At 41.1% G+C, this 144,179-nt stretch overlaps 1 protein-coding gene across 2 annotated transcripts; it reads left to right on the top strand.

The window, feature by feature from the left end:
- Positions 1 to 30,505: 30,505 nt before the first annotated feature.
- Positions 30,506 to 110,050, top strand: LOC106649317 (homeotic protein antennapedia-like). Of its 2 annotated transcripts, none has more exons than XM_014366670.2 (3): positions 30,506 to 30,619; positions 92,180 to 94,195; positions 105,666 to 110,050. In XM_014366670.2, the coding sequence occupies exons 2-3, from the start codon at positions 93,316 to 93,318 to the stop codon at positions 105,917 to 105,919; spliced, it is 1,134 nt and encodes a 377-aa protein (XP_014222156.1). In that variant the 5' UTR covers positions 30,506 to 30,619; positions 92,180 to 93,315; the 3' UTR covers positions 105,920 to 110,050. The 2 variants fall into 2 exon arrangements, with proteins under 2 accessions (XP_014222156.1, XP_023318994.1); XM_023463226.1 differs by lacking the exon at positions 30,506 to 30,619 and adding an exon at positions 63,388 to 64,098.
- The last annotated feature ends 34,129 nt before the right edge of the window (positions 110,051 to 144,179 follow it).

Genomic DNA, 144,179 nt, shown 5'->3' with positions numbered 1-144,179 from the left:
CACGTAAAGTACTTCTAGCATATGCTATAATATTTCGAGCTATCGGTGGCCACTTTGTATTTATATCAATAGTTGTATCCTTATCATGATACATTGATGAGTAATCTAAATTTATCTGTAAAAAAGTATTAAATGTAATTATAATATTTATGACATAATGAAAATTAAATACATAATTAAATATAATACCAATTCAGCAGCAAGTGATGATTTTGAAACCTCATATTCTTTGATTACGTCCAACCCTTTTTTCACCCTCATGACTTGTTCACAGCGATAAGAAAATGATTGTTCCCATATCTCAATGACTTTTTCTTTATCACCCCAAGAACTTGGGTCATTTAAAATTGAAAGGTCTATTACATTTACTTTTTGTTTTAACTTTTTCTTAGACGCTGTTTGCTGTGCTCTTGTCTTTGCTACATTAATTCCAGCTTCTTCTGTCCAATCACGAAGATTTGAGTAAGCATTTTGTAAAAGTCCACATTTGTTCACTCTAGATGTAGTAGAATCAATATGATGAATGGAATACGATGAGTTGAAGTAGAGTTTGGCGTTTTCCTTCTTGAAAAGTTGCAATATCTCAAATGTTAGCTCGTGAAATCTATCAGTACTTATCCTAGACAAATAGATATTCAAAAAATATTAAATTTAATCTGAGCACATTCTAGTATAATGAGAAAACTATACAGCTAAATTTTGACTACAGTAAATAATAATGAAAATTAGATGAGGTCTTACGCATGTGGGGTTTTCGATTCTGTCATAGATAAAAATTCATTTGAGATTAAAGTTTTACTCAAGATTCTTTGCAAAGGTGCTACGCTTTTAGTATTTGCATAATTTTGAAGTACTAAGTTCCTTTCATACGTTTTCAACAGTAATTGGTAAAGGTTTTGATTGTTTTGAACTGAAAGGAAGGGAATATTGATATGATGAAATGAGTGAATGAGTGATATTGATTAATTGATTGTGAAATTGGTTAATTGATTGTGAAATGTTACTTTGGGTGTAGGTTGCATCATGATTGAAAATTGATTTCGTTGAAGAGGGTTCACTTATTACTTGCTCAGCAAAAGACACGTCTACAGGCGTATTTTCATGCTGCACGTATGAAATATCACTCAAATCTTCTAACATAATTTTTCCAGCAGAGGTATCAATACAACTCTGCTCAGTTTCGGAATTACATAAATACTTTAGATAAGTTTTGTATAAAGTTTGAAATTCAGCTTTCAAATCACAATTTTCGGGAATTATTTTTTCAATGTCAGTAGTTGACATTGTATCAAACTGTTCTTTAGTATAGATTTTATCAACTGTAAGATTCGAAAAAAAACATAACCTTAATGAGTGCAAAAAGAAAAAGATTATAGATATCTTACCTCGAAAGAATAATTGAAGTTCTGCCAAACCCCATTCATTCAGTATTGTTTTTACTTCATTTTTCATTTTAGAGCACAAGAGAACAGAACTTAGTCAAATTTATTGCGTATTACAATCAAAAAAGGTTCAAAAAAGGTTGGACCCGAAAATGAAGCCGGCGTTATCTCGCACGAACAGAGAAATGCGAGACACGGAGTTTTGGCGCGTTTCTGGAGCAGTACAACTGAATGCTCAACCGTTGCCCAGTGCCAGTCTGTGCGTGCACGGCAAAATATCGTGCTTCGCACACATACAGTTTGTGCTCACGACGCACGATGTTTGCGCAGTGCAGAGCACGCCGAAAGTTTGGTCACGAACGTTATTTTGATATGACAAAATTTGACGCACGGTGCCACACTCTTCGCGAGTTTTTCTGTGTATTGCCAGCCTGGTGAGTCCTCGCCTCGGGCTCCTACTTGTGGTTATCCTATCGCTTCCAGCTCGCACAGTGATCGGGGTTTTTTTACTGCTTCGGAGGCTGATGACATAGCCCGGGTCTTCTTTTTTGAGTGGTACCCGCTCCACCTCGGGCTCGGGCTCGACCTCACCGAGCGAAAAATCACGAATGAAATTTCCCTCAGTGGGGATAAAACTCGCTCCCTCAGCACAGCGTTGGTTTAGCAGATAGATGGCCCAACGCCCTTACCCACTAGACCAACGAAGGCTGTGAGTGTGTGTGTGTGTTTTTTTTTTTTTTTTTTTTTTTTTTTTTTTTTTTTTTGACGTGGGCAGAGTGAACTCTGCAGCCAGTGGCCCTTCGAAACGAGTACCCCACTGGAAACCGTCGTGAGACATTACTTCAGTGGGGACCCTATTGAGCTTCTCTGCTACATCTGTGTCTTTTCCGTACATCCCCCGTCCACCTTACGGTGATTAGGGGTTCGGGAACCAGAAGCGTCGTTTACGTCTTTTTCTTGTTGCATCGTCCGGATTGTTATTGAACCTCTTGCGCCTCTTGTCTCAGTCTGGTGACGAATGATTGCGCAAAAGACGCTACCGCCATCCAATTGTTTGAGGTCTCGAGCATGAGCCTGACGATGTTCTCAGGCTCGATTACTTCTTGGAGAACTTGTTGAAGTCTCTCCCGCTCTTCGTAGGATCGTGGGCAGTGAAAAAACACATGCTCCGCGTCTTCCATTGTGGGGGGGCAGGCCGGGCAGAGTGCACTGAGGGTGTTGTCGTAGCGCTGGCTATGGCTTTTGAAGTAGCCATGCCCGGACAGGAGTTGTGTNTTCTTGTTTGGTCTGTACTTACATACAGTTGACTTGGTTGTATATTTTATTAAAAGAGGTATAAGTAAAAACCCCAAGACATTTGCATGTTCTGAAAGTATATGAGTTAAATTGAATCATCAAAATGTTTTAAAAGTACTTTATAGAATAACTTACCAATATCTAGTGTTGTGGAATTTTTTTGTAGAACATCAATAACATTTCCATAATCAGTCTCTAATTCAGTATTGGCAACAGTTTTGACAATATTGTCACGTAAAGTACTTCTAGCATATGCTATAATATTTTGAGCTATCGGTGGCCACTTTGTATTTATATCAATAGTTGTATCCTTATCATGATACATTGATGAGTAATCTAAATTTATCTGTAAAAAAGTATTAAATGTAATTATAATATTTATGACATAATGAACATTAAATACATAATTAAATATAATACCAATTCAGCAGCAAGTGATGATTTTGAGACCTCATATTCTTTGATTACGTCCAACCCTTTTTTCACCCTCATGACTTGTTCACAGCGATAAGAAAATGATTGTTGCCATATCTCAATGACTTTTTCTTTATCACCCCAAGAATTTGGATCATTTAAAATTGAAAGGTCTATTACATTTACTTTTTGTTTTAACTTTTTCTTTGACGCTTTTTGCTGTGCTCTTGCCTTTGCTACATTGATTCCAGCTTCTTCTGTCCAATCACGAAGATTTGAGTAAGCATTTTGTAAAAGTCCACATTTGTTCACTCTAGATGTAGTAGAATCAATATGGTGAATGGAATACGATGAGTTGAAGTAGAGTTTGGCGTTTTCCTTCTTGAAAAGTTGCAATATCTCAAATGTTAGCTCGTGAAATCTATCAGTACTTATCCTAGACAAATAGATATTCAAAAAATATTAAATTAAATCTGAGCACATTCTAGTATGATGAGAAAACTATACAGCTAAATTTTGACTACAGTAAATAATAATGAAAATTAGATGAGGTCTTACGCATGTGGGGTTTTGGATTCTGTCATAGATAAAAATTCATTTGAGATTAAAATTTTACTCAAGATTCTTTGCAAAGGTGCTACGCTATTAGTATTTGCATAATTTTGAAGTACTAAGTTCCCTTCATACGTTTTCAACAGTAATTGGTAAAGGTTTTGATTTTTTTGAACTGAAAGGAAGGGAATATTGATATGATGAAATGAGTGAATGAGTGATATTGATTAATTGATTGTGAAATTGGTTAATTGATTGTGAAATGTTACTTTGGGTGTAGGCTGCATCAAAATTGAAAATTGATTTCGTTGAAGAGGGTTCACTTATTACTTGCTCAGCAAAAGACACGTCTAGAGGCGTATTTTCATGCTGCACGTATAAAATATCACTCAAATCTTCTAAGATAATTTTTCCAGCAGAGGTGTCAATACAACTCTGCTCAGTTTCGGAATTACATAAATACTTTAGATAAGTTTTGTATAAAGTTTGAAATTCAGCTTTCAAATCACAATTTTCGGGAATTATTTTTTCAATGTCAGTAGTTGACATTGTATCAAACTGTTCTTTAGTATAGATTTTATGAACTGTAAGATTCGAAAAAAAACATAACCTTAATGAGTGCAAAAAGAAAAAGATTATAGATATCTTACCTCGAAAGAATAATTGAAGTTCTGCCAAACCCCATTCATTCAGTATTGTTTTTACTTCATTTTCCATTTTAGAGCACAAGAGAACAGAACTTAGTCAAATTTATTGCGTATTACAATCAAAAAAGGTTCAAAAAAGGTTGGACCCGAAAATGAAGCCGGCGTTATCTCGCACGAACAGAGAAATGCGAGACACGGAGTTTTGGCGCGTTTCTGGAGCAGTACAACTGAATGCTCAACCGTTGCGCAGTGCCAGTCTGTGCGTGCACGGCAAAATATCGTGCTTCGCACACATACAGTTTGTGCTCACGGCGCACGATGTTTGCGCAGTGCCGAGCACGCCGAAAGTTTGGTCACGAACGTTATTTTGATATGACAAAATTTGACGCACGGTGCCACACTCTTCGCGAGTTTTTCTGTGTACTGTTGTGCTTCCATTGTAAGCAAAGATACACACCGATAAGTATAACAGTAGCAAAAACTTGTACATATACTTGAGTTGAAAAAATAAACGTATTTGAGAATAGCTCGTGCCGAGGAGGAGAATGACAAGCAATACTGCGAATAAATTTCGAGCATATCATCCAAAATGCCAGTAGTATAAAAGTAGTATATAGAAGATGAAAAGAGGCGGGATATCTGTGCTCTTTCTCCCCATTCTGCATGTGCGCACGTATAATAACATGGCTCTTTCGAGACTTTCGCTGGGCGATGATGTAGTGCCTTCTAGCGTATTTTTGGCAATGCCAGTGAAAATCCTCTTCTCCTCCGCTTGTCATCTTTGGCCCGAGTGCGTATTATGTGCACTATGGAAAAGAGGGCCAAACAAGAGGCAGAGAGAGAGAGAGAGATAGAATTAGAGAGTATAAGAGGGTCGATAGAAGAAGAGATTTACTCTCCATATACATTTCTTAAGCACAAAGTTTACAAGATGTTTTAGTAAACTTGCTCGAAAAAGACCGTAGTGTTATCGATAAGAAAAGTGATGGCTTTAAAGCTTTACTTGCATAATGGTACAAAAATTGCATTGAAATAATTCCCTACTAAAAATCTCCCATCAACCATCGAAAAATATCTATAGATAATTTCGGATTTCAACTGTTCAATTTCACTTCTAATATTTTTTATAAGACTCGTGTTAAAAATTTTACAGTATGTTATATGATATGATTGTCTCTCACGCCGCGAGATAATTTACAAAAGACACTACACACCCCAAAGCGAGGAGATGAAAAGCTGGTGGCAAAAGTTGGTCGAGGCACTTCTCGAGCGTGTACATTCAGTAGTTCATATTGTGCGAAGTAATATACGACAAAGTCGCGGTGCGTAAAACTAATTAGTTAATTAAACGCTACGAGTGTACGATGAGCCGAGTTCATATCCAATTAAACATCATCGTGCATCTTTTGCCCGTGCATGCACCCGTCTCGCAGCTAGCTCAGTCTATAAATTTGTTACCACACGCGCTACACGCAGCAGCGCACGAGAGAAGGGACTCGAGTCTCTCGCCAGACGACCACTGCCAACTAATCTCGTGTGTGTGTTTCTAGTCAATCCGAGAAGCTACTATCCTCTTCCATAGAGCGTCGTCAAGCTAGACAAGACAAAACCCGCTCTCGAACGTAATCGCGAGTGCTCGACTCGACTTCTCCGCAGATACAAGTCGTTTTTGCTCTCGCATCCGATGAATCCCAGCTTCGAAGGTGAATTACTAAGATCAATAAGAAATCATTTCTACGTTTAATGAACCTACCGGTTTTTCCGTCGATAATTCAGCGACGTTTAACGGATTTCTAGCGATTAGAATTTTTTGCTCCAATTGCTAAACGCGATTATTTTTACTTGCTGCTTGCTGGGCTTAATGGTGTCTGTCCGACAGGGAAGGTGCCAACAAATCGATTAATGGACGCGCATGCGGTGTTTCAAGCATTTTTTTGCCAACTCTTCTTACGGTTTCGATCCTGTCGATGCTTGGAGTTGTCCAGCTCTGATGACTTTTTTCAACCGACCACTAGTTTTCACATTGGCAACTCATCAGCGACTCCATGGATTATACATTTGATTCATTTACTATGCTGCCTCGCAAAAAAGCACAAACATTTCAATTTCCATTGGTGACACTGCGAACGATTTCATCAATCTTTTTATTTGAAACTACGTTGGTGTAGCAGCGACGCACATATCGATATAACATCGCCGAGAGAAACGTGCGCGAATGAGATAAAAAAAAAGTACAGGCTCTCGCGTGGGCCTTTTGCATATTGAGCAAGCGCGAGCGTCGGAGAGCGATTTGTCGCGTCTGTTAATTAGTCGAAAAAGAAAAAAAAATTGCCTGTAGCGTACGTAGTGTGAATCTCGAGAGCGATGGTATATATTAGCGCTACTGGCCATACGTGCGTGCCCGAGTGTATGTGCGTGTGCTAGAAGCGTCCGCGCGCGGGTGGGTAATAGATGGCATTACAGCTGCTGCTACCGCGTTAAATTAAACCGAACCCTCTCTTCTTTCTTTCGCGGCCGAATGACCGTATATACCAATGTATACATCTATTTTGTATAAACATATATCAATATGTGCGTGCGTGTATATATCATTGAGAGTAAACACGACACATAAATTATAGAACGTATTACCTCATCTTTCGGACGAAATTTCGTCGTCGAAACAACGTAATCTTGAATCGCCTCGATACTTCAACGCGTATAGCTCAGGGCTTTCCTGATTGATTTTCTCGGATTAATTTTCCCCGACAAAAGCTTATTCGCTCGGCTCGGCCTGAGAAAATTTATTAACCGAAGTTATGTAGAAAAAATGACGATTTTCGTGTACAATATAAGTGTATGTATTGTCGCAAGCTCGAGTCTCGGACAAGTTCTTGCACCCTCTTGGTTCGGCCGGGCTCAATAAATATTCTTCTTCTGCGAGCGCATATCAGCACTCGAGAGTCGGCCATAATGAATCACACTGCAAATAGCGTCGCAACGAACGAACGCGTGTGTGCGGGCAGCAGCAGTCGCTTAACTCTCGGACACCTAATCGCTTCCTCGCAGCTCGTCCACACACTATAGCGGCCGCCGCTCGCCAATGTACGTGTGTAAGCGTGCGCGATTCGTCAAAATAATAGCTTTTCTGTCATTTCGCAGCAAATAACCCTCAATAAATCGCGCGAAAAATGAGCTCGAACGTAGTGGTGGTGGTAGGTAGCACTTTGGTAAGCAAGCCTATACCCCTGCGATTCGCTCCTGCAGCTATCTGCTACCGGACGAAATGTTTCTTTGTTTTCCGGATCAAAGCTTCTCCTTCTCGAGCTCTCGTGTATATGTAGTAGATATTCGTGGAGCCGGCATAGGTACTCTTAGTGCCACAGCCGCAATAGATCACCGCGTTATCTGGAGAGGACAATTAGGCCGCATTCTCTCTCTCTCTCTTTCTCACATGCACGCACGGACGTTTGAGCGCGTATCCGGAGTCGCTGTCTCGCCCCCGAGTACGTATGTGTTTAGAGGAATAACGGACAAATACTCCTTTATCTATTCGGCCAGCAGCAGCAGCAGCAGCAGCAGTATGTGACCACCCCGCGCGCCACAGAGCCACAGAGAGAATTTTCTCCCTCTCATTTCTTCGTCGCTTTCTCTATCTCTCGCAAGCTCTCTCGACGCACAGTCGCGCGCACGCCCTATACATATATACATGAGGGAGGGAGGGAGGAGAAAGAAACGAGGAAAGCTCGCAGCGCACATACTTTGGGACTATACACACTGGCATCATCAAGGGAAAAGAAGAAGAAGAAGAAGAGCGAGAGAGAAAGAAGCAGTGGCGGCGCAAGGCAGCAGCAGCAGCAACAGTAGCGCTAGTGGAAGAAGAAGAAGAAGAGCGCGCGTGAGGCGGCAAGGAGAGATAGATTACTCCGCCATTCTTGCAATTTCCCTGTCGTATCGAGCCTCGTAAATTCTCGGTGAAATATGCGAGGGGCCGCCTGGTGCGGGCAGCGGCGGCGGTGGCGGCGGCGGTGGTGGCGCACGTTAGCTTCGGCTTTGGCTATGTACACCCTCTCGACCCACCTAGACTATATAGCTACTGCTGCTGCCGCTGCCACTGCTTCTGCTAACGCCGGCGTATAAGTTCGAGTCAGCTTGCAGCTTGCCTTGTAGCTTATATAGCTTCCAGAGACTCGAAAGCTTCTCCTCCCCTTTTAGCTCTTACTCAGCGTTATAGATATACATATAGTTTCCTGACCGAACGAGACGTGCTGCAGCGCATCGAATCACCTAAGCCGCGCGCTGCAGCACATCCGTGTGTGCGGTGTATGTGTGCGTATATATGGGTACGCAAAGTACATACGTGCTGCTTACGACCAATAAGGGAGAGGGCAAGTGTGTTAGATTCCTCGATGTAGCTCGCATGTAAGCGAGATCCTGCGTAGCTGGAAAGGGCTCGAGAGCTACTTTTAGTCTCTGATTTTCGCTTAGAGGCGTGTTTTATCGATTTACTCGGTAGCTCGTATTGATTTTCGTCGCCTTGTTTGGCCGCCTACATACGTCATTGTAGCTGACATCTACATACGTTGGCATTGAAACTCATTTTCGTTGCAGCGTCTATGACGTTCGAATGAAGTTTTTAGCAACAAAGGCTAAAGGCATGCGTTGTAACTTACCACAGATCGATGTACATTATATCCAGGTGAGCTTTTATTGCCACTCGATCCGCTGCAACTATACGTAAATTCTGAGCCATCGATCAAAAGTTCGGTAACCGCGCAAGCTCTCGTGCCCTGAGAAATCTTGATAAACACGAAATCGTGGCGTGCGCGCTCATACACGGCCATAAAGCTCTCCGCAAAAGTCGTGTAATGAAACTTTCACTCGGTGTACACACATATCCATAATACAATCGCGCGAGCGCGCGCCGCATTTCTATATCGCTCGATGTGCAAAAGCAGAAAATTTAAAATAAAGGCTTCCGGCCGTACGCCTCTAATTATATCGCATTAAACGAGGTCTCGCCCCGCCATGCCCGCACGTACGCGCCGAGCAAATAACGAAACGAAGAGGAGATGAATAAAGAGCTGAACGCAGCGGAGAACCAGAGAGAGAGAAAAAAAAAACGCGCTCGAAGCTTCGTCGTAAAGCAGCAGTGCGCGAGAGTTGATTTTCGCTCGTATTAATAGCGAGGAGGCCTCGTCGTCGCCATAGCTCATCGTTCCGTTTCGTGATACGCACACACACATACACGTATATACGTGTGTGCGCCGCGTAAACACCTCGGTGGCCGTCGATATTTTCGGATTTGTTGCCGCGACTCGTAGCTATATACGAAGCTGTATACGAATTGCACGACGCGCCGCAGAGCCACATGCGAAATATCAGCGCGCATGTGACCGCCCTTTAATTCACGCGCGCGAACCTATTATATACCCGTATAGCAGCTCTCTGAAATCGCAATCAAAACTTGCGCGACGAGGGGAGCTCTCGCGTACTACTACTCCGTGTTGTTCCGTATGCTTTTTATATCGTTCTCATCTCTCGCGAGACTCGTTATAAATTGTGTGTCTGCCGAGCTTGTGTACTCTTTTGTGCCGAGTAGCAGCAGCAGCACATGAAAATGAAGTCATGCCAAATGCAAATACTTGACATATTCGAGTACGTATACATGGAGTCGATTTAAAAATGCCTCTGTCTCGCCTTGTGCATCCAATGTTGTACGCTCGAATCGAGCTAGAAGCTGTAAGCGCTGCACTACGTTCTGCATACACAGCGGAAGATTGATTAAGCGCGAGGAATGGTATCCTTTCTTCGGCACGCCTATATCGTGCTCTTCTATGGATCTCTCTGTTCTCCTTTTTTTATACGCGTGATATGGTGATTTATTAGAGCGACACGAGCGAGAGAGACTATTTGAATTTTAAAAGTGGGAAGCTGAGAATTGTTATGTGCGCAGAGCGCCTTGCGTTCATCTTAACGACGACGGATGGATTTCACCTTTAAAAAAGACAACTCGAGTACTCGGAATTATTCTAAACTCGAGCAATTCTACATTTTTAACTTTATAAAATATCATTGCAGCGTTTACATTTTGCCTATCGTGTCCGAATTAAGTTTCAAACTTCAGGTTGTAATTCAGTATGAAGACGAATCAACCAGTGAAATTTGCGTGATTTCGAGCGATTCAACGTTACATTACCGATAAATGTTTTTGAATTGCACAGTGTATCAAACTTCGTTCACTTTTTGGTAGCAAGAAATTAATTGTTGTAATTTACAATTATTAGTGAACTTAGATTGTATTTCTAAACTTAAACGAAGCTAATGTTACTTTACCAGTAAAATTTCGAAGCCTTAATTGCTTCAAGTACACCAAAACGGATCAAAAATGAAACGCTAAATGTATTCGAAACTTTAATAAGTTATCTTATCAAATCTAGACAAAGGTCACGTAAAATCGTACATCTTGAATATTAAAAAACTAAGAATATTAATCAAACATATACTCGTAAACTACATATATGAATACCAGCCGAGTCAACCTGTTTACATTATCTATTGCAAGAGTTTCTTGCCTTTAATTTGCTGCTTTCTTATTTTAATCGAGTTGTATAAAGACTGCGAGAAGTCTCTCCTGTTTCTCGTCGACTCTCGTATTTGATCGGTAATGCTTGGGCATCAATTGTTGTTTCTTTACGCTCAAATTTAATGGTTTACTTTTAATTATAAAAGATTTACTTTTTTGTTTTTAAAACCAATAATTTTGCAAATTCACTGGATATCTAATGTCAAAAATGTAATTCCACGTCATTTTTCTTTTCGTGATCGTGAAGTATTTTGTTTCCGTAAGAAACGATGAAATTTGAAGCACTAACACGAACCGTTTATATTAAAATAGCAAAAACTACTACAAAGGTTTCTGAATTGAAAACTTGAAAATTTAATTCAATTCCGCAAGGGCTCCATCATTATCAAAACTTGATAAATTATTTATAAAAATTTTACTTATTCTTAAATCTCATGGAGAATTTTTAATGAATGCCGTTATTTTATATAATAGCAGCTATTATATGAAATGTATTGTAATGTTCTTGTCAAGCACGTGGGCCAAAAAAGTTTAAGTTAATTTTATGAGGAGTAAATAAACAAGGGCGCAAACATGCGCAAAGGGAGAGAAAGAGAAGAGTCGAGCGCCAATCTTTGTCTCTGTCTCTCTTTCTCATGCGCACTCATAATAAAAGCTCATGTTAATTTTCCGACTCGGCAGGTCTGGCATGTGGTCCAATCTGGTGAAGACTCGAGCCAAACTTGCAGCTCGTGCGATAGATACTCAAGTTCGATAAGCCTTTTTTGTTAGTCAAATTGCAAGGAAAATCTCGTTTGTACACGTGTGAAAAGCAAAGGTATAATATTTACAGTTCAAAAAAAAATATTATCACGCGGAGGATAAGAAGTACAAAAAGAGTAAAGAGAGAGTAGAGAGAAAAGAGAGAATTGCTGTTTGTAGAGAGGGCAAAGTCTGCAATGGCTGCGATAAGAGTCGCGCAAGATTGGGGTGGGACTTGTGGGAGTTTACACACACAAACATTTACTTGCGAACACACGTATAGGTCTGCATACACACACACACACACACACACATACAGAGAGCGAAAAGAGGAATGAGAAAGATCGACTCTGCAGCGCAGTCTGCAATTCGATCCTATATTTAATTTCCTAAGAGAAAAAGAGAAAAAAAGACATATTGGCCGTTTAATCTAGAGACGGCTACGCGAGATCGATTCTATCCTCGGAAGAATTTATCATTCAATAAATTGCTACTGGTCTTGCATGCACGGAAAGATAGAGACAAATTTTCTGTGTGCCCGAAAAAGCGAGAGAGAGAGAGAGAGAGAAAGAGAGAAAGAGAGGAGGTAACCAGATGGAGTAGCAAAATCATGGGGGGCTGCGTCGTCAAACCACGAGGGACAATCGACTTTTCCAACGTCTGTTGGAAAAAGCGTGTGTTAGGTGATTTGTACGACTTTCTGGCTAATTGCTCGAATCGACCACGAGTATTCGTTTCTGCCTGCGTATTATTCGCACTTCGATAGTAAAGTCAAAAAATACTCTAAAAATTCACTTGTTAAGTAAAGGGCTATTTTTTAATTCTGTTTAATTTTTTTTTGTTTCAGGTGAGTCGAGAAATTATGTAACTCATGTGACAAAACGATACGTAAGTTTTGTATTATTTATTGATTCAATAAAAATTTCAGTTAAAAGGAGGGGGTTTGACTGAATACGAACTGTACACGTATAAGTCTGTATCGTGTCAGTAAACAGTTAATAATATGACGTATTGAATCTTCTTATCACAAATCTATTCGAAAGATTCATTGCATTGCATGAATAACAGAACATTGCAAATCAATACTTGATTTTCGTTATGTTGGATTCTAATTTCTAGTATACATCATGTATAAACATATTCTTATCTGCTAGGTAAAAAAATAAAAACAGGGTTCTCTGACTAAAATACGTTAAATTATTTTTTTGCCATTTTTCAATCAGTAATCAGATACGGAAGTTTTATATTTGAGTATTAAAAAGAAAATAGAGGATACAGCTCATTACAAGATAAAATCTCGTAAATATGCATGTCTTTAAAAAGTAATGAAGAATCCAGTACTTGACTTTTGGTACTTGAATTTAAGAGCTTGATGAAAGATTAAATCAAAAAATGTAAAACCAATGATTTAAAACTCATACAAAAAAAGCATTCAAGTGAATACCTGTATTAATTACAAACGCCTCATTAAAACGTGCTATTTTTACAAAAAATTCAAAGTTATTCTATTCCAGTTCACTTAAGGCTACTTTTATAACAAAACTGTAAGTAGCGCAAGCTCCGAACCGAAGCTTTTACAACTCAAATGTGGCTGTTATGTGTACTACAATGGTCATACATTGTGCGCACCATACGATAATTGCTGCTTTATGAATCGTATCCTTTACCAGCCCTAAAAACGAGAAACTCTAGCTTTAATACAGCATAATGCAGGACTATACATGACCGTACTATAAGCGCGAAACTTAATGCTTGTTCCACTAAAAAAATCCTTGGCGCCCTCAGGAGTGGCAACGTTGCAGCTTTGAAGCGAGCAATTTTTTTTGCACTCGTAAGATTTCTGATTAAATTCATTGAAGAGGCAAGAATGTAGTTAGTCAAGTATTTTCCTTTACTTTTTTATTCTAGTATACATGTAACACTATTCTCGTGCCATATTATATCGAATGTTGCTTGTAGAGTAACTTGTTGTGAGTCAGGATTAATTTTATTTTAAATAAGTCTTGCACTTAGGGGACGACCTATGCAGCCTTTATTTATTAGCGGTATTTAATTTTAGAATTGACGTTAGCATGTACATTTATATTTATTCAACTGATAAACTAAATATAACAATTTTTTCACCATTTTATGAAATATTTATGAAAAATAATCCTTATAAGACAAGTCCACAAGCGGACTTAGACACTCCAACCTCGAAAGTTTGCGATCGATTAGTCGCTTCCTTTACGTTTTTTAAACAGCGCGTGACTACATTTTGAAGACGCGCACTGCACAGTGAAGAAAGTCCGAGTATCTAAGTCCGCTGGTGTACATGTACCCACGTAGAAATGCTTAAGAAAAAATGGTAAAAAAATAACCATTCAAAAAGCATTAAATTACCACATCATGGTTTGTTATTGGCGATTTTTCTGTTCGAATTGTGTTACAAATATTAAAAGTTTTTTAAATGGCCAAAAAATGCCAACTTGATTGGTCTCAACCACTTTAAGAACGAAAAGACTAAACTTAAGCGTTCGCCACTTGATGGCGAGTAACTTTATCTGCAAATCTGCAAGTGATCAAGTGAAAATAAATAAATAAGTCTTGGCCGTAAACATCATATTAATAACTATAGGGTCTGTAGAATACCAAATATTCCCACTTCTCACTCACTTCTTCAAAACGAAATTCACTCCTAATTTTTTACCCCCGATTCCGAGTTCTTGAAGTAATATATATTGTGACAAAGGGCTAGAATGAAAAAATTAGTGTTCTCGCACGAGTCGAAGTGGTGTATATGCTGCGAAAGTGTGTGGTGTATAATGCAGCGTTTTAGTGCATAAATTTCGTGCGCGCGGCATTCGTCATGCCGACTGTACACTCACACACACATACGCACGCAAACGCGAGCGAGCGTGTTCACGTAAGGCCATTGATGTATTATATAAACACTATTAATTTTCTCAAAAGGAATTCACCCACCCGTGAAAAGCTGATCTTGTCCCCCTTTTCTCTCGTCGCGTTTCTCCTTTCGCCTTATTTTCTGTCACGCGTGCGTGTATAAGCGTCTGGCAGTGACGAACACGGAGATGCGGAGGAGCAAGATAAAAATACACGCGCAACAAAAGTATTTAAGCTCGAGAGAATCTTATTAGCATGCACCCCGTGTCGATGTATGGACGCGCGCACGCACGCACGGAGCTTTTGTGCCATTGGCATTCTTGCTTATAACCCTAAATTTCGGCTCGATACAGCGGCAAGCGTATGCAGCAGCCCACCGCTCGTCGGGCTAGGAAGGGAGGAGAAATACTTTTTCGAGGTATTCAATAATACTCGAGACTCCACCCCGATCCCGCAGGCCGCAGCTGAAGAGGCTCCGCTGTGGCGCACTTTTCTGACGTCTGTGTCCTAATCGTTTATTTATTGCGCGAATATTGCTCGAGAAGCGAAGCTTCATGATATACAAATTAAAAATTATGAAAGGCTTTTAAAATGTACGGAAGGGCGTGAGATAAAGAAAAGGGCAATGTCGACTCGCCTCTTGCATTGTACTGCGTGCTTTTAATTCCAGACAGGATCGATTATTTTTTTCGGTAGATACAGCTATTATTATAATTTCGTGAGTGATGGATATATAATGTTGTTGCTCGCAAGTGATGCATGGTCTGCGCAAAAGATCTCGGTTGAATTACGAACGAACTGCACCCGTATCTATCTTGTAATTTAACCGCGGCTATAGCTATAGAAATATATTTCTATGTTTGAATTTTGTATGATGCGTACATTTTTAAATTCTGTCTTTTCAGCCATAGAATTTAATTTAGGATAGGAGGCGCCTGTATCCGCGAATGAAATCATCCCGCTCGCGCAAGCTTCCGTCGTGTTTTTTCCGTGCAGTTTCCGATTCAACGAACAAAGTATCAAAGTAGCTATAAATAAGGCCTCGACGCTGTTCTTGTACACCCACGCCGGAATAATAATAGACATCGATTGAAAATGTATAGCCATAAATCGACTTTGATTCCCGCGACGGACTCCATCTGCCTACACGCACGACGACGACGGCGTACGTCGCGAACACGAGATCGCGCGCGCTTGCGACCCACAAATATGTACACGTATACGTGCAATTCTCGCGCCATGTGACGTTACTCGAAGTTTGGCTGCATGCATCGCGTTTGTGTACCCCCGAAAAGTTATCCTTTTCGTAGCTAGACCGAGAGCAGCTGACGATTCGGTTCGTACATGGGTGCCTCCGCGCGCCGCGCGTGCATAAATACGCCCCACCCTTCGGTTGCGCGCGTCACACACATCGCAGCGCGTTACAGTCGCAGGCATAAAGAGTCGAGCGACAAGGTCTCCGAGGATGCTTGGATACAGACACACACTCGCTCGCATAGTTTATATACGTGTGCGCCCCTTCCCGGCTTGTAAAGACTCCGGAAACCCCATCTCAAAATCGGAGCTCATATGCGGTGTTGTGCGAACGGAAAAAAAGGGAGGGGACTCTGCTTCGGGCATACGAGACTAGACGTTTCGGGCACGCCATGGTAAATCAAAAAAAATTCGAGCGCGCAGGCGGTCCTTGTGATCGGCTGCTGCTGCGAGATGCGAGCGCACAAGAGAGAGACAGAGAGAAGGAGAGAAAGCTACCGAAGCTGCTCCGTGTATGGCAATATAAAATAGACTTTAGCCTCGTCTATACGTATATGTAAGCGTACGCGGGACGTATTATCATTATTATGAACTAAGGCCGCGCGCGATTCCAGCGTGTGTGTGTGTGTATGGAGCGTCGAGTCCAGACTCCGCGAACGAGGAGCAGTAGAGCAGAGCCGCATGATCTATCTAGTCGCGACGAGGAGCGCTCGTATGGGCTCATAAACGCCTCGTAACTTTAAGCGCCGAGGCACGCGCCTCTCTTCTCTTTATCTCTCGCGTATAATCACTGCAGCGGCGGTGGCGGCGGCAGAGGCAGAGGCAGTAGCAGCGCCAGCAGTCGACAACGTTTAAACTGCCAACTCTCTCTCGCTCTCCCTCTCTCTCTCTCTCTTTATTACTCTCTCTTTCTCTCAGCTGTGAACCAGCTACCAAATACGTGCGTCTGATAATTGGCAGATTTCGTACCACTGCATAGAGCTCGCATGTGCAATATAATTTCCAGTGCCGAGATTAGCTCCGTGAGTGCGAACGAAAAGAGTTACAAGAGTTTCGTGCTCCGGAGGCATGACAAGAATGTATGTGCTTTTATCAAGAGTTTATGAGTGAGTGTGCATAGTTGAAGCTTGGTTCATGCATTGTGTCACAAAAAGTGTGGTTATTGTGATGATGTCTTGGTTCAGTGCAGTGATGCAACGTCAAATGCGCCATTATTATGATCTGTGACTCGACGCATCGGATGAAAATAATCGAGGTAGGCTAAAAGTAATTTTTTCAAGCTAAGCTCCTCTGTGCGACACCTTGGTAATATCGTCTATTAACACACTGCAAGTATTGATGAATAAATGATACATTAATTTCAAAATTAATGAATTAACGAGCACTTTCATCTACTCTGTATCCTTAATAAAACGACGGGTCGCCAAGCACCATAATAATTTTACTAATGCTTCGAGAATTCTGTTCCGCGCCCATTGGCACATATAACAATATTTAATTCGTCCATTACAGCTGCATATAAAGCCTCAAACAGTGTATTTAATGCGCCGCTGCTCGCTCCAGCTCCCTCATTAACGCCTAATATTCCTCGGACCACAAATATAGTCTCTGGGCCGCGAGGGCTCGCGCGCAAGCGTACACCGGTACGCTATATATAAATATGCACGCGTACGGCTGCGCGCGTATATGCAATTATCAAATTATTATGTGAAAGTCCTGAACCCGGCCGCGCACGGACCTTCGTGCAATCTGCAGCAGCTCTAAATTTAGAATTACGCCGAGCGTCATTGCATCCCGAGCAGTGTCGCGTTTAATCAAAATTCACCGCAAAGTACGAAAATCGAGTTTGCGCGTAATATAATATATTCAGAGGCGCGCGGCAGCGGCGGCGGCGGCAGAATCGCAAGGGAAAATGCGAGTGTGGAATGCATCGATGTGTGTACAGGGAACAAATGAATCGGCCGCTGCGCGCAGGTTCGTTCGTTCGGCAGGACTGCAGAAAGAGAGAAAGAGAGAGAGAGAGAAAGGGAGTGAGAGGGACGCGCCCTTGATTAATGTCCAAGCACTAATATGCCTCGCGCGAACTGCAAAACGGCGATCGATCTCGAGGACTGCGCTAATTGCACCACATCATAACTCTTTAGCCGCTGCGCAGCGACGGCCTACAGGTATATTCGCGACAGCTATGCCATGCGCGTATACTTTTGGTCTCGTTTGCTCGCGAACTCGCACGTGACGCATTATAGGCGGCGCGGTACACTCGCCCAACCTAGAGCCTCCCTTTCGCACTTTTTTCACTTCTAAATTCGTGCTAAATAAAATAAACGCTATCTCTGCAGGAAGTAAAATTAAATTTCAAGAAATTCGTCAAGAATTATTACTGCAAGCTTAAAGATGCAGTTGTCGTTGCGTACTTCGAGGTTTCCTCTGAGTGAAGAAATAAATTTCGTGGATAATTTTTGATGATATTGTAAAAGATTGGTCAAACTATAAAAAATGTCTCGTTTGTTTACATCTAAATTTTCTATGTATACTTGGGTGAGTTCGAAATCTCAAGCCCAAGCATAATCTAACAATCATGTAAAGATTTTTATGTTTCATTTTTCAACGTTACGATTTGTACGAAGTTCAAAAATTATTAGTGATTCTCATATACCAGAGAAATGGTTCACACCTACATAGACCACGTGTACAGCAGAAAAATTTGAGCAAAAATTAGGAAGTCACAAAGAAGCAAGGATAATGGAAATTTACGAGTTTAGAGTAAACTCATTAAAAATGCTCCGGGCAAATATATAAGGTTGTCTTATAATAGAGCACTCTTACAGCGTTTATACGTGTATAAGCTTCGAGAGAAGAGTCGAGCATTCTTTCTTGAGAAAAAAACTTTTTTTTACACGTAGAATTGGTCGCGAGAATCTCTCGCTCGGACGGTCTATTACACACTGGGACGAGGCAGCGTTCGCTCGCCGACGGCAAAATATTACGCGATTATGCAATTTTATAGATTTTTTCAGCGCAACGACATTGTTTGCGCTGCAACGGCTGCCTGATGAATCATACAAAGTTTATTTTTCCATGATGAAAAAGGCCGGCGCACCATTAGACGCAGTTTTTTCGTTGCAGCTCTTGCTAAACCACACGCATTAAGACGTCATTATCATCATCGTTATCCTCATCATCTTCGGCGAGCTCTATCCACTCGATCTCGAGATAAGCCGAGCAAAAAGTTTATTGCCATTTTTAAAGTGTACATTACGATCGTTGTAAAATCACCTTCATCGCTCATCACTTTAGATACGAAAGAATTGTTTTCGCACTTTTTATCGCGCTAGGAGAGAATATTAATGGCGCGCGAGCGAGCAAGCGACCGACCGACCGACCCGAGCGGAGAAAAAATTGTGTATGCGTTACTTTGTCCTTCTTGCGCTTTCTCTCTCTCTCTCTCGTCGAGTTGAGGGAAGAAGTTGCGCGCCTATTATGCACAAGATATAGCATTTTTTTCTCCACTACCTATATACACACGAGATAGGAATAAGAAGAGCGAGGGAAAAAAATTACAAAGAGCGCACGCGGCACGCTGAATAATAAAAATCAGGCGCAATAACTCTTGCGAGAGAAAGTGGCAGTAGTAGCACTTCTTATCTGGTCATACACTTGAGAAGGTGGTAAGGCAGCGGCGGCAGCCCGCGGGCATGAGCCATGCTATATAGGCTGCCGTGTGCGCAGGGGGTCGCTCACCCACTCGCGCCTCCTCATATAATGTTTCTGCTGCGCGCCGAGAAAAGAGGGCTACTTGCGGTGTATATTTCACGCTCACCCTGCTGCTTGCGGACCGGCTGTCATATACATCGCTCGAGCTGCACTTCGCATCGATCGGCACATTGTGTATCTGCTCCTCGCACCGAACTATCTTTCCACTTAATTATACGAACTTTCTTATTTTTTTTGTATTTGACGTAGATTCATCTTGCGGACGTCATCCAAACGATCAAACTAACATTGTATCGGCGCAGTTACGCTAATTTTCATCGATAAAACTGTCGCGCAATTATTCAATTATTTCGTCTTATGCAACGCAGATGTGATCGGCGAGAAATAACTCAATTATCTTTTTGCAAACAAAAATTTAAGCAAGATCTGCTCGTGCGTATGTCGGCGAGTAAAATTCAACGAAAGTTTCATTACAATATACACATAAGTTCGCAGAATCTTTTGTGCAACATATACACAGTGAGTGAGAGAAAGAGAGTATACATTTGTTTCGTTCGAAGCGAAATACGTAAGAAGCTCTGGCTCGAACTCATAAATCAGTCGAAGAGGGTTGCCTATCTCGCAATTATATCGATAACGGCGAGCCTATCCGGTATCGACTTTGCTTTTGCATTGGTATAAGTTTGTAACGTACTTGTGTGTGTGTGTGTGTGTGTATGTATGCGAAATATATACCTCGAGCTGTGCCCAAGATATCTTCATCCTGGGCTCTTCGAGTCTTCTGCGTGAATATATATCATACGTCTTGGTAGTATTTACATGCTACAAAAGCAATGAGACAGAGAGGGACTTTAACACATATTTATAAGGGTCTTCCGTATTATACACGCCAACGTTGTAACAATAAATGAAGATTTTGGGGTTCTATTATGAAGGTCAAATTGCTTTTAACGTCATCGATGCAATTTACTTTAATTTACAGTTTCGTCTTTTGTTTTTTTCGTTTTCGTTCCTATGCATAGCTGCACGTTAAAATTTTAAATTACTACTATTGGTCGCATTTTTATATAATTTTCAACATTTTCATACGAGAGCATTTTGAAATGAACACAATAAAGATTTATTATGCGAAAGGCGCTCATTTGACTAAACGACCCACGGCAAAGAGTATCGATATATTATGGTTTGAATTTTAGGGCACAACTATCTTCAACAAAAATTGCATGATCAATTGGGTTATGAAGAAAGAAGTGTTAAAAATAAAAAACTATAAACTTTAACAATTAGAAGCTAATATATTTGGATTACTGAGATGCATAAAGAAATGCACAAATGAACATATGTGTTTGCGGTCCGACGGATCGAATTCTTATAGCACATTGTTCGCTCTCTTTCTCATTCCTCTGAAATCTTCGATTTATAACGAGTCAACTCTGATTGTCTTCATATAACCTTGCCTCTAGAAGGTATCCTGTTTTTTTGAAAAGATTTATGGTGCTCAAACGATTATTATAATATTATTAAGCCAAGTGACAGATTCGATCGACCTTCGATCGGTTCTATCCCACCTTGTTGTGCATATAAAATAAGCTTATCACTTCAGCTTGCTCGACCTTGTGCCGTGTCCACTTTGTTTTTTTTCTTCTCTATATCTCTCGCGTTTCTGGACTCGGCATACACACACACGCGCGCACAGCGCAGTCTCAACATAATAATGGTTTTCTCGTCGACTCAACGAATGGAGCGCGTGAGACTTTGATTTTTTGTCAACCCAACTCCTGTTCTGTATGTATACCGAGAGAATCACTGTAGTCGACCAGCTGCTTGGTATGGTAAAAGTGTATGAAGAAAAACGACACAACAGTGGCGCGATGGACTCGGCACGCGTACGTTCGTTTATGTGCGTTTGCTTGTGCATCGTTTGCGGTCATGTAACATCGTAAGTTATTATCGACATACCGAATGTTCACAATTTTGTAGCGCGACAAAACGATTTTGTCGCTTATCTTCTAAATTTATTTGGGATACGTGAATAGGGTATTTGGTAATTTAAAACCGAGGATGAGGCAATTAAGTTTATTCGTTTTTATGGGACCATCAGTGTCACGCACATGTATCCGTAATTGAGATCGTCACACAGTTACATTTAATTGAAATTACTCTTGGAATCACGTGCTAAGACCATTTACACATGTTTCTTTTTGGACCATTGACTGTTCCTATTGACTTTCTCGCGCTCGTCGAGCTCTTCCAAATCAAATTCTTCTATTCCATCGTGCCAATAACCCTCTTCTTCATTCAAAGCATTAAAAATGCAAAGTTTATAAAGAAAATTCATATAATATGCTGTAACTGACTATTTTATAAGGATAATATTGCTCACAAAAAAAGTATTACTCGAACCAAATGCGAATATTATTATGTATACACATGTTCTTTGTAAAAGTAGGAAAAAAGAGTTTCACGAGTGCGTAAATCATATGCTTCACGGTGCATAATATAGTGGCATTTTATAACTAACGAATGAAAATAAAAAAAGTGAAGAATGAAGTCTACTTCGTAGACGTTTCTTACCGACTGAGAGAGTGAAGTTTTTGATGCTATTTTACCGCGCATTATAATTAGATTCTTCGACTAATTAATTAATTGTTTACATGCACTCACGTCAGTATAAATATTTACATGAACTTCTAGAACACGCATTCGGAGAACTCAATTTATTTTAATTCAAGACTTTCGGGTAAACAAATTTCCGACACGAGCAAAATAGATCTTTATTCTCACCCGAAATTACATTTTCCTCGTGTATAGCTCAAGGTGAGGGAGCAAAATTTTTTTTTACTTCTGCACGTGTGTATAATCACGAGAATGAAATATATATTTTTTTGCTCTCTACCTTTTTTCTCGACTATACGTATACAAGGATCGATTTCGTTGCGCACTGGACTGATTTATAAAGTAAGTTGAATGAGAAAAGTTTTTGTTATCTTTCAAAAGCCAAATACGTATAGCGTGGCCGACGACGATGGAGCTATGGGCTCGCAAAGAGCAGAAGTATTTCGAACTTTCTTATTCGCCCACTCGCGCACAAAGTTGAATTTCGAATTTTAACGGATTGTACTTTATTTTGCTGCTGCTGCTGCTGCTGCTGCTACTGCTGCCGTGGCGAGTCAAACTTTACGGTTTTTTTGCTCCTCGTGCGCTCATTTCAATTGAAACCCAAGTAATTTAACTATTACTTAGCTCCACTTGGCAACTCGAGCTCAATTGACCTTTCGCAACAAAAAATTACTATGAAAATGCATTTGAACGACGAATTGAAAAACAAAATAAATCATCGCAACGATTTTACGAGATCCGACGGATACCTAAACTTCCATGTTAAGTAGGCGGTGGTAGTCAATTGGCTTTTTGGAACGAAAAGGGGGGGGGGGGAAACTGCGCCATCCGTCGGCAAGAGAGCAGCAGAACACAATTTCTCCTTTAATCGTTCGACGCGCAGCATTGATTACTCTCGCAGTACACGACACATACATATAATGAAAGAAGGTGTGTTCAAAGCAACGTATATACGGGCTCACGTGACATTGGATACGCGAATTTCCGGTTTATGTAGGTAGCCCCCGTGACATTGGCAAATGCATGTATACACGCCGCGGAGTTACGGTATATCTCTATGTATTGTATACGTATGAAATAACTGCGCTTGAGTGAATTGCTTCTGGGCTAAGGAAATTGAGCGTCGCCTTTGCAATGTAATACGTACTGGAGGAGAGAATGTGGGTCGCCCTGAAAGACAGCCAAATTAAAATGTTTTAAATTTTTCGCTTAAATCGAGTATCGTGTACAGCCTTTTGGAATGAAATATGTTGATCCAGTCGCGCGATGAATTAAAAAATGTTCACGATTCGATGAAAATTTCATGGTTAAAAGTTTGCTAGCGTTGGCTTATCATTTGATTTAGAATTATAATCAATGCGAAACAACAAAGCCAAGAGAGCGAGACAGAGAGCCCCGAGTAAGCTGCAGAGAAACTGTATAATTGATAAAGCATAGTAATTTTCGCGCCGTAAATTTTTAAAATATAAGTTATAAGCGAGCGGTAGGTTCATATATATCCCGCACGGTCAACGATATAATTTTCCCTCGCTCGAGACTCGACTCCGGCTCGTACTACACGTATACTCGGGGAAAATTTAATTTAGGCAGCCGCGCGCTGCACGTCGGTTGACTATGCATATACACGCGCGTGGTAATCAACTCCCCGGCTCTCGAGTGCATTCCCAAAAATTTTCCATTATAATTCGTGTTACAATTTAAAAGCTCTGGCGCGCTCGACTGCGCTCATGTGGTATGGTCGCAAGAGCACACATATATAGAGGGTATACAAGCCGCAAAAGAGAGAAAAAGAGAGGGAGAGGAGAGAGAGGAAGAGAAGAAGAAAAAAGAGCTGTATACGTTACACTCATCAAGTTCAACATCGCACCCGGGCTCGCGAGTGCGCAAAAACGAAAGCCACGTGGATAATCAAGCGGCGAAGCGCGAGAGAAAAGCTGCCTTCGCGTGTGTGTATGTATGTACGTTGCGAAAAAGACAAACCAAGTGTGTGTATATAGGAGGAGAGTCGAGCATCGGCTGGCGTGCGCGCGAAGATTAAAGAGTTATTTAAGTCGTCCAAGTTCTGTGGCCATAATTCTCAAAGCCCCCGAAGTTATTCCCGGCACACATGTACGCTATGATACGAGCGTATAGAGTCAGCGCGTGGCCAGTCCCAGCGCAACAAGCAATGCGGCGAGGCCTTCGCGCATATAGACACACACACACACGATATAGTTGGCCGGGATTAGTGTGGGTGAATTTTACATCCTACATGTATTCACGTATACAAGCTCGGAGATTCACGCGCGGATGAAGAGGAGTATAGCGCGCGACAGCTGTTGCCCGCGCGCTCGATGAAGTGCCGCCGCCGCCACTTGGGCATGTTAGGAGGTGGCACGTATGCGCTAGTATTAGTACAGCAGCGGGCCAAGTAGTAGGGATGCCTCGAGTGCAGAGCGAGATAGACGCGCCCCTTCTATAATGGCTCCCTTTCCTTTCCTTACTCCGAGTTCTCGCCGCGTTCATGCGCCTCCTCTATCGCTTTCTCTTTCTCGCTTTCGGCTGCGCCCTATGCTAAAACTTATACATCTTCGCGCTTATACACACATACACTAGCAAACTTTTGAGGGGAACGCTACAATACTCTCGGTCAGATATATTACGTCGTGTATTGTACTACGTGTATACTGGCCGCTCTCGAGGATCGCTCGCGTCTTTGCGCGTGTATATGTGCACGTTGCAGAAGTATATATATAATATATAGGTACTGCGCGCACGGGGACTCGCGTGCATTTGTGTGCCGTATGCGTGTGACGTCATTAATGTTCGCGAATCGCCGAGTGACGTATTATACTTTGTAATAACGCGCGCGCGCCGGCTTTTGTCGCGCGCGTATACTGCACTGCACTGCACTCACACGTACTACGACGTATGTACAAGCCGGTCGAGAGTTGCGTGCTTGTACGTTGTAAAACACCAGATTGTGCACGCGTGCGTTCGATTTTTTACGATAAAAAAGGAGCGAGCGCCAACTGTAATTTGTAAAGGCGACAAATTGAAAAGCCAAAGCCAGCGGCTCATTTAATTCGCCTCGTTAAAATCATTCCAGTAAAAGTGTCAGAACTCGTGTACGTAATAAAAACTAGAAAAATCGCATCTAATTGTTTATAGAAAATTTAAATGACGTTATTCTTACTCACTTTTTGAATTGGAAGCTGCCAATTTGAGATAATAAATTTACAGCTACTTATTGCTGGCGTCTTTGATAAACATCTAAATTGAGACAATCGCGCCTTGGAACTCGAGTCGATGTATAATTCGCGAGCGCAAATACGGCAAATAATGTATCGCGCGGACTAAATTTAAGTAAGCCCTAAAATAACTCAGCGAACGAAAGTCTGCACTGCGCGTATATATACATATTCTGCGCAGGAGCTAACTCATTCATCGTGCACGCACAAAGAGGGGTCGAAATATATACGAGCATCTCATCTCTGCACGCTCGATGCACAGAGAGCCGCATTCGCATATGATATTATGTACGCTCGTACGGCAAGTTTTCTTTTCATTTGTAACGAATATCAAATAAGATCGTAAAAATCTCGCCTTGACTGAAATCCCACTGAAAATAGAGCAAGTGCGATGGATATATTATGTACGCGAAGGCGTAATAAGAAATGAAATAACATATCGCAGAACAAAATGGAAATTTGCCTTTTGCACGAGTGCACGTAAAATTGCGGTCTGATCGTGTGCCACTGTCTGTCTCGCTCTGGCTCTCTTTCAGACGCTATACGTTATAGCCTCTAACCCAGAAGCACGCATACGCCGAGAGTAAACAAATCGTAAAGCTTCCACTACCATAGTAGTTGGCACTGGATTCTGGAAGCTCATACATATACCCACATAGTGCATACATGTACGCCGCGCCGACACACACACACGAGCACGAAGCGACGGCGCCCGGTTTCACTGACCTCGCTCGCCAAAGCGCCTGCGCGAGCCAACGCAAAAAGATATATAGACATGCACACACAGCCAGGCAACAGCAGCAGCAGCAGCAGCCAGTTCGTTTCATTATCGGATTTACGTGCGTTGCATAAGCCGCCGATGCCAGTGCAGTGTAGCTTTTCTCGCTCGATGACTTTATCGCCGCGTTTCGGCATTTATATTGCCAATTTCTTACACTTTTCTCTTTCTTTGTGCCATAGGAGGCGATTGATTGTTTATATGCGCGCGCTTGATCTTGACTTTGCTCATATTTTGTCCTTTTATAGAATTACCGATCGATGCGCGAGCATTTTGTTAGGCGATTCGGAATGAAAATATCGACTCATTTGCTCGAGTGCCTACTTTTGGAGAGGGGGTCGCCTGAATAAACGTTTTTTATTCGGCGCCGATTACGGAAAAAACATTGGAAGCGGCCACGCCGGTGTACAATGTACATTATATATAAAAGATAAAATGAAAGGGTTTAAATGGTAGGCGCGAGGATCAAGTACATAAGCAAGCGCACGCGCAGGCTCATAAATCCAAGCGTCGTATTTTTTCAAAGCAGTCATTAATATGAGAGTTCCTTTAGATTACTCTTCTCTCGGCTTGCACTGGTCTGGCGCGGCGCGGCGTGGCCTGACCCTCTCTCTCTCTACTCGTCGCTGCTGCGCTTGGTTCGCGCGAGACTTAATCCCCAGAGACACGCGTTATTATTCTAACGGAAGAAATTTTAACTCGCGCCCGTGAATAGTAAAGGCAGCAGAGGCGCGCGCACGGCAAAATAGAGGAAAACAAGGCAACTCCGAGAGTCTTGTACGCGCACGGACAGTCGCGCTGCTATATATGTATATAATATGCAACGACGGTGTCTGCGGGGCTATGTGCTGGAACGGAGCTACGCGACGACGCGGACCGAATCTCGCGGGGGCTGATTTATACGAGTTAATTCCAATTCCATTGGATCTGCAGTACAGCCGCACACGAGCTTAAACCCTTGCAGCGAGAAAGATAGAGAGAAAAGAGCGAAATGTATAAATATATAAGAAAAGCTCAGGTACAAAAGAAAGGGCGCATAGAAAAGAAAAAGAACTAGGCGGCTGTTATATCGGCCTTTCTCTCTCTCTTTTTCTCTGTTCTTAGAGTGTAGGCGTATGTGTGTATGTATGTTCGTGTACATGAAGCAAAGAACGAAGAAAAAAGGGGGGTTGGATATTCTTATGCAATTTGCCAGAAAGGTTCAAGAACCTGAGCGAGATCCCAGCAATTTATCTTGCCTTATATTACGCTGGAGGAACAAGCAAGAGCAAGAGAGAAAGAGCGAAAGCAACGGAAGATAGATAGCGTCACTGGCTTCTCTCTCTCTCTCTCTCTCTCTCTCTTTCTAGCAACATAGTGCGAGTAGCAGCAGCAGCAGCAGCCAGGCAGACAACCACCCCTTGAGCGCGCGCGCCTGCGACCACCCCTAACCCCCCTGCCGAGCCAATGAGAAACGACCGGTGTGACCGGCCATCTTGGATGGAGAGTTATTGAACGACGAAAAAGATGAGTAAGAAACTTGTTACCCTAGTCCAACACTTCCTTCGACTTTTTACGACCAACTTGTACTACACAGTTCAAAATTGTTACAAAACATTTACTTGTCCAGACCTCATAATCAATGTAATAACTTCTATCTCGAGTCAATAACAAATTCAATCACTGACCATGATTAAACTATTTATTTTTTTAAGTCTGAAAAAACTCTCGAATTTTCCCCTTTACTCAATAAGCACAATAAAGTTTCAATTTCAATTCCTCAAAACTTCGTATAAAGGTTTGAATAAAAAGTTATACTTATTTTTAAATGCTCTGAGACCCTTTGCACAGTTGCGAGGGGTTCTGGACAGGGGTGTCTAGCTTAAGTATGCGCTCACGTGTATATAAAAAAATCGATACATTTATTTTTCATCTCAAAATTGATTTCTTTTTAAATATTATATTCTCATAATTCTAATATTAGAATTCATGAAAAAACTAAATTCTGTTGATGGATTCTTGGTATAATTTTTTATTCGTTCCAATAAAATTTTTTGTTACTTTTTTTTGGTTATTGATAGAGACTTACGATTTTTATTTTTATATTGAATTGAATTAAAATATTAAGTTTCAAAGATTTATTTCATATGAATAACATTATGTTGTGTCAGATACGAATCTAAGAAAACACTCGTCATAACTATAAACTTACCTATATAACGCTAAATTTGAGATAAAAAATGATTCATGTAAAATCTATAAAAAATTATGTATCGAATTTCATTTAGAAAATACGTCATGAGATATGCATTTTGACAAAAGTGTATTGTACCAGAAGTCAATATAGAAGATTTACACGTATCGACTGAGCGAAAGCGAACGTCGAATAAAAAAATATCGAAATACTTTCGAAATAAATACATTCTTCGTGATCGAAACTTATTATTATTTTTCAGGAAAAATTGTTGATAAAAATCTAAGATATCATAGTAAACTCATTATGCACAAGAATTAAATGAACGTAAGCGAGTGTGCAGCGTAGCGCAGAATTTGTTATGTGCCGTGTATGTGCATGCGTGCTTCATGCCAAATTGATCATCAGCCAAATTGATATGCAAACTCACCTCAGGAATATCAATCGCGTCGCGTTGCCTTACGAGCTGCAGTGTGTGTGACACCATTGAAAGTGAAATTTCCGCGAGGCACCTGTCGCTCGTGAGCTGCCTGCAAAGTCCCTTTACGATCGTCAATTATACTCTCCTGCCTTTCCCGATAAATTCGAAGCTATGTTAAAGTAATTAAAGACCTCACAGAGCGTTTATTGCACTCATCCTTCCGCGATCGCGTGTGTGTGTGTGTGTGTATGTGCATGCGCCCGTTATATTTATGGACAGTTCCGATATCGTTCATCTTGCGAAGTACGCTTGGGTTGGATGCACTCTTGCAGTCGCTTGAAAAAATAGAGGACGGCGTTGAATAAAATAAAGCAGAAATTATAAGCTCGTTCGACGTTCATCGATCGATGCAACTATACCAAGTCGTATGAATTATATCGACATTTACTCGAATGCGATTACGTCATTTAATGCGAATTTTGCTCTTGAATCAATTAAGTTTCCACACGTGGATGCTCGACAGTACACATATGATGCAATTGATGTATGTATAATGACTTGCAAATGTTCGCATGACGCTACGATATAAAGCGAAAATAAAGATTTAGTTTTAGATATATAATGCATTTGAAGAGCGATACAAAAATAACATTCAGGCACGCTATTTTAGAGTAAAAAATTTACGTGTTTATTGCAGTTTTGAAAGAATCATTTATTAATATGAAAAATTTAGACTGGTGTTTCATAAATTTTGCCGCGATCTTTCTTACCATCAATGCCCTTGGACCTTATGCCTCGAGTGTTTGGGCGAAATGTCAGTAGATAGCGCTGAGCTTCGATCCTGCAGCAATAGCTCCCTCTAGCTGAATCGCCGTGAACTGCAAGGACCGGTGTAGTACCCCGGCGACCACGTGCTCCGTTGTATCGTTCGAAGCAGGGGAAAAGAAGAAAGAGACACAGCTGGCCGTTCTCGTCTCTCTCTCTCTTTCTCTCTCCCCGCTTAGGCAAGTAGGGGAACGCTTTATAGCCGTTTCTATCGGGCGCTGGAGAAGGGATGGATTCCTCATCGATCATTGCTTGGGCTCTCCCACCATTCATGTCGTATTATACGAGCTCTCGAGAGCCGCACATGGTCTATCCTTTTTTTCATTTATTTACACGGCTCGGCGAGCCGTGGATCCAAGAGAGATAGAGACTGTGTGTAACCCCACCCCCGCAGTCTCGCGCTCACACACACACACGCGCATACACACTGCACACATGCTCGATTTTCTCTTCGCCTCCCACTATCGCACGGCAAATATGTATAGTCGTGCAAAGTGAGCTGAGCCTCTACGAGTGGTGGCGGTAGCGAAGACTATCACGAGGTCTTGAGGCCTACCTCTTTTATATTTATGCGCCGGCTCGCGCTCCGAAAGGTTTAATTTTGCTCGTTTGTTATTTCGAATATAAATGCAAATATATATGTTTGTTTGCGCGCGCGCTCATTTATGTCATGTGTTTTTTTTGCCGTCGGTGTGAACACGCGCAGCAGCAGCTTCGAATGCTTCGTTTGCCAGTTTTGCGTTTGCCAGAAATTTCGCAGTCGCAAACGACGACTCGAAGAGTGAAAATTTGATCGATCACGATGCCAAGTGTTGTGTGCAAATTTATTAGCGTTTCTTTGTGATAAAGCGTTCGTATTCGGAATTTGAATGCAGCACCTGTTGAAGTGCGACGATGTAATACCCATAAACATATGAGTGAGCCAGAGAATCATCTTGCGAGTTCAAGAACTATAGTAAAAAAGTTAAAAGTGCCGGAGAGTTTGTTGTCGGTAGTGCAGAAGAACGACGATGTTATCCTTTTGCCTCGAAACAAGTGGAAATGTCCCGATGACGTCCGACTGACAGCTGATGCGCCGCGCGCGCCATCAACGCCAAGTAGACAAGATCTCGCGTTGATCAGCCGGTTCGTACCTGATATTTTATTTACTCTGTCGTGTACGACTCTCATCTTTGACAATCTTTGACGACTTTGACAATCTTTATACCTTCACTTCTTACCGTACCTGTTACACTTCAATTTTGAAATGTGCAAATCACAATTATTTTATATTTATGTGCTAAATCAAGTACAGTTAAAATTCAATAAATTGCAGTGCTATGCATAAATCATACTTTTAACATCCGAAAAAACGTTGATTCAACTTGAAAAATTTCAATAAGAAAGTACCAACCTTACTGTCGAAAAGTATATGTATTACACACTGCTACGGCTTTCATTCGATTGAGGTGTCGAGCAGTATAAGCACATGCACACATTAAGGCTCGGAGTTTATCAGCTCGTAAAAGCGCGTTAATGCATAAAAATAGCAAAATGTTTCTACTGTGTATGTGAGAGCCCCCGTCACGGCTAGCACTCGTAGCGCAAAAATGCGCTCTAATATGGTCTTATAATATGCCGTGCTCACGCCATGCAATATGCGCTATAAAGGCTCGCATAGATATTGCGGTCACGAGAGCATAAATCAAAACGCCTACGTCACTCTTTTTGTGTGTATGCGTTCGTATGTTTGGACATGTATGTACATACGTGAGAACAAATGTAACTATTAGTATGTCTGAATATATCATTACTTGAAGTACATATTTGCACTAAATGTACTCCCTAAAAATTCTATCTGAAAGTTTCTACTTTTTCATACAAATATTTTTCTGTTTTGATCACCCTAGAGTCTTCTGAAACGTTACTTTGACTCCTATTTTACTTTAGGAATTAGCTGCCTGTAAAGCTGTAAAGACTTTATTTTAATAAAATAAATTTTCTGATTTTCTGGACAAGTATGAATTTTATTTCCAAGAGCGAAATAAAATTTTTAGTTGAATAATTACGATTGATTCATAGAGTGGTTCAATAATATATTAATTACAAAAATCATTTTGATCATTTCATGCATTAAAATATTAGCACTATAATAAAATCTAATTAGATGTAATTTTTTTTTGTTTCAGGTAAGTTTTATTTTGCGAATTACAAGGATTTTCGATGTATATCCCTGGTGTATACGTGAGTCTGCTAGTACACAAAAATCAGCAAGTCAGCACAATCTTTCTTACAAAATTTCAGATTGCAGCGAGATTTTATAATGTTATATGCACATGACATGTGTACTTATGACAATCTTTTATTGTTGTAAGAGTGTTTTTGCGATGGTTAATTATTATGAAAAAAGTTATATTTAGGCTTCCTTCTTACTCAAGACGTTAATAGTGGAATTTGATATTTTAAACTTGCAGCTTTTATGTATTGTAAAGTAATTTTTCATGCATGTAAATAGTTAATGAGCAAAAACTTTATTGCTCAGGGAAAACTGTCGATTTAATCCTTATCATTACATGACGCTAACAGATACATCTTTTTTTTATTTAAAATAACAAACTGCTTTCATATTTAAAATAACAAACCATCCGAATGAAAAATTCAATATGATAAAACTTCATTTTTTTCTTGTCATATACAACGTTAGAAAGTTTAAGTAGTCTGAAAAAACTAATTCCATGGATTCCAGTGAATTAATTTTTTTTGTAATGACAATGACATTTTTGCTCTTTTTTTACTGGCATATTTGATTGTTCCTTCCAATAATTTTTAAGCGCGTGGAAAAATAAATTACATGCGAAATGCATCGAAGCTGTAAATTTAAAAGGTCAAATTAAACTGAGAAAGGCCTGTGTGAGCCGAGTCAAAAAATATGCATTCTTTTTTAATTACCCATATACACAGCGACAATAGTAAAACGTGAGGCAATCGTGCGATTATATCTTAGCATTTTGTTGGATACGTCTTGAATATATCCGGTCGCGCTCTTGAGAATCAAACGCGATGCAAGAGTGAATGTCGAGATTGCGGCACGCACAAGTTCGCTCTTGTCGCTTTTTTCGAATCGCTCTGATCGCGGTGTCAGTTTTATGCTCCAAAGTCAAATGTATCCTTGACATGGCTTCGTATCATATCAAGCTGACTGATCTCCTCAATAAAAACTAGAACCGTATAGTAACTTAATAAATAGGGATTGCAGTAACTTCGAGTAGATATTTAATAAAATGTTTCCTGTCATTATAAAAAGGGGTACAAATTTCGAATAAAATGAACATAATAAATCATTTTTTTATTTTCCGAGTTTTGACGCTTTTATCGCGTTCTATTTCTTGCAATTAGATAAGTTTACAATAATTGTAACATTTTTTTGATTCGTACAAATAAATTATTGTTAAAGTATATAGTTTATTATTTATTATTTTATTTATCAGCCCTGATAATTTCAGAATTTCAGAATTTTATGATTAATTTACAGTTAGATAAAATATGACAGAATTTGGATATCTGTGAGTGTTTACTTGAAATAGGTACTTTTTAGATTGTATTCATTGACACGTGCGTGAATATTATTGCATACCAGGGTAGTAAAAAGCGCAAACCTTTTGCACGCCGACGCAAGCATCTTGTATTGCCTGTATCGCATTGTTTGCACCGTTTAAATTAAAGATGTACGCGTGTGAACGTGACTTTTTGTTAATGACTCAAGCAGCTCGTATATAAAGGCAATGTGCTTAGAGAATTTAAACGTTTAAGGATAGAGAGAAAAAGTCTTGAGTGACGCGCGTGTGATGAGGATCTGTCGCGAAAAAGAAAATTGGCTGCAAGATAGTCAGTAATTAGTAACTTCTGCTTCCTCATTATACGATCAAATGTGCTTTAACTTTTTTTATTTTGAAATTTTCAAATAACGATGGATGTAATTGTACGCCTTTACCAATTATGGCGTCTTGATTTATTTTATTTTTTATATATATTATTTTAAAGCACGTATCACGCTGCACAAGCGTTTAAATTCATTATCGACGACATTTTCCGTTTTACGGTTCATGTACGGTTTAGCATGAGAAGTTCAACGTTTGCGGTTATTTTTCGTTGAAAAAACACGCTTATGCACCTAAACGCAGAAATATCGCAGAAGTATCGATTTTGCAAGGCCGACGCGCACGAAAAACATCGCGGTACGTCGCAAGGAGCTGCGGTGTCGTCACGACGTGGCCTATTGACTGCCGCATGTACATAAAGCCACGCTGAACCGACTTTTCTGCTCCTTTTCTCCTTGGCGCGCAAAGAGCCAGGCTAAAAAGGCATCTCCGCGACGACTGCAACACACACGAAGTCGAGAGAAGAAGCAGCAACAGCAGCAGCAACGAACAGGCATTCGCATACCACAAAAGTCTCTCTCTTCTCTTCTCTCTCTCTCTCTCTCTCTCTTTCTCTCTTTTCTGCTCTTGTATACATCTGCGTGTCTGTATGTTCTTTTCTCTCTCCCTTTCTCTCTTGTAAAACTTAGAGATGTTCCCATAAGACTGAGAGAAAGAGGTCCTTTTTTTATTCGTATATATCTGTGCTTGTGTGAGCATACTTATACACACATACAAACTTTATTCGATATATCGGGGCGAGCCAGCGATGCTTTTGTGGCCCCGCTAGCGATAGAACTGCCAGCTTATTGCCATACAAACGTCCAAGACGTTTACATACACCAAATTATATGCATATAAGCTGTCAACTTTTTTCTTTTTCAAACTAAATACGTACGAGGGTAGTGAATATTTTTGTATGCTTTGGCGTTTGTTTTGGTTGAGCTTTTGCCAGAATTTTTATCCGCACGGCAATTTGATCAGTTAAAAATTATTCGTATTTTTGAAAGATTCGAACACTACCTCGCAAGTTTTGAGTCCAATCAGCATTTGACTAATCAGATTTCATCTGTAAATAATCTGAGAAACAAATATACGCATACGCGAGATTTTTTATACTAAAATATTACCAGAAGGTTAAAAAATTTGCTACCTTGGAAAAAAGTTCATTGAAAAGTTTAAGACTATTGTTTTTCCAGTATCTTATGGTTAAAACTTATGATGAAACACATGTTTAGGGATAATATTACTTGAACTAGAAAAAAAATTGATTGGTCGTAAAAACCCCAAGTACATGGACACTAGACAGGCTTGAAATACTTTGGAAGTAATACCTCAAAGTCGGTAAAGCAGAACTGATGCTTTACCATGTAATGACACAACTTACCATCCTAATTTTCTGTATCAAGTGTTGTCATCTGTGACGTACGATACATTAATGGGCATCCACAACATTTTAGCTTAAAACGTTTTCAAATCAATTTTCTTTAACGTTGAAATGTTTGTCAAGAATCATAATTTTTTTCGCGGAAGTAATGAACCACCTTAATATTTAATCATGGAATTGTCTATTGGATTTATGAATGTAAATATAAACGAGCATCATTAATGCAATTTAAAAAAAAAAATAAAGTTCACGATAAATCACTGCGGAAAAGATCGGGCGAGTCCGGAGCTACGTAATGCGTGATCTCTGTCACGCGCTACATATAGCTTTTTCTCGGCTGCGAAAATCTCGGGCGCATCGTACGTAGAGCCATGCCTCGCGCGAACCACGTATATAAGACGAGCACAGCTTACATAAAAAGGATGGCGCGCAAATGCATACCGCAGCTCGTCTGACGTACTAACAGCTCGACTCAACAAAGTGCACTAGGCAGAGAGAGAGAGAGAGGGAGGCTGCGCGAAATATTCGCACTGCGCTTCTCTCTCGCTGACCACGGCACCATATAGAGAGGGAAATGGCGATCGCGGCGCGATTATGCTGCACAAGTAACGGCCCTTGCACCGTCCGCGATCGCAGTTCTCTCTCTCTCTTTCTCTGTATGTGTGTGTGTGTGTGTATGCTTGTAAGAGGAGCGAGCTGCAGCTCGAGCAATGCATCTTCTGTGGACCCGTGACATTGTCGGCTAATCGCGCGACAATCTACCGTGCTCGCACCGAGAGTCTCTTTGCTCTTGGCTCCCGCACCTATATAAACACACACACACACACACATTTTGCTCAGAGAGATATGTATACAGGAAGAATCGCGCGCAACGTGTGTGTGTGTGTGTTTACTCTCCTGTGCTAGCAAAGAGCAAGAAAAAAAAGAAAAAGAAGACTGGCTCGTTCGATAACTCGCGAACGCACGCGTGGAAAAAAAAGACGAGCAGCTTAAAATACAACACCACAATCGTATAATTAGGTGTCTACGTACAGATCTCGACATGCTATAGCACTTGTATTTATGTATATATATGCAGCGCGCGAGCTGCGCCGAGGATCACACGCGTTACATACCCGCGCGCAAGGCCCGAGAGTCCATTGCCGTCGCGCGCATTGTACGCGCTCGCGAGCGTGTTGAAAAGACGCATTGCGACGCAAAGAGAACGTCTCAGGCCTTTTTTTCCTTCGCTTTGACTCGGCTATATCTAAACCTCATCTCGCCCTGGGTCGTTTACCCAATGCGCCTTCTCCTGGCGTTGAGACGCACTTCCGGATACGCGATCGTACTTGATATCGCTCGCTTTCCGAGATTCTGCGCGATTATGACGATTCGACGCGCTGCTCGCCGATGATCGGTACATAGGAATCGTTTCAAAACGAAGCGAGTGAAAAGAGGCGAGGAATAATTAATGTCCTTTTCCGATGCTGCTCTCTTCTTATAAGCTGCGCGAGGACGTGTGTGTCCGTGTGCGAGTAACCCTTTTGAATTTACGGGCTGGTACTGTATGGCAAGCAAACGAGTGAATGATCACGCTGTTCACTCGTATGCATGTATATGCGTACTTCTTCATTACCTTTTCTCCTTCTCTCTATCTTTTTCCACATACGCACGAAGAAAGATTAATTCGTGCAGAACAAATTTGTCCGTTACTAAATGAGATTGTACAAGTGTAATGCAGTCGATTATCGCTGCAGATAATAAATTTTCGATTAATCGTTAACGCCGATTACTTATCTCAATTATTTTCGATGTAAACATCTAAATCTATCAATTTCTATACAAAATGTCAACAATTGATTTGATGGATTGTTAACAAAATAACTATATTGCAAAGATCACAATTGCAGTGTTTTATAACTAAAATATTTTCTTATCGGTCAATCGCGTTAATTACACTTAAATTTCTTATAATTTAAATACTTTCAAACACTCGTGAATCATCCAACCATTATGTTGCAATTAAAAAAAATCGATATCTTGCTTTCTTAGTAATGCAACAATTGAAAATTACAATTTTATTTTAAGATAGTGCTTTGATTACTGGTTGATCACTTCGATGATTTTTATTCATAAAAAAAAATAAAAAGGGGTGATACTTTTTGCGTAGTACGGCTCATTATCAATAATAAATGAAAAATAATTCGTACTTACCGACCGAAATTCCTAAAATTTTGTTCCCATGCAAATAGTCTCACCGAAAAACCTATATAAGCGCGTTATTTCAGCTACGTACGCGATTTTGCGAGAGGTCCTGTGTGTGCACGATTCATTAGAGTAAACATGCTGCTGACAGTAAGAATATAGCCAACGCACATAAACTTTATACACAAGGTGTATATTGCCGCAGGAAGAACCAAACAGTGCAGGCAAAATAAATCGAATTCCTATTACGATGGCGACAAAATCCAGGCACATTCTTACATACACACGCGCGGCTGGCTTCGCAATGTTTGTCGCACGCAATAACGTTCACCAATTCTCGCTAAATCTTTCAAGAGATTCGGTTTGACATTCAGGTTTTACGCAGGTGATTTTACACTAATTTCGGATGTGGGATAAACCCTGCTACCAGTGTCCCTATGAAATCAGAAATACGTACCTAGACATTGCATCGGTGGATGCCTCTGTAGAAGGGCTTTGGTTTCATTCTCGTATGCTTAAACCTGACCACCATCACCTTATCCACCAAATAATTATCAGTGGTACAGAGACCGTTTTTCAACCTTAATTGGGAAATAATCAGCTCTTGCCTGTGGTTCTCACAACTATAGACCTGATAAAAGGCGAATACCAACCTTTGAGCCTAACTTCCTCAGTATGGGCTGGAGAGTGTTTGGTCAATAGTCTTCCATTCTTGCATTAACCTGATGTCACAGTTCCAAGACGAAACCATTTATTCATTATTTGTAAAATTTTCTCGGTTTGTCCCGCTTACAGAGCAACCTCTGTATAGCCGAGGATTGAGCTCATTGAAGGGTCATTACCATCGCCAATTAAATTTAATCAATTACCTTTTTGCCTTCAAGCTCAAAGAGATACCTTTTTGCATTGGAGCGATGTTAAAAGTTATTAGCAATTGTTGCATATGCAATCCGTATAGCTCAGGTGTGTGGTAGTCGAACTGGATGCGATAACTGGGCTTGCTCGTGATTTTGTGGGTCGACGACATCCCTTGCAGCAATTCAAGCCTTATCGAGCTTCTTCTTGAATTCACCATGAACCCTTTCTTGCATTTTGATCGCTTCCTTTTCATTCGTACGTAAATGTAGTATAACTAAAATTCAATATCTATATCGTACAAAACGCATCTAAGCAAAGTTTGGTTTGTTACCGACATTGTTACATGCATATTTCGCATACGTGAATACACACGCGATTTTATCAAAATCGTCTTTTTTGCGCTATATATGCTTGTATCCAGAGCACGTGGTTATACTTATATATAAAGCTTCACATGATATAGCTGCAATAATTTGGAACTCGATGCAAAACTCGCGTGGCTCGCCGTTTCGCCGAAAAGCGGCGCAAATAAGACGGTCTACTGCGGATCGCTGGTTGGAACTTTATTCCAGTGCCAGCGTAGGCCCTGCGCGCACCTGCGGATACGTGCGCCACACGTATACAGACGTACAAGGCTCACCTATACACACTCGCGTTTATAGAACGTCGGTGCAGCGCTGGTGGTGGTGGCGGCGGCATCGTGACGCTCCTGTACGAACACGAGTTACAGCCACAAATCACGCGATCTGTAATTGGCATAGGCCAGACTGTGTGTGCAGCTTATATGTGTATAAGGGAGGTGCGTGTACGTGTGTACACGTGTATATAGTTGAGGCAGACTCGGCGGAGGAAGAAGGCTAAAAATGGAAGAGCACGGTGGCAAATAACGGAGTTTCTATATGTGTGCTCGCGAGGGGTTGAAGTTAGGACTAGGCTCCTGCCACGCATGCACCTTGTACCTACGTATAGAAGCCAGCGGCGGCTCATCGGGAGGGCGATATATAGGCCGAACTCTGCGTGTTTCATCGATGGCTTATCTTTAATTACACGCGGCCCTGTGCGCGAGCGCCTACGTATATACCTACCCTACGTACGTGCAAGCTGCCTTAGAAAAATGAGGAAGGAATAAGAGCGTGTCACGACTATTGTATTATAGTATATATTATTACGTTTTCTGACTAAGTAGATTCAGCTAAAAAATTGGAGCTCGAACATTAATATTCGTAGATGCTCGTATTTTACAATATGTATGTTCGGGCACTATGAACCCTAAGAAGTATTGGATATTGATAAAAATCGACTAGGATTGATACGCTCACTTTCTATTTCCAACGCCCTTTTTGCTACATTACAGGTGACGTTGAAAATATTGAAATATTGAAAAAATTCTCCATTTATTGGCCAGATTCAATGCGTTCTGTATCAAAGATAGTAAACCTACCTTGCCGAGAAAACATCGAAAAAATTGAACTCGATAAACGGCTAGTCGATAAAATCAATTATTGCACAACAATGCAACGTCTGTATCGTAACAACGAGCTATACGTAGCATCGGCCAAGCTGCCACATGGTGAGCTTAGCATCGAGAGGGCGTAAATTGCAGCTCGCAATAACTGACAGACCCATCATACTGGTACGCAGTCAAAAGAAAGAGGCATTCCGTATTATGTATGAGCCTGGCTTATCTCGAGAAATCAGTACTGCAGTTTAAATGCCGCGCACAGGTGAGCGCGCCGTATACCAACTGCTCCTTTTTGACTGCCGACTTGTCTCATTTTTTCTGGCGATTGCGTGTTATTTGCGGTAAATATAATCTATGTTCGAAGTATTAGCCACTTCACTTATTTAAAAAAGTAAAACTTTTTGACAATGTAAATTAATTGTAGAATAATCCGTACGAGGGAAAAATTTACAATAAAATATTTATAATGTTAAGCGTAGAACCCTGAGAGAGTAGCAAATAACTGTAAATGTATTGCTAGAGGACTTTGTCATGGTAAATGTGCTTGACGCAATAGCGAGGGTACGCAAACCTTGGCTTGCACAACGCTGCATGAGACATCTCTCAGCGATCTTGTGCAAAAATATTTAAATTATTCCACGCTTCTTCGATCGAGAGCAAAAAGAGCCTACGCCACACTGTTAGAGATGAAAAAAAGCGACTAGCCAGTTTTCGCGCCAACGTTTTTGCGTCTTCTGTTTTTTTTTTTTTTTTTTTTACCGAACGTCTCGACAGAGTCGCGCGTGGCGGCAATTTTCCACGCTGCATATACGCTTGGGTTTATAATGCGCGGCGTTGATACACTGTCAATGCTATATTCATGCGAACCGAGCGCATAAAAGTTTTGCAATAGCTATATACTCTCGCGCGGCTCTAATGTAATTGACGATCGGTGACCTTCCCATCGCGCGCAGCTACTATACGCGCGTGCAAGAGAGCCGAGAGAGCCGATCGTGAAAGGTAAATCTCCGCGCACGCGGCGCATTGAGTGCGCGCACACGGAGGCCGCCGTGCAGCAGTTGCAGCGCGTACGGATCGCAGGCTCTATATGCTATTATCGTGCTATCGTTCCCGAGTCGCGCCTGAGTTGGATTATGTTGTGTAGCATATAGTAGGCATTAGCGAAAAGAGAATTAGCTTATTTCGGTATTATCGACTAAAAATCGTTTTGAAACATTTTTGATAAACTCGCGGTGTCCATTAACGATGAATATCGTTGTTTAATACGTGATCGCATTTTATGGTATCAATTTATCGAGTGATTATAGATTTCACAATTATATATTTTTCAATTGCGAATATTTATGTTTATTCAATTGAAGTCTTTTTACACGACATCGGAGAATCCTAACATCTTTCCGATCGCCTCATAAACTGATTATGCCAGCTCGGAGAGATCAGAGCTTTGATAGTATTTAAGTTTGCAACTGGTTGCATCGTTCGATGCTATATTACTAAAATTGGTATATATAAGTGACGGTACAAAAAGCGAGCCGCTTGCCGATCGAGCGCGTGTATTATACACATACATTTTGTGCGCGAGTTCGCATATATAATAGACGCCAGGTAGGCAGCTGCTACGTGTATACGTGAACGCGCGAGGACGAAAGAGCGTGTGCGAGTATATGGCTTACAAATGTGAGAGCAAGAGGCATTGCCTATATTTGCGGAGTGGCGATTATTCCCCGCCGAATCGAATAGAGGATTAAATTCCCGTGACCCGTGCACGCGCGCGCTCGAGAGCTTGGAGCAGCAGCAGCTCTGAGGCCTTACAGCAGCCAGTCGCATGCATATGTATTGCTGCGTTTGTCAGCGCCCCGTTGTATTTGTATGTGTTTACGCCGCCGTTTATGTGTGTCTGTCTCAGGTTTCAATGCTGCGAAACAATTTCTTCGATATCAATTCACTCCTATGCGTTTGTATGCATTTGAAAATCGAAGTGGCACAGCCAATACGCTTCAATAAATGAATTATCATTTGCCTGCTGCATTATTATATTTACTCGAACGCGTTTCTACCTGCGCACCGGCTCGACTATTCTTCTCGATACTCCTCATTCCTGCAAAATAATTTCCTTTTTTGCCACGGGCTATCGCGAGTCCCTGCTATATACGTATCCTAGCTCGAGGCTAATTTATTTCCTTCAGCCTCATACTCGCGGAGTATTTAGTCGTTGGAACGACGGAAAAATATACTGCTCAGGCGGCCGCGGCGGTCCGAGCAATTTGCCTGTGAGCCGACGAGCCCGCGCTGCATATTACTCGTGGGTGGTTCGAAAGACTCCTTTATGTATACACGTATACGTACACTCGGGGTGTAGGATTGGCTCAGCGCGCTGACACTTGACGGATGACGAGGCGGCCTGGCGTGGCCTTTCGGCTTACATATACCAACGCACGCTCGTATTCCCCTCTTTGGGCTTGTATATATGTACGCGGCTTGTATGCGCGCACGATGTGCCGGCCCAAAGCATCTCACGAGCTGCCGAGAGACGCATCCATTATTATTTCGTTCTTTAAGGTTTCTAAATGGCGAAAATACGAGCTCGCGAATAGACAGAGAAAGAGGCCCGTGTGTTGTAACGGGATTATTAACTAAAGTGGCTACATAATTCATAAACGTCTCTTGATATCCCTATTCTAGCTGTTCTCTCTCTCTCTCTCTCTTTTGAGCGCGCTTATACTATTTCTCTTTCTCATTCTTTCTTGAGCATTTATTATATGCGCCGAATCCTTTTTCTTCTCACGATGGGTTATCCGTTGGTATGGATGCTATTTTTGCAGATGGTGAATAATGGTGTTTTAGAGCTCTTGAAAATATTTTTTTAATTATTCGACTATAATTATAGCCATTTATTAAAGAAATTTTTCTCCCTCAAAAATGCTGAATGCTTTCAATCGAGATCCAGTTTAATAACACGCTTTGAATAAGAAATTATGAAAATACAGGTGCACACTGCACGTATGGATCGATTAAAAAATACTATAATTTTTGTTTGTTATATTATTTAAATTTTTGTATCTTAGCCTGACGCACATGGCTTGTATTTCTGATTCGTGGAATTCGTTCATCTTCATATTATTATTGTAACAATTCTTTCATTCTGGATTTAAATTATTGAAGAAATATAGCGATAAATCGTTTTTACCCAGATAATTTTCAGTTGCATCTAAAACTAATCGTCGCGGCGAAAAACGTTGGTAAGGAGCTCACATATGCGCATTGGCGGTGTACACACATACCGAGGTTTATCGAGATTCTTAATCTTGACCGAGCTGTACAAACGTCAGATGGAAATCTGTTGCAATGCGCACGTGTGCACGTGCATACACACACATATACATACGTATATAAAACTGCACCGAGATAGAGGGAAGGTGCTATATGTATATAGTTAGTCGGGAGCGTTTGCTCGGCGGTGGTTGTTGCGCACGGCTCGCTAGAAAAGATCTGCAGAAATCTCGCCACCATCTTGAGCTACACTTGTCTCCTTTCCTTGGCCGTTATCGCCTCGATCTTGCAAATTAACGCGACTTTCTTTGTGAAAGAGGGAGAGGGACAAGATTAAACACATACGTATATATACAGCCGAGTGATCTCGCTCGAGCACGCGTCTAACGTGTAAATTATTTTGCTCGTTTGCCATCGTGAAGGATGTATATTTAATTACTTTGTATTCATACGAGATTTTAGTCAAGTATTTCTCGCTTGCGAAATTATGAAAGTCTGGTGTGAAAAGTCCAGAGATATTGTCGGCCTTTAGTGCTCGTTATTCAACGTTTTCTTTTCATAAATCAACGAATGTTTAAGAAAAGCGTTTTATTTTACAAAAGTTGTATGATTATTTTCAAAGAAAATCAACCATCAACCCGGTTGACAAATATGTTATAGAAGCAGGCTTAATTGCTTTGCAGTTCCATCTATTCGTTACCCATAGGATACATCGTGTTTCCATTCCCCTCTGATTTGTTCTTTTTAAAAAATCGTTCACCTCAGGACTATAATAAATGTCCAAGCTGGCTTCAGTGAACTCGAGCGAAACAGCCACGACTTCGTTCTATTAGGTGAAGTAATTTTCGCGCCTATAACATGCATAGACATGGAAAATGCCCCCACGTGGCTACTCGGCTCGAAGCTGTCGCAGCAGCAGAACCTCGCGGTGTTGCAGCAGTATACGTATAGAGTATAATGCGGTCCATAGCAACGCACGCGATAAAATCTCCAACTCGCGCTCCGTGGTAGCATCAGCACTTCTCGCATTCGTAGCGTAGCTCGCGCGCGCGCGTATCACTGTTTTATGCGCGAGAAACGTACGAGCTAATTGGTCTCATACTTATACCCCTGGCTCTTTTCATTCCGCGCGTCGTTGTTTTTATTTGTTGCTGCTCCTTTCGCTCATATAAACATACACGTACATACTTACATACACAGAGGTATGAAAAGTCGGATGGATTCTCCTTGCTCTCTGTCTCTCTCTGTCTCTCTCTCTCTCTTTCTCTGCCTCTCGCTCTCTTTCTCTCGGGCCCTTTTTTCGCTGCAGTGCGGGCTGCTTTCTGTGAAAGACTATAAGGTATGAATTACAGCTCCTCGCTCGAGCTCGGTGTATGCTGAATATTACTACCTGTCGGAGATGAAGCTGCAGCCAGCAGCAGCAGCAGCAGCTCTGCCGACGGAGGCATTATTTATTCCTGCCCCCTTGATCCTCAACTCGGGTAATCGCCGAGACGTCAACTCGTTCAGTCGATCGCTGCTACCTTCTGACTGCCTTTCTTGCTCTCCGCGTTTGTATTCGTCGTTTCTTCTTCTGAGCTTCCCTGCGAGACTCGCCGGGCACCGATTTTGGGCTCAACTTTTTTTCATCTATTTTATAATAATAACAAACCCGTTCAGATAAGGGAGAGAGTGTAAAAGAGTGAATCAAACTAATCGATTTCTCGATAATTTGCTCGAACTATCACTAATTAATGTAATTTCGAGAGTATATATTTTGACGAGTTTGAGAAAACGCAACTAACTCTGTGTAACAAGTTAGTTATGATTTATAGCTTTAAGTACATAATAGGAAGGTGCAATCATGCATATAATCGAGAGTAGCAGCTGCAAACATTTCTGGCCATTGATTGGTGGTCTTCGATATGATAAAAAAAAAAAATGAAACGCAACAAAATAAATGTTTTGCCTTGATTGAAAAACAATCGAGAATAACCGATCAATCGAATTTCGAGTCACATTGACAAAGCATTGAAAAAATCATTTACTTCGAGAGAGCAGTAGAGAAACATCCCTGTTATATTCGTTGGAACAATAAATAAATCCCACGCCGTTTCCGAAATGGCTGCTGCTGCTGCCGCGAAGCGAGGCAGCGCGAGCCGTCGACAAAGTTATAAAAGGATAATTTATTTGGCATTGTTCGGAGTCGGTCTTCCTCTCGATCTCTCTTTATCCTCTTTTTCCTAGCGGCACGTCGAAAAACAAATTCAGTCCTCTTTGCTGAACAATCAGCGGCTTCGCTTGAGCGAGAAAATATACAAAGGCGAAAGCCGGCCACCAAATCGACTTTTAACCGACCGATCGAGTATATCTTTCTTTTCTACTCGCAACGTCGTCGTCGTCGTCGTCGCGCGCGCGAGCCGCTCAATCGCTTCGAGAATGCAACAAGCGCGCGAGCGCAATAAAAAAATAAGAGAAGTAAGTAAAAAAGCTTATGGGAGCGAGCGAGTAGCGACCGTTGCAGTTGCTCTGCAAGAGCGCAGGCTCGTGCATGCATCCGAGCTCGCACACACATGCATTCTCAGCGAGCGATGCGCCTGATTCAGCCTTCGCATTTAATATGTATAATAATGCATGGCATTCAAAAAATGATCAACTGTTAAGAGCTCGAAAGGAGAAATAGTACTCTGCCTCTTCAATGTTTTTTTTCCCCGTCAGTCCCATTATTTGGCAAGGCTGCACTATTTCTCGATATAGAAACTTCTTTGAGTAATTGATTTTACCTTATAGTTATTATCAATACAATTGGAACATGGAAGAAATAGCTTCCAAAAGTCTAAAAAAATCAGCTTTAATTAAAACATGTAAAGTTTTTATAACTGCAGTCTGTATAGTACGATTATAGTAAGAATTTTTGCATCATAACTTAAAGGATCATTTTCGTTGAATAATTAATTTAAATGAATAACGATTCAATAGTACACAAAAACATCGAAAAAAATTGGTTGTTTGAATCGAACATGTTTAACAAAACTATATTATTGAAAAACTGGTATTAAATAAAAAAAGATTTTAGGTTGACTAAAAATAAGGAAAAAACCCTTAGAACAGTTCGTTTGAGAACTTTGAAATGATCATCAATGTAATATCATAAAAATGATTTACTGAGCAGGGTGCGCACAACTTTTTAAACCTCACTAGTAAGCTGTAACTCATAATTCAACATGGCTATTTTTTGCGGCGACTCACGGTAAATATGATGCATTACTTTCCATCGTTAAAATTTGTCACATGGTATGATACGAAGTTTATCTCTACTCCGTGGGTAATGGTCGAATTTTCGGCGCTCTCAAATGTTCCAATCGAGCACTCCATTTCTTGTATATCTGGTGAAACGGAGGAACTGGGATGCTGCGCCATTTCCCAGCTAGATGGCACCTATAGTGTCTGCTCTCGGCTCTCGCGTATTCGGCCAAAAAAGTATCAAATTATCCGTCCGTCCCCTCTTCTCTCTCTCTCTCTCTCCGCTTTGAGGGGTCGCAACGACGCCTCGTGCGTGCGCACGTCAAACGGGGCGGGCGGTAGGGATAGCGCTGCGCTCCTGAGCCGCCGGAAGCTGCGCGTCGCTCTCCGTCTAATCTCCTCTCCGTTCGCATCTCGTGCAGACTGATCTCTCGTTGCAATTTGCAACTTTTTCATCCTATGCAGTGTGCGTGTGAATGAATGCCTTCTCAATCGATGAGTGAAAAGTGCGATTGTGGATGATCCGGATTCGAGATGGGGTTGCTTATTTTTCTTCAACTGTAGATTCATTCCGACGCGCAGAATATTACTCGATACATATTTGTTTGTGTTAGAATTAGAAGAAAGTGTCCATCATATAGTTTGTGTTTATTTTAATCATTTTTGATAGTGCAGGATTCACATAAAATATAGAAATAAATCAAATCAACTCTTAATGTATAATGCTGTTTTATAAATTCGAATTGTTTGCCTTATGAAAATCTTCCATTCGTTATAATAACTTTTGAAAATGTCATCGTGTCGTGAACTACCTGTTGTTCTTGATGTGGAATACGATTACCTAAAGAGAGAAAGAGAGAAAATGAACGCTAAGATTTATCTCGATGCGCGTATCGCAGTCAGTTGAGAGGAGCGACGATGTGCGAAAAGTCATAGATATACACACTACATACATAAACGCGATGTATGCACACAATTCGCTGATCGAGAGCTGTATACGTGGTTATATTCAGAGGGTATACATTTGAATAACAAACGATATGCTAATTTCTCATTCGCACTAGTCAGAGATGAAACAAGCTGAGCAGGCTTTTGCACGCATATAGCTGTGGAATATTTTGTTCGATCGAGTAGTTTCTGATCCTGCAAATTTGAGCACACAGGATGGTCGCGCAGTGACACTGATAAATTATGAATTGTAATGGGCGAGAGCAGTTGCAAAAGTACTGGAAACAAAACATGGCACTTTAGAATTTAATAAAATAGAGAACTGACGTACTTAATGCAGCTGACGTATGAACTCATTATACGTTTAAATTTTAAGCAAAATTCAAAACTTTTAAATGAAAGATTCAAACAAATGCTTTTCAAATAAAGAAAATTTCTACTTTCTCTGCGTGGATTTTAAAATAAAAAGTTTTAATTAAATCCACCTATCTGAACTTCCATTAATTAAATTCAAGATACCATCACGATTTTATTCAGATTTTGACACACTGATTGCAGCTTCTGTTAGATAAATTCTAAATATTGATTGTGATAATATTTTTATGAATGTGAATCCTTTAAAACTTTCAAAAATACCTTCACTTTTTCAAATATTTTAACAAAAATTGTCAAGCAACCGGAATTTTCAAAATGATGAGATGATTCGAATTAAAAATAACTGATAAGATTCGTTTCCCGTACATAAGCTCCGAATTTCATTCTCAGTTACATCTTTATCGTTAAAAACTTCCCAAAAATTCACGTTGATTATTTCAAATTTGTCCGTATAATCCATAGTTTCTCAATCAAGCTTTGAGAATTAAAAAAAAGCCGAGTAGATGCTGAGCGATAAATCAAACCGCAGACCTCCTAAATCATTCTCCTGTACTCTCGCGTGACATCAAACCAAACCTTATATAAGTATTTTTTGTGCTGCTCTGCGCGAGACGCGCCGCGCGATCGCGCTGACAATGAGATCCCTCTGAAGTATAAAAAAAAAAGAAGAAAAAAAAGGAAGAAAAGAAGAAAAGAAGAGAAGAAGCCAACGTCGCTCGCGGATCTTCTTCCTTTTCTTCGTCTGCCTCTCTTTTCCCTCTCGAACTTTTCCCTCTTCTGAAAAGTATAATACTCGCGGGCTGTGTGCTAGCTACTGCAAAGTGCGGGTGTTGCTCCCTCTACCTCGCCTGCTCTCTCTCTCTCTCTCTCTCTCTCTCTCTTTTCGCTCGCCCTTCTCATAAATCAACTATTTAATGCCCACATGTTACGTATATATATTTATACACACACACAGTGTCATCTTCTTTGCTCTTCTCTCTCGTTTTTTTAATGTATTTTTCGTGAAAAGCCACGACACGACAAACGGAAGATCCGAATGCGTATTGCTGTATACAACGCATATTAGAAATCAATGTTCAAAAAGTTTTTGAATAGTATAAGGCAAGATTTTTCCGCTCCCACACTTTGAAGCGAGCTCGCGTGTGTTTATGTGCGTGTACATAAAAGGTGTAGACTCGAATCATGGAAAAATTCGAATCGATTTGCAGCCGCGATCTGGAGAAAGTTGGCAGAAAAACATTAGGGGATGATGTCTAAATCTCTCCCCCAGCGGTAACAATCCGCCGCAGCTCGAGCACGGTGTCTAGTAGTATTTGGTTTACTCTGCGCTTTCAAATATATACTGCCCGCCCTTTGCCTTCTGGCCTTTTCTCTTTCTACGTGTAACGAGTCCCCCTTCTCTTCGTCGACTTCTCCTTCCTGTATGGCCTAACAGCACGCGTTGTTCGACTGTATAAGGGAGGTGCACTTCGTAGATTTGATTCCGCTTCCAAAAGTACACTCCTGCCGAAAAGTTAATGATAAACTGATGCGATCTCGAAATATTATCGTATCCGATGAAAAAACTTGGGAGTTTAATCGTAAAGTAGCCAAGTCGTCAAGTCGTAAAATTGAAAAATTACAAATGATCATAACTGAACGCGTTACAGGTGGAAATTTTGATTAATGAAGGTAATAAGTTTAAGAATGAAACTACAAATGAGTAATCGTTACATAATGTATGGTATTTCATGATTTAACAAGTGTTTGATAAATATCCCATGTCTTTTTGTAACCATAAAGACCCATTCAGACGCGGCGACGGCATGAATAAGCGCATCCCGCCAAGACGCATGCAATATTGATTACGTGCCGACAGATGACCGACAATAAAGTGTCGGAACAGTCGTTTATCCTGAAATTCAAAGCTCACACTTATGCACGACCGATCTAAATAACACACGAAATGACTCAAGTGAGTATACGTTTCCTCCTTATACGATACGGGTCTACTTGGTGAATTTGAGGCTCGCGACTCTGCACCACTTGAAATTTTAATGTTGCTCAGCTTGTTATAAGCTATTTTTTCGTTGTCAAATTCTTTCGGATATCTGTAACATTACGCCTTGTAGAGATACGGATAACTTTGGCAGATGCTTTTGACCTGCTGCTACAAATTTTTTAGAAGAAAAAAGACTACTTTCCGGAAAGCGTGTAGTGCTATAAATCAAGAGATTACGTAATAGCGACACCCGCTACATCTAATTTTCTATTATGTGAAATAATGTAAGATCAAGAAGAGTGTGGGATGTATTTGTCGATAAGTGTCATGTATATGTGGCTTGTAAACTTCTATAAAACTGTCAACGTGTTCTATATTAGTAGATATTAATTGAGCAGTAGGCCAAAGTTGAACTTTTTTATAAAAAATGATTCAGGCGCTTATGACAAAAGTAAGTAACCAACTAATAATTTGTTTGTTTTTTTTGGTTCATTTACGTTGATTATTTCAATTTATTGATGAAGCTATAGAGGAGAGTAAATTTGTAATTTAAAAAATCGATTAGCTTTTAATAATATTCAGCATTGAACATCGAAATTTAAAAGTTCGAAAAATATAGCGAATTTGCAGACATAAATACGCATATATATTTATTTTGGTATATAACGTTTCGTTGCCGCCCACGTGTGTGTAAGTATACGTGTATATGCGTGTGTGTGTACACGTTGGTTCGGCTCGCGAATGAATTATCGGTCTCCCTCGCTGTCTCTTTCATTTCCAGTCTAACTCTGTCTCTCACTGCGTCCGGTTGCATGCACACATACACACGCGAAAGAGAGAGAACCACTGCTGCTGCCGTTGCTGTTGCTGCCCCGTCAGCAGCGTTATATCCCCTCTGACCGTACACACATATATACATACATACATGTACGTGTATTTCGCCCCTTTCATATATATACACTTTTCTCTCTCTCTCTCTCTTTCTTCTTTCCCTTTTATTCCTGCGTGTGTGAGTTTTGCGCTTTCTCTTTTCCGCTATGTCTGGTGTTCGCGTCGGCTTTTATTATTGTTTTTTTTTGCTACATGTACGCGTTGGATTGCGGATTTTTTGCTGCTCAGTGAGACATTGTTTTAGTCTTTATATTTTTTTAGAGGCTGATATCGCTATGCAGCGTGATTCCCTTAAAATTAATATTATTATCGGAATAATTGAAAGCCAGCGATGTAAAACATACATCGTTAAAATATCGTGCTTCGCCGAACGCAATATTTTTTTCCGGACATTTATTTTTCACGCATTTTCAATTTCTTGAAACCAGTGACTATAGATGATAATGGACTCTACTAGCCCGCTGTAGAGTCCAAAAAAAAACAAGAGAAAAAAACGAATCTGTTGGATCCGCCCTACATAGACTTTGTGCAAATATAATATTCCGTTGGATTCGTGTTCTTCGGTTCGAGAGAAGGTGTGCCTGATATTTTCTAGAAGGTATAATGCATGCGAGCAGCTGTCTAGAGCGCGTTTCTGACTCGTCGATGATAAAAACGTTGACTTCTGCCAGCCGAGAGAATCGAAATAGTTTTTTTTTTCTTTCATTCAAGTCAAAGCTGTACGATAAGATCGCTTGCCGAGCGCAAGGCAGTTATTATTGGCCGGCTAATGTACCTTAGTCAGACTATAAATTTCATGACTATATACGCGAGCCCCGAGTGCGTGCGTACCTATAACGGTATACATTACAACATGTATCGAGCCTCGATTGTACACGTAAACTGGTTTTGTGGCAACGGAGTGCTAAGTAATATGAAGTACCAACATAATTTCTTGATCGATGAAGTTGACTCACTACTAATTAACGTGTGTTTAATTACATAATAAGTCAATAATATATTTCAAAGAAAAGAATTATTTTTGTCACGAAAACAATTACTCGTGTTGTTAACGATAAAACAGGCAAAGTGCATTCAATTACCAAGCGTACAAGTTTCATATTCATATATAGCTGCGCGATGAAGCTAATTATTATCGGCGTCAAATTAAATCGAGCAGACATGTTTGAATTAAACCAAAGGGTCCAGACTCGATGTGTAGCCAATTTCGTTTTGCACCGATGCATACACGTTTTCTCTCGCTCTCCAGCCGAATTATAATAATTAACTACAAGGGCTCATTTCCCTTTGGCTTGCTCGAAAATCGAAATGGCCCAATACTGCCACCGACCTTCATTCGAGCCATGTTTGATTGGCGTGCGCCAGAGGTGCGCGTATGTGCAGCATTTACAAAGTTTCTCCAGTTTGGCTTAGATCCAATTGAGGAAATGCCGCTGTTGCTGCGAATCGGGATAACTCGCGAAAAGTAAATGTGTTCCATCGACTCGCTAAATTCAACTTATTTTTACATTATAGAAATGTGCACATGTTAATAATTTTTTGTGCTTCCGAATAATATAAATTATTTCAAGTAATAAACATGATGACTTTCTTTAGTTTAACTTATATTATTACTTTTACAAATGTAACAACAATTTCACATTTCATTCTTTTTTTTTTGTCGCTTTTCTGAATATTTTTGCAAAAATCAAAGTAGATAGTGGATGCAAAAGAAAAGTTTGATACTCCTCTTCTGATTCCCCCTCGGTTTGGCAATTTCCTCTTTCTAAAGTTTTCCGGAAGCTAACTGCTGGAGCGCACTGTCACGCGTTTTACACCCCAAGTTTTCCCTCCAAGGGGTGAGCTAGATGTCACTTTCTTGAGCAGCCCCTCTCACTCAGTTCTCTCTCTCTCTCTCTCTCTTTCTGTCTTGCACGCAACTCAGTTCTTTTTTTTTGTCTTTTTCCTCGCGCGATCAGACACATCTTTTCTCGCCTCGTTCGATGCTTCGACGTTTATTTGTTTTTTTACCCACGCTCTGCGTTGAGAGAAGCAATGTTTACAAAGATTAACCGATAGACAGAATAAGACTAATGGCCCGGCAGAATTGAGAATAAGTTAATTATAAAAATATATTATACATCGTGTCTATATCGCTCACGATTTACTGGCTCTTGCGAGAAAATAATAAAAAAAAACCTCTTTTCATGCAGTAATTCTACACCGATTCGCAAATAATTATTTGGATCTCTGGCTCGCACCCTCTTCATCTTTTTTAAATATTTCACTCTGAGAAAACATCGTAAATTAATTTATTCTCTTCGAGAACTAGAACAATAATAATAATTCGAATAACAATATAACACGGCGGTTATACATGCTAAATCTCAACGCTCTCGCACAAACGCGTACATGTAAAGAGCTTGGAGTGATAAATAGAAAATTTTTCTTTTCGTCTAAAAACAATAAATCCACGTAGCTGTTAACGCGGGCTCAGAAACGAGCTCGCGCGCAAAAGACCAAACCACCGGAGCGCTAACTCGCATAGGCTTTTTATCTCCCTTGCATGATGCGCGCGCCCGAGCTCTATGTACGCCGGTGTATACCGGCTTTCTTCCTCCCTTTCACTCACACTTTTTGATACATGGCTTCGCACTCGCGCTTTGAGGGTGACTCCCGACGGACGAAAGAACTTCGCATTTCTGCTCTCTGCCCTCTACTATATACACGCCGCACTGTACAGCAGCAGACGCTCGTATACACGTACACACACTCGCCACAGAACTATAATAACGCAAAAGGGCGCGTCGCTCGTCTATTTTCGTGTATGTGTGCGAGCACGACGACTACGTGCGCACGAATCCCATTACGATAATTACGCGATTCACTCTGCGCTGAGTAAGAGAAAGATTGAAATTGCGCCCGAGTACTACACGCTATAGGCTGACATTGACACTCGCGAGGTTTATTGCGCGCCCAATTTATATTCGAAAAATTTACAAAATTTATCAGATTTCATTGACAACAATGGTAAGAGGCGTATACTTAATTGTTTTATTCAAAAATATTCGATGATCTTGAATGTTGGGAGAATGCGCATGGGAGTCTATTATACCGACGGAATCGTTGTTGGGGTTAGCTTATAATCTCATCCGTTAAAATCAATCATAATTCCTCAGGGTAAGCCGAATTTACTCATAAATCTTAGTCGTGGTGGGCATTATAAAAAACATCGTAAATTTCAAGCTCGGGGAAGAAAAAAATGCACGTGTGTTTCTATGATGCATGTTGTATTATTATACAAGTTTGAAAACACTTAAAATTTTAACTTCAGTCTTTTCCACTGCAGTACGCTGAAATTCCCAAGCCGCCATTCCTCGGCCATCTTCAATTACTCAGTCGTCTAAAATTAGACATTCGTAACGCGAACTACCTCCCGCTTTTTTGCCTTCTCACTTATTTTCTCGTTTCGATTTAGTTGAAATTGAAATTGAGCTGCAGATATCGCTTCTTCGAGACTGCAGAAAAAAGTAGCTTCGCAGCCCCGGAGTAATCAAGTGGATGCTTTCGTTTGACTCGTCGTCGTGTTGTGCTCTGCTCTTTCTCTCTTTTTCTCTCTCTCTCTCTTTCTCTCTGCGAAAAGATCGCCCGAAGGAGTCAGCAGCAGTATATATAGTTTATGCGTGGGAGACAGACGGAGAAATGTGCCTCTCGATCGAGTGCAAAATGGAAATATTTACGGGATTCGTTGGGAAGGGTAAATTGGAATTCCACTTTGCGACGAGAGCTATTTTTCTCTTCGATGCCGAGAGAGAGAGAGAGCCAGAGAGATCTAGACAGAGAACTTTACTTGGAAAACTTTGAATAGACGAAGCGTGAATGAAAACTATCGTATGACGTAGAGGTAAATAAAGAATTAATATATCTCGTTACGTATCTAAAAAAAATTTTGATCATCAAAGTTCAAGTAAAAATATGTACAAAATACTTGAAAAGTCAGTCGCAGACAAAAAATATGAAAGTGCATAAGTCGAAACGAAGACGCCCCGGACGTAAAGGCGAGCGTGATGGAAGCGAGCAAGGCAACGAGAGCGAGAGTGAGCAAAATTCGCTTCTCGTGCGCTCTCCGACTCGAGCAGGCACGAGAAGCCAAAACCAGAAAAAAAAATAAGTCGAGGCAAAGATCGTGTACGTATAGCTCGAATGCAGCAGCAGCGGCATCAGAAGCAGCATGTGGAGCAATCGGGCTAAGGGGAAGGGATCAGAGACATTCCATGTTTAGAGCGGGCGAGGAGAAAGAAGCTCGAAAACGGATCCTCTATACGTATCGCAGCTTTGAGTCTGAGCCCGTGGCGCACGCACATAGACGCACAGACGAGCGAAGTTTCCGCGTGGTAGGAAGTCCCGGAGAATATTTACTGCCATCGTCCGCGGGCAAGAGAGAGAGAGAGAGAGAGAGAGAAAGATACACTGGCGCGAGTTGTAAACACCTCTTAAACTGCCTCGAGGAGATAGCATCTCGGCCCGCTCGTTCATTCATTCATTCAACGCGCTGCCACCACCGCCGCTTACTTTCCCTCTTGAAAAAGCTGCTACGTAGCTGCTGCTGCTACACACACCCACGCCGAGCTGCCGTGTGTGCGCGCGTAAATATAAATGTGCAGCCGCACTACTGCCGCCATTATCGTCATTGGCGTCAATTTGCATTTTTTACGACTCTCGATATCCATCTGGCGCGTGCGAGCGCTAATGTTACTAATGTTTATTATATGCGAGCGGTGACTGTGCGAATCGCTACGTTAAACTAAGCGCCATCCGCAGCCCGGCACGTTTTACGACTCTCGCAGTTCGATATACAACCATGAGTATATATGCGCGGCAAATAGTCCGTGTGAGTATATATGTAGCTGTTGCGGTGCTCCGTGTGTGTATGTGCTCGCGCGCTTTTACTTATATAATCTGGCCCGAGCTGCGATTGTAATAAAATGTTATGGGACACCTGTTTCAGAGTCTCTCTGTATATACACACACAAGCACATACGTACTATATACTTATACCGAAGCGCGCGCCAGCTTTTCTTAGCTGTACGTGTTAAGCGAACTCGTTCGACCTATCTTGTTTATGGTCCAAGCCATGAATGGAAGCTCATCGTGCTTACGAAGCTATCTTATAAATTCTTCTTCAATGGCTTTATTTATGGATCACACAAGCACTCGATTCAAATGCCATACTCTTTTGTATGAAATCAATTTTGATAGTCATTCGTAATTTATGACCCCCGCGGCTCGACGCGTTTTCAGCTTTTCTACCCGACCCATTTTGACGTTTCATCGTCCCGATTAAAATCAAATTTCCGGAGTAGAGCACTACAGGAATTGATGAAGCTTTCGAAATAATTTCCATAAGCGATAATAAAAGTTGAGCTTGCGGCAGACGAGAGAGAAGCCGCCTTGCGCATCGTCTTCGTTGTCCTCGTCACGGTGGTTTTTGTTGTTGTTGTTGCTGCTGTAGCGCTGCTGTTGAGACAAGGCGCAAGTCCTATAAATTCAGCAAAGATGGATGAAAGCTACGATGGCGTCGGACGTGGGTCCTAAAAAGCTCCAGGCAGAGTTTCTGCACACCCCTGCACTGGAGATGAAATTCACTTCGCGCAAGGGTATGTGGTATGTGTACCCGAGTACACGCGTTCGTGTGATACATGCCAGCTTGATAATATACAAACGCGAAAAAGACAGCGCAAATCGTGCGTGAGCTCGTGTGTGCATTACACGTATAATATACATGGTATAAAATACATAAATGCATATACGTATAAATACGAGCATGCACGTGCGCGCGTGTATCCGTGTGCGCGAGCCAGAGGAGATTGCAGAGAGAAAGAAAGAGACAGAAAAGGACAGACAAATAGAAGGAGAAGGTGAAACCCACTAAATCAATACTCTGCCATCGCTCGGGCTCTCGTACACTGGCTGCCTCGTGCTGTTGCTGCTTGTTGCCGCCTGTATATATAGCGCGTAGGGCGCGCACAAACACACACACACACACACACACACACACACACACACACACACACACATCCAAATGCATATACAATCGTGCGCACACGAGGGCACACGTACGTATAGAGAGAGAGACACAGCAGACAGCCAACGCTTTTGGCTCTACGCTATTTTCCTTCGTTCCGTTTGCTGCTCCTTCTTCGCTCTCGTACACACAACACACATATACATACGCACACACAGTCTCTATCTTCCCCTTGTACATTTCGGTTCGTATGTTTGTCTCGACTCGATCAAATAGCAAGCGTATGAGCGAGTTTTGCAAAGTTGTTATGTACGTTTCGGCACACGTGTCCAACGCATCGGATCTTTTTTTTTTCGTTCGAATTGCAAGCAACACGAAAAAAATACGAATGATTTTTACATTCGAACATTCAATTATTTTTTTTATGCATAATCGTGAAATGACAAGCTATAAGCTCGGATGAAACGGAAAAAGAAAAATAACGAGTTGGAGATGTATTCCGCGTAGAATAGAGCCTGGGGTTAGCGCGCGCGCCTGTGTATATAGGTAGCGAGCAAAGCTTCGTCCTCCTTACTCTTCGGTATAAAGGATATAAATCCATCTAGGCTCCGTCTCAGCGTTGATATAAGCGTGGCACCCTTCTCCGATGCCGCCGCGTGTGTAGGCGTGTGCTCGCATACATACATACATAGAAAGCAGCCTTAGAGCCAGCATATAGCGCCTCCTCGGCGAAGCCAGCCAAGCCAGGCATCCACCCCCTCTGCAGCACGTCACGGCTCTTCTCTTTCGCTCGGGTGAAACTTGCCAGCTCCAGCCCCTGACAACTTAGGCTGAGCAAGCTTCTCCGCTGCTGCTGCTGCTGCTATACTCCTCCTGTGCACGCTTCCGCTGAGAGTTTCGCTTTGAAGATCTCTATATAGCTTATATATCGAGCCGCTGGCGCGCACTTGCTTCTGCAGAGGATAAAAATGAACATTTTTTTTTCTCTACGACATACGTATTTCATCGCGGCCAAACAGTATATAATGCTACCAAGGCCGCGCGAGTGTCTCCATGGAAACGATTTTTGTTTGTAAGTATAAAAATTCGTGTAATGACATGCGGTGATATACAAGTAAACCCTCGGAGCGGCAACCGTATAGCTGATGAATATTAATGAGCACTTGGATTTCGATTTGCGCAGATTGCAAAGAGTCGAGAGAGCGAGAGAGAAAAAGCGCGAAACTCTCGATTCAAAGTCGTCTCGTGGCTGCAGTTTTAAACAATATAAAAATCTCTCCTCTCTCCCGTGGGACTTCGTTATTCGCGTTGGATCGCGTAACACCCGTGCATCGCAAGCGACGGCATCGGTGCAGGCCCAGCGTAAAAAATCCTTGAGAGCTCTTTGAAGAAAGTATAAGTGACTATTGGTCTATACAGCAGCGTCGCATAGATACCCCACTCGAGTTTATACACTGATCAGAAAACGATCGATCCGATTGCGCGGCTATACGATATGTTAGCGGTTGCCTCGTCGCCTCGTCGCTCGACGTACTACACTGTTATATATGTGTGCCGACTCGTACGTACGTATACGCAAACGCTGTTACAAAGCGAATTGGGTCACGTCAAGTCGCGGGCGAGCGGCTGCGACGTCCTGCGCGACTCTATACATGCACTTTTACATGCACAATCTCCGAGACGTGTATACCTACACACGTGGCACGTATACCTGCATGAAAATAGCGGCACGAATATTTGTACATCGTCGCATGTATATTATGCTCTCGTGTGTGTACGTCACGCCGCACACACCGAAGATCGCCGTGTGTGCGCGAGGAAAAAAGCCGCATGCGACAGCGAGAGACTCTTCGATCGCATGATATATGCATGCGATGTATGCGCGATCGCACAGCATTATTCGACCGTTCGATCGTTCTGTCGCCTTTTTAACCGTTGTAAATTGTGAGCTCCGGAGATCGACGATAGAATGGATCCTATCTGCGCAATGCTCCGGGCTTTCATACACGTTCGAGCGAGACATCGGAGAAAAAGAGACTGTGCACTGTGTGTGTTTATATGCGTGCACGTGTAGAGTGATAAAGGCGACGACTCTTAATTCGAGCAATTGAAAATAATTTACTCGTCTCGGTGGCGGCTTCTCTAATCTGTACACATTATTGTAACGTGTTATTTTGAATCGCATGACCGATCGCATTTTTAAAAACATTCCATACTTTTTTTTCTGCGACAAAGTTTAAACTATAAGTTTCCTTGATAAAATTTGAGGGATAATTTTTTAAAATAACCCATCGAACGCCATTGGACAAAAATATTCATCGAAGCAATGGCGATCGATTCATTATGAGGTGTACCCATATTTGAAAAAAAAATCTCGTACGTCTATGTTATGCTCATGGGAGTGGTATTGTACGTACATGCTAAGCCCGAAGCCTTAGCAATCAATCAAACGTCAAGTCTTGGAGCGATGTAGGCCAATCCAACGGCAGTAGCTCGAGGCGCATGCGTTCGCTCTCGCTCGCCGTCTGAACCTTATTGTGAGTAGGGAGCAAAGGTTGCGCTGGAAACGGTTGGGGGAAGCTCGCGACGAATCACGTGGTCTTTACGCTCAATGAATCATGCAAACTTCTCAAACATAATGCAGCTAAAATATTTTAACGACAAAAATCATAATAATAATTTTAGTTTACAATTTTTAATTATGTAAAAAAATGATGATAATCACGGCATCATATATAATTTTTTTGATACTTTGTACAATTTTCAATATTGTGTTTTGATAATTTCGTATTTAAAAAATTAAAATTCTTATGAAAAATGCATCACGAGCGATTATATGTATAGCGCCGAAAGCCATGCCGATATGAAATTCACTAGCTCCGTAATAAATATCGAATAAATCATGAATAAATAAACGGACGCTGAGTGTCCGAGTCTTTGGTGTATCAGTATATATTATAGACTTGATTAGTATAAATAAGAAGGACGTGGCTCATTGTCTCGCCGGGAACCGATTGACTAACGCACACACACTCACACACACTCTTTCGTTCCATTCTGAAATAATAATATATACCACATGCATATAGTAGACCTCGGTCGTTTGTGTACGTGCGGGTATGCGTATATACACGTATATATGCAGCTCGAATAATCCCCTTGACATGGGACTCGAGACAGGCGCGCATCAGAAGAAGTCGCAGTAGAGCGCGACGCTACTGTTGCTGCTGCTGCTGCTGCTTTGCACGGAGAATAAAGAAGGGTATGGCGAACTTGCGCGACGCTTCCAGAGGAGAGCCGGCGCACACGCGGAGACGAGACAAGTCCAATTACACGGCTGGCGGCTTCTCTGCTTTGTTTCACGGCCGCTGGCCACTTCGTGCATGCTTCGTCTCTCTTTCTGACTCTCCTGCGCTCTCTCTCTCTGGCTTTCTCTCCTTCTCTAGTTCTATGCATGTACGTGCCCCCACATAGAAACTGTAGACTTACATTGCCATGTGTGTATGGTTTCTCTTATGGAGGTCCTTCATAGACTTACATAGCACCAAAGAGGCTAGTGTGGTAGGATATAAAGGTACTGCTATACGTTTCCCGTAACGTTACGACGCGCTAATTTCTTGTCCGCGTGCACTGGTTGGCCGTACACGCATGCGAGCGATTAACGTGCCTCTGTGCGCAGCTCGAGCTACTACACATCGTCGAATAACTTGGCCGTTCGATGTTGCAGGCGGCGCGCGTGATTCTGCCTGCGCGTAAAAAAAATTATGAGACAAAAAACTAGGTGTGTGCTCTAATTTAAAGCTAATTTTACGCGTGGCTGCATCGCGTGCCTAGCCAACTTTTCTTTGTGTACGCCCGCGCGAGCTCTCTGCGCGCTTTTGTGCCTCGAGTTTTATTTGTTTAGAGAAATTATTCCCTACGATGACCGACGTGTATCGGCCGCGCGCATACTTATTTAATTCATCCTTGCGCTCGCCGCGGTGTTTGCGCAAATAGTTGCGACTCGCGTAAACGCCGATGCGTGAATATTTATTGCTTCACGGCTTATAAATTTTGACTAATGGTTGTTTTTCTCCTTTTTTTGTTCACAGGTAAGACCACACACATGCTTAAATGCGCTCAATTTCAAACAAAGATGCTCTTCGTGTCTGTGAGTACATTTAGGTGGATATCATACTATTTACTGTGCAACTGTATTCATTCCCGAAATCTGCTTCGAGGATCCGCAATTTATTTTTCAATAAATAAACAATGCGTACATCTTCATCGTAAATGCAAACTTTATATTTACGATGTTTTATTTCTTTTAAAATCATGCTTTGACTTATACAATTTTTTTATTTTTCCACTTGCGGATTTACTGATAAAGGTATTAGCCATCTAGTGGCGAAGGTTCAAAGTGATGGTATCGTATTTGAAGTGGTTGAAAACTGTTTGTAAGAGTTAAGTTAAGATATAATTTCACATCATTTAAAGCGCGCTTAATATTTGTAACATGATTGTTAAAAAAAATCGCCATAAACAAATCAATTAATGATTATGTATTCTAAAATAACATTTTTTGGTTATTTTTAATGTTGAGCCTTTTTATCAGGCACCATACTTTTTGTAAATTATTTACTTTCACACTCGTGCAATTACATTGAAAAGCAGATTTTCGATTGTACAAGGAACGGTACCTCGAGCGGGTTAAATACGCGTTGAAAAGTCTTGCAGCTATATAAGCCATAGGCCAACAGCGGCATTAGCGCGCAGTGTATGCTCGAGAGCCGTTAAAAGATTGACGGGCGAATCTATCGGGTGCGCGGTACAGTCGGCGGCTCGGCTCGTCGTGTGCGTAAACGTACACTATATACGCTACTACTACACGATATACGAGCTGAGATCTGGCGTGCGGATTTTTCGCACGTACTCCATACTATAGAGCCGATTTCGTTTCAAGCTCTCTCTCTCTCTCGTGCGCGCATGTGTCGAGAGAATTTTTCGTCAAACTGTATATACGTATATACTTGCAGACACACACACACACACACAATCGCGCGCAAATACGTATTTCAACGCCGACTACCGATTGATCGACTACCTTCGTTTCTCCGGATGCCTGCCTGCCTGCCTGTCTACATCGCTACCTTATATTGCTTTTTCATTTGACGTGCGCCAATGGCGCTCTCTGCCCAAAGGGATTGCTCTTACTCTGTATGAATATATATTGCTCTTTATTGCTCTTTCTGCCGCCATTTATTTAATTTTAAATTATACCAATGAAAGGTATTGATCGATTTTTTCACAATAAAACGAATACACGCGGAATATATATCTTTATCAATTATTGTATTGAAAAATTAAGATTAAAAAACTTTTAAAATTACACGTGCAGTTTTAATCGATACACATACTGATGATACGCATGATTTCGCATAACAACTTTGTCACGCGCAACGCTAGATCGACTCCGTTTTGTGTATCAAAAGTGTATATATTTAATTTAACGCAGCTGTTGAGACGATTAGCATATCAATTATGACGAACGAATAAAATATAATTATGTCGGAATACGAATATAATAATGTGAAATTCATGAAGTCGGCGTTGGCTCACGTGAGGAGCGTAGAGCGAGAGACAAAGCCACCGCAGGCGTGAATATGAATAGAAGCGATTTCTCATAAAAAAGTCCCAAAACAAAAACGGACATTCGGGAAAAGCCACAAGGCTACGGGTGTCACTTCGATGAAAATGAGGCTGCGCCAAGAAGTCAACAAAAATTGTCCCGCACAAACAATGACTTGCGGAGGTCGAGAGAAAGACACGAACGCGCCGAAACGCGGAAAAAAAATACACAATAGTCAACCTGCGGCGACGGAACAGGGCGCATCTGTTTGCCGCGCGCTCCGTGCAGCAGAGCCAGTCTTCGGAAAGAAAGCAGCGAGGGACGCGCGCCGCAGGAGCAGCGAATGTACGTGCCTTACAGCCCGAAAGCATGACAACTTATCAGCCAACAGACTCCGTCGTCTTCTCTCCCGAAACTCTTCAGCGCAAAGACAAAAGGCAAAAGCCGCGCGCATACGACGGCGTGCGCGCGCTCGGTATGAATATATGGGAAAGAAAAGGGGCGAGTGAGTATAGCGCGGCAGAGTGAAAACGGGGCGCGAGCTATGTTTATACGTATATAGAGAGAGAGAAAGAGAGAGAAGAGAGAATGATATATATGTATAGAAGTAGTGTATAGATATAGCTGCTCGAGCGATGCCGAGAGGAGAGCAAGTATGGCGGGGGCTGGCTCGGCCGCGCTTAACGCATGTGCACGAGAGAGATTCTCTTTGGGAGGCTGATGCTGCTACTGTGCTGCTGCTACTGCGAGCGAGATTTCGCGGATCACCCACCAGTAGTCGTCGTTTGTCGCCCATCTAACTCACTCGCGAGTCCACACGCAACGCACGAGTCCTCCTCCTCCTCCTCCTCTCTCTAAGCTACATTCTAAGCTATCTGTCCCGCGCGTTCAAGTGCACCTATCTCGAATGCAGTGTCTCGCTATATACCCACGAGCATCGATCAAGTCCGAAGTTGTATAATCGAGTGCGAAAAATAGACCCGAGCTTTACGTACAGTCAAGCTCTCGACTCGAGTAAGCCAGAGAGAGAGAGAGAGAGAAGCGACGATGGATATAACCAGCCGCTGATGCGATCGTCGCGTGCCGATGACTTATGTGATCATCGACTGCTAGAGATTCGTTGCATCGTATCGCACGCACGCATATAGCTCAAAGTGACTTTGCCGGGCTTCGTCGCGCGCTCGCGTGTGTGCCGAGAGTGCTGCTGCAGTTGCAGTGTCAGTGCGCCGTTCAAAGACCTATGTAATCGTCCGAGAGAAGTGATTGGCAATGGTGACGGTGTACGCGCATGAAAAATCCCAGTCAACGAGCGAGTGAATTCTCGCCAGAGTGCGTGACTGAATTAACGGAGAATATTATTCAATTTCTCGAGATTGCCCAACTCGTTCGTCGTCGTCGTCGTCGTCGTCGTCGTCGTCGTGTGTGTATATGTGCGCGCGCGCTTGAAAGCTCGATTGCGATCGACGTGTACGTGTGTACGTGTTTGTGCATGTGTGCGTGAGCCGCCGACAGTGTAACGTCGAAGGTCAGGCCAATCAGCGAGATGTACGAACGCTGATCGCTGCCCGCTAGAAACAATAGTCTTCGTTCTGGAACATTGGAAAAGTTTTACAGTGTGTGACGTTCGTGTCAATGATAAATAATCGGAAAGTGAAAAAAGAGCTTGCATTACAAAATGCCACGTAACGTGGATTGGCCAAGCTCACGGAGCGGCGGATCGTAATCGATCGGAGCATCGAAGTAGCGTCGTGAGATTCCATCGAGGCTGCGACATCACCCCGAGCACAATTGTTGGTGATGTTGAATGGAGTCAGCGGTGCTGACGGCAAGGTGACAAAAGTAGCGGTAGTAGTAGCAGCGGTCGTTGTTGAGCAACAGCCGGGCAGCGACTCGGGCGACGACGACTCAGATGCCGCATGGGCCTCGGAGCGCACTCGCAAGCTCCCGCGCTCGCTGCTGCAAGCCTCGGTGACAAGAGCTGATCAGCTCGTCTCGTCGAGCACGCGACGCTGGAGGTGCTGCAGGGGGCGACGGACGACGACGACGACGCCGACGACCTCGCCACCAGACGATCGCGTCCCCCGAGCGTCATCCTCCCCAAGGGCAGCGGAGCAGCAGGACACGGCGACACAAAGCTCGGCAGCGGCGGCGGCCTACGCTCGGTCAGGACGACGGGGCCCGGCACGGGCCCGCTGCAGACAGGGCCCCAGCCCCTGGCGTTGCTGTTACTGCTATTGCTACGCGCGCAGTCGTTATACGACTCCGAGTCGAGGAGCTGTCCTGGTAGCGGTCTCACCACCGGCTCGCCGCCGACGATCGCGACTCGACGCTTCTTAACCGTTATCATCGCCATCTCCGGGGCCAAGATTATTGCCGCTATCAGCGAGCTGGGAAATCGAGCAGCAGCAGCAGCAGCAGCACTAGCCACGATAGGCCGGGGCCCGAGACACCGTCAGCGCCGAACTATCGTCAGGCAGATTAGCAGGCGACGAAAAAAGAAGAGGCGAAGGATACGTAGGTGAGCTCGTGTCTTCAACAATAATTGATTCGCTGCATGTTTTGGCTCTTCGTACAATAATTACGGCAGAGCTTTTGCGTTTGTACACGAACGAAGCGTGTACGAGAACTCCTGCGTCGAAATTCTCCGATCGTTGTGACATTTTTTATCGTTGAAATTGCTTCACGTCATTTTCTTATCGCCAAAAATTTCGCCTACCTGACGTTTTTATATTACACATATTTTCTCTCACAGACAGTCGCTAAAAATGTATCACAAACCCACGCAATATAAATTCGCTGTGATAAAAAACAGGTTTTCCTGTTTCGTCGCGACGATAATAACTTCTTGATAAATATTAATTACAAGGAGCGCGAGGCAAGCGATAGCGAATTAATCAAATGCATCTCGTTAATTATGGACTTTGCATAATTATAATAATTAAGCTTTTTGATACATTATGTGCAATGGCCCTCCCGTATGTGGAATATGCGCGATGCATGTGTCATTGAATTATGCCCGACGGCACTTGAATTTCGCCGACTCCCAAGAGGCTTTGATCGCCGTGTCTCATTCCTCCCTCCCTCGCCCTCCCTCCCTCTCTCTCTCACTCGCTCTCTATATCGCTCAACCACAGATAACGCATGAACTTGTCGAAAGCATTGTCCTCATATACATATGCACGTGTGCTGTACGCACAATACGAATTCTGCAGCACATTTTACAAAAATTTAGCTCGCAACGACTCCTTAAACATTCGATCTATGCGACAACAATTACCGCGAGCGAAATTTCATCTCAATTAAAGCGGAGTAATTAAAATAATTTCACCGTGAGCGGCGGGATGTTATCCGGCCACGATCGGGTGTATCCCTGGCTCGAGGTAAAAAAAGAGAGGAAAGTTTAACATTTTTGGTGCTGAGTCGGCGCTTACATTTTTTCCACGGCCACCGAGCCTGCAGAAGCTACATAATGGTCGAGTATCTTTCTTCTCGGGATCTCTCGCGGGTATGTCTCACTTGCTCGCTGCCGCGCGTCCTTTGGCGCGCAATATTTGAAATAATCCCGCGAATACCTGGCGAGCTCGAGATGTTCGTAAACAAACGCTCGATCACTGTCTTTTAATTGTAATTGTTCATAACAGACGGCGGGGCATGGTCTTTGAAAATTACACGAGCTTTGTTGAAGCCGCTATGGGTACTTGATTATTGCACTGTATACTTTGTTATACGCGGGATAATTCAAAACACAAGAATTGTTTTCTTCTTTTTAGTATCGCTCGAATCAGCAGTTTATTTGTTATTTGTTAGAAATAAGCATTAAATATTTATCAAGATTGCGATACATGTTATCCAAACAAACGTTTTCATACGTGTATCGTCGACGAGAGCTGCTTGCCACTCGGTTGCGAGGTGCTGCGCGCATATCCCCCCAAAGCTCGTAAGCGAAAATGACACGCGAGCATCAGCGCTGTCGAGGGCGGAAAATCAAAAAGATTAATCACGAACGCGTATAGCGAGAGAGAGAGCGCGCGAGGCTGATGCGCAAACAGTAATGCATCATGCGAGGCCCCGTATGTACGTGTGTGCGAATGTTGCATGTGTGGACAACAACAGCGGGGCGCGCGAGGGTTCGGCGGGATAGAAGCTCAGCGCGATATTCGCGCTCGCGCTCCCATACACGCGGCAGCCGCGACTTTAACTCCAAAGTACGGAATTGATGCGCGCGAGCTCGTCGGTAACACTTGTTTATACGCGTTATGTGCATACGATAGGCCGTATACTGGCTCGTATCTGACGCCTCGTTGTTTTTGTTTGATCAATCAATTAATTCTTTAACAATTGTTTATAAATCCGCATGCGACGCACTATTGCATTCGTAATTTTTTTGTCGGCAATGTATTTTTTTCTCGCTGTCGTTGCTTCCAGGCAAAATTACCCGGCTCGCTCGCAACTCCCGTGCATAGAGCAAAGAAAAGTAACCGCCATTTCCTCAATAGCAACGCAACCGTGTGCTCGACGCAGGCGTGGGTGTTGGCTATTGCTCGCTAATCGACCATATCCTTCTCTGCGCGCGGCCGATCGTCAGCCGTGCTTACGACTGCCATTATCGCACGAGAGATGCGCGCAATAACCGTCCGTAGTGCGGACTAAGTAATTTTTCTCCTACTTTCGATCGATCCACGATGCGTAATATACACGCGAGGGGAGGAGTCTAATTGTCTCTTATACATATGTTGCCAAAGTCATGCGCGATCGGGTGACCCCTCGATATCTAACTTATGTGCCGCTACGCGCGTGTAATGCAATTCAGCGATTTCCTTTGCCAAGTATAAACGTATATACGTATAATACGTAGAGGTGCGCTTGCGCGTCGTATATGTATCGCCGTGCCAATTACTCTCGTCCGCAAACTGACGTCGAAAAAGAGCACACAGGAAGCGGGGGCGATTGGAAAATTTGACGGAGGGTTTGTGCATACGTACACACACACACAGCGCATCGTGCAAGGCAAAGAAGGGAACAGTGTTGCAGCTGCTGTAGGATGTGTTACGAACCTTATCTTCGATCGAGTATAGGCGCACACAAAAGTACGCTTGGTACAGAATTTGCACGATCAGCCTTCAAACTTTAATTCGGGAAATAACTTTGGAGAATTCCCTGAAGTTTAATAATATCTTTCAAAGTTTGCCCTCGAGCCATCGGTGTCGATTGACATTGTCTAAAATCTAGCCAGAAGACACGTTTTCCTCTCTTCTGCTTCAATTTTTCCCCGGTTCTCTCTTTTTTTTTCTCATCCAACTCGAGATTTTGATGAAAAAAAAAATTCGATGCAATAATGGAAAAAAGGCCACATCCAGCGATAATAGCAGAAACGGCGCGCAGTAGTGGTATAGCTGCGAGTCGGAGCGACCGATATTCCCCTTGAAAAAAATGATTTACGATGACAGCATCCGTGGCAAGGGAAGGCGCTCGAAGCAGTGCGCCGCGCGCGAGAAGCCGAGGAAAGAAAGAGAACGCATGAGAGTATTATTTTCAAATTTCTCGCCTGCGCATACGCCGAGTAGGTTCACTTCCTCGAGCTCGACTCGGCCCGGTCTCGGCTGCACACATACGTAAACGCGCTGCGCTATACGTTCTCTCTATTCAGCGGTAAACACACACACGCACACACACACACACATGCGCACGAACAAATATACATATTGCACGAATGTATGAATGCTTGAATATAAGTTTAATATGGGTATAAAAGGTGGCAACGTTCTTGTGTATAAGGTAAAATAATGAACGAGTTGGCTCGCACGCGGCCGTCGCTCTTATCTGCAGCGTGTCATCGTTTGTGCCACTGTAAGCACAGCAGCAGCAGAGGCTATATCCACGTGCGCGCGAGAGCGCCTGAAAGCGCGGAAACGTTTCACAGGACCCTACTCCGATGTAAATCTATACTCGCCTACATATACAAACGCACACAAACGCACATTTATGCTGTGCAAGAATTAAGTATCATCCACGCGGTTCTATTAAAATCGATAATATGTATGCATACAGAAATGAGACTTTAATGGAAACCACATTTAATTGAAGTTTCGATGTACAAATGCAGCGTACGTAGTCAGTTATATACAAGCTTAGTTTTACGAGGATTTTCATTGCAGTTTTGTATGCCTCATTATGTGCTTCTTTAGATCTCTTATTTTTATTGCGATCGTTTTATTTTTGAAATAAATTGGACGAATATACATAAAGCCCTCGGTATACTTTATGGAACCAACATTAATGCGGTGAAATAAAGTGATACAAATTTATCCATTGCTTTATTGTAAATTAATTTTGTATTAATCTATAGTCACCAGTTTAATGGAAAATCGAGTTGTACACTTTAACGAACGCGTCAGTGAGAAACTTGCATTGCGAAACGGAGCTTCGGAAAGCGAGAGAAAACGAATAGACGTATTCTAGCTGGATGCTACATGCATTCACCTGGTTACTAGTCCACGTCTTGGGTTGAAATGTCGTACGACAGCGCAGCACACGTACACACAGCGACACATGTATGCAATCGCACACAATCGCAGCTTATAGCTGCGTAGCGAAAGGAATAAGTCTCGCGCGCAAAAAGCTTGACAAACAGTTCACAACAAACACGTGTATATAATTCAGGCATACCTATACACTGGCTTGCACACGCAGCTCTCGTCGCGTATGCGTATATTTACACCAGAAGTTGCGGAGCTAAATTATATGTATACAGCAGCGTACGGTGAGCGGCAGCGCCGCGTAGTAAATAATTTTTCACACACGATTAATGCGACGATGAATGCGCGACGCGATGTCGTATGCGCGCTGCATACGTTTCAGCCAGCAGCTCCCGTGTGCGTATAAAGGCGCGCACTTGAAAATTGAATTTACTTTCTCATGTGCGTATAGCTTCAAAAATGCCATCGCGCGTCAGTCCACTCGTGCATTGTACGAGGAAGGCGTGTAAAAATTGATAGCGAAAAGATTTACCGGCAATACATCTTCGCTTCGTTGGGCTTTTAAATATCGTATGACTGGTCTCGTGTGACTCGCTCGATTCATCGTCGAGCAACGAAATCGATCCATAAATTATGATTTACGGTCTGTCGAATACTTCGATTCAGATGCAGTTAATAAGAAACTAATTTTCCATTACCTTCGTGTGAGCATCTAACGATATTGAAGAATGTATAGGCAACAACAACAAATTTCGAAGGGTGGTAAAAGTCGAGTAAATTCAATTGCCGTTATGTATGCATGCCCACGTCGGGCCTCTTCAAGACCGGTTCAAAAAAAAAAAATACACTCTTGAGCTCTAAGAGCACTTCGGAAACTCTCTCGTTCGCGCGTACTCGTTTATACAAAGAATAAAAAGTTACGAGCATGCGAAAATTAAATTGTCATTAGACGCTAATACCAGTAGTGGGTAAATACTTTATAATAAGCGCGTAAATCACACATTTCTCATACTCATAAATATTATTGCTTAATTGTGAAAAGGAAGGAAGGTCGAGGCTGGTAAGCGACCGGCTGCATGTGCTCGCACCGCCCCTTTAACCATGTACCGTCTCTCGACTGGCCAAAGATCTTTAGCCGCTAAAGGGCAGCTTCGTGTACATTATTTGCTTGCGATACGTGTGAGTTTTTTTCATAAACCGAATTGCCAAGGAAATTTGTGCTCTCTTGTGCATACGTCCATGTGCAAGCGATGCGTAATACAAAAAAAAAGAAGAAGAGCGTCCGAACGAGAGAAAGAAGTATTGTGTTGCAAGGCTGTGTCACTGCTGGTAGGAACGACTATACGTCGACGACGGCGCAACGTGGACGCGACGAGAAAAGGAGCTGCTGCTGTTGCTCTTTTCGTCGCTCGTCCCGTATATAATATCGAAATTTATGGCCTTTCTAGCCGCTGACATTCTGTGTATATACACGCTTACTTTCTAGAGGGGCTCTTACTTTTGGTCTTTGCTCAAACTATTGTCCTCTTCACTTCTTTTCTGCTTCGTCGTCGTCGTCCTCGTCTACTTCTTGGTTACGTCAGCCGACTTTCTTTTATCCAAATCTCGTAAATTCATAGGAGCTTTTGCAGCAAAGTTTCATTGTAATATTTCAGCTGTGGATGTGACGCTCGCAAACCAAGAAGACTCCAAAAGTTACCCATAATCATCATTGTGATTGAAGCGAAGAATAGTGTACTTTTTTAAAGGGTTGCACTCGGCTCATTTGTTGCTCCAATTTGTGCGCACTTGTGTTCTTCAATTAGTTCTGCAAATTGTCATTATATGCATATTTTCATTCAATAAATTTTATCAACGTTGAAAACAAGATGAGTATGAAAAAAAATTGTCGTTTACGATTGTACACCGAAACTGCGTCAAAATATTTACTCGTACCGACATAGCAGACAAACATAAATCGAGCTGTATATATGTCTAAACGCCAAATTTAACGAAACACCATCTGCTCGGAGAGCCTCGACACATCGTCTTTGCAAATTAGCTCTACACGTAACGAGGCAGCTAAAACGTCGCAACGATAGCAAACAGCAGCAGCAGCAGCAGCAGCCTTTGGTTGGGCGCACGAGCAATGCGATACTCAGCGAGCTCCTCTGGAAAGTTCAAAGCTTGTTCTTTTACACTTAGAGCGGACAATAATTCTCCGCTATGATTGTCGTTCGTGTGGCACGTCAGCGTCTTTTTTCGCGAACTCGAGACACCGGTGAGCGTTGCACTACACTTGCCCAAAGCTCTCTGAAACTATAGTTAAATCCCTTTTTTTCTCCTCTTTTTCCTCTTGCTCGTTTAGTTACGCGAACGGCGCAGCTCACTCACTGTACTCGCACAAACACACTCACATACACTCGCTCACACACACACACACACACACACACACACACACTCACACACGCGTAACGCGTTCGCCTTGTATTTTCTATCGTGCACATAAATCAACGTACGTCGTCGACACGGCTATATAGCGGCGGCTATACGGCGGTAGCGGCAGAGGAAACGCGTCACGTGGAAAAGCGCGCACACATCGAGTTTGTTCGTGCGCCGTATATGGATTTGCGCCCATGTGTGTGTGTGTGTGTGTGTGTATGTATGTTACGTTTATGCAGTACACTAGTTATAACCCGTGAAAATCCATCGAAACTCCCACGTTTAAATATACGTTCACCGGTAATATAAAAATTGTTCGTTTTTCGGCTTGTATTTTTAAAAAGAATTTTTTGCGGGCACTTTAACTGTAGATAAGATGCAGTTTAGTTTTTATTATTTTCTTTGCTTTCGATACTAGCTGCGAGCACTCTAACGTGTTTTTCAATTTTACGTAATAATGTTCTCGAAAAACAATCCTTATCACCTAAAATCCGACACAATAGACTAAATATAATTAATGCTTAATACATAAATATCGACCGGCTGATAAGTCCCGATAAAAATACAAGCAGTGGGTTATATATACCCGAAAAATACGAGAGTGCGAGAAAACTTACTCTCGCAGATTGTTCGCTTGGGGCAAGTTACATCGTCGCTTTAAAAAATCGCTCGCCTCATCCTCTCACTCTCTTTCTTTCTCTACTTTAGCCACCTAGCAGCGAAGAATAAAGCACCACGCAATGGAGCATTATACGTATATATACCTATAGTGGGGTTATTTTTATCGAAAGCTTCAGCGTCGATGGCCACACACACCGCCACACTATACATCGAGAGCCGCAGGAAATGATGGATCGCTCGAACGCGAGCTTTTATCTCGCGTATTTCGACGCTCTCACTGCATATACATAGTAATCGTCGGCTACTATACATTTTCGTACTGCCTCATTCATCTTATCGATTTCATATGTATTTGTGTGTACGTTCACGCGTATGTAGATCGTACAGGGCTCTCGATTAAAGTGTGAATATCTCTTTCGGCTAAGTGATTGACGCGACGATCGATGACCAATTTTACGATTACATTTCGTATCGTGCATTTTGAAAAATCTATCGTAAATAAACAATTATCGAAGGCTCGTTTCAACGATCGTTCATTAAAAGCTGACTAACACCCTGTTGTTTACCTTGTAAAATTAATCAAGGGCCTCTTCGATGTGTGTAAAGGCACAAAAGACGCGCAAACTTTCGTCACTGACTCTTGGTTGCTTTGAAAGTTAGAACTCGAGCTTTTCGAGTCACGACACTCAAGACGACAACGACGACGACGACGATGATGGCAAAGTTCTCTCTTGTGGACAGCGCTCGCGAGAAACTCGTGGCGCAAAACAGCGCCGCTGCGATGTCTCGTTATCCGTCTGATTTATAGTGCGCTAATTGCATTGCTGCCGCGCCGCGACGTACCACCGCATCATAAAAGAACGAGACAATACTGCGCGCGTTATAGCTCTGCCTCGAGAGAAAGAGAGAGAGAGACACACAGACCGAGAGACAAGAGACGCGAAAAGTTAAAAAAAGTATGGCGCGATGAAAGGCTTTTTCAGAAAAGTTTGCTCGTCTCTTACTGCAATCGAGAGTATGTGTGTCTTGATCGCTTCTGCGACGGTGATATATTGGGTCACATGTACTTTGATGTTCTAGCAAAGTTTGTACTACGAGCTGTGTAATCTTCAAAAGTCAAATTTGCATCGCAAGTTTTGTTTGTTTTAATTTTAACTTTGGCGCGCTATTACGCTCAGACATGATTTGCAACCGGATTTACTTAAAAATATACGTTCGTAATCGGGCCAACTGTAATTACTAGATAAAAAAGAAAAGTATAATAACTCAAAATTAAAAGATCGTAACATGATTATTCATTAATGGTAACCGCAAAATGAAACAATCAAAGCATGGAAAGCTTACACAATTATTTACTTACGTGCGCAGCGCTCATATCCTTGGCTTTTGTGTATATTATCACCAGAACACTTAAAAATGACATTCATAAATAATTATAAAATACAAACAAGCGAGTTAAACGTGAGCCGAGAGAGCATTAGCACGGCCCTTTCACATGTAATACGGCACGGGAATCATGCACACATATAGATATATCTGGGCGTAGCGCTCGAACAATGCCGATGTACAATCATAATGCTTGGCATCTCATGCAGTAGATACACGTACGAGCGAGCGTGTATGCAGACACATACCCGGCTCGAAGCTCGGGTTTGATTTTAAGGGATATACAGGCTCGTTGTCGTTTAGTTGCTCGCTCTTGGTTTATGTTAATGATACTATGAAACCCTATATATAATAAGTATAGCTATATAAATACAGTCTATTGATCACACGGTCGTGCGTGCGTGCGTGCGTGTGTGTGCGCGTGTATAATAGAGGCGCACGCACAAAAGCTGCCGCTGATGCAGCTCTCGACGAGGAGTGCACAAAATGAGGCGGCGATTTATCGTCGTAACAGCAGCCATCGTAACGTTACGTCGTGCGCGCGCGCGCGGTGACGGCCCGACGCTCGCTTGTACATAGTCGTGTTTACGCGCCGCGCTCCATGTTTAATACTGCATCATGCAGCAGGCTTTGAACTCGATGTCTCAATCACGGGAGTTATAGCTTATATATACAGAGACAAGCCAGAGTGAGAGAGAGAGAGAGAGAGAGAGAGAGAGAGATGGAAAGGAAAAACGAAAAGACAATAGCTCGACAGCCGCGTGATCGTGCATTTGACGCAGTATATAACAATCGAGCGTGTTTGAATCAATTAAAAAAGTAGAGCGTGTTTCAACGCTACCGCTGCAACCGAGTCCTTGCGTCGTCTGTTTCACTTTGATTCGACGATACAATTCCGCGTCGATCGGAGAAAATCGTAATGGTAAATCTGGTTTGAGCTGGAGCGACGCGATCGTTATTTTCCTCACGCACCCGCGTTAAATTGCTTAATTTTCAATTACGGTCTAATGTGAAGTAGAAAAAAGAAGTTTGCCCATACATAGCTTCTAGAGAGATATTTTGGATAATTAATTTGATCGATAAGCGAGAATGAGCATAATAGGTCTTCCCCGGGGTGTAATAAGAATGACGACCAACGGAGCTCTCTCTCTCACTCTCTTTCAGTGTCTGCAATATTTACGAGTACTATCGCTTGCACACTTTATCCGCGCGTACATATACAGAAGCGACGAAGCGTACAGAGATTTTCATTCAGGGTCGAAAGAGAATGCCGCGCGCCAGACACGCTCTCGGCCATGCTCTTATTCGACGTTGTACACTACGTGGGGTATTTCTATTTTATCTTTCTTATTCGAGTGCGTCGGTTCCGATTCAATTTTCACCCCCGAAAACAGCGAATTTATTTATGCACTCGGTATTTGACGTTGGTCGCAATTTTTCTGTTTTTTTTTCCTTTACCAAATCCGCGCTTCGGTTTCACGGTAGACAATTTTCCTCGCGGCGACGATCGGATCGGCGTGCGCCAACGCATCGCAGTAGACAATCTCAGGCGTACTCGCGAGCGCGCATACACACACACGTATATAATTATTTTGTGTATCACAAGAGCGCATAATAATCGTCGTAAATCATAGGCGCTTCTCTTTGGCTTGGCTCGCTCGCGTCCGAGCCGGATGAGAAATCGAGCGAAACCGATAGGATATTATGTATTATACATATATATAAGCTATACGCATTTATATAGAGTCATCACTGCGCCGAGAATAAGCGAGAGAGAGAGAGATGCGAACGAGGCGGGAAGAAGTTTTGTGCGAGCTTGACGTTTTCCATTTGTTTTTGCGCGTGCGCTGTGTGTATGCGAGCGAGCGGCTATTTTTCTTTGATTTTTGCACCGAGGGATGTATACGATAATAGCTGGGCTTCGTTCTACAAATCGCTGCTACTCAATCTTCTTTGATAGTGAGAATTCAGATATAATTTTATTAATGAATATTCATGAGGTTTTGAAAAAATAAATCCATTTGTTTGGGTTCGGCTTACTGCTCCTATTTGAACGTATACTCTACGGCTTAATCATAGATTTTCGTATGTTTTTATCATCAAAATGTTATGTGCCGATTCACAATAAGCCAAATTAATTGCACTGTGTGGAATAAAAATCATCGCTACTATTCTTATCTTTCGAGCAGCTGTATAATTTTCTAAATAAAGATTTTATACTGTCAGTCAATATTTTGTCTTGGCACCGATAAAATTTCGCGAAAGTGTAACAAACGACTTGATAACGCGAATCGCTCCTTCTGTCATCACTATTTGTTTGTTCAATTGTTCTTTTCTTAGAGGCATTGTAAGGCAGACTACAAATAAAAATTTCTCGTGCTCTAATAAATTACGCCTGGCTGGAAAAAAATTTCCATTACATAACAATTACGCGAATCAAAGTACCAGTGGATTTTTTTTTGGAAAGTCCAAGATTTTACAGGAAAAAGAGTCGACTGTTTTTGAAATTTTTTATCGCGCTTGGATAAAACCAAAAAAATTTGTCGAGTGCAAAAAACGAACGATAAGGAGCGTTGCGCGTGATCCACGTGATGATCGCGCAGCAAATCACCCCCGTCCGTATGTGAAATGAAAAAAATTAAGGCGTTACGTGGCTCTCGACGTCCGAGCTGAATAACATCTCACTCAGAAAATATTATTAATATATGCAGCATGCAGGCTAGGTCAAACGGGTTGGTCCCGATCGTGCCTGTATACAGCGTAGTCTGTAGGTACATGCATGTGTATAATACATACATTATCTCGAGCGAAAGACAGACAGAGAGAGAGAGAAAGCGAGGCGCGTTGGTGGTGGGTCGTCCGAGAGAATTATGACGATTCCACAAGGGCTAAGCAACACTTTCCCTCTCAAACATGCATGCAAGCATCAGCAGCAGTAATAGCAGCGGCAGCAATAGCAAAGTAGTAGTTGGAATCCCGACAATTGATTGTACGAGTCTAGCTGTAGCGCGCAGCACTTTTCCTCCCTCTCTATTGCTCTCTCGTCGAGCTAGTGGAGCTAGTAACGGTCCGAGGGTGGGTTACCTTTGCCCATACGCCCATACGCGGTATATAGTACATATATATATAGCTGGATACGCCGCGCGCTAGTGCACACACGCACTCAACAAAAGTCATTCTGTTCCAGAAAGTAGTATTATAACTGGCTACGGAGAAGGGGCAAAAGCGAATCGCTAGAGTGAGCGAAAAGGGGAGAAGATAAAAAGAGAGAGAGAGAGAGAGAGAGAGAGAGAGCGAAAAAAGTTCTAGCTGCTGTATACATACACTATATGTTGCTGGATGTATGTAGTATAGGTTGAGCAGCAAGAGGGGTTAGCATTTCGGGGTTGCTGTGTGTTACTGCGCGCACCGCTGACAGCTCGTACCAGGCCTTGCGTTCATCTATGTGTGAGCGCATGTGTGTGCCCGAGCAAAGGAGGATACGCTTCTCTGCACACACACATACACGAAGAGAATTTCGTGCGGTATACGTATGGATTCGCAGCTCTCGCTCCGCGACTCGTGCTCGCACTGCATGCGGTATATATACACGCGCACGTGTCCATCCCGGCGCAGTTGTGGTGGTAGCGGCTCTCGCGATAGTAGTGCTCTCGGGCGTATATAGTGCCGAGCGCAGCAAAGGTATATCCGCGCGCTCTCGTATATGTACGATATATATATTGTTCGTCTCTCCTGGTCTCGACGTTCTGTCTCGCTTCAACTGCTGCCGTTGCTGCCGCCGTTGCTGCTGTTCCCGCCTCGCCTTCCTTCCTTCGTGTTCCCTCGTGCGCTCGGCAGCTTTTTCCGCAGCTTATAGGCCACGCCACGCTGCTGCTGCTGCTGCCGTCACACGCATAACACAACAGACAGACTCGCAGGCATTGTGCTCTCTTCTGCTACGCTCGGCTCTCTCTCTCTCTCTCTTGGGCTCGATTGTGCTTTATGCTGCTGCTATATGTGCCTTGTGTGTATACAGTTTCTGTCTTCCTCGGCGGCCAGCAGACGGACCACGGCGGCGTCTCGGGACACGCGAGCCACGCCAAAGACCAGTCGACCTCCGGCTCGGACCAAATGTTATATGATGCTTCGCGCCGCCAAGCTCGGAGGCCAAGTTCTGCCTTTTCCGCGAAAATGTAAACGGTGACGAGTGTCGCGGAGCGACTGATGCCGGAGCCCCGTTGCTTGGCCCACCGCACCCTCCCCAAGCCAACCCTTGTGAGAGTGAAAAAAAAACGTATCCAAGTGCTTTCAAGTGAGTGTGAGAGTGAGCGTTGATATATATATATGTGGGTGAACGGAAAAAATCGGCGCTGTTTCCATTGAGGATGACTCTTCGAGAGACATTTTTAGAGGTACTCGTACCATCTCATTTGTTTTATTTTATGACTTAATTTTGCTACTTATTATCTAGCATAGGAAAAATTGAAACAAAAATGCTTCGATCGCATCGATATCGTATTATTTCCTCTTACGTGTGTTGCGCGCGAAGCGACGCGAACCCAGATATTCGCGTAAAGCGATTATTCATCCACACCTGTGTATACTCGCAATTACGTTTGCACAGACAGACAGACGGAGAAGCTGAGCGCGCATAATTGTCTGTGTGTATATATGTCCTTACGCGCGTATCGCAAAAGTAAGACACGCGAGGCTCGATTTTCACGCTAATATCGGCATCTCATGTGATCGAGCGCTAAAACACACACGATCGCGGCTTGTTGTTCTGCGTGTGTATTTTTGAGTATTTGACGACAGAAAAAAAAATATTACCACCAACTCCATAAGATACCGGCCTATTGTCACGTACACTGACTTGTTTGATGTTAAATTTAAAAATATCGAAAACTGGGTCACGAGTTATATTATCACAAAGCGGTTGCGCGATTTGTCGCCAAAACTTTCGACGCCCGACAGTGCAAATTTGAAGAGCATTCCGTCATTAGAGTCGATTGATCGTTGAAACTATGACAGAACTATAGTCCAGGGTGAGTTTTCGTCACGCTTTTATAAAAGGATAATATTTTTTTAATTTAATGAGTTTTCATACGCCATTAAAATTAGTAAGCACTGATTCGTGACGATTATTTATTTGATAATTTTGACATATGACAACTTTAATTGTATCATAATAAGTATAAGTATTTTATTTCTAATCGTTCGACTCACTTCAACCACTTTTGCCGCATATAACTATTTTTACTAGTACTAAAAAACTAAAAAATCAAATTATTATTTTTTTGTCTTTGAATGCAAGACAAATGTTTGAATAAATCTGTGTGACTCCCCCTCATTATCCAAGCTGACTCGAATCTCTGTCAAGTTCGTACAGTGATCATCGATAGATGTATTTATCAAGCTTATGATGTGTTAAATCTTTCGATTAGCATAAATTTACGAAACACATCGAATTAAGATATTTCGTTTCTCAAAATATATACACATTAATTTGATTAATAACCTCAAGAAGATCAATACAAGAGCATCATTTCTTGAATAACAAAACGAACTATTATTTTTGATCGATGCAACGCTGTGCAGTTAGATGCTCATTTATTTCTCGTGAACGTTGGATTATCGGTCAAAAATCAAATTTCCACATTATGAAAAGTAATAAATTCCATTATAATTTTTCACGAAGCGTATGCGAATATGCTCCAGCAGAAAAAAAACGTACAATGCGGCGAGCCTCACGCCTTTCAATGCATCGATATAAAGAACATAAATTTCTCCCGCTGCTCGCGCGTGGTGGATAAGTGTATACGAGCGTGCACACTGTACATTTGCAGCGAGTCCAAGTTGATTTTCAACGGCAATAAATCAGGCATCGATGGCTGCCATACAACAATATAACAATAATATAGGCTACATCGATAAGGACAGACAAAAATTTCAGCGGGCTACGAATATAGGGGTGCATATACGCAGAGGTGCCCACGGGGGGACGACATCGAATCAAAAGCGCAGCAAACACCGGCAGCAGCGCATTATAGTTGTTCCTTTTTTTTCCTTCGGAGCTTCATTGCGGTAGTTATGCACTTTTGTGTGTATGGGCCGAGAATGTGCGGCAGCGAGAGACGACCCCTAGCCGCGCGCGGGGTGGTTATACGGGTGATATATTTATCGCCGAAAGTAGTATGGAACTTGCCGCCGATTAAAATCGCGCAAGCGACTGTGTGTCCATTGTGGAAAATCGCGGGTGCGAGGAATTTATATCGCATATATAACAGTGTTTTTCCGGCTTTCGATATACGTCGCTTCCTCTCTTCCTTTCTCTGCTCTCTTTCTATCTCACACGCACTCCCTCGCTGCAGCATTTTATTATATTGCGACATTTTTTCACACTCGTTGCAGCGCGCGGCCATATTCAATGATCGCTGCGGTATCCCTTTTAACGCGTACACACACGGGGCACACGCGGGAAATTTTGAATTATGATCTCGACGCTCTCGCGCAGTGCATAAATCTTCCTCTCTCTGCGAGTCGCGCGCCCATACATACACGCGCGCACATGCATACATTCCGGTGGCGCTTCGAATATCTCCCTCGCCGCGTGGCCTTTTACGAATCGTATGCATACATATGTATTTTTTACCGTGGATCTTTCGACGCAATTGTCATGGACCGCGCGCGGCGTCTTTTCAATCTATATCGACTGTTTAACGATGATCGGCGCGCGAAACCCACCCTAACACTGGAAGCTCGTGGGCCGATTATTTATCGGTTTCGCTCGTATTTTAATTGCTTTTGAACGCTCGACTTTTCTACGTTACACGGATTCGACTAGAGAGGAAGAGAGCGCATTTATTTTCTTCAGTCGCTCCAGCTCTCTCACCAAGGCATGGGACACCGAGATCGATTACTTTCCCTACTTCGTCATTATTTTTCACTGGTGCAATTCTGCGTTGATCGCGCACGATCACTCGCTCGACTCTGATTTAATTAAAGTTGCTTCGTGTAGCTTCTCTCCTGCCTCGGTCTCCGAGTCAGTCTCTGTTACTCGAGCTACATACATATATACATAGCTATCGCAGTCGCAGTGGCAGGTTTGCTTGGGCGCACACGCGCTCTTACTTCACCGCATCAAATCGCTGTAATAAGAGGGGCGAAGGCGCACACGGCTCAGCCCGATACGATATTGAGCTTTGGCGTTATTTCTTCGTTTATATCTGAGCTGAATGCACAGCCGATTACATGGCTTTAGTTCTCTCTCTCTCTCTTTCTGTCTGTCTTGCTAGGCGCGCACGGAGGTTCCGCCCTAAGACGCCCGAGCTCGAGCGCGCGCGCGAGTGAGAGAGAGAGACTAAAACCCCCAGGGGGTGGCCTGCCGCTTCGGCTCGACTCGCTTCTCTCCTTTGTTCGATACCGTCAATATGTATATAGGTATACAGCCGTACAACCACGCAGCGTTGGAATAAGGCAGTATAACCCTCCTACGTGCTGCGTGGTGCCGTGTTTTGCCAAGGGTGCCTCGGATTCACGCGCCCGTGGCTTTTGTCGCTACTCGAGAAATGTCTTAGCTCAAATAATACGACGCCTAACTCCCAGAAGTTACCCAAGAGCGTCTCTCTCTTCTTCTCTCTCTTGGCTCCGTGTCGTATTTATACAATGCTGAAGAAGTTTCGGACGCGTCGCAGCTGACTAAAATACTGCGGAAACTCGCTGTGTATATTCTGTACCGTGGAGAAATGGTTGACGCAGGCGCGTAGAGCCGAGCTATATGCGATCAAATTAGATTTATTCATTTACAGAGTCGGACATCGAAAATCTATATAAATATCGCATCAGCGTAGGTGTCATCCCGATCAAGACGAACCAAAATAAAAGAACATAAATTACTCATTCTTCAAACAACGGCACAGTGATATATTTGATTCGAGACGAGAATATATCAAAATCGAGCGCCGTTCGAATTAACTTTTGGAAAATGAGGATAGTTAGTGCGGAGCGACGCCATCTGTCGCGTGAGCACATTTTCGAACCCATGCCGAGTCGATGGAACTCGCAAAAAAAAAAAGAAAATAAATAACGAAAGTACAAGTCTTAGCCTCCGTACCGTAGTGCATGCATAATCAAAGCAGCATCAGTAGACACGATCGGTACGCTAACTGCGCGCCTAGAGAAGCGGGAGGGGAAGAGCAAATTCAGCACAGCAGTAGTCGCTCCTTCCCTTTGGTCTAGCTGCTATGTACGTGCAATGCATGTATGTATGTATGTATGTATAGGCGAAGCGAGCGCGTGCGATTCGGCCTTTGTGCTCGTGTCAAGCTTGTCAAAGTTCCACCCTAACGTGGATACACCTCTAAGCGGCAGCTCAGATGCCGCGTCCTACGTATATACATACATACATATACACCATCCAGGGCCTCGGCTTATTGCTGACTTTACAGAACCAGCCATATTGCCATAGCTCTCTCTCTCGCGATATATACATTTACGTTCTTCCATATACAAAAGGGGGGAATAGACGAGAATCGCACCATGTTCCACGAAGGTATTAGCTTTTTCTACGCTAGACTCGCTCGTATATGCCGGGGCCTACTTACATAATGGCCGAAATTCTGCCCATCTTTTTCGACCTGGAGTCGCGCGAGTTAATCGGCGACTGTACCGACTCCGTTGCTTCGTGAACCGCTGCGTATATACGCGTCGAATCTTCGCATATAGCTCGACGCGCTGCTGCTGGCGCGGTTAACAAATACCGGCTAATCGACGACAAGGACTCGAGTGCGTGCGACCGTGAATGCTGCTCTAGAGTGGCCTAATAACACAAGGGGATGAATTATTTACCGCCTGATCTTTAAAAAGGGGTACCGGATGACTGCGAAGGATGGACTCTCAAGTGCCCTGTACGCCAGCTCTAATGTGAGTAAGTGGCTTACATGCATTTAATGATATCGCCGTTAGTTATTTCGGATAGAAGGCGCAATTATTGGACTTTTTCACGTGCTAAACAAATTTCGCTGTATAAGTTCGGTTTTAATACAATCTGTTAGAAATTATCAACAATTGATGGCTAGTTTTTGGCCTACGAATAAGTTTTTCAGATATGAAAGGACCATTAGAATTGGTCATGTACTGACCAAAAGTATAATTTAATCTACTATAATTAACAATCAAATTCGAATATTTTCAAAATCATATACTTTGACTTATACCCTTATTTTTACTTTATCACTTGCAGATTTACTGATTAGGTTATACTCGCCATCTATTGGTGGAAAGCTGAAATAGCATTATAGAATTTAAAGTAGTTGAAAACCTATCTAAATTTTTTTAATCAATTATAATGTCATTTTCAGTTCATCTAATCGCGCTTCAATCGAAAAATCGCTGAAAACAAACTAGCAAATGGTATATTAAAAAAAATTCCAAATGCTTACCATCTGGTCAAAAATATCTCGTAAATATTGACGTTGCATTAAACTTAGAATGAAGACAAAAGCTTCAAAAATCAGTGATTAAGAGGACAAAAATGAAAAATAACTGAGAAACATCAAGTTTTTAAACATTAAAAATAGGAATAATAATTACTACAATTGAAATGATTTAATTATTTTATAAAGTACAGGACTTTACTTGTATTCGAATCAAAAAATAATCATTCCATTCGTGATGAGCCCAGTGAAACGAGAAAAATTAAATACAACATTGTCCTGGAACAATATGAAAAACAAGTTTGGCAAAAAAAGCTCGAAAGAAACGTTTAGCACTCGCATTAACCCCATAAGAAAGAAGTACTATGGTAGTATCTCTGCGAAAGAGCGAGAGCAAGCGAGAGAAAGGCAAACTTGTTTCGCACCGAGCATACATGTACTCAAGAAAAAACGAGAGAAAGAGAGAGAGAGCACTTGAAACGTTTAGATGCATTCGAGGCTGATTTACGGCTACGCTGTCAAAACTTTATATTCAAGCACTACTGCTACTTATTGCTCTTTGCTTCTAACTCGCTCCTATATGTGTACAATGTATAAGGGTACGCTCGGTACAGAATCAAGTAATGCAGAAGACGCTCCAATGATTTTTTAGAGGCGCGAGAATAATTTTATTCAAGTAAAAAGACGGGCCAACTAGCCTTCAAGTAATTAGGCATATGGAAAAAAAATTACGGACGTTCCCATTTATAATTAGCTCAAGTGTATATTTGCGTGAAAATGGTATCTCCGTATTATTCAAGCTTCAACGACTTTCATCGTTACTTACCATAAAATTACAACTGTTCAACTCTCTAATCGATGAACACTCGAAGTAAAAAATGCGAATATCTTATATTGTTTTCTTGTGAGAAAAGGAAATTGCTTTTATATGTGGCATAATGCAATATACGTGCACAGAAACAGCAGATGGCTAATGCATCGTGTGCGCGCCACGCATAGTACAAATTTACCCCAGAAATGCGAAAGCATTATATGCAATTTAAAAACTAAGGTGATTAAAAAACGACGTCGAAAAATGTTGAGAAATTACGTTAAAATGATTTGAATGTAAAAATAACTGAATCTCTTATAAAAAAAATGAATTGAATATTTTATAAAAAAAAAAAAAAGAATAAAATAAAATCCCTGATTATAGTGGTCAGAAATTCAGTTTATACACAGACTACAGACTAACTGTACACCGGTAAAATGCCACTAGACGGTCCCAAGGTGTCAGACTCGGAGCTTGATCATCGGTATAATAACGACATTTTGCTCACGTGCGTGTGCCTATATAATCCGAGCCACACCGAAGTCGTGTACATAGCTCTCACTCTCTGAAATTATGAATTATCACGTGCGTGCCTGCAAAAGCTTTATGTGTGCGTATACTTAAATACGCACACACACAAGCATACGCACGCGAAGACACTTAGAGACATGAATATGTATCTCCCAACGGAAAGTATACGCACACACGCATCTACCCGTATACATGTATTACAGCCAGGGCACCATGAATCCTAATTACTCCGCCTTCTCTTAGCCGAGACAACTTTTACGCACACACACACACACGTGTACTATACACAGTGGAGTAACCCTTAAAGGGTCAGCCGCTCTAGCTTTCGCTGAAGCGTGTACGGTACAGTGTAGTCGAGAGTCACACGGCTCGCAGCGCACTCTTATGTATACGCACACGCACAGCACACGTAATCATACGCGCGTTATATCTTTATTATATGTTTATTTATATACTCGAGCACAATGTGCGGAGTCGATAAATTATAAGAAATCTCGCTTGGCGCATCAGCCCTTGCGATTTTCTCCTCGCGCTTCTCATTCGAGTGGCGCTAATTGAAGATTCATTAACGCGCTGCAAGTGTGAATCCTTGAATCGCAATTTACGCCCTATAATACGACGCTTATGCGAGTAGGTATTATTATTTGAGCTGATATAGCCTCGTCTGCTTCAAATGGTCTCTCTTAATTATGCCCGTATGCGTTTCGCGTTGCTGTATGCGTGTGTATGTGTGTCTCTCTTTCTCTCTCTCTCTCTACTCCTCTCTCCCTCTCACATTTTCTCCGAGTGTGCAGTGCATCGCACGCAATGCGTCTTTTATCCAACGTTACATTGTATTTTTCCTTACGTACACGCACGCGGACACATACACACACACACACAGAGTACATAAGCGTGCAAGCGAATCTGCATACATTTGCCGGCGTTGCAGTGGGCGTCGCTCGAAACTGGTTAGCTTCGCAGCGCTCGCTCCTTTTTTTTTATCTCTCGATACTTTGAAACTCGAGATCTTAATTCTCCGCTGCACAGTCGCGATGAAGTTGTTCCAGCGCTGAATTTCGCAAAGATATTCCTTTCGGCGTCGTTTCTCGACTTTGTAAGCTAACGATATTTTGAAATATCAAAGCCGCGACGCCATTAACGTTGTTACGCGTATAATCCAGACCACAGCTGCCTCGCGTGCATACGTACGCGCGCGCCGAGCTAGCGACGGCTCGAGGAAATTTTTAGCCCGTACGTATATATGCTAGGGCCGAGCTCTGCGTCGAATTCCTTAATCTCAAAATATCGCTTTAGAATTAAATGCGTAGAGGGCAATATTACGTACAGCGAGCCGTGAACGCGAGCGCTAACCGTCGTCGGAACGGCGGACGGCGGCATTGGGCGAAAAGTTGGCACTCTCACGAATTCGAGTACGGCAGCAGACAGCCCCGGAGCACAGTGCACGCGCTTTCGCTTGGCCGTGATGTCATTTTCTGACAGGCCGAACCCGAGGAGGCTCGCGTACAGAAAAGCCCGCCGCACGCGCGCACCACCACCGTTCGTCCCACGACTCGAGCTCGCTGCTGCTGCTGCTGCTCGAGCCATAAATCTTGTCTAGTTGCTCTCCCTCTTTTCCCTCTCTTTTTCTCACTTTTAATATGTCATTCGTTTCACGACGTATTTTCCAGCCGGAAAATGAGCCTGCTAGTCTAAGGCCAATGTTTAAATATCCAACAAAATAATTATGAGTGCTTTCATATAGATGAAAGTGACGGCTAATTTATTTATATATAATTTTTTATTTAGATATAATTACTTTATTTTAATCATTTTGATCTTAGAGGTTTAAATATTTTTTTTGGATCGATGTTTTATTTTCTTTCTAATATCGTTCATTTTTGTATGAATGATTGCAATTCTCCTATTGACATTCCCATGGGAAATCTCACAAACCATCGAACTACAATATTCTATATCCCTTAAAATATTTTTTTGAAATGTCGTGAAAGCCAACAATGCATTTACTCGCGTTGATATTTTTGCAAGCAGAGACGACTCGGCAAATAAGAACGTCACGGTCTTGAACAGTTGCCGGAATACATCGAAAAAGAAAGAAGCTAAAACTTTTCCTATGCTATGTGTGCAAGTAACCGAAGGACGAAGTAAACAAGCATATACAGCACATGAGCTCGCTACAACGTCGTGACAACTTTTAAAAAGTCACCAAAACTTTTTTGCAAATTCTTCTGCTCGTGTTTACCTATACAAGAAAAGAAGCTCGTTAGGTGACGCGTGAAAGCATAGCATGGCGCGGAGTCGCGTATGCCTTTCTTTTTGACATTTTTCTGTAATATATTAAAAATGAATATGATATCGAAATGAGTTTCGATGAAATACAGATGACACTCGAGGAAGAAAGTCAAGTGGACGGAGCCCAAGCTCGGATGAGAGAAAGTAGCTGTATAGGACAGCGCGCGAAGTGTACGCTTCGGATAGTGGCGATAAACGCGCGATAGCCACATTATAGACGAGAAAATTCGAGACCGGAATTAGGCGTCCTCGCTTACTTCGGCACCTCTCACGATTATCCGAGTACAGTCCGATAAGCCTCGGTTATTTGGGCCTATATCGCAGCGAGCAATGTACACGTTTACGCGTATAGAAAACAACGAGAGAGTAGCCGATACACGCCAGATATTGCTGCTTATACGCGGAGCAAGGTGGCTAGAGCTCGCTTATACTCGCGCGCACGCCGTTGATTTATGCGGGCTCGGATTTTCAGGAATGTGGATTCCAACGCATGTGTATCTCTCTCCGTGTCTCGCGCGTGTGTGTGCGTGTCGGGCCGAGCTGCATATGTGAGATTTCGAACATGTATATTTGATTACGTATCCGCGCGAGGATTTCCAACCGTTTGCTTTTCACGCGCGTTATGATAAACTCTCTCGAAATATGCTCGACATATCTATTGGAAGTTATGAATTATTCACGTCATCACTTACGACTGCCTACTTGAGAAATTGTCACTTTTTCGAAGCTCGAGTAGTCGCACATCTGCATTTATCTACGCGCGAAGCGTCGAAGCTCGCGTGATCGCCTCTGACGAGCATCCACTGCGCACATCGAAATGAGGATATCGCCAGCTATATACACCGACGTTTACCCAAACATTAGCATGCAAATATTTCGCAATATTACGCCATCCTAGATGTGTGTAAGCGATGGCATATATGCAAGTACGTAGAGCACTAGACAGCGTATAGCGGTCAACTCTTCGTCGTCACATTTAACGAAGTTTCTCGCTTGTACGAGCCGTCGGAGCTCTCGATCGATATATGGAAATTCGCCAGCGGTGTGTGCACATACACGCAGTCGAGCGCTGCACGAGTGTGTTTATGTGTGTGTGTGTGCGCCTTTTGCATCTACCGGCAGAGCTGCAGCGACTGCTGTTGCGAAAACGAGAAAGAGAAGGAGGGAGAGAAGAAGAGATGGAGAGAGAGAGAGAGAGAGAGAGAGAGAGAGAGAGAACCACGCGACGAGTCTTGCATTTGCTCTTGCTAACGCCTGCATATTTGCCTGCTGCATGTGTGTGTGCATATGCTGCATACATGCCCGTGGCGCTGTTCGTTGCAGTCTATGTAGAGATATGCGAACAGGCTCGAACTCTCCTAGTCTTAGAGCAAATCGCTGCTGCTGCTGCTGCTGCTAGCTGCTTCGGCTTGCAAATTACCAAGCCAAAACAGTTTGGGGTCGGCTCGTTCTTGTTGTTGTACTGCAGTCACTGGCTCTGCAGTCGAGCTGCTCTTGGGCTCTCTCGAGCTCCGCACATACACGCGAAAGCATCGCCAGTTTATATAGTTTATAAATGGAAAATAGAAATTGACTGTAACAGCTGATACGCGCCTCCGTAATACCTGCCTACCGTCCGACGCAGACTAGTCTCGCATATCCGACGGCTCGTGCCATCTTGATTTATGCTATCGCGCGGCACGGGCTTGATTAATTTTTCAGCTATTTTCTTAATCGTTGGCAAAGCAATTTATGAGCTATGCATTCAGAGATCGTCACGCACCGCGAGATTCGCATCGAAGCAAAGAAATTACATAACTTTCGGGTCATTTTCAAAGATATTTAAAGCGGAGCGAAAAATGAAAACGTACGTATACCAAGAGAGATTAAAATACGCTCGCAGAATCCCAAGCGACGGCAAGTTTTGCTCTGGCCCGATAATTTACACGTACAGTGGAGCCCCGCTAATTCGAATCGTATATAATATAATACACGCGTGATTCGAAGATGCATGCTCGCTTTGCAACGAGCGAATTCTGACTCGTGTTGCACGGGTCGGGGGGGTATAACTCATCTCATCGCCATCCCTTCGATTCGTCCACTTCTTTTTCTTATTTTTCTCTCGGCGTCCTTGCTCTCCTACGTATATATACAAGTATAATATCTCAAAGGCGCGCTCAACAAACTGGTTTTCGATTATGCTAATACAATATCAGCACACGGGTATATGTGTGTAGCACTTTGGAATTTCGGGCGAGTATCGACAGCGGCGAGCTTTTAATACTTTTGTATTTATACGTGCTCCCTCGATCTCTTTCTCCTTCTCGTTCCTTTTTTTTGCCCATCTTCTTGAATTTAATCGGAGTTATGTCACGCGTTCGCTTCATTGAGCCTCGTTCGGCCGTATATGTTTACCGTTAATTGACCGAGCAGGTGATAATGATACTTGCGACACGAGATTAATGGGATTTACTTTCATTATTAGGTGTACGAGGTTTTTTCGCTATTTCGTCCAAATATTGTAAATTTAAAATATTCATACCATTCTCCACACGATTATTGTTTCATCCTAAACGACTTTGAATTTTTTTTTCAAGACAAAAAGCAATAGCACACACTTTAATTTGCACAAATGATTCAGCCTTCTATGTCTCAGTTTTCTAATCAAGTCGATGAATGGGCTTGTCAGCCACAAGTTTATTTATAAACAGACACGAGGAATCTTCGACAATATATTTTTATACTCGAGATCGGTTACAACTATATAACCTCTAGGATTAATAAAACATGACTTGCTTCGGTTGCCGTTACTTTGCAAGATTTACGAGCTTTAAATGTAATGTCGAGCGTAATGCGCCTGCGTTCCTGGCCTTTCAGCAGCCGGCACGCCACGAGATTGAGAGCTTTTTAATTGTTGTTACTCCATTATTCTTGCTGTATACATTTCACTGGTAATGGTCATTGCAGAATATCGATTTTGCTCCGATTGATTGATGCTAGAAAGATTTTTTTAATAGCTCGATCGAATTCAGATTAGTTTCAATCATCAAAGATATAAAACGAAAATAAATTTATAATAAAAGACCCATAATCATTAGATAACAAGGATAATTTTCCTGATTCATATGAAAATTGAAAGCCCTTTAACACAAGTATCACTCGTTAATACGGATCGATGGTCGAACCTCGCGTCGAAAAACTCTAAAACACAGCTATTATACGGCTGATTTACATGAGCGATATAGAGGCCATGATCTTCGGCGCGCTTGACTGACTGCTCGGCTCAGCGTTTCGAGCCTCGCATGTATGACGTCATGCGTGCATTATGGCTTCGCGCGCGCAGCACGTGACTCCACCCTCCTCTCAATCACTCGGGATGAGACGCCACCCCGCTGTCGCTGCGATGCTCCACCCTATTTTTTCTGTCCGCGTTGCGTTGTGCCTCGCTTACGTGTGTGCGTGCGTGTGTATCAGCTGCTCCGCGGCGCGCAGTGGCCCTCGCCATCTATCGACTCGACAGCCAAGTTGAGCCAAGCCGCGGAGCACGTAATCTTCTATAAATCATGATCCTACATCGATGCGTGCGTGTGCAAAGGCCTCGCGCATTCGATCGAATGCCCAGAGATGACGCTGTGATCGGCGCTGTGAGGCCCAATGATCGTGCGATATACAGGGTGTCCTACTTGCAGGACAATCTCTTCAGCAGACATCAAATAATTTACAAAACATTTTCTGATGTAGTGAGTTTACTGAGTTTACTCGAGTACAAAATTGAGTCTAAAAATCACCATTGATTTGAGTGGTGAGTATCAAAGGGTATTGAACATTATAGCCTCATTCGCTCAGTCATAAATCTAGCTCGCAGAGCTCGGGGCAAATAATTATGCACTGCACGAAATCGTTAAAGGCACACAGTCAGTCAGGCTACATCTCTATTTGCCGCGTCAAGTCCGCTGGATGGAAGTCCGGAAAGCGAGAAAAGCGATTCTCTCGCTCGGCATGCGGCTGTGATGGCTGGCTGGCTATAGCTGGCGGCGCTACGCTGGGCTGTCTGGAAATGGGCAAAGTGTGCCCGGCGCAAGAATCGAGGCTGGGAATATTGGTACTATAGGTATAGAGTGCCTGCCCTACACTACGGTATAAAATCACTATCGGCGCGGCCATTTATCAATCTATTTGGAAACGCGCGTGTGCACACTCTGGCGCTTGCAAATCAATACGCTGAAATTAATGAAAGCACGCGGAGTGCCGACTTATATCTGTATAGCTATAGAGCATATAGCCCGGCAACAGCTCGCGAACAGGCCGCCGAAGTAGCCGTGCCGCCGACGCTGCTGCCGCTGCTGCTGTTGCTCGCGTGGAATGTTAATCACGATTGTCCGAGCGAACGAGCGAACGCCGCACTGAACCTAGTGCTACCCCCTTTTGTACCTAACTCCCTTGAGTCCCTTTGGCTGCTGCTGCTGCTGCTTCCCCGAAATGTCTATGTCTGCATATACACTCGCGTGTACGCAGGCACACCAACATTTTCTCTCCTCTCTTTCTCTGCGTATATATCCGCTAGTTCTCGCTGCCGTTCCAAACGCGCTTATCTTTCTCTCTCTCTCTCTCTTCCTTTTTCTATTACACACGAGCGACAATGCCATGACGCTGCGTATACGCATAGACTCCCAGATCGTATTTGTGCGTGCGAGCAAGGCCAGGCTTTTCAATTTTCGCACCGAGCTTATCGTCTTTTTCAATTCATCGGGTTCTTATTTATACACGCCTGACTGTACATCGTCGAGCGGCGCGTGCACACGTCTGTGTCCTAGATTATTTTTGGCTTATTTGATCGATATTTTATGAATTGTATGTCACCTTTTTTTTCTCTTTGCATAAGAATTCAATGATTAAAAATCGCTCGACTTACCTCGATAGTAAAATCGTGTCTGGGTTTCATTTTCTGTATTTGATACTATTTTAAAATTTTGATCGAAGGCGAACCGAGGTATTATGAACCTTTTTTAGCAGCTGTCTACAGTACCTTAAGAAAGTCCTGCAGGTAGTAGACTACTTGTATATTATTAACGCAACAGGATCTTGATAATCAGCCCAGCGCAAGTGTATGGGCTGAGTCGAAGGCCCTGCAGTCGGTAGAGAAGAATGTAATTCAATTTTATTATCGATCGTTTGCAAAATTTTATTCACTGCGATGTAGTCGTTCTTTGAATTTATCGATAGATGTCGATATATAGTTGATTTAATCTATCATTATTATTTTTTTATATCTTATATGACGATACACTCTGCCAAAAACACCCAAAATTTTATGGCTTGAAAAGTTTTTTTGTATATATGAGAACCATTAGAACTGGACATATTCAAGCAAACATTTTTTCCATCAATTTACATCCATTTTTTTCTTGCTAAGCAATGACTATTTTCCGACTATATAATAAATTCGTGTATCTTACTATTCAAGCGTAATTTGTTCTTCAAGTGCACTGCATATACTTTGAGAGATTAAATTATACTTGATACCCATAATAATTTTTTTTTACTATTAGCAGCTGAAATCTGTGTTCGTCCATTATTGCTGCGTCTACGTCTATTTTTATAGTAACAGTACTAGTATTTAGGAGCTTTGATATTAGAGTAATAAGCTCTTTTTCGCTTTTTCGAGTAAAAGTAGGCATTAAATTAGACGCTTAATTAAATGTTTGTCAAATCACTTCGAATGTAAGATATGCGAAGTAATAATCGTACGATACGAAGTAATAATACGATTAGTTTAACCATCTCACTTGCAGTTTTACAGATAAAGATACTCTCCATCTAGCGGTGAAGGCTTAAAGTAATATTATTGTCTTTAAAGTGGTCTTTGGAAACTATTCAATTATTATTTTAGATAATTTAAAATATGCTCAATATTTATAATATACTTGTAAATTTTCAAAAAAAGTAAACATTTTATAAGAAAAATCATACGAATTCTTCATTCTAAGAAAAAATATGATTCCCACAATACTATCTGTTGTGCGCGATTTAAATGATGCGTGCGGAGCCACTTTTAGCTTGGCAAAAAGAGACTGTTGTATATGTCAACTGATGTCGTGACTGAGGCCATTCAAAAAGTATATACCACACATAAACCGGCGCGACCATGTGCCATCCTTCCCGCGTTGAAGACCGAAACCTCTTTTTTTCCTTCGAAACGATCGTTCAAATCTGTCCATGCGTACACATAAGCAACTGTGACTAGAATTGAATGTTGTCGGCTCTTTTTCAAATGTTGAACTTAACGTGGACTTTGCAACTACTGCGGAGTCGTCATCGACCAGCAGTCGCTCGTCTACCTCAAGAATCGCCGTACCATCGCGCCGAAAAGCTAACTGAGCGCTCGCCTCTGCTGCACGCGCAGACTGTGTATCGGCGACGGAGATCGGCTACTGAGACGCGACGTACTTTGAGCGTCCAATTAGCTGAGCTCTCGTCGTCGGACCTCTGCTAATAGATCATGTAAAAATTTTTTACACCTAAAGTACTTACATGACGGAATTTCATCTGCCTATTTAATTCATAGTGTCTCACTTACTTAGTAGTTACAATCATAAAATTTCTAAACACACGTGTAATTAAAAGTATTTACAGACATTAACGTTGTATTTTTTTGTTGGGTTGTTGCAGGTGCAGCGTAGCGTCGTCAGCAAATTGGACAGAGGCACGTCGGAAAAAGCAAAAAATTTGTGTCTCAACAATAGCAGTGGTGGTAACTGATCGACGGACTAATTGCGCCAAATCGAATCTACGACTGAAATTCAAAATCAGACCACAACTTTGATTAAGGCCTCCGACCTGACGACGCACAAGAAACACATACACGCGCGTTTAGCATAGAAAAATACTACCTACAAATTACGCACACTTTCAAGCATTGTACATTGTAGAAAAATTCTCTCAACGATAGTCGATGTCATCTAGTGTGCTTAAGATTTCTTCGAGTGAAGTTTTTACAAGCAAGTTAATACGTAATTTCGTCTCGATTAGTTTTTCAATTTTTCTAGTTTAACACGACGCATTGCGTATGAAGAGTAATCAGTGTGTGGTATAAAAAAAGCCCAGTGTGATATTTATAAAAAAAAAAAAGAAGAAGAAGAAATTTAATGATCATTGCTAGGTGATTCGGCACGGCAAAATAAAGTGTGATAAGTATATGAATATATGAAAATAAGAATTATAAATATATATGTAGATGCTAAAAAAGAGGTATAAATAATTATAGTAATAACAAAAAAATTAATGATAGTTAATGCGATAAATGTAAATGGTGTTGTGTCCACGAAATTTGCGCGAGTGGTGATTAACACAAGTTATAAAAAGTTCTTGAAAAATAAGTGTAGAATCTAGAAAAGTGCGTTAGTGTGTAGTAGAAAAAAGGCAGAAAGTTATCGGTAGCTGGAGAGAAGCAGGAGCTAGGATAGCTCGCTCGCAGGTGGCTGTGTGGAAGTGTCAGTGTTGAAAAATCGCATTCCTCGCCCCAAGGCCGAGGAAACAAGGACGCCGGCGTGTGCGAGTACGCGAAAAAACCGTTGCTGGAGGGCGAGGAGCTGCTTTGGGAAAAGGTCAACAGCATCACCGCAACCACGGCGGCGACGCAGATTTCCTTGCTGAGCGAGTGTACCCCGAACGGCCGCAAGCTGCTGGACGAAGAGTGCGCGAGCGACTGGGGGCAGCAGCAGGCACCGCACCAGCAGCAGCACCACCCGCACCACCATCACCAGCAGCAGCAACAGCAACAGCAGCAGCAACAGCAGCAGCATAGCATGAGTTCGTACTTCGCCAATTCCTACATCCCGGATCTGCGCAATGGCGGCGGCGGGGTCGAGCATCCGCACCAGCAGCACCAGCATTACGGGGCGGCGGTGCAGGTACCACAGCCCCAGGCCGTGCAGCAGCCCGGGGTGCAGCAGCAGCAGCCCCAGCAGGCCTCGGACCCGTGCGACCCGAGCCTGCTGCGCCAGGGCGGCGTGCCGGGCCACCACGGCGGCTACGGACAGGCCGCCACGGGACAGCAGCCCGGCATGCCCTATCCCCGGTTTCCGCCCTACGACCGGATGGACATACGCACGGCGGCCTACTACCAGCAGCAGCAGGAGCACGGCATGGACATGGCCGGCTACAGGGCCAGCTCGCCGACGGCGGGCATGGTCGGACACATGGGACACACGCCGACGCCGGTGAACGGCCACCCGGCGACGACCCCCATCGTCTACGCCTCGTGCAAGCTGCAGGCCGCGGCGGTTGACCACCAGGGCAGCGTGCTGGATGGTTCGGACAGTCCGCCGCTCGTGGACGCCCAGATGCACCATCAGATGCACCCGCAGCATCCGCACATGCAGGCCCAACAGACGCACCCGCAGCAGCAGCAGCAGCAGCAACCCCAGCCACAGCCACAGCTCCAGCAGCAGCACGCGGCGGCGATGCAGCAGCAACAGACGCAGCAGCACATGATGTATCAGCAGCAACAGCAGCAGACGCAGGCCGCGCAGCCGCAGCAGACGGCGCTTCACACCCAGCAGCAGCAGCAACAGCACCAGGGCGTCGTGGCGTCGCCGCTGGGCCAGCAGCAGCCGGGTACGCCGCAGGGCGCCAATTCCGGAAATCTGCCTAGTCCGCTCTATCCCTGGATGAGGAGTCAGTTCGGTGAGTACATTTGTCCCGCGCCTATCGAACATTTCTTACGCGATTTATCTTTTGCATTAACGGCACTTCGAATAGAGTGCTTACGATACAAGTTATAGTTTGCAGCGTGTTACACGTTTTCTTTGCGGTTCGCGAGCAAATTGAATTTTGAAATCGGACGCAGGCGCAGTCGCGCGCAGTTTTGGTGTGTTTTTTATTGCTTTGAACTTTGATACCAGGCCTTCTCGGTTAGTACTACGCACATAACATTTTGCACACGTTGTAAATTTGTCTGTTCTTCAAGTTCTTTAACTGACAAAAAGACGATAAACTTTTTTGTGGATTATACAGAGGATTTTTTGTATTTTAAGCTGGAGTAAAAATGTAAACTCGAGAAATGTCTATACTAACATTTTATGAATAGTTTACACCAAAAAAATTTCTCTGACAAAATTGGTCTTTAGAGATGGAAAAAATATTAACTAAAGGTGTAACGCTTTTTCAACATTTTATGGACATTTAATAACCTATAGCTTTTGCTTAGTATTGAAAATAGTAGTTATGTAGCTTTCATTTAGTATTGAAACCGTGCTTTGATTTATGCGATTATTTTTACTTTGTCACTTGCAGATTTATAGATATAAGGATGCTCGCCATCTAGCGGTCAAGACTTAATTCTATTAATATAGGGAATTGTTACGGTTTAATGAAACTATTTAAGCTTTGATTCATTTTCAAGTATTTTGCATTGTATTTTGTTCATTCTTAAAAAAAAAAGTTGAAATTTTGATAATTCTTTTAATACAATTTAAAATCATTTTGAATTTAAATTCAAATTTTCTCTTGTCTATCTTAAGTTGATAACATATGAGTTCATAGTGAGGAAAAAACATTTAAATATTTAAAATTAAAATATATAAAGTTAAAAGGGAATTTTTTCTCTACGCAGTTTAAATCATAATTAAGTAATACATCTTTGAGGTGCCCATGCGAAGGAATGATGTTTTGTATACTGTATACGTAGACACTTGATACGTGCAGTGTTGCAAAATTTATGAGCAGCTTCATAACGATAATGTGCTAGTCTCTGTAGTGGTATAAATTCACATAATACGTAGGGAGCTGTAATCGAATTCTGTTTACACACCAGGACTGGCGTCCTTTCAATAAAGCCAACAAGCCTAACACACGCGTGTAGCTCGCTGTTATATTAAATTCCGTATATAGAGCTTCTACGTTACCTTCAGGTATTAGTTGAGTATCGAAACATCGTTTGAAATCTAGGGATTAACTTTGTGAAGCTCAGCTTCTCACCAGATCATAACTCTTATTTATTAGTGCGGTCTAGATGTATTATTTATCAAGATCAACAACTTATTGTCTTTTTATTTTAATTTAATTAATAATGAATTCGAAGAATTTTTATCTTATATAAAAAGTTCTGTAATTTTATCTTTCGAGTTGCATTAAAAAACGCGCTTCACTCGATTGTTCTTTCTTTCAATATCACGTCGATCTCATAGCCGATCGTCGATACAGAACCACTGGTCGAAGAATCGGGTTTCATCGCCGTATCTACCTTTACCTTCTCTTTCGCTTCACTTAATTGAGCTGCGGGTCTTTTTGTCGATGCTCACTCGCTATATTCGGGAACATCCCTCAACGCACACGAGCTCGAGACAAGAAGGTTCTCGACTCCTCTCACAGATGTCAGCACCCTCAAGTTTTTCTCTCTGTAAACTGCACAGGTTGTATCCACGTAACTCGATACAGCCTACTCACGGCCATTTTGACAGATTTTATTAATATCCGTACATATAGGAGTTCATCCCTCGTTCAAGATTATCTTGAATTATATATTACGTAAAAGTCGATTTTCTCGGTATTGCGAATTACATAACTTTAAATATAGGGTGGAGGGAACGAGTAATTATTTCGAGCAAATAAATACGCGATGCAACATGGTAGTCCATGGGTTGTATCCAGCAATTCATGAGCGGTCGAACGAGCATCTTTTTTAATAAGCGAGTATTCATATTCTTTCTAAGAAATTCATGCCGCGTACGCCCGCTGCTCTGACGAAGGTTGCATGATCTGTACGTAAAGTTTTATTTACTTAAAAATCAAAAAGTTAATTTTTGTTTAATAAATGTCTCTTTTTCAAAAAAAATCCTATGTACGTAATCCGAAAATAATTTTTAGCTTCACTAGTAACACTTACTATAAACATACATCTTTGTGTAAGCTTTTTCGAAGAAGAGCGTGACACGCGATTCCATCATTACGTAGCAGTCGCAACTTCAAATTTTAAGTGCGTTTATTCGAAGCGGTGAAACATTTTTGTTCTTTGACTCCATCCTGGCAAATTTATGAAAATAAAAATCAAAGAAAAACCGTAACGTTCATTTTGTAAAGTAAAGAAATTCCAATCGATAATCATGCATCGTTATTCAAACGATTAATTGCTCTTTTCAAACTTCTTTTTTTCTTTAAATTTTGCAAATTCCCGAATAATCCACGCATAAATATCTCATTTACACGGTTTCGAATTTTCTGTAGATCGAGATATTTGTGTTGCCGCGCGTACAGCTATATACACGAAAACTGCACGGCTAATAAGCGAGCGCGAAAAAAGTCTCAGTCATTACGATCATCATCGTCGTCGTTCTACGCCGTATTGGGAGCCGTGCAGCAACAACGGTGCTTTTAATATGCGCTGATGTAATTGCGATGAGCGCGCCCCGTACATGTACGAGTGTGTGGATACATCGGCGCAAGATTTATGGACGTATCGACCATCACCGCGGCAATTCTTATAAACACGATAACTCGAGGCGATCGCAAATGTGAGCTTTTGAGAAAGAGCGATGTAAAATGTTGAGCTTGGGCTACCGTTAATATTTAATACGCGTTCGCAGCGATCGATTTTTTTCTCGACTTTTTTCCGTAAAGACTACGTTTAACCGTGACTGTGATTATATTACGATGAAGTTCGAGGTGGTAAGGTTTCGCGAACATTGGGAAAGTACGCGCGATTTCGGCTAACGATTCGGATGAAATTATAAAAGGATGTTTTACACAGAAATTCGCTCGAGGTAATATTCTCGAGGATAGTTAAAAGGTGCAGTCGGAGCGTGTATTTTCTCAACGATGATTAACTTTGTTAGTTTTTCAAAGTACGGAAATTGCAAAACAACTGCAACATGATCCTATCTCCAATGTAATTGTACGGAAGCTTATATTCGCATGATAAGAAGTCTACTCTTTACTTCATTCTTATTCTCGTTATTATATTAACAATCATTAATTTTACTTCTCGTTGATTCATAAATTTAGCACATCAACAAGCACCAATTGTCGGACAATAAACATAATGAACTTGTCATGTTACAACTTGTACGTGATGAATCAATGATCATTATTTAGTCATATTTCATTTTAATTGTTTTTTAAACGGCAGTACATTGCAAATGGAATAACATTCATTCAGGATTGCCTTTGACATTCCACCACTCTCTTTTACATTAATCTTTCCAATATTTACTCCCAGGCGCTGGCATTAGAGTTTTAACTATTATACGAGAAATCTGAGAGAAGAAAAAAAAATAAGGCAAGAATGGCGTCCGCGCACAAAAGGGGATGATGATGACATATACGTAGGAACGTCGAGCTAAAGGAGGGGCAAATGTACACGTATATACAGCTTAGACCGGCGCGACTGTATAGAGCACAAATATATATCTGTATGTATACAGAGGCATCAAGCGAAAAGGCAGGGCAGAAAACACATCGCGCGCGAGGGAGGTACGATGACGATGATTGATGATCCACGGAAACCGCTGCTTGCTTTTTGAGTGGCCCGAGTCGCTATATACACCGAGGCTGTACCGTATACACACGGCGCGTCGAGGCAGCCACGACCTTTTTTCCCTACCCCCTCGGCCCCTTTTCAGATTTTTTCTCGACTCGATTCTCGCTATATGCCACAACAGTTGCCCCTCACATATAATTTCCGAATCGCTCGGATATTTTTTGTTCGTCGCAACTCAAACTCGTACACACACACACACATGTACGTACGTGCGTACGCTTGAAAAATATAATTTTTTACGGAGTGCGCTAGCGTGGCTTTTGTCGAAAAAAAAGCTCGTAGTTGTTTTCTGCCTCGGCTGACGTAGCGCCGAGCATCGATTGTTTTTCTTACACTTAGCTGCACTCGTGGTCTCTCTTTTTGCGTCTGGTGTACGCGAGAAAATCAGGTACATAATACAAGAGCGACGGAATAGATGTACTCTCGCACGCAGTTTTGCACTCGCTCAAGAGACTGTAAAGAACACGAGCGTCGACGCGAGCTATCTCTTATTTTCTCGAACCCTCGCCTCGCGCGATGCTTCGTTTTTTTATTTTATTTTTTACTTTCTCTCAACCTTGCTGCAGTGTTTCCTCTTTCTTTTATCCCTAGCTCATTTCTCTTTCGAGCCCGACAAACGTCCGGTTCGCTCTAGCTCGCTCCATCTCTCGTTCAATTTTTTTTCTTCGTCCTCGCTCCTATATACACACACACACACAGACACACGCACGCGCTCGCACACGTACAACACATAGATAGGGGACAAAAAGTAACTTGGTTCCTATACAAAAGAGCGAGATGAGCGAGACACTGACTGCTTTGTCCGCGACTTTTTAATTAAAGCTCCGCGTCATTATGAAAAGCTGCTGCTGCTATTCGTTGAAGAATTTCTCGTATATAGTTCGAGTCATACGCGTGCCCGTATGACCCTCATACTCTCTCTCTTTCTTTCTCTCTCTCTCACCGCGCTGCAACTTCTTTCGACTGATAAATGAGCGACTCTCCATCTTCTATGCCTTAGCTTGGGAGCTGGCTGCCTTTATAAATAATTCAAAGCATATTAAACTGTAATACCTTTGGGTCGAAAACTTTTTGCGCCGTATTTAAAATTATGAAAAATTCGATCCGCGTCGACCTAAGCTAATGGCTTATCTAAAGCACAAAGCCGGAGACTGTGACGCAATTCGGAGTCTTTTGATATTTCATATGCAACGTGCGTCCCTGCAGGCATGGCTCTATATATACGAGAGAAGATCCACTCGACGAAATCACGAGTGCTGTGCATGTGCGCGCTCGAGAGTATGGCAGTAGCAGCGAGGGAAATTAAAGAATCCCTTTGCAGTCGAGCGGGCTTAGAGCGATGAATCCAAGTGCGAGCCAAGAGCAGCCAAGAGGTATACAGAGAGAGAGAGGCGGCTGCAGCTCCGTGGAAACGGACGTGAAAGAGAAGATGCGACACATGTCCCATTGCACTCGTTCACACCTAAAAATAATTCGCTCCACGCGTGCGCCAACGGAGGAAGTGACCCAGCACAACGCACACACACACACACACGCATACATATGACTACGTCGCTCTGAAATTATATTAGAATGAGAAAACCTGGATGGTACCGGCTGCGCGAGTACGAACGCTCGAAAGCAGCATTTTCCGCAGCTTTACGTCGGACTCGTTTGATGATAAACAAAGGATATACGTGCTGTACAGTGGAATTCGAAGTAAACCGACTGGCAGGCCTTTTTTTGTTCGCTGTATAATTTTGGAATAAAAAGCACTAAATAGCTTCCAACTGTCGAAATATGTCAGCTATTGTTACAGATTAGATGACTCAACGAGCGAAGAATACGTTAATTAATGACTGCTTACGAGCAATTGTTCTTTTCGTGCGAGCGCCGAGTCGAGCTAAAATCGATCGTTGCACATGAACTTGGCCCTCGCTCGCAACAGTTGAATAAATTTACAATAAAAGCTAATGCAGCTACGCATTCAAGGCTAATAAAGCACTTGACACATTTGTACAGCTCTAATTGTAAGCTCTACACCGTGTGTAGCATTCATCATATAGGCGAGCTCGCAGTTTATTTCACCGGTCGTGAGTTCCACGACTTTTAAAACGTACGATGTAAAGCTCGCTTCCACCAATGACCCATAATGAGCATAAAAAATGCACCTTCACGTGCGCGAGATCTGGAACGAAGGTAGGGACGTCGTGCACACACACACACACACACACAAACTCGCTTACAGGGCTGCAGCGTGCGTAAATCACGCGCTGCTTGAAGGAAGACGCGTGACATTTGATCCTTGCGTAACCCAATGCCGTTAATTTATCGCCGTGTACGCGCGTGTTTAACGTCACCTTATTCTCGAGTATAAGCAAGAGTATCAAAGAGCTACTGCAGTGCAGTGCGGTGCAGCTTGTATATGCGCCCAGAGTGGCGGTGACCCTTTCGCGGAGATAGCGAGTAGACGTTGTGCATGTGTGTTGTAGCTCTCGGTAATGGCAGCCAAGATCGTACTCGCGTCGAACGCGCAGCGCTCACCAGACGCAGGCGGCGTTTTAAGGGCCTGTCTCCACTCATTTGCTTGGATAAACAGGTTTATTTATAACGTTGGCCGTTATTGACTGGACGCGTCGTCGTCGCGAGTCCAGGCGCGACAATTTGTTGTTGCTGCTGCTGCTCGCGCGCACCCAAGTCGGGATCATTTTTATTTCGTGTTATTCTTCTCGCGAGGCCGTGACGAAATTGCCTTTGAATTTAATTAGAGTGCGAAGACGCATGGCGAAATTGCCGCGCGAGTGAGCGACTGGCACCGCTGCTGCAGCGCATCTGCACGGGCCGCGCGCGCCGAGTACGGTATGAATGGAATCTCCTATATAACGCTGCACGCACTTCCTTGGTGGGCGCGTAGACCTCTCGAATTTATCAAAACTTCGCACGCCTGCACAGGCACATGCGTTTCATAGAAATTCGCGGCAGAGACACGCAAGTGTGCGCATACGTGCAGTCTCGAGCGATGTATCCCGGAATCAGAGTCGCGAAAACGTCGAGACGTTTAAAGATAATAATACTGCGCTGTACGTACCAACCCATATACATAGGTATTCAAGTTCTCGAACTTGGCGATGCTCTACCTATATAGGTATGGCTAGTACCATAAGCTGCCGTATGGGTATCGGCATCGGTTTTCCTCAAATTGCAAAATTGCCGGAGGGCTCGTCTTTGCAATTACTTTGAAAGGCATTCGTTGCGCGCCGCTCGTGTGCGACATATTTATATAGCGTATACTGCACATACACACGCTCGCGTACGTGTTATTTTCAAATAAGTAAAATACCAAAAAAGCGAGCGCGGGGAGAGAGCGAGTTAGAGCCGAGCGAGTACAGTGCATTCCCCTTCAATCGCGCATGCAGCAAAGTCTAGCCGCAAAAGCTTATATTCATCGTGTGTTTGCCGTGAACACGTACGGCATATATACGTATACACGCCATGTGTCTGCCAGCGGCATCGATCAACGTCGTGCACAGTCGCGCGCTTACAAAACGCCACGTACTCTAACGTGTGTAGCCGGCTATACTACTTCTGTGTGTGTGTATAAATGTGTGTGTACATGTATCTGCACACTCACTAGCTACACAACACAGCCGAGAATATAAAATCGTGATAGCATGGCTGACGCGCGTTTGCGAAAGAGGTGAGCGAAAAAATAGAGGGACGAGAGTTTGCAAGTCATTATAATATCCGAGCGACATTACCGAATTGCTTTTACATATACATATATGTATAAATATCGCGTGCACAATTTTATCGAGAAAAAATCTTAATTGCTAAGTAATGACTGTATGATTGGACTGCTTTAAAAGGGGGGCCTCATTATGCGCCCCGCAACTGAGCAACTCTTGGCACGCGCGCGCTTACATCGAATTCGCGCATTATCATAAAATAATCGGTTCATCTCGCTTCTCGCTCCTCGAGAAAAAAAATTGTCTCGCGAGAACGCGTCTTTACGTATACACACACACACTCGCGCGATTAATCTCGAGGAATTTTTCCCTGACCTATGTAAATGAGAAAACGACGATTTTTCAATTCCTCCTCGGAGTTTTGATTAATTTTAGAACTCGGATCGCCCGGATGCGACTCCTCGACGCGTCTCAGCCTCGCGAGAGCACGCGCAACGACAAGATTAAGCTGTTACACCGTGTCGCTTATTTTGTGCGCTCGATCATTCGTTTGACTCGGCGTGCGACTAGAATCATGGATATACATAATAACCGCAAATAAACGCGACGATTCGGCATTTTTATAACCGCGTAAACATGACTCGTATATATCTTGATGAAAATTCGCGACTTTGCGCGCGTGAATTTCTCGACTCGTCCAGTCCGAGTCCAGAGCAGATGACAATAACTCTTCCTTTCGCTCCAATTGCTGCAATAATCGTGCGCGCACGGCTTCTATGTTTTTCTTCGACGCAATCCTATACATATACTTTTTTACTTTTGCATCGTCAACTTCTTCTTCTTCTTCTTCTTGTCTTCTTCGAGCGCGCGCAACTTGTGATTTACGCGCTTACGACTGCAATCTCCTTCCGACATGCGTTGCACGAGAGTAGCAGTCTGCTCGAGTTTGATTGAGTGATGCAAAGTGATCTAGAGGAGTAATACACTCGGAAATTTTAAAAGCCAGCCTCGATCGTAATTTTTATTTTTTATTTTTTGCCTATTTTTCAAATTTACAAGACCGTCCGAAAAGACCACCAAGATGAGTTCTAAGCGTGATTTTTGATTGATTGGACATTTTTAATCAAAAATATGAAATAAATCAGTTTAGCGAAGAAAATTTAAATAAAAAGCAGTCGAGGGAGCAACAATAGCACCTTTAATGTCTCCTTCCTGGAAAGCGCAGTTATATTTGCGTGTATCAAGCTTGCGCATCAAAGCGATCGATGCTTTCTCATTATAATCTCATTATCAAAGAATACATCTTGCGCCATCTTTCATTCTTTCCTTAGGCCGCTTAGTTTTGCAAGAGCGCGCGCGCAACTTCTTGTTCACGGGTGAGTCGAATTGAGTCTTGAAAAAAAAAAAAAAAACGAAAGAAAGAATAAAAAAGTCCCGAAAGTTCTCACATTTTTCAGAAATTTTTTTTTCACTCCCGAGAGCAGCTCAGCGAAGAGAAACTGACTGTTGTCGGAGTGCAGTTAAGTTAAGTGGCTTTTGCAAAGATCGGTATTTTGTTAATTCGCGAGGGCTCCGAAGAACAACGGTCCAGCGAGTTCCCATAACGTATCGAGGACGCGCGCGAAGAAAGCACGTATGTGTGTGTGTGTTTGCAGCGCCGCGGCATTATATCAGTTCTCTCTTTCTCTCATTTTTGAAGATTTTTTGCCCGCTGAGTAGGCGACGCGAGCCTGTGCCGCGCGCATGGTCATTCCAAAACCCTCAAGAATTCTCCAAAGTCCAAGGGAAGGGGGTCGTACGCGCTATAGCTCCCTATAGCTCCCTGCCTGTATATATACGTGCTGTACAGCTGTGTATAGATATACACGTATACAAAGCACATAGTAGTGTGTATACGGGACGGAGACGGCGGAGCGCCATCCGTCTTCATCGGTCGACAGCGCGACGGGCGGCAGCGGCAGCAGGCAGCGCCTCGAAATGCTCCACCAGTGGAGAAGAGAAGAGAAGAGAGAGAGAAGTTTTCTTCTTCTTCTTGATGCTGATGCGATGCCGTTGCGCTTTGCGCGCGCGTTAACTTTTTCCACCGACTTTTTTCTTCTCCTACTTTCTCGGGCTCTGGCCTCTGAGGGGTTTGTCTGCTCCGCAGCGAAATACTGATGTTCGTCCTACTATATTCGAGGGAACTGCTTTCTTTTTACTTCTTCTTCTTTTTTTTTCGGGAAGCCCTGCGAAAAAGGGCCGATGTAACTTCTCTTATGATATTTCAACTGACGTTATCATTTCTAACTTTGAGCGAAATTTTCATAAGTCAGGGAAAAAAAATTTTTAGTCAAGAGAATTTTCTCTTACCGGATTAAAGCACCGAGCGATTTCTCATCTCGCTTCGAAAAAGTATTAATTTCCTATAATTAAACGTTCGATACGTGCGATATCAGCGAAGCGAAAACTCGTTACTTGTATACATCGCGGATGCAGTCTCATCTCTGCGCTGATCGTTTTATCCCCCCCCCCCCTTCGAACACGTGTGTGCCAACTATGTAATTCCGCGTGAGATTCGAGCTTGTGTGAATGTAGTTTCTCGGCCGTCCTCCATAAGAGCAATTAATATCTCCGTGTGGCGAAAAATTCGAAACTACCCGGAACGAGAAAATACGCTTGACGACCTATTGCGACGCGTGCACCAGACCAACTCGTCTCGTGTACACAAGTGCGTGCGAGTGTGTAAACATCTACGAGACCCTCTGCGTCTATTATGTATATCGTATCACAGGCTCACATGTCTACGTCGTATTAAAAAGTCACAAAACTTTTAAAAAAAATTGTCTTACCCGCGTCTCGCAGGATAAAAAAAAGAATAGAAAAGGACACGATGGATCAGGGTAAAAAATATAATCAAGTCGAATGAAGCTCTTTGTATTCCTCTAGTTGTTCCGCTGCTTCTTCCACCACAGCTGCCTCAGCCATACCGTGTAATAAATTCTACGTCGCGTCTTTCCTATTTTTCGATTGGATTGATGTAATGAATTCTCTTGAATGATATTTAAATTACAGCACTGACGTGCGATAATTAATAAAACCGCGCAATATCGGATTCGCCTCGGACACAGTGTCGCGCTGTCACGCATCATAATTAAATTAAAAAAATACAGCACTTGTTCGACACTTGCTTTATAGAAAAATTAGTAAGACGTAAAATTCTTCTGGCTAAATATTAACATAATTCAAGCGAGACATTTAGTATATATAAGTAAAATAACAAGTTTATCTTCAAATCCGTGAGATTTTCGAGGAGAAAAAAATGAACTGTCAGCGACACGGTATAGTGGGATATATGCTATAAGCGAAAAGGGCTGCTCTGCTGCGCCAGGAAATAAGAGAAAGAGAGAGAGAGTCAGGCGTGAGCGTCTAGAGAGAAAAACGATAAGCATGGAACTAGTGTTAGCTGCTGTTCTCTTTGTGGACTTTTTCTGGGAATGTGTTGCTGTACACATACACACAGACCTCTATATACGCGTTTATGTGTATATGTATTCTATATGAAATTCGGAGGAGAACATTATTAATGGGATCTCGGAGGAAACGAACGCGTCCGCGAAACTCGCGATGTTGTCGCTTGAATTCTCTTACCGTTTTACCCGACTACGATAAATATGATGTACAAACTTTTACAACAAAATATCTCGCATTATCTTTTGTATGCATTTTCTCTATTTTTTCAAAGTTACGCACTTGTTTGTGACATTGAGCAAATTTTTCTCTCTAATTTTAACATAAATTGATGTCAAAAAAAGTTGGCATACTTTATTTTTCGTACATATTTTAATTTTTAGGGTAAAATTAAGTATAAATCATCACTTTTAAGTTAAATAAAATAATATTGAATATTTGATAAATAAAATAATACGATTTACTGTTGAATTATTGACGAAAAAATCCATGGATTGTATGATTCCAGAAAGAAAACGAGGTCGACAAACGTACACGCGCTATCAGACGCTGGAGCTCGAAAAGGAGTTCCACTTCAATCGTTATCTGACGCGGCGTCGGCGCATCGAGATCGCCCACGCGCTCTGTCTAACCGAACGCCAGATCAAAATCTGGTTCCAGAACAGGCGCATGAAATGGAAGAAGGAGACCAAGACGAAGGGCGAGCCCAATTCCGGGGACGGTGACACCGACATCTCACCTCAAACTTCGCCGCAGGGTTGACTCTACGATTATTCGGATACGATTTAATCCAATGCGTTCGTATGAAAACAAAAATACATACTAGGGAATAAAAAAAAGAGACGACGACGGTTAACGATAAAGCACAAAGACTATTATTAATTAAATAAATAATATATACGCGTACATTGACCATGCGAATGCGACGAAGCTAGAAAAGCACAGTCCAAATACGCTCGTATCGAGTAAGAGAGACGATTGAGAGAGAAACGGAAAATGTTTTGGAGAAAAAGACGCAGCCGCAGGAGAGCGTGTTTCGCGCCACTCTCAACGGAACAAGCCAATCAACTTATTTCTTTGACGTATCATCGTGCACCTACTTACCTTTTCGGGCTTTCTCTCCTCTCATTCGCATATTTCCTTCCCATTCGAAAGCACGTTGTATAGGAACAAAAAAGTACTACAAAATGAAAACGCTTAACTTGTCGGTTGTTACAAACAAGCTGCTCGTACCAAATATTGAAAGAGGAGGGAGAGACTTAATATTGTGAATATTATTAGTTATGCCCACATTAACGTGTTCTGTTTTTTTATTTAAATAATTCATTTTATTAGGTTCTAACGAAAATGAAAACCAGTAAAACCCCAAGGCTTTTTATCCTACGCGATGTGTACGCATAATGCATTGAACGAATAATTACCTGTTAATGAGAGCCGAGATATGTTGAAAGAAAAATTGTACATGAGTGATTATCAACGAGATAATTGGGAAACGTGTGTTGTCGTTTATTACCTTAAAAATTGACGGGAATATGCGCAATTAAAATTAAAATACGTTTATACAAATTATAATTTGTCTCGTCGAGGGTATTTTATAATCGAAAGTCTTGTATCAAAATATTGAGTTGAGGCGATGTACATTGGCCGTGAAAAAAATCGTGCTTTAAAATGCATTGAAAATTTTTATTTAACGACCATTTTATAAAGAGTGAAGTGCATGTGAATTCTGTGTGTCTGGAAACGAAATATTCTTGTAATGTTATTATATAGATACATATAACAAAAAAATTATCGATGTCTCTTTTATGTAGAAAGAAAAAAATTAGCACTGGTAAACACTCGTACGAAGAAAGTCCGCGTGAATCCAAAAGATTTGAAGGCAGGAAAATGTTGGATTTTGGTTATATTTATAATTCTATAAGTATAATTGTCGATAATGATAATTACGATAGGATTTGACAATAAAATCCGATGGTAATTAATCATTATAAACGTGCGTGTAATTCATAATCTAATCATTAAGTATGTATCGTGCTAGAGGCGTAAACGTCGCGTAGCATCCAATAGTAATTGTATACATATTATTTTTGTCTTTTCGTGGCTAGTTGTAGATATTATACATACGAATTACTAAGGGCTAATATAAATGCGAAGGGTCAAATAGAGAGAGAATCATGCATTATTACAAATACATACGATATATTTCGTCGTCTTTTTTGTGTAGCGCGATTTGTATACAACTTCATGTAGGACACACATCGCTTGCCGAACCTTTTGTCTAAAGATTCTGTTTCGTACGGTTTATGAATGAGAATGTTTGGTTTCTTTGTTTTTTTAATTTTCACTGTAATATCGTATTTTTTTTATCGATCGGCGGCTGAATTGAGCCTCGCCAGGTTTCGATTTATTTTGCAAAAACGGTGACTTGACGTGGAAACGTGCTAAACGGTGTAACGAGCGACTTTCGTTCGATATGGTTTTTACCTCTTCGCTTTCATCTCTTTGACCGGTGCCATTGTACATTATTATTACTATTACTATTTATTATTCTCCCAAGTACACAAAACCAAATATTAGATTTTAAGTTTTCAGAATGAACGATATCGGTCTAAGGTAATTTATATATTATACATACATGATATAAATATATATTTGTATAAATTTGTCACTATATGAAGTTAAATAGTTAATGTGGATAATTAATCAATTAAGAGAAATAAAAGTAATTTAAAAAAAAAAGTATTGTATCAATTGAGGCTCTTGGGGTGGTGTATGGAGTCGGTAATAGTTAACACGCGACAGTCAAAAAGGCCAAAAAATGTCGAGAGCGCAGGTGCACAATAATCGGGCTATCAGCCAGGGCAAGTCACGTAAAAAGCCTTCTTTTATTTCCTTCTTACCCACCAGTTGCCGTAAATTTCGCCATCTCGAGTCATCCCAGTTTCAACAATCTGGGTTAAATGAAAAAAAAAAAAAATTAATAAAATAAAACCGAAAGTAAAAAGCAATGATCGGAACTCTGTAGGAAAATTTTTTCGAACGTTAGATAGAAGGCGTGACGCATTGATATACGTATGTATGTTGATAGCTATATGAATATTACACATATGAATATTTATATGCATATGCATATTAATAAACGATATGTATAGCATTTCGCTGGGTCCGATTGCGTACCACCTCTCGCGACCTTGATCTCGGTACCATTGAGTCTTCTCTTATATGCGTAGATGATGATGAGTGTTACATGGTACAATAAAAAGTGAAAAAAAATCGTGAGTACGATACATTCAGCAAAGAGTCTCTGAGCCTGTTAAACGTAGCTTCGTTGCAATGGACTCTTTGTACACCGATGACATGCGTAGCTCAATTTCTTTGTAAGCCTAGTCCAATGATAAGATATACATTGTAAATTTTAATCTGTATCTTAATTATTGATAAATATTCTAAAGTTTTGGTTAAAAGATGTAATAAACTTGAGCTTTTACAACAAAAAAAAAACTTTTTATCGAATTTTCATTTTTTTTTTACTCTGTATTCTGTACGAAGAAGTCCGCACTGAGATATCCATTAACAGGTGAACTTTTGACATTTTACCAAGGCGTAATGATCATCATCATCATTGCCACTATGTAAATAAACGAAAAAGACGTTATTAGTTCGATAAAACTTAAAATAATCGACTGGTCGAGCGCGATTGTATACTCCTTGAATGATTTTAGAAATATTTTTCTTATTTTCTCCGATAAAATGTATGAACATATGCGGATGTTGAAAAGGGCCGAAAGTCTCTTTTGTAAAAAACTTTTGCTTCACGGATACGTGGCTAAGTTACCAACGACACACGATCGTACGCTTTTACGTTTTTATTTGTTTACGTTTACTTTTTCCGATCGCGCGAAAACATTACGGAAGAAAGGTGTAAGTTCGAATACACACACACACACACACACACACACACACACATCTTATACACACACACACACAAACATACACATAAACACACACCCACTGAAACGTTCGTTCATTTCGTCGCTTATATTCGCTTTTGATATAAAAATATCGAGAAGCGCGCAGCACCCAATATTATCGTTATTACGCTTTTCTACGCGCGCTGAAACCATAAAAAAACCGTCCGATATCATGTGCTACGAAGAAAGCTCTATATATACGTAAAAAGGCGCGTCCACAAAGCTCGCGTCGACAATTTCTATATACGTAAAGGATTTGTGCTCGTTACTAACGTGTAATCGACATGTAAGTCAAAAAAATGTATTCTCAAATCGTATTATTAAATAATTACTGTGTGTAATAAAACTAGTGCCGCGGAGCTTCTTGAATCACACGAGGTCTGCATGGCACGTTGTGACCATGTATACTCAGAATATACGCCGATGAATGAACTAACGTCGTAGTTAAACGATTTAGATAATCCTGATCATCCGCACATGAAAAATAAAACATATATATAATCCAAGTTGTACATGTGAATCGCGCGTCGTGACAAAATATTGTGCTGTGTTGTAAAATTAGTTTGTCACTTACATAGGTTTTTATTATTCACGAATAAAGTATGAAGGAAGGCGAGTAGATAAAAGTGAGTGAAAGAAAGACGATAATGTTTAAGGAGCGTAAAGAAAACGATATACGTAAATTGAGATAATACAATATTACAATTATATAAAATATGTATACACAGGTTTAAATATACGAAAAAAAGGAGAAACAATTATCGATTTTAGATTGAACGCGTGAGATTTTTCGATGATAAAATGCGGTCGTACGTTAAATGCATAATAAAAAGATTTAAAATACGCCCTGTGCAAATGTACGACTTTATTAATTAAACTTGAATAAAAATTATACGCATTAAAATTATGAAAATAAGTCAAATGAATAATGAGAAAAGAAAAAATTGTGTAATATATCGATGCATCGATGAAACAAAACTGTTTGTATTATTTATCGATTGGCTGCTATTATATAATATATAATTAATAACTCAATAAAAATGCTTAAAAATATTCACTAATGTTTTAAATCATTTCTCACAATTACTTTAAAAAAATTATGCATACTTTTTTAACAGTATTTTATTTAGAAATTTTAATTTTATTTTTGGTTTTAGTAAACACACACATCTAAGTCCATAATAGGCCTAGTCACACAATCAGTATTCAAAGAGATTGTATTTGTTCTTGGTCTTTGACCTCACCCAAATAAAGATAATAATAAGTTATTGAGGTACTGACATTCAAAATAATTCCGTGAGAAATTTTCGGATACTATGTACATATACGTATGAATTATAATCATGCAATGCTATCAAAAGTATGTTTATTGATTATAAAAATGAATGATTAATAATACTCAGTAAAACATAAAATTAGGAAAGTTAGTAATGTTTGCTGAGCGTGACAACCGAGATTTTCATTAATAAACAAGGAATCAAGTGTTATATTAAAATCTAAAAAAATAAGGATGAATGATATTCTTAAGTGATTATTTTTATCAACTGTAAAAAAATTCCAAAAATCTCATTTCAAATAAAAAGAGTCTAAGAAAATGGATGAAAAATAAAAGATATTTGTACAGAGACACGAGTTCCATTCTCTACTGGCACAAGTGCGTTCAACAAAAGTTCCTTGGGTTCCCCTGTCCTCCGACGACAGGCTTTATTATTATGCAGCCATGTGTATAGTTTATGACTCGACAATTTACCTAATCACTTGCGATAAAGATTCTTACATTTATCTTCTCTTTTGCGGCTGTGCGAATATATACGCGTGCGCAGACGCCAAAAGAGCATGAAATGAAAATAAATCGTTTCATCGTCAAAACGAATCCTTTGCAGGCGCCTACGAATATTCATTTCTGACAACTTGATGAGATCACGTTGTTGGTTATTAATATTCGTAGTAACGCAAGCGCATTTTCGGCAGTTTATTGATTAAAAAATTGTATGAAGTAAGAAAATACATTGAATTTGATATTTTTCAGTCTTATGTTCAAATTTACTGTGCTTTTGAACCTATTTGTGAATTTTATAAAATGGAAAGACTGATGAACTAGCATGATGCAAGCTGAATTGAAAAAAGATCGATAATATAATCATATTAAATGTTTATTCATACCAAAATTATAGAAAATATATTATAATGTCCAATTATTGAACATGTGCGTCGATTAATATTAAAAATGTTTAAAATTTTATTTTCTTAAAGCTATATAATCCTGTAACTAAATCTGAGAATTCTCAAGTTTTGATGAAACATAATAATAACATTGATGTACAAGGGAATGAAGCCCAAGGAACCCTCTCTTTTCTCCGAAGTGATTAATCTTGTATACGATATACCGTTAAGAGAACAGGTACCTGGTCTTTAAAAATCTTTTGTTAATTTAAAAATTTTTAATATTGCATCACGTCCAAATATCTGAGTACTTATAGAAATGAATGTAAGATAATTGAAGAAGACAATATTTTGAGATTAAATAAAATATTAACTGATGAGTTCTTCTTCCAATTTTTTTATTAAGAAACATTGATAGTTTACTTTTTTTGTGAGTAAAGATACATTAAATTTTATTTACAGTAATTGTATTAACTTCAATTTTACACACCTCAATAATTTACTCAAGTGTATAAACGAAATAATGAAGTAACCGATGTTTTGCGTAATAATATGATAAATGAATTGATAAGATTGAACTCACTTATAATAATTGTTGTAATTATGTGAACACATAAGTAATAATTTATTACCGCGGTCAGTGAAATGTATAAATTAGTCAAGTACGAAAGTGTTGAAATGAGAAATAATGTATACTGCACGTATTCATGAGAAGTGGAAAAAAAGAAAAAATCAAATCTTTGTAAGAGCTCATTGTCAAATTTATACTTATTGATAACAAATGAATTGATATTTTCAGCTCGATGCAATTCATTTGTCATGAATGTCTATGCAGATAATTTATTGAGAATGACTGTGAAATTTTTTTTAATTTGCATTAAATCATATTGTATTGTCTGTCTATAATATTGATAACGACGAACATAATAATTATAATACATAATATACATAACTGTGTTTGACGAAAGAGAAATAAAATCTGGTTGAATATGAACAAAAATTAATTCATAAGTCATAATAGATCAACCTTCACGCATTTTTGCATTTTTTGTTATCTACTGTGCGATTAAATTATGATTTAAAAAAGTCGAATTTCACGTAATCAGCAAGAAGAAGGAGCATATATCTTAAGATTCTTCATGCTCTCAAACGGATGCATCCCTGGGGGGTCTATGCGCTGTCGGGCTGCTCTCAGCATCGCACAAAAAAGGTAGTGTGTGCAACATTCTCACGTGTTGCCTGCAGCATCAGCAGAAGCCGCGAAAAAGAAGCTCGCGCAAAGTGCACTGCTCCACTCTATCGGTGTGTATGGTGAGTACCACAGCGCATATATATACGTATATAGTTTAGTATATACACACATTGTATATAAGCCAAGATGGCTTCTCTTCTCTCCTCAGCAGTTTCAAGAGAGGAGAGGATTATTATTGGCTAATACCGTAGAGAGAGCCAGGCTCCGCCTTGGCTCATGGCTCGTGACGGCATGATTTATCGGCTTTTCTCTGTCTGCTGCGCTATACTGGCCAAGCCGCGAGCTCAGCGTGCCATTCTCTTCTGAAGCCTATACACCTTTTCTCTCACTATATTACCTCTACACGTATATATATAAAATGTATATACACAAACACTCACACGTACACGCGTGCACACATGGACTACACATAATCTCTAATTCTCATGGTCGAGCTGTGTGTGCACTCGCGCTTCTGATCTATGATACCCTTTCGAGTCGATTTGCGGTTTTCTCTCTACTTCACTGGCTCCGAAAGGTTTGCAGGGCTCGCGTGTATAGCTGCATGTGACCGAGACACCCAATCGAACTCGTAACAAACATCTGGATGTGTCTGGACGCTTCGAGACTTTCGGAGCAAAGCTTGAACGTGCCGCCGAGCTTGGCCCAGCCACCGAGACGCAGAGGGATTATTTCTTGGGATTTCTCGCATGATGAATTGGCCAAACATAATAACGGCAGATACGGACCTACGGATAAGGACCCAGAGAAATAAAATACAATTTTTTCGATATTGTTTATATGGTATCGAATTTTAAGCGAACGATCAATTTCACTCGAAACGCGAACAATAATGTCGTTTTAGCCAGGGAATTTTTAATACTTGTATATCCTGCACACACTTATTTTTACTATATAATCAATTCTCAATATTTTCAAGTATACGTAAGAACGAATTTCAAGCAAAAAAATCAAACTCATCGCCCGACGTAATAATTTGGATCATGAAATTGTTCTCTCCTCGTGCATCCAATGCACCGCACACACTCGCTATCATTATAAATTTATTTTTCTTTGACGTTGCTCGAGTATTATCAATGGCATATCGGCCGGTGAATCTTTTTTTCCTCTCCCTTCATTCACCCTGTCTCAGTCTCACCCACCGCATCATTGCTCTCCTTTTAAGTAAGTACACAGGAAAATTCGTTCGTTTCTCCGAGATATACGCGAAACGAGCCGATCGAAGCAAAGTCGCCAATGAGGGGGTACACGAGCGAGCACCAGCAATCTCGTTGCTCTGCGCCGCAGCGAACGAAAACTGCAGCAGCAACTGCTCGAGTCGATTATCCATGCCAACGAGTCGTGGGCTCATATACATCGAGCTCTCAACGTCTCATTATGAGCGATACACGCTTGATATTATCTTTATTACAAGGAACGACGACGAGGACGACGAAGACTACTACGACTACGACGTACGGGGACGATTATCTCGCAGCAGCCAAGACAGGTGCCTTCGAGAGAGAATCACGAGCCCGAGCGTACATCGCGTGAAAGCAGGAGGATAACTCAACTGAACTGGCAGCTTTGTGAGTGGCGAATAGATGCGTACGCTCCGATGTGTGTCGGCAACGAGGCTCTTTGCTGCCAGGGGTACACACGCACAAGTGTGTGAAATACAATCATCGAGGCCTTGACAACTACGTCTGCTCATCGGTGGAATGAAGAGATTATCTACGGTGAGTGCGAACAATAAAATTGAAGCATTTAGTAAATAGTACATTTAATTAAAAAATATAACGAATGAAAATATACATAAAGTTTGAAATATATTTTTACCTTGACCGTAATTAACATTTAATTAGATATTATTGAACTTATGTGACATAAAAGAGCTGTCATTTATAAGTAAAACGTTTATACGAACATACATTATTGATTGAGCTAACTCATATAATTTTTGTACAGGTGCTGATGGAATTTACATGGCGACATTTTTAATAACCGCATGGGGTGGTTGAGCTGCTGGCTAAAGAACCGAGGAAACATTTGCGGTTCACGCGAGCATCTTCTTGAAAATTAAGACCGAAGACAAAATTCGGCTTTCCCTACGTGCGGTACGCGCGGCAGCGCGCAGCAACAGAAGCTACAGGCCAGTCAAAATTTATGGGCGCTTTATCACTTTTCCCGTCCTCGCAGCCCAGCGAGGTCTGGCCTGGCCGCGCGTCGAGATGAACTTTGGCACTGTATACAGGCGAACAAACTGTACGACTAGGCGTCTATGCGAAATGGATTCTTTTGCACACTGAAGCACGCGCGTCATCTGCGACGTGTCGGCGAAGGGACTTACACGCACCGGTGGTGAGTTGAAAATTGCTATTTCAACTGGCTTTTGATAACGATTCGATAAAAGTATATCAATCAAACTTTGCGCCGGATCATTGCGTCACTGGATGCAAAATTATAATTGATTGAAGAAAAAAATGAAAAATAAAGAACGTAAGATAAGGCTTATCAATCTTCCTTCCAGTCGATGGCTCCTTTCTGGAGCAAAGTCGTTCTTTTTTTCGCTGGAGAAAGAGAGAAAATTTATGAGGCCAACAAACGTATAGATATAGAAATATAATATGCGCTGCAGCTCAACACACACACACAGACTAAATTCTCGCGCAAACGATCAAGCCGGATCTTTCTTTCTTTCTTTCTTTCTCTCTCGTGTGCAGCTCGACTCCCCATTTCGGCATGTACATGTGTTTGTGTGAGGCGAGTGCGCGACTGTATGGGCGCCGCTGCTGCTGCTGCTTGTGCTGCGAAGGCAAGTTTATTATATACGCTCGCAGTCTCGCATTTCTCGAAGACGGAGTTATTTCGGGGGCCCGCGCGCTTATAATATGCATTATATAGTCGCGCTGGCTCCGACGATGTTATTCATAGCTCGGGCGGCTGCCCGTAAGCCGCCGTACGTATCACTGCACATATTCAATTATATCAATATTTATTCGCGCGCCGAAACCAAAGGTCATAGTCTCGCTAATACGCGCCGAAAAACGAGGCGAATAATATATATTTCGTAGTGCGGCGCAAGAGCCTCTTGTGAACGATGATTTCTCGATGATGGCTCGTGAGCGAGTTCCGCTACTGCTGCCGTGTTGAAAAGACAATCGAAGTCGAACATCCATCAAGTCGGATAAATTGAGACAACAGATGGTCTCTGAGTGGCAGTGGCAGCAGCAACCCTTTGAGAGAGGCCTAATAGGCCTGTATAAAAGCTATAAAGCGACCGCACGACTTTAGCCTTCGCTCGCTCAACATATCTCTCGCGTATCTCCATCATTAAATCTGGCTCTCGCGAGAGCAATCGCGCGTATATAGTTATCTTGACTCGCAGTACTTATATATATATGTATAAGCTGGCCTGCCACCGCCGCCGCCGCCGCCGATGTTGGCTGTACACAGCTAAGATATATAGAATAGCTGCCGGATCGTTATGCACGAGCATCGTTAGCGTTAATAGAGTGTTAAGTGCGTGGCAGGCGTCGTCGGCGTCGAGTCTGTGCCGCGACCGCTGCATAAGCATCGAGAGAGAGAGAGCCATATACATAACGACGCGGTTATGTTTGTGATTTACAATTTGAATGAGGTGAGATCTATCTCACCTATAGCAGCAATGAACTATCGGTCTAGCTGCTGCTGCTACTACTCCTTTCTGAATACGGTGTGTTCGCAGCCGACGATCGATATCGGGATACGCGCGTTTCTGCGTATAGTTTTTGCTGTAAATTGAATGGGTCGCGCGCAGCCGACACCAGCAAATGTATACAGTGTATGCGTATCGTAACGATGAGGTCTCTTTTGTCGCTTAGGGAATAGCTTCGATTTATGGCCCCGCTCAATTTTGTGAATGTGTGTGTGTGTGTTATAGTTCCGCACGCGCACTCGTCTGTGCATACGAATTACGCCTACGTGTTTGTGCCTTATGGCATTGTACACGCGCACTCGGCGGAGCATTTTCAACTCGCGGGAATTCCTGCTCTGCTCGATGAGTTTGCTACTGCTGCTGCTGCTGCTGCTCGAATTCGTATCAACGTTGTATGAATATTCATTTATTTTTTACAATGCAGGTTGTACGAGTCATTTAAAAAAAAAAACATTTTACTTTTGCATCTTCGGCTATGCTTATCTCGAACTCGAGCTACACCTTCATTCTTGAAACGAACCTTGGATATAGTTCGTCGCTTTCGTACAGTAAAATTTTGCCTCCGAAATCGTTCGAATTTACAGGTGAAAAGTAAACGTTAAATACTGAAGTTTTGAGCTTCAACTGAAATGCACGCTGCGGATCATGTCGTTGTAGCATTGCTAAAGTGTATTGTTTATATCGATGCCTAGAGCCTGTATTGGGTCGAGGCTCGACGCGGCGCGGCTGAAACCTGCAGCTCAAGCTCGAGTCTAGCTGCGATACAAGCACGGGCGCATATACAAGCGCTGCTGCTGCACGTATAATGTCGCTGGCTGCCACGAGACATAAATCAATAATATCGCTGTGCTTCAACCCTCCCCACTACCGTTCTGGCGTATAGCGCGTCAAGCATAGTCCCGGGCACTCAGAGCGAGCGAGCGAGCGAGTCGTGCTTCAGCCTCGCACACACACACACACACACACGCGTGCACTGCACCCACACACAGCAGCAGCACCCACTCGTGCACATAGTCGCAAAATCGCACACGAGGCTACGTAGAAATTCCCCGGTCTATATACAAGAGTCAGTGCGCCGGCGTCTCTCTCACTCTTACAATCAATGTTCGCGCGCTTTGGCTTTTCTACTTATATATACATATATTCATGCATGTGTCGGGGTGAGAGAGATAGAGATAGAGAGAGGGGGAGAGAGAGAGAAAGGCAGAGAGACAGGCAGCGAATATAAGCGAATGCGTCACAAATTTCGTATGGAAAGCCAAGTCCGTCGACTGTGTGCGCCATGGCGTGCTTGCGCTAGCCAGCTCGCACGCGCGCTGTTCGCGTCAACGGCCCAGCACTGCGACGGCAAACGACATGAATTATACATTGTTTTAACGGCCCTCTTGCTTGATGGCTAATGCTGCCTAGCCATCACCACCAACACCGACAACACCGACGCGCTTATATACGTATACAGGCACATGCCACGCTGAGCTGCCAGAAGCTCGACACTGCCGAGAGGATGATTTTCTTTTGCTCTTTTCTTGCACATGCCTGCATGTATATATCTATACGTGCGTACGCGCCTGGGATACGAGCTGTTATTACGTATAATCGATTAATGCTAGCGTACCGAGCTTCCAAGCTCGACAGTGTAGCCAAGTTTCATTTCATTTCAATGCTGCCAATTTTATTCTTTAAGCTGCCTTTTTTTAATCTTTTTTCCGAGGAGAATTTTTCTTTTAAATTTATTACTTTTTCTCGAATCTCGTTTTGCAAAACAATGATGTAATGTGAAATTGATAATATTAGGAATTAGAATAATATCGGGTTTTATGATTTTCCTATTATTTTTGACAAATTTAACAATTAAAAAAAATCAAGTCGATTAGATGTTTATTCAAGAAAAAAATCATAAAAACCTAACGATCTTATATACATTCGCTCATTATACCAACATTAGAGTGAATCGTCTTCACTTTAGCTTTCCGTCGGACGGCTGGAGCTCGCACATAACAGCAGAAAGGGAATTTCGAGTGTAGGGTGTAACAAACTCCAAATGGAATGAAATATGGCCCATGTAGTTATGGAAATATAACACAGTCATATAATGGAATCATTTTTAGATTCGCACTGCCTTACATGTTTTGTATTATTAACAGATTGAAAGACAAATTTCTGATTCACAGAATTATTTATTGTTTTTTTTTTTTTTCAAATAACCATCCATTGTTTCTGCTGAGATTAAAACATACGATAATATAATAGATATTTCGGTTGAAGTTATAAAATAAAAGTTTTAACTTTGACTAAATTTTATAAATAATTTAGCTCAACGCGGTTTCGTTACTATAGAGAGCATAAATATTTAAGTAGACAATTATTAAATAAAATTAATAAAGAAAAATAAGAAAAATAAGAAAAAATATGATGTATAAGTTATTCTTAAATTAATTTGTTATTTTTGTTATTAATTGCTTTAAATTTTTGTTTATTTCATATCCACACCCTTACACGAGCATGGCAATGTATGTTTCAGAAAGCCACTGGATAAATGTAATAATATGATGGATGTGAAGCTACAGCGCAGCATCAGCGGGTATTATTTACAAACAACGACTGTTTCTGTGTCACACACATAAAGAGAAGAAATATGTACAAGCACGCACATCAGCGTCAGATCGAAAAATTTGCATTTACCAGCTCTCGTCATTGTGGACCAACCGCGCCAACAGCAGCAGCATCAGCAGGCGCATATCCTAGCACACGTGCGGATCTGCTACTCAGCTTCTCGTTTCGTCGACAAAATTCTTTTCGCACACGAAGATGCCTCATTATGTTTAGTGGATCATGAATTATTTATGAGTTAAATCGATGCGGCGTACACGTAAATCATAAACGTGTATTTGCGGTAATCGTCAAGATTTTCTGCTATAATAAATGTACGAGTAAAAATTATTTTTGTAAAAACATCAAATTGCTGACATTCAAAGAGAATAAAACCAACATTATCTCAAGGATATTATTACAATATAATAATTGCAAATATTATCCGCAGCTTATAAATAATGGTTATCCATGCAATTCTCACGACATAAATGTTAAATTTTAGAAAGGCAAGGAAAGGTTCGCTGCGGCAATCTGTTCAATTATATTTTGTTCGAGCTTCGATTTCTTTCTCATGCAGCTTTTGTCGAGTGCACGACCAAGGATAAATTATCTCGGCTTGGAAAAAATTTTCTTTCCCGAGCGGCCAAATGCATCCACATCACTCGTCGATGAGCCCCGACCGAACGATTAATTTCTCAACTATTTACCGGGAGCAATCACGCTATAATACAATAACAATACCCGGTGCATTGTAGCTCTTATACGAGCGAGCAAGAATAAGGCCTACGAACAATCTCGTGTAAAGGTTAAACAACATCAAAAGCGGCTATAACAAAGTAATTAGATCTCAATATACACGTACTGCATGTACCACACGTGCACACGCAAGCACACACACATTCAACGGCGCGGCTAAGAAATCGCCAAGTCCCCTTTCCTTTCACTCCACAGCCACTCTCACATATGCAAGCTCGACGCAGCAGCGGCGGCCATGCGACGCCTGAGAGAGAGAGAAAGATTATAGCGTATAAGACCCCGAGCTCGAGTGCGACGAGGATGCAACACGACGGATTCGGTCACGAGGCGGCGCTCGACTCCACCCAATCGCTCGATCAACGTCCAGCGGCGAGCCTTGGGACTGGTGTCATCTGCTGCAGGGGTCCGCCCACTAGCGACCCCTCGAGCTCAACCATTGGCTGGCCCATTTATCATGAAGGTTAGGCGGGTTGCCGCCCAGCTTGGAAAGGCAATGTAGCAGGGGTATTCCGACCGCTCCCCCACTCCGGCGACCTATGCGCAGCGGCGATGCACGCGCTCTCGCCTTGCGATTCCGTAGCATGGTGCTGCCGCGTCAACTGCTAGCGGTCGACTCGTGAACTTTGCCAAATGTTAGTTTTCTGAAATAAATTTTAGAATCTTGATTATTTATTTTTAAGATATACGGAAATATCTACTAAAGACCTATATGTGTTGTAATGTACTAAATTAGCTTTGTTTAAGGATATTTTGCAGGGATAGCTTAGAAATAATTTGCAAACTATTCCGGAAATATAATTTGTAATTTTAGCCATAAAACATTTTGCAGGTATGACTTATACAATTTTTAATTTTTAATTAAGTTGGTAATACAATTGTCCTTTTAATAGATTTTCTAACATTAAAATCCTTGAACATTACGCTGCTATTATTGGAAAGTATAAGTGTTAATTCAAATGTTTAAAAAAAATTCTTTCTTTTGAAAAATTACTCAAATTTTGTAGATTTTGAAAAATCAAAGATGTTATCTCGAAAGCGTTACGAAAAAATTTGAATTCATAAGCATAGAAACGCAAAGCGGAAACGCCACAGAGGTCCGTCGGAACCTGACTCAAGAGCTATGCTTTTGATTATTGGAATTTAGAGAAAAATCTGTAGATCGTGAGAGCGTTTCCCATATGTCTTATTTTGAAACTCCTAATTTCTTTTTAATATTCACTATGATCGATGCGTTACTTCATATCCACTTCTATATTATTGCGCCGATTATGAATTTGACCGGAAAACTTCTAAAATTAACGGGCCCCTAATTTTTGTCTGATGAGCCACAAACAAACCGCTAACATATGTTTCAGATATTATTTAGTAATCTGTATCAGCGTAGAGATTTTCCTAGAAATATCATCATCGTCAATATTATCATATTATAATTTCACCGCATTCGATGATTTATTATTAAAAATTCACTTATCTCAATTATATTGCTTCAGCACTTCCTTATAATTTAAATTTTGCATCCTTGAAAACCCATATACCTTAAAAAAAATTAAATCAACTAATTTACTTAATTACATTTTAATTGAGCAACAATTTCTGAAGTGAATTAGATTTTTTTGAGAAAAAAGAATCCATAATCAGGTCCAGCATGAATTTTATTAATAAATAATTGAAGCAAAAATTTGAATCAGTAAACAGTAGAAATTTTCATTAATTAATTTTTCGAAACAAAAAATTAAATATCGATCATTCGAATAAAATTATTAATCTCAGGTTAAAACTCAAAAAAAAAAGAAAAAGATAGTTATGTCTATTATTGATTTACGAGTCGAAGATTTGCCGTCGGCAACGAATCGTGGGCATTTACTTCCTTCGCGTCCACGCCACATCACGATATCATTTAGAAAATGGTACTTTGATTGCAGAAAATTAACAACTCGTCATAAATATCATTTGCTTTATCGATTGGCTCGAGGTTATTAACAACTTCCAATAAAATAAACGATATTCACTTTTCCTGTCTTTATTACGGTTGCATTTGTGCCTGTTTTTGTTTCGATGCCATGAAAAATACATTAAATATTATAATTTTATTTTTTTGTATACAAACATTTAGCTGGTATCGTTATGTCAATTTCTGAAATCTGTATATAAGCTGCATTAAGGGGAGGCTCTCGTCTAGCGCCTCAAAAATGACATGTTTTTCGTGATTTTTTTTTTCTTGGAAGGAAGTGAATGATGCAGACAAATTTTTTTGGTACTTATAAAGTATGTATTCAACTATATTTACGAATTTTTTCAGACCAAAATATCGAATTATTTATCGCCTAGCAGCGTTTGATGGAGGTCGTGTTAAAAAAAGGTACCTCAACGGGCGGCAAGCTAGCGCCTTCAGTTTTTGCCCGAAACTAAAAATGCGAAGTTCCTCTTAAACTAGATGACATTTGCTGGAGGTTGAACCTAAATAATTGCAAAAAAATTAAAAATTGATAAAATGGCAGACTTTGGAAAAAAATTTCTTTTTTTTGCCCTTTTTTGGCTCTTTTAAGGGCTGTAAAAAGTAATAATAATGAAAAAATTAAAAATTTTATAGGTTCAACCTCCAGACAATTTAATTAGTTTTAAAATAAAAAAAAAGCGTATCTCTAAGTGCAGTACTTTTCGAGATATGTTTCCGCCCGATTCAGAAAACATAGTTTCGAGAAAAACGCGTTTAAAGTTTTAGAAATTGAATGTACATACATACATACATACATCGTTCCCTCGTAAAAAGACAGCTTCGGTTTTTTGCCTATAATTTTTTAACTAAATCGATTTTGATAAAAAGGGTTTCGGGGNAAAAAAAAAAAAAAAAAAAAAAAAAAAAAAAAAAAAAAAATAGATTTTTTGATCGAGTCTCATGAGAGCCTCCCCTTAATAATTTAGATGGCGTCATAGAAACGAACGCTTCAAGAAAATTTACATGCTCTACAAATAAAAAACCAATAAATCCACGTGGAAATTGGAATATAAACAGGAATAAAGTTGCAGGCTGACACATTTCTGGACACATTTAAACGCGGTACAAATGACCACAATAATTTTCATCACAATACACGTGGAATCGTAGGCATCGGATTACGCGAATGAAAAATACGTCGCAAAAGCGTACCACAAAAATTAACTGGATTATTTAAATATTGCGCTATTAAGTGCCCGAGCAATCGCACTACTGTTTGCATTCGCACACACATACTTATGCAGGCACGCTGCACTTTGAACGCGGTGCATTTGCCGGCCGTGCGACCACGTGCTCCGCGCGCACATACAACACACATATATATCTGCGCATTATTCGCCTGTACATCCGCGCATAATTAAACGCGTGTGTGCGTGAGCGCGTATAACCTATACTCAGCGAGTCGCGAATGAATAATACCTATTCATCAACGAAAAAGCGCAAAGCTGAGCGCGCGAGCGAGCGAGCGATCCGCGCGCAAGGTAGCTCAATTCGACATCTTAATTAAAGCGCCATAAAAGCCTCGCTAGCCGATAAGTATCAGTGCGCTCCGGCGCATTGTGCATATGCACGAGTGTGCGAGGAAGCGGAGAGTCCATACAGTCCTTGGACGAGCTACACCTTAACCTATGCACATACGCAATGATCGTTTGCGGTTTTCGAGCGAGCCCGCCTTGGACTGACGTATAAAGGTCTTATTCCCGCGCTACTCCGACCGTGCCACGACAGGACGGACGATTTAAATCGAGACAATCGTTGAGATAACGAGCTTCAATGAAGAGCAACTGAGAATCTGTGGTGGTACAATAAAAAGCCAAAACGGATCATTATCTGTCATAAATAAACGTGAAAAATAATCGTCTAGTGTTTGTAGCAAAATATTTACTCAGCAAATGCTCGCTTTAACTACATTCATCATTATATCATTTATTTTTACAATTTACAATTCCTGATCGATTTTCAACGCACAGTGTGAGAAATCGTGATATCGTTCAAGCGACATTTTTAGTTTACAAAAGATCATTTGAGCAGCTGGCATATGGCTACCTCTTGCTACGCTGCTGCTATATAAAGTCGATTCGATCCTCCTGGACTTGTTCTACCTTTCCCTTCATGCTCCTCCCATTCTCTTTGCTCTTGGCGCGCTCTTGTTTTTGTTGTTTTCGATTTTTTCTTCTCTTTTAATCCCGGGCTTCTCCTGTACCTACATATACAAGTTGTGATGATGATGCTGCTGGATATTGCTGCTGCACAGCGGAGTACAACGCGCCATCCCATTTATCAGCCTTCGGCGAGCACTGCGCGCAACAACACTGTGCAATGCTCATCTTATACAGATTTTTCCTCGAGATCTCGCCACGGCAGCAGCCTTTGAATGCATTCATTTGGGCGCATACCCGTTAGTTTCTCGTCCCCCGCGTAAAAATCTGAACAATTGGCCATATATGTGCAATATATTGGCGATTTATATTTGCAATATATGGGCGCATCATTCGCCGATATATTGCAAGTATAGTGGCAAATATACACACGCCAATATATTGCAGATATATTGCTAATAAAAATAAAATTTTTCTAGCAATATGTTTCCCATATATTGCAACCTGAAAATTTTTTTTTTAAATTCATGTTTGTTGATCATTGTTTTTGATGCGGTATTATAATCTTAATTATTTTTTTTTAATTAAATGTGATGATAAATTTATTATTTTTTTTTTTTTCGATACAACAAATCTCGTGTTCATAAAGAAACACATCATAATACATTACAATTTTTTTTTACATTATTTTACATTTTAATAAATATTATATCATCTGCACTTCGTGTTGGATTCATGGGGCTCGGCAATCTCTGGATCTTGGAAGCTCTGGAGGAGGTGGATCTGGAACTAGGACACGGAGAAACTGAATTCCTACACTTTTTCACTATCATTCTCTTGCCACACTAAACCTGATCGAATCCTGGCCAGCTGATGGGTCGACGGCCTGGAACAGATACACGGACCTGTAAAAAGAAGAAATAAAATATTTTCAATTGAACTTTTCAGTTACTAATATTACACGAGTATATGAATACTCACGCGCGCGTAAACACACACGCGCGCGCATAGCGATTGGATGATAATATGATTAGAATGAAAAATCATTTAAATTAATATTATAGAGAAAATCTCAACTTACTGCGCAAGTTCTGCATCAGCGGCACCGACGACGTCCTCTTTCACGGGGTTGATGCGTTCCCGGCAGCCTCGGCACTGCTATCACCATCTGGAACACAAAAGACACATTTTTATTATCACGTGATGCACTAACAATTGATTTATTTGTAACACTATCACTAAATAAATTCAGTAAAGGCCGCGTTGAAATTAAGTACATCACCGCGACTTTTCTGCTATGTGTCAAAAATTCGTGGTTATAGTTTGTTTTTTTCGACGTCGATCTTGGACTGTAAACAAACAAACTATATAACCACGAATTTTTGACACATAGCAGAAAAGTCGCGGTGATGTACTTAATTTCAACGCGGCCTTTACTGAATTTATTTAGTGATAGTGTTACAAATAAATCAATTGTTAGTGCATCACGAGATAATAAAAATGTGTCTTTTGTGTTCCAGATGGTGATAGCAGTGCCGAGGCTGCCGGGAACGCATCAACCCCGTGAAAGAGGACGTCGTCGGTGCCGCTGATGCAGAACTTGCGCAGTAAGTTGAGATTTTCTCTATAATATTAATTTAAATGATTTTTCATTCTAACCATATTATCATCCAATCGCTATGCGCGCGCGTGTGTGTTTACGCGCGCGTGAGTATTCATATACTCGTGTAATATTAGTAACTGAAAAGTTCAATTGAAAATATTTTATTTCTTCTTTTTACAGGTCCGTGTATCTGTTCCAGGCCGTCGACCCATCAGCTGGCCAGGATTCGATCAGGTTTAGTGTGGCAAGAGAATGATAGTGAAAAAGTGTAGGAATTCAGTTTCTCCGTGTCCTAGTTCCAGATCCACCTCCTCCAGAGCTTCCAAGATCCAGAGATTGCCGAGCCCCATGAATCCAACACGAAGTGCAGATGATATAATATTTATTAAAATGTAAAATAATGTAAAAAAAAATTGTAATGTATTATGATGTGTTTCTTTATGAACACGAGATTTGTTGTATCGAAAAAAAAAAAAATAATAAATTTATCATCACATTTAATTAAAAAAAAATAATTAAGATTATAATACCGCATCAAAAACAATGATCAACAAACATGAATTTAAAAAAAAAATTTTCAGGTTGCAATATATGGGAAACATATTGCTAGAAAAATTTTATTTTTATTAGCAATATATCTGCAATATATTGGCGTGTGTATATTTGCCACTATACTTGCAATATATCGGCGAATGATGCGCCCATATATTGCAAATATAAATCGCCAATATATTGCACATATATGGCCAATTGTTCAGATTTTTACGCGGGCCGTTTCACAGATTCACCGATTTAAGGTCAACTCGATGTGAAATTTCATGTTCTCAGTTAGACACTTTTTTTATGAAGTAAATCTTATTTGTTTCCTTTGTTACGAGATCGCAGGTGCTTTGGAGTTTTAGTCTAGCCTTCACTTTTTAAATTGCCGAAAGTAAAGACTTTTAAATGTTTAGTCTTTTCAACTTGATATGCTCCAACAGAAAGGGTTCCTAAATCGAGCTGAAAGAATATAATGAAATACAGTTATGATTTACATATATTTATAAATGGCTTTATATATATTACCGCGAAGGCAAAACGTGACTAATCGCTTCTGTCATAAAGAGTGTACTCATAAACGGAGAGATTCAAAAGCCTAAAGATGTTCTACATAAGAAATTAAAATATTGTTGGAAAAAATATCTACGAAGCGATGTTCCGTCTATTTTAATAAATGACATTATCACTAGCGATGTCTTTAGATTTGAGCTGTTGAATCACAAACACGTATTATTCATAAAATAGAAAATACAGTTTTTTGGAACACCTGATTTTTCTTAAATTCACCTCGGAATATGTTTATTTTGCGTTTCGTTGACTTTTTGTTGATGACTTAATGCTACAGCTTTGGTATGAAACGAAGAAAATTAATATTCATGCTACAGAAAATACAAAATTTTTGTTGAACTTCCAAAAGGGGATCTTACTGTTAATCAATCTAAAATGTTGATTGAAAAACATCTGATTACTAATTTTATGTATTACAAGTGGCAAAATATAACATGTGCGTTAACTGGCAATGTTTTTCAGGCCTTATTAAAAATACATTAATTTATGTCGAGTGATTTTATATAATATTTTACAATGAAGAATAATAATAAAGGTAACTGAACTCAGTTGGTGAGAATTTTCTTAAACTTTGTTTTCATATTGCTCAATTCAAGTAGAAAAGCCTGAACTTGATCAGTCACCGATTGCAATATAACTTGCAGGAATCAGTAGCGATTTATCATTAAACTTTTAAGAGAAAAAAAGGGAGATAGAATCCACTCGAAGTCGTATCTCGCGTCGGCACTTATGTTAAGAAGAGGCCATGTAAAGACGTTCATCGCGGGCATTTCAGAGGAAGTGCAGAGAAAGAGAGACGCGCGCGCGCAGATACAGCGAAAAAAAGAGAGAGAGAGAGAAAGAGAAGGAGGCCAAGCATTATGCAAACGATGCAATAATTAGAGCGGCCGTTTCTTGGCTCGTCCGGCAATCTCTCGATACATAATGCGCACTTCTCGGATGAGCTTCTATGTAATGGTAAAATTTACGCGTTCGCCTTGGCTATTATATATCACACGCAACGCACGTACGTATTATAGCGCTTGGCAGTGTGTATGTGTGTGTGTGTGTGTGTGTTTGTGTGCAGTTACCGTGTGCGCATGTACCCGCCGCGCGCGAAACTGCATACATAGACAGGTATTTCGCACCGATTGCAACTTTAATGGACGCCGCGCGCATCATAATGGGGTACGTATAAGCACTTCATCGATCGTGCACGATGATGATGCACGATGCTTCTCTCTCGTTCTCTTTTGCAGTTGAGAGCTGCGCGATATGCCGCTCGTACATACGTAGTACACAACGCGTGTAGCTGTACGCATGTACACACAAGCACACACACACACACACACACACACACACACACGGTCAAGGTGAGCTTTCTAAAATAATTGGCCGGCAATGTAAGCACGAGCAGTGCGCACCGCGCGCGGCTTCGTTTTACCTTGATCACATGCTCTCGCTCGAGAGGGCCATATACGAGTAATAACGCTCGCTTTAACGCCTCTGCGATTGAGTCATTTATTCGTTAATCGTAATTTCGGGATTTTTCAGACTGTAAAAGTCAAATTTTCTCCTGCTCGTGAAGCGATGAGCTAAAGCACGTTTCGTTCACCTGGCTGATTTTTGTTTCTCTGTATATCTCTTTCTACTCCTTGTGTCGAAGAAACACCACCAAACTCGATGGGGAGTTTAAAATTTTAAAAAAATGTCACAAAAAAACCTCTTAGCCGATTGTTTGTTAAAATATGTGTATACCCTTTCTCATACAGTTACTACTCAGTGAGTATGTTATTCATTCTCTAATATCTGAGGATTGTCTAATTAATCTTCCGGTGACTAGTGTAAGTTATGAAATAGACCATATCACTTTTGTGTTTAGTGCTTAGAAAATTGGATATATCTCGAGTGTTTCCTCTTTAAAGTACACGTAACATGGGTTGGATGTTTCTTCATGTGAAATTCAGTTTTCTAGATGCGATAAATGAGTTTGTTTCAGTGTATATCTATTTTATTGATGATTCGAATTAATTTTATTTCTGACAAATTGTACGACTGTAAACATCCACGGTCTTGACAAAAACAACATCGGAAACAAGCTAATCGTTAATTCAAACTGTTGATTGTACGTACTACGAGTGAGATGTCAAAATTGCGCTGATTCTTGGGTGGATCGCGTTGTAGCTCTACCCTGCGTGACCCCTCTTATTATTATAAATTCAAGAAAGTCTGAGGGATGGACCCAAGCGGGATGCGTCGAAACAGAACGCAGCGCTCAAGCAACCCTTTTCATTTGTTTGTCGCTGCTGCTGCTTATTATTATGAGCAGCCCGAGCGCGGGCGAATGATTAAACGAATGCCTGCAGCCGAGCTGTGCGGTCCATTTTACATTTTAATTAAGAGCCGTGCTAATTTTTTATGCAAATCGACTGCCTCCCTATGGACAAAAGAGGTATACGAAATGGCAGAGGCGATCTTTGACGATGATGAATTTGTACCGAGCATCGATCAACTTAGGCCCACTGTTACGCTCATTATGGCCTCTTCGAACCTCGCTAATATTTATGCGCGCCTCGGAGCTGAGGTATTATACCCTTGCCGATCAAAGATGCTATTTTTCACGCGCGTTTTTGAGATTCCTGCGAGTTGTCGAAAAAAGTATCTAGAGTACGCGTTTCGTCCGACGTGCTATACGAGCGATTCTGCATTTTATTAACTCGATCCGATTTTTCATGAACTATCCAACTGTGATCTCTCGCTCCTTTCATGTGTTTGCCGATTTCAACGTGGATATTTGTCATTTGGTTCTCTCGAGATTTCCATAATTTTACAAATGCTTCCCAGAACTCACGGTATATCGGTGCGTAAAAATACCGAACCGATTTGTTATTTAAATTAATTACATTGCAGCTGGACTGTGATCGGTACTATAATTTATGAATTTTTAATGAAAAAAAAAAAAAAAAAAATCAATCTAGAGTCGAATCCTTCGCGAGGTGTCAATTTGTCGTGCTTTACAGACGTTGCTCACAAACAGGATGTATTACGAGTAGCTCATCGCTCATTTTTTGCCCTAGTTGACATGCGCATAAAAAAAATGAAGATTGGCAAAAGACAATCTTCCCATATTGCGCAGGCAGCAAATTTGATATCAACGCTTTGCGCTATACGCATTCGCATAGAGACGCAGCGAGTCGATATTATTACTATGCAAATGAGACGTCTGTCTGGTCCCTGCATACAAAATCCAAGTGTAGCTCGCTCTCCACAGCGACTGACCCTTTGGCGCGTATATAAAGCATAAACGCACACACGTATACACACGAGCGGATACGAAAACTTCGCAAAAGCGCCAACTCTGTCATTAAATTATTCCACTTTTCTCTGGTAATACGCATCAGCTGCTTAATGCGCGAGCTACGACCATTTTTTTTCTGGCCTTATTCAAAGCAAATTTAGCTCGTGGGTTTGCACATACCGGCATGAAATTGTGACTTTGCATAAACAATGTGTTTCGCGGTTGACGGAAAAAATGCAACAACAAAAAAATGAGTTTGTTTGAGCCGGTATGTAGTTTGCGAATAACGCGCGAGACTGCAATTTTCGAAATTGAACACTTTTGAAGCAGCGAGAGAGGTGTGTGCGTGTTCGCTCTCGATCGATGCGACTGATAGCGAGAAAGCTCGTAGACCGAAGAAAAATAACTTCATTCCAACGTTTTTTTTCTCTCCTTTTTTTTAGCACGCGAGTTAAGCTATTGAATTTCAAGGAAAGTACAAAAAAAATGCTAAAAAACATTGTGCCAGAATAATTGACAAAGATCAAAAAACTTGCAGCTTATGCCAATTAAAATGTGCATGAATTCAGTTGCGCGTATCGATTATTGAAGTTAATAAGAAATCAGTACTTTGTGACAAGCTTTCGTAATTTTCTGTAATGATCGCTCGGTGAATCCCCAAATTCTCGGCAATCCCAGCGGGCTGTGCAAAGATGGTGCAACAACAGCATTCAAGTATACATAGACCAGCGTAAGAGCGAAGAGGGTGAAATATCTCCACCCTCGATGCAGGCCTGTACGAGTGTGAATACGTGTATGTTCCTATACACAGAAGCAGCGAGATCGCTTTTTCTCCAATACGCGAGCTAGCGTCGGAGTGACTGGCAACATTAGTCCACTGACACCATTGACACTTTTATTAATGACACCCTGAGAAGTCGTACGACGGCAGATTTCCCACCCTCATTGTGTATAAGTCAGTCCTGTACAATCCCCTCTATTCTTCTGCCGCTTCGTGTATACTGCGTATATGTACCGAAGAATTCGCTTCTGCAGCTTGGACGAGTTTGCTTTTTCGGTGAAAATACTGTTTTTCCGATGTATAAAGCTTGTTTTTCTCGCTCTCTTTCTCTTCCTTTTATGCAACGATGAATTGAACGAAAAGAAGAAAGGAAAAACAATGGCTCGTGCGATTTTTCCCACTTTTACCGTATACTTTGTTCAAAATTTCGTACACAGAGGAAAGTTTTGTTTTTTGACATCCCTTCGCAGTCATTTCCATCAAAAGTCACCAAGTCCATATTTTAACGCTTTCAGTTCGAACAGGATCAGTGCTGCATTAGCATTTTTTTACAATGGTTCATGGAATAGATTTTTAAAAATGTCGCGTCTGGAAGGTAGAGGCGTCAAAAAGCATCAATCAATTGTCAAAGGTCCTATTTTTCAAGGTGGTGACACCTTGATTCAAATTTAGTTACGCTAATAGCATCGAATAGTTAAGAAAAGTCATTATTTTTTAAATATGTAGTATTATTCAAATGAAATTGAAAATTATTTAATAGTAAAATTATTATCGAAATACATCGAAAGAATCAAAAATTGTATTTCTAATCTGTACAATTAATCCCTGACTGTTCAATTTTTTTGTAAAAATCAATTTTCGTAGTACTCGATACATTTTCTTTCAGGGCTCAAAACTGACCTAATTTGCCAGTGGAATATAGTCAATGCATAATTACTCATAACAGTCACAATGCAATCTATACATAATGGAAAAAATTGCGTTCTAGCTCTGAGCATGCATGAATTATGTTTTATCTACTACAAGCACATAAATTTAGTTGTCATTGAAGTATGCCTCAAGGTAGTTTTTCTTATTATTTAAATGTAATATGACAACACATTATTCACTTGTACGACTAAGCTGAGAGGTACTTTTGTTTATGTCATAGTAGAAAGAACAATTTAACAAAACGTTAGATAGATCCGTTATAAATAAATGTAAGCCAGTGATAATTCTTTGACAGTTCAAAAGTGTTATTTTTTTATTTTTATCAGTGATTATTACTATATGATTTAAAATTGGCCTAAAAAATTATCATATCATCTGAATACGAGTGGTACATGACGTATAAAAAGGCAATCAGTCCAAGGGTACAGGGAAAAAGAGGTAGAAAGAAAGGCAGGTATCTGGTGGGTAAAGAGCAATCTATATACAGTCCGAAGTAGTATAAACCACCCATAAACACGGTCATTTGTAATCGATGACATTTCGATCAGTGCGCACGAGGCCGTTTATTCTTCTTTTCATTTATACGCCGGTTATTTTCTCTAGCCACCAACGTGTACAGATAAATATAAATAGTCGACTCGTACTCGCTCGCTCGCGTACATACACTCTCTGCGCCGTGCTGTGCGAGCGTTCCATTGCACAGAAGCGCTCGAGGCTTATATTCCTATATACGATACGTAAGCGTGCGGATTTGTGGCCATTGCGCGTCGAGAGGTATCGTGCGCACCGCCTACTTATGAAGCTTATCTCGTACTTTTCTCTCTCTCTCTCTCTCTCTCTCTCTCTCTGTTTCACGTAGTCCGCGCCGGAGAAAAAGAAAAAGCCTCCGCACGTCCAATCCCTGAGCACGAGCGAGCGAAAAACCTGCTCGGCAAGTAGTTGCAAACTCGATCCGCTGCGCCTTGCAACGTGTGTATGTATAGGTGCGCACACTGGCAAGATGTTGCACGCCTTCGAGAGAAGACTCGGCGTTACAGCTCCGCGCGAGTGAGGTATAACAAAAGCGAGCTGCAAATATAATTTTTTGAATTGCCAGGATACCGAAACCTTTGTAAAGGTGGCACTTTTCAAAAACGCTTTGTTCTATCCACGAACCTTTTTAGAAAAATATTAGATAGAAGTTTAAGAAAATCTCTTTGAACATTTTTGTACATAGGTTTTGACTTATTGAATTATTAAATTCGACTTCAATACGTTTACAATTTAATATGATACATTTGCCTAATATTGAAGCATGGTATTAAAAGCTATTAATTGACCTTCTACTGTAAAAATAACGTTCGATGATGATCGATGAAACTAGCTTGATATAATCATACAATTGAAATGACATTTCAACGATAAGCTATCGATCGATCCATTTTGGAATGAAAATTATCAGTTTGAACTATCGCAGCCGAAACAATGTCATAAACGTCCAACGTTTTCAACAATAATAGAGTGCATTTTTTTCTCAATATCCTACAATATCGAAGTAACGACATTATATACGGCCGAAGCAGCGACAGAGGTCGATTTTTATATGAGTGCATCGAAGGAGCTACATTACGATCGTGATGCGCAATAATCGAGGACGGCGCGTGTTTCCGCTTTTCTAGCCGCGGGAATTCCAATCTCATCCCGAACATTATTCACGCCGAAGGTATATACACGAGAGCAAAAAGATCATCCAGCACGACTCATTAACGGGTCTTCGGCTTGCCTCCTCGCTTTTTCGTTCGGCAGCGAAAATACCCTGGTAGATGTAACCTTTCAGGAGAGGCAAATACGGGTTTGTGTGTACCTGTGTGTGTGTGTATATATATATAGACAAAAGAACGATGGGCAGAAGATAAAGCGTAAGAAAAGGAGAAAGAGTCGATCGATCAATGCATTAATAATTTTGCGCAACGCTGCGGGTCCTTACGCGGCTTATGTGTACGGACCACTAGGAGTGTTATATACGGTATTGGTTTTTTTAATTTCGAGACTTGATAAAGTTTAATGATGCTATTATTATCAATAATGGTCAAGAAGATAGAGCGCACAAGGAGGAAAGAACGAAGAGAGAGCCAATCATTTATCGAGCCAAGTGCGGACAGAACGATGAAGGAAGTCCTTAGGCTACTGATTCAAGATTTGCCATAGTATATATTGTGTATGCACATTGCACACCTCAGCTGACTTTGTGCGGGCGCATATGACGTACAGTAATTGTACGCATGTGTTTTGGAAGAACCGTTAGAAACAGTAAAATAATTATGGAAAAAGTCATCGTCAGCTATCCAAAAATTATTTGTTATTCATTCATTTTTCTCTTAAAAAGAATCTACAATTTGAAGAGTGGGAAGTCTACCTAAATAAAAATTAACGACAGCAAAAGTTAACTTAATTAATAGTGAGAATAAACTCTTATTATAATTTTACAGATTCTTTATTTTGCCTCATATACTCAAGATAAAAATGATAAAATTCAAGTATTTATAATTTTAATACTAAGCCTTATGAAAAAAATAATGGTTAAATATTTAACCTTCAACCGCTGTGTTCCTATTGATGAATCGGGCACAAGAGATTGTGGCATTTTTTATTACGATGAAAGTATTGGCATTTTTATCAATATTATGAGGCAGCATTCCCGCACACGAAGGAAATGAAAAAAATTTATACTGGAAATTATTTTTAAACCGAAAAGAATTTTGCATTAGCTCAAATACAACTGGTCCTATTGAATGCTGAACAAAATATAGATTTTCTATATTTAAATTATGCAATGCCGAAAATTTGAGACTGTTTTCCCGATTCTGGAATTGCAAATGAATTAAAATTGTGTTGAACATTGTTTGAGATGTACTAGCGCTTAAAAAGAAATCGCGATTAACGCAGATATTAAAATATTGTGACAGCCCTAGTAAAGGGTTACACAGGATAGATATGAATTTAATATCAGTTATATTTACTACCCGTACTGCTGTAAGAGGATAGGTTGAAATGGATAATAATTAGAAATATGATAAAAGACTTACTGTTTTTTGTTTTGGTATTTTACTTTTAATTTTACGAACTTATTTAGCTTGGCTTTGTCGTAAACCACAAATAATACAAATTGATTACAAAAAAATGATAGAATAAGCAATAATATACAATAAATAGGACCCTGTTGCATGCAGTTGATCGCATTCATCCCTTGTAATTTCTTTGTAGCTCGATTGTTGCGCCAAAGAAAGCATGTGGTGTCGTTATTGATCCGTTTCTAGGGATATCATTTATCACTAAATTTTGATGGACATATGATCCTGTTGCATGCAGTTGATCGCATTCATCTCTTGTGATTTCCTTGTAGTACTGGACTTCTCCATTTGCTACAGTTGATATGTGCGAATGCATCCCACAGTAGAACACCGATCTTTTTATGAGGATGCGGCACTCTTTTACGGTTGCTATGCCGTAATCGTTCAGCTGTACTAGCTGTGCTCTGATGTTTTTGAGTTCTGGGCGGCTTTTCTCGCATTCTCCTACGTCGACTAGCGAGATTGTGGTGACGTTCGTGAGTTCCGCCCCGCAATCATATCCATATTCCGCAGCGGCCTTGTTGACGATGGCCGTCACCAGCAGGCGTGTGACGATGATGATTTAGTTGCACATTTTTCTAAACAGTAGAATGTGTTAGTTTCTTTTAGGTACTAGATCGTAAACACCTGAGGTATCTAAGTCTCTTGACCAATTTACTGTAACATTATGCGGTCTTCCGATATTAACTTCTGTGTAATCTTTCTTTCTACATTTTATTTTTATTATTATCAATGTAATTATTAAAATTAATATCGCTACTGTCAATATGCTGCATGCTGCTATGATTATTTCTGGATCTAACGTATAATCGTTTTTTCATAATATCTGCATTGCTTCGGGCAAAATCCCTTTAATTTCTGTGACTGTCTTTTTGTACATTTTCTGTAGCTCAAGTTTTTTATAAAAATGTCAATTTGTAGATTGTTGAATTGAAGTGTTGCATTAAGTTCGCAGTTCGGCGAAACGTGAGCAATTCCAGTATTTATAATGCTGTTTATACTACTTTGATTATTACAATTGACCGATAACATTTTCCTGGCGTGGAAGAATAAATTATTTTGGAAAAGCAATGATAGTTTTCGTTGATATTTTTTGCGCAAACACCGTCGAAAAAAATTAGCTTTTAAAAAAATTTTTTTTTAACCCTTTTTCGAAATTTTTTTTTCCACATGTAACTTTCATCGATTATTTATTGAAAACTTTGCTTCTTACCGCTGATATCAGTGTAATTTCATAAACTTCATACGATTCCCTTTAATTTGATGTAAATAACATATAGTCAATAATGTCTTTAACTATTTTTAATTTAATCGTGAAAAGTGTAAGCTTTATCGTGGACATACAATATATTAAAAACAAAGCCCATATTGTACATACATTTTCGTTGAACTCATTATACAGAATAACAGACAAAACTCATTTACATATTTTATTGGCCGGTATCACACCACTCAACTTTCATTACAATTTTTCAGATACCTAAACGAGGAGAACAAATCGGAGTACAATGAGTCCGATATAAGCATGTCGGAATCCACACCATTGACTCGAAACATAATATTCTATGACTTTAGGCGAAAGGAGGTAGAGCTCGATAGAATCCTTGCAATGTATAAAAAGATAAAGTCAGAAAAAGAAATAGTGATCAACGCGCGTTCAATATTTGAAAATATAGTGCACATGGAAAACATAGAAGGTGACGAGATTAGATAGTTCACAGATTTAATTTCAAAAACAAGAAATAATACCATCACAGAAGATTGACAGTAGCGATATTAATTTTAAAAATTACATTGATAATAATAAAAATAAAATGTAGAAAGAAAGATTACACAGAAGTTAATATCGGAAGACCGCATAATGTTACAGTAAATTGGTCAAGAGACTTAGATACCTCAGGCGTTTACGATCTAGTACCTAAAAGAAACTAACATATTCTACTGTTTAGGAAATAGTGCAACTACATCGTCATCGTCACACGCCTGCTAGTGACGGCCATCGTTAACAAGGCCGCTGCGGAATATGGATATAATTGCGGGGGGGAACTCACGAACGTCACCACGATTTCGCTGGTAGACGTAGGAGAATGCGTCAAAAGCCGCCCAGAACTCAAAAACAACACAATCAGGGCACAGCTAGTGCAGCTCAACGATTACGGCATAGCAACCGTAAAAGAGTGCCGCATCCTCATAAAAAGATCGGTATTCTACTGTGGGATGCATTCGCACATATCAACTGTAGCAAATGGAGAAGTCCAGTACTACAAGGAAATCACAAGAGATGAATGCGATCAACTGCATGCAACAGGATCATATGTCCATCAAAATTTAGTGATAAATGATATCCCTAGAAACGGATCAATAACGACACCACATGCTTTCTTTGGCACAACAATCGAGCACGGAAGATGCACTAGGGAATCAAGGTACGTTGATGCATATGGAACTTTTCATGACGTAGTAGTAACAGGATTCATAGTAATTGATTTGAAAAGTTATTCTGCTAAAGTGGACTCGGAAGCAGACAAGGTACAATTATCGTTAGGAACAGGTATCGAAAAGACATTGCGTAAACTCCGATGGTAGCGAAGCATACTGGTAAACAATTCAAGTAGTAAAGCGCGGCTTGAACAAATACTCTATCTACGATAGATTCATCACCAAAATAAAAGACACGGAAAAAAATGACGTCGTGTACACAATGGTGACAGAGGATCGAGATTTTATGTTGGTATTTTTATTCGCGGTTATCACACCATTCAACTTTCACTACACGCTTACAATTCACACTTGCACACTCGGTTACGAATTGCACTTAAGAATGAATTCACACTTGATTTTACTTTGAGAATTTAGTCGCGAAAAATTACAATGTGATTTCGAAGAGAGCGATCAGTTACGATACGTCTCGTACAGAGTTTGATATAGTAAGAAGGGAAGAGTTATCCTCAGCGCTGGGTTATATACCCGATTTTATCTGTGCTTATGAGTAGGTGTTATCAGTGGCTTATCAGTGGTAGGCCTACGTGCTAGAGTAAGCAGCCTCCTAGAGCTGGCTTTTGCGACACCACTCTTAGTTTAAGTGTTCATGAGTGATTCACTCAAACATTGCATACAACTCTTTTGGCGTTATCTAGCGCTGTCGTAGTCTACCTGAGCCCGCGATGGTTTGATCAACAGCTGTGTATTCATTCATCTCGTAGGCCAAGGCCTACGTGGTTTTGCTTTCGTATATCTAACGCTTGTGTGTGCATCTAGATCGCTTCTGGTGATATGCTACATAATCTTATACTCGTATACTTAACTCTTGCGTGTGTACATCTATCGGCTGTATAATTTTGCCTACTCAATAGTTATCAGTTGTCACCAACTTCTCCGACAAGATGCGATCGCGTATGGCAATAGTTGCGTGTGTGTTTATCGGTTGCGCAATTCGGTTATTCATTTTTCTTTACTTGCTAACTCGTAGTACTCATACATAAGGTATGGCGAGCTCATATCATTTAATCTTATAGCATGATACGAATGTCTTTCCATCAATTTCTAATGACATGAGACGAACGCATGGCGCAAGATTCAAAGTACGTGATCGTTCGCTAGCCACGACTCGATTACATTGCGATGGAATTTTCGACTAATCCTTTGTAATAAAAGTTACGTTCAGATAACATAACAAAATTAAAAATGTATTATTATTGGTAATGTGAGTACTGATATAAGCGTATATCAGTGTGCATTATTAGATTTTTCGATGATATTTTTGGAAAATTTGTTATAGGTCTTCGGGATTGGGTAAACATGTATTTTAGATGTTCAATCTTGTTGAACATACGACCGATCGAATTGTTTAACAGAATTTCAAATATAATTAATTGATTCATTAATAATTATATCATATTTTAAAGTGAATGTAAAATAGTATTTTACTTAGAGCTCAAGCGCTTACGTCAAAAATTCGCGGTTATGATTGTTTGTTATACTGCAAGATCGACGTCGAAAAAAAACATAAACAAACTATAACCGCGAATTTTTGACGTGTAGCAGAAAAGTCGTGATCATGAACTTAAAGCTTCTGCTCAATTTATTTAGGGATAGTGTTAGTGTGCATCACGTGAGATTTAAAATTTGTGTTTTCTGTTCCAGATCGTGATAGTGGTGACGAGAGTGACGGAACGCATCGATCACGTTATAGAAGGTGTCGTCGGTGCCGCTAATGCAGGACTTTGGCAGTAACTTGAGGTTTTGTCTATCGAAATTTTTAAATGATTTCTTTAAGCATATTACTAAAAATAATATCATCACCTATTTACTATAATCGAGAAGACTATTTTTTACTAATGTGAAGACTATTTTTTACTAATGCGAAGACTATTTTTACAATAAAAACTATTTATGCAATAGTACGACGAAAAATGTCTTTTTTCGCACATTTTTTAGTGCGCAAAAAGCGTTTTTGGACACTTGTGTGCGGTAAAATGCCTCATTTTGGACACGGGTGTGCGGTAAAACGCCTCATTTAAATGAACGTATTTTTCGCCTACTATTGCATAAAATTTTGTATGCAACACGTGCCCAGCTTTTTGCGCACAGTGTGCGGAATAAACGCCCACTCGTGCCGGCATGGCCGGCACTCGTGTCTTTTTCCGCACACTCGTGCCCAAAAACGCCTTTTGGGCACTTGTTACATAAATAACTATTTCTGCATCTTCGTACAGGTCCATGTGTGCGTCAGCTCGTCAATGTCCGATCGAGTCTGCATCGGTAAAAGAAAGATTAAAAAAATTCCAACTACAAAATTTTGAGCTTCCTAGTACCTGATCGATGCTGCCCGAGGTTCGCGGATCTAGAGTTCGCTGCACAACCACAAAGCCTCAATGAAGAGCAGATAAAATAATTCTTGTCAACATTTATAAATTATCTTGTAACTGTAATATAATTTGATGTGATAGTTAATAAGAGCTTGATGTATTATAAAATTATGAATAAAAATTATATTTAATTATATTTGTTATAAAAAAAAGAAGAAGTTATGCTATTGTAAGTATAAAAAGAAAATTATGAAATGTGATTTTTTTGAAACTAAATAATAAATCAATTAATCATGGAACCTTTACTTTACAATAAGTCATTAACTAATTATCTTATCAATTTTTACCAATTCTTACCTATACTTCACATATTGCACAGTGTAAATGGTTATGTACATTATAAAGCTTTTTTTTAACAGCAATAGTTTTCAATGACACTACATATATACTTGCGTACGTATTTATTGTTTGAAAATTACCATGTTTAAATATTTACGATTATTCTCATTAACCCATTTATTTATATTTTTCAGAACTGCAACATTATAAAACCTACGTTTCGTGAGCCTAAGACTATACTTTATTCCAATAAGTTCTACTCATTACAGTGAGTCAGTTACATGAACGGTGCCGTAATTCATGCTTATAAGAGGGCCAAAATCTCTTAAAGTGAAAAAATGTTTATTTCTTGCCAACATTGTTAGTTATGAAAATATTAGGAACCATCATGCCGAAGCACATATTTATTGACAGAAAATGCTTCCATTTCAAATTTGTACAAATTAAGAATAGGATGACGTCGCAAAAAGGATGGATTTTTTTCAAAATCCTGTTTTTACTTAAACAATTTTTTTACTTTACCACTTGCAGATTTACTTTTAATGGTATTCGCCATCTAGCGGCAGAGGCTTACAGGAGTATCGTTGAATTTAACCCATTAACTTAATTTTTTTTGGTTTTCGCAGTGATTTTTTGTAGTTTTAGGCCTTACACAAAATTTCGCATTGACCTATTTCGATGTGAAATTTAATGCCCTTTCAGAAACTTAGCTCATAATTTTGATTTTTTGGATAGTAAAAAAGTTATAGCTATTTAAACAAAAAAAGAAATGAAAAAATTTTTGCAAAAAACCAAGTCGATTTTTTTTTCGCTATGTTACCGTTAAGGAATCACGAAATAAACATGATTAGAGGTGTTCACGACCATCAAAGTATCTCAGGGAACTTTTATGGGATATTCGAACCACTTCTTCAAACAAAAAATAATTCATATTCATATAACACGTAACTCATTTTTTACTCGAAAACTATTGCGTTTAGAGAAAAAGTGCACCAAATAAAAATTTGAAAAGTGTTTTAAAAATTGCATTAAAATTCCCTGCGATACTTTGATAGTCTTGATCACCCCTGATCATATTCATATCGTGATTCCTTAACGGTAACATGGCGAAAAAAATCGAAAACTTGGTTTTTTGCGAAAAATTTTTTCATTTCTTTTTTGTTTAAGTAGCTACAACTTTTTTATAACGCACAAAACCAAAATTTTGAGCTCAGTTTCTGAAAGGGTATTAAATTTTACATCGAGTTAAGTCCATGCGAAATTTTTTTAAGGCCTAAAACTACAAAAAAAATCACATCAAGCATTTTGGTTGTTAATGGGTTAAGCTAGTCTTGATGAAAGTCATTTTAATTTCGTTTTATTTTTCCATCATAATAGTAACGAAAAAAACGCCGAAAACAAGTTAATTAATATGGTGATGTGTTGTAATAAGATTTCAAATGTTCTTTTTTAGGTCGTTAGCTCATTATTGATATTGAGTATCTCTATCAGGATAATTAATTTTAATACTGTAAAAAATACTTTTTTTTAAACTTTCGATGCAATATTCAAAATAAACAACATATATTTGAGCCAAAAAGGTGAGGAACAAGCAAAACAAAGAGAAATACAAGTAAATACAAGCTAGGTATGAGAAAGAGAGAGAGAATCAAGAAAGAAGCAGGCATTTTTCTCCTGGAAGCAAAAATTCTTTTCCTCTTTCGGACTTTTCTTTGTCGGGTTGAATTGGGAGGGCAAGCGCAGGGTAAGGCAAAGCGGCTTCTGGATGCTCTCGAGGCCGAGCTAAAAAAAAAAGCTGCAGGTAATGTGCAGGATGAGCGAGTTTTTCCTCTCTGGAGCACAGCTTTGCTTTCGCGCGTCTCCCTCCATCTCGCGGGACACTCGGGCTACGAGATCTTTTTACTCTCCACGCGCTGCAGGATCAGACATTCCACTTTATCTCTGCTATGTAGCAGCGGCGGCGTCGCCCACGTTCTCGCGTATTTTTTCCTATTTCCTACCCTCTTTCATCTCCAATCACGTATATAGCCGAGCTGGAACGCGCAGAGGCAGCTTCCTCCCTCCCCTCTAACCTTCTTCGTTCACGCTTGCACGCGTGACGCGAACGAACGTCGTCCTGGACGAAGCCATTTTTCATTCATTGGCTGCACGCTCGGCTTCTTTCTCAGCTGACACGCATGTTTGAGTCGCTATCTTACACCTTCCTCATAATTTTTTTCCACGTATCGATCACGAGTTTTCATCGGATTATTCGCTAGCATTTTGAGAATTCTATTTCGTGACGACCTATTGCGAGATTCATAAAGGGGTTGCAGAAAATATTATTGCAGTTATTATTTCAGAAATTAAATTATTCAATACCCCACTCGAATGCAAAAGTATTTTGAAAATTTTCATTCTATAGCGAGTTTTACAGTCCCAACACTCCCACATCAATGACGTCAAAACGATGCATTACAATTTGATATCTCATCTATAAAATAAATCTCTCTTAATCTCTTACGTTTCGCATACTATGCATATATTCGACCATCCCGTTTACAGTTGGCCAACTCATGCATATGCAGCACGCTTTATAGATTTGATAGCTGCTGCGATGTCAATTAAAAACACATACTCCCAGTTGGCGATCATACGTATTAACATTATTCACGTTCAGCTCAGGGTGTTCGCCGGTGCACTCGCTTAAGACAGATATAATAAATAAGTGCGCGCGCGCGCAGCGCGAGCACGAGACTGTAGAGCCGCGCACCGTATAGCTGTACACAACCGCAATCAAGCTGTACCTACCTCTCGCTAGGCCCTTATTCAGAGAGCCGTACAATGATTTCTCTGCTGCGCGAACGGCTGGCATTATAATTGCAGTCACCGCGTATAACTCGCGAGCGAGCGCAATAAGATCGCGATGGCGCTGTCGAGTTGAATTTTATGTTACTCTTATTTTTTTCCTTTTTAAAGCTCGCGTATGGGTGTGTGTGTGTATGTGTACGTGCTCCTTTTCACGTGTACATTATAAACTATTCATTTATGCGGTCCCGCAATTTTCAGCCGAACAACGGATTATTATCTGCCTCTCGTTCGCGCTTGTATAATATACACACGGACGCTTCTTGCGAGCGAGCTCGAGCAGCTCCGCAGCGATCGCGCACTGCACTTTCTGTATAATGTTATGTGTAAGTTCGTTCGGTCTTTTACTCATTTTCTTGTCGGTACACCTTTTTCTGCTGCTGCTGCCGCTTCTATATTTACCTTGCGATCTCATCTCTCGATACATGTTGTACATCTTTCGCTCGCTCTCGGTACATGCCTCTATATTTTTTATTTACTTTTTATTTTTAAGATTTAATTATCCTACTATGGTGCGCCTTTTAAATTTCCAAAGGGTGAATGACTGCAATTTACCGGAGAATAAATTTTACATTCATGGGAGCTAAGTGATAATGTTTCTTTTGAATTAAAATTTTAAATAAAAATTATTCTATTGAATGTAGTATTGCTCGTTAATTAAATGAATGCCGTGTGAATATTCAGAAAAACATAGCTTCTTGAAACAGTAAATATTTTAAATGATTTTAAGGTCCTTTAGAAGGGCTATATTGCTAACATGGTCCGAAAAATCTAGATTTTGCATCTATTACTGCAAAATTTCTTATTTTCTGATGCTGAGTAATTAGCCAGTACTGGCCCTAATTGATAGTGAATATGTTAATCATTCTTTAACGACTACAAGGTTACAATACTTTTTGATTTATTATGAAATTGAGTGTGGGAAATTCATATCACTCCAAAAACTGCGAAAAAAGAAAAAATATTCCATTTTACCGACAGTTTACATCTACATTACGATGTCTTAAAAGGCGTGGACTCTCTAAACTATTATCGTGATTTGAGGGGTTCCAAAAGCTCATTCAAGAAAGGCCAGCTGTCTTTACAATATTTCTCATGAGTAAGTTTTCTATTGCTTCTCTTAATGATCAAAATTGAGTTTTAATCAAAAAGTATAAATTTTAATTTATATAAATCTTATGAAAAATATATTTTTAATTGCGAAAGCTCAGGGCGCAATCTCATCCTTTATAAGCAGCTTCTATTATATGTTTACAAGATTTGAACGTTGATTTTAACACAAAGCGGATTCGAGCTCAAATGTACATTGATCTTATTCAAGCGCGAAAGCACGTTTGACTGGCAAAACGAATTAAAAGCTCGGGCCGCTCTCCCCAATCAACGGAGCGATCGGAATTCAAATTCGCCGTTTCTTGGTGCTGCTGCTGCTGCTGTTATTTCACCTCTATACAGCAGAGCGAAAACGATTCAAATCCCGGTGTATAGGTATATGTATACACAACGGGCGCGTATACACGGCGTTGAACAAAATTTCATTTAAGGCGCAGTGGCTGTACCGATAAATATATATCGCCCGAAGCAATCTCGAACGACGTCGGACGTCTTCTCTTTCTCTCTCTCTCTCTGCTTTGCCTCCCTCCTTTGCTCCGCCAGTGCGACTATGCTGGCTGCTCGAGTCCATCGCTGCTCCGACTTTGGCCTCGGCTATGCAAATC

This window comes from Trichogramma pretiosum, unplaced genomic scaffold (genome assembly GCF_000599845.2).
Source record: "Trichogramma pretiosum strain Unisexual culture from Peru unplaced genomic scaffold, Tpre_2.0 scaffold87, whole genome shotgun sequence".
NCBI classification, from domain to species: domain Eukaryota; kingdom Metazoa; phylum Arthropoda; class Insecta; order Hymenoptera; family Trichogrammatidae; genus Trichogramma; species Trichogramma pretiosum.
Note: the sequence above shows the minus strand (reverse complement) of the source record. Positions and strands in the feature narration are given on the sequence as shown.

Bases quoted from the DNA above. Each gene is read 5' to 3' on its own strand.
- LOC106649317 (XM_014366670.2), top strand. From the start codon at position 93,316: ATGAGTTCGTACTTCGCCAATTCCTACATCCCGGATCTGCGCAATGGC. The intron at 94,196-105,665 runs GTGAGTACATTT...GTATGATTCCAG, and splicing joins CTGGATGAGGAGTCAGTTCG to AAAGAAAACGAGGTCGACAA.